This window comes from Gymnogyps californianus, chromosome 23, assembly GCF_018139145.2.
Source record: "Gymnogyps californianus isolate 813 chromosome 23, ASM1813914v2, whole genome shotgun sequence".
Taxonomy (NCBI): Eukaryota; Metazoa; Chordata; class Aves; order Accipitriformes; family Cathartidae; genus Gymnogyps; species Gymnogyps californianus.
This window is the reverse complement of record NC_059493.1, coordinates 1295419-1418552: the sequence shown is the minus strand read 5'-3', so window position 1 is coordinate 1418552 and position 123134 is coordinate 1295419. Positions and strand designations below refer to the sequence as shown.

The 123134-nt window shown below is 49.5% G+C and overlaps 3 protein-coding genes across 7 annotated transcripts in view; all 3 read right to left on the bottom strand.

The window, feature by feature from the left end:
- Nucleotides 1-4687: 4687 nt before the first annotated feature.
- On the bottom strand, nt 4688-7241 carry NKX6-3 (NK6 homeobox 3). The gene is made up of 3 exons (XM_050910328.1): nt 6802-7241; nt 5566-5735; nt 4688-5489 (listed from the first exon to the last, which is right to left on the bottom strand). Exons 1-3 carry the CDS (start codon nt 7181-7183, stop codon nt 5259-5261), a joined length of 783 nt encoding a protein of 260 aa, XP_050766285.1. The 5' UTR covers nt 7184-7241; the 3' UTR covers nt 4688-5258.
- A 1151-nt stretch (nt 7242-8392) lies between these two features.
- ANK1 (ankyrin 1) lies at nt 8393-77626 on the bottom strand. 4 transcript variants are annotated; one of them, XM_050910143.1, is made up of 43 exons: nt 77501-77626; nt 39338-39439; nt 33611-33709; nt 32415-32513; nt 31641-31739; nt 31342-31527; nt 31105-31203; nt 30420-30518; nt 29981-30079; nt 29330-29527; nt 29141-29239; nt 28668-28766; nt 28321-28419; nt 27933-28130; nt 27670-27768; nt 27482-27580; nt 26160-26357; nt 25833-25931; nt 25331-25429; nt 24912-25010; nt 24715-24807; nt 24448-24520; nt 24025-24048; nt 23005-23107; nt 22638-22716; nt 22253-22350; nt 21940-22164; nt 21366-21520; nt 20976-21187; nt 20645-20849; nt 20361-20457; nt 19749-19977; nt 19441-19566; nt 19234-19353; nt 18941-19025; nt 18606-18680; nt 17867-17998; nt 17527-17673; nt 15289-15841; nt 14382-14640; nt 12980-13063; nt 12540-12707; nt 8393-10677 (listed from the first exon to the last, which is right to left on the bottom strand). In XM_050910143.1, the coding sequence occupies exons 1-43, from the start codon at nt 77624-77626 to the stop codon at nt 10651-10653; spliced, it is 5763 nt and encodes a 1920-aa protein (XP_050766100.1). In that variant the 3' UTR covers nt 8393-10650. The 4 variants fall into 4 exon arrangements, with proteins under 4 accessions (XP_050766100.1, XP_050766099.1, XP_050766102.1 ...); XM_050910142.1 differs by lacking the exon at nt 77501-77626 and adding an exon at nt 48586-48659 and having other exon boundaries at nt 22569-22716; XM_050910145.1 differs by lacking the exons at nt 14382-14640; nt 15289-15841; nt 17527-17673; ... (35 more) ...; nt 39338-39439; nt 77501-77626 and adding an exon at nt 13240-14370 and having other exon boundaries at nt 8393-10680; nt 12570-12707.
- A 12475-nt stretch (nt 77627-90101) lies between these two features.
- KAT6A (lysine acetyltransferase 6A) overlaps nt 90102-123134 on the bottom strand; it is a 51278-nt gene continuing 18245 nt past the window's right edge. The window contains exons 4-18 of one of the 2 annotated variants that reach the window (XM_050910140.1): nt 118064-118172; nt 117378-117493; nt 117029-117110; nt 116109-116244; nt 114053-114390; nt 112737-112855; nt 109396-109511; nt 107012-107153; nt 106411-106572; nt 105363-105456; nt 103784-104015; nt 102433-102643; nt 100874-101566; nt 99744-100059; nt 90102-94433 (exon numbers count right to left, since the gene is read on the bottom strand). In XM_050910140.1, coding sequence (XP_050766097.1) covers nt 91846-94433; nt 99744-100059; nt 100874-101566; nt 102433-102643; nt 103784-104015; nt 105363-105456; nt 106411-106572; nt 107012-107153; nt 109396-109511; nt 112737-112855; nt 114053-114390; nt 116109-116244; nt 117029-117110; nt 117378-117493; nt 118064-118172 — 5454 coding nt within the window. In that variant the 3' untranslated portion in view covers nt 90102-91845. The remainder of the gene's footprint in view (nt 94434-99743; nt 100060-100873; nt 101567-102432; nt 102644-103783; nt 104016-105362; nt 105457-106410; nt 106573-107011; nt 107154-109395; nt 109512-112736; nt 112856-114052; nt 114391-116108; nt 116245-117028; nt 117111-117377; nt 117494-118063; nt 118173-123134) is intronic. The other variant, XM_050910141.1, reaches the window with a different exon arrangement.

Genomic DNA, 123134 nt, shown 5'->3' with positions numbered 1-123134 from the left:
ATCTCAGCTTGTTGCAAGGAAACTGAAATCTTGTGCTGGAGGTGGTACCCCTCTCCCTTTCAGCTCTGCAAGTATATTACTCAGTAAAACGACTTGCATTTGAGCATTCATCCCATGTACTTTCCAATTTCCATTATGTTCCTACAAGCTTTAGCACTTTCATTGGGTCCTCTGCTTGCTCTTATAAGCAAATGCTGTTTCACTGCTACCTGCAGAAGCCTGCTTGCATTTTCTAGGACGCTAGAGAAGGCAATACCTAAGTGCGTGCCTCCTTTGTACCCCAAGTGGTGTTTGTTGGGGGAGGGCATCTGCTACCCCTCGGGTCAGGACAGCTATTCTGCGTAAGTGTCCTTAAATTTGAATTTCCCTGCACTAGCTATCAACGTGGATTCAAGGTAGTTCACTTCCTGATTGTTTTTATTTGGGTTAAACACCATTATATCAAGAAAGAGACACAGAAAAGAAAGCAACAGAGAGAAAGAGTCCGGAAACTCCCCTAACCTTTCCCAAGAGACATAATGCACATACCCTCACTTATATTATTCAGTTCTGTGCAGCCTCCCTGCTTCGCATTGTTAGTGGCTTCAAACCCTTCTTTTGGGTCAGTTAGGTTGTCTTTACCTGCACACAGACAATGTACAAGCAGGGTATGCACAGCTTGTCCTCATAGTTGAGGAACCCCATTTTCCACAGTGTGCTATTTTCCACCTACCCCAGAACCATCAACTTATGCACAAATAAACTAAACTGTTCCCAGTACAAGACCTGAGAGGGGACAGTCTTCCTTACTCACAGTGATGTAAAGCTACACTTAACAGCATATGATCTGTTAACATACAGTTATGGGAAATATTTCTATACTGAATTGATCTGCCTTTCCTTCTTGTAGTGCTCAAAATATGATCCTTTATACACACAGAGACACATTACCTACACAAACATTGCATTCAGTTATCAGTGATCTGTTACACATGATCTCCATTAACATCCAGCCTCACCAAGAGAAACCAGGCTGTTCTTGTTTGGTGATGGGAGACACCCTTATTGGCCCCATGCTTTTCACCGTTACCCCAATTTCGTATTCTTCTCTTCTGCCCAACTTCAGCTATGGCAATTGATCTAGGGGGAAAAAAAGAAAAAAGCAGCAAAGCCTGGTATCTTTTCCTTTCACCTAAGATAACAAAACAAAAGCAGCTGAAGCCAAGCAGGAGATAGTTAACAACATCTACAGGGTTGAAGTGTATTGCTTACACTCCTGTGCTACTGACAGAAGACAAAACAACTGCTTGATGCTAATAGATATCTGTCACCCAGGCTAGGACCCCTCCGTCATTCGGAGTTTATAATGGCATTAAGGGTCTATTCACCAGCATTTTGGTTTACTTGTTTTGCCTAACTTACTGGGTACAGCTCCTAACACCAGTTCACCAATCCTCCATCCGTGTCTGTTAACCGATGGGGCTGTTGCTTTGCTACTTAAAAAAAAAAAAAGAAAAGCATATTTATATTTATAATATATTATATGCTATATATATACACATAATACATTGTATTTATGCAGAGTTTTTGACCATCATCTTTTAGTTGTATAAGAAATGCTGGGTATAGCATATGCATTATGGGAGTGAACCCATAGCATGGTTAAGCTTCAGTTACCAAGCAGGTCTGTGCTACCCTGTAGTACTTGCCTATACCATTTAATCAGAACATTTTACGAGCTGTATTTGCTCCAGTTCCTTCTTGAGTCATGTGCTTGCCCACAAAGCTACTGCTGACCTCCATGGCAGCCCTGGCAGCCTCTGGGCAGGGGTGATGGCCTGATCCAGCCCCAGCTTTGCCAGACTGAGCTTTGCTGCTCTGGCCCCAAGGCTTGCAAAGCTTTTCCCTTGCTCAGGGGGCCGTTTGGACTAAAAGACCCCCCTGCTGTGCTGTGGTCTGGCTGGCTCTGGAGGGTGCCCTGGCCCCAGCGAGCCGTGGGGTGCCCAGGCATTGCTGTGCTCGCTGGGTCCTGTGGGTGCCCCTTCCCCATGTGCTGAGCTGCAGCCAGGGACACAGCCCTGGGCTGGGGACGTGGGCATTGCTGCCTGCCCGTCGCTGCTGCCTGGGCAGGGTCTCCAGGCTCTCCTTCGCCTTTCCCCGGCCAGCAGCATGTTCCCCTGAGCACTCACCCACATCCTTCTCGTCCTCCAGGGCTGTGCACCCAGAGCTCTTGCCTGGGTGCAAACACCGCTCCACAGCCCCTGCAAGCGTGGGCAGAGGCTCTCCCCAGGGCAGGCCTCACACGTGCTCCGGTGCCTCCAGCAGCACCCCCTGGACGCTCGGACCCGGCTGCGGGTGCCCACAAGTCTTCTGCCCACAGCTTGCTCCCCAGCCCTTGTCACAGATGCCGTGGTGATGTGCAGGAGCCCTCCCCTGCCTGCCCGCCTCCCCGGCTCTGTGGGACCTCCAGCTGCCCGCTGTGCTGGGGGACCATCCCCAGCAGCCCTGCTGCTGCTGCCGGGATGCTCCGCAGCAGGCAGGGAGCTGGCTGGACAGGTTAGGAGGCACACATCCATCTTTTCTCAGCTCCCCCTCCCCATGCCCCCAGTCAATATGTCTCTCTCCGATGAGAAAGTTAATAAATTTAGCTCTAGATTAAAAGTATCGATCATTTCATTTGTAAGCAATAAATAAGCAGGGGGAGCACTGGGCGGCTCGTGGGGTAGGGGCTCCTGGCTCCGGCTGCAGCAGCCATACAGCCCGCTGGGGCCGGGGGCCCTCATATGCATTCTGCCCGGATGCTGGCATTGATTTGCTATTAGTCTCCACGCACCACCCAGTAGCACATCATTCCCGGAGCTGCTATTAATGGCCTTTTGATAAATAATCACTTGTAAGTCAATAAATTTTTATTAAACAGTGTGGCGCTTTGATTTATGAAAATCCGACGGGGTTTGTCTGGGAGAAAAGGGATGCAGAATTGAAGCGGAGCTGCTATCCATCTGCCTGCCAGGCTGCCCTGCCTGCGCTCGCACCCACACGCCCCTGGAGCGGCCAGCCCTAAGCGCTGCCGCGCGCTCGGCGGGAGCCCTGCCCGCAGGCCACAGGCAGGCCTCGGCCGCGCGGCAGAAGGCAGATTTGGGGAGGGCAGAGCTGGTGCTCGACGCTGACCGGGCTCCCGCGCGCCTTGTCGAGACCCCAGCGCTGGCGGGGGCCCGCTCTGCTGCAGCAAGCCGCAGCAGCAAGTGGCCGGTGCTGTCTGCGCGGGAAGCAGGACTATGGGAGCCACAGTGGGCAGAGCGGGCAGGAGAGGAGGGTGGTCCTGGCCACTGCCCCGGCGCCCTGCGCAGAGCAGCACCGCTCGGGGGACCTGTCCAGCTGCGGGGATGCACAGGGCAGCCAGGCTGCGGCTGCGATTTGTCACTCTCCCCGGCTGCAGCAGGCCCTTTGCCACCTGCTTTATTTGTCTCCCAGCCCTGACGTGGCATCAGACAGGTGTTAAACTACTTAATCACTTTAAAATTGTTTTAATTTTCTGTTTTGTATTGATCTCCACAGCACCAATTAATCAGCTCACTGGACCAGGCAGTTAGTACATTAAAAATTGTCAGCCATGCTGGGCAGCTTAGAAAATGTCAAAAAAATATCCCGACAGCAGCCCCTCACTTCTGCCGTGCGGAGCCTGCTCCTGCCAAGTGCTGGCTCTGCCCACGGGTGGTGACGTGGATCTCCCAGCCCTGCCACAGGGCCAGGGCATGTGGGGCACACAGCCTCCACCCCAGCCCCACGCACCACGGTGCCCATGGGACCTGGCCTCCCACATCCTTGCAAAGGGTGCATCAGCTCTGCCACCCGCTGGCATTTGTCCCACCGAGGCAGCAGAGGGGCTACATGGTTGAGAGGGAAGCATTACGAGCCCCACGCTCGCTGTGGGGCTGGACAGGGACCTACGGGGGGAGATCAGTCTTCCCTAAGCCCTGGGAAAGTGCTGCCAAGCAGTCAGGGCTCCTTGCGAAGTCCCCCCAGCCCAGCATGTGGTGGAAAGTGACAAATTGGAGAGGACTTGAAGCCAAATGTGGGCCTTGGGTCTGCAACGGTAATGCTGCTGTAATGGTCTGCAGCCCCACACCACGGCTCCATGCCACAAGGCTGGTGCTTAGGGCTGCTGCAAAGCCCCAGTGCTTTGGGGGCTTCGGCCGTCTCCAGGGGTGGACTTGGCCACCAGCCTGTCCTCAGATGCTGCCTGTGGCCGCAGGGGAGGGCAGCTTGGGTTGCAGCCCCCAGCACCTCCTCCGTGCCTGTGCCACGCTGCTAATCAGTATATGATGGGCCAGCAGCACCTTATCTCCTATTGATTTCCTCCCAAGACACGGCCGGTCTGTTTGCTTACACCTGGCTGGCACTTGTTCGGCTCTCAGCTGAACGACTGCCGAGCTTGCCAGGCACCCAGCAGTGTGCCTGTGCCAGCAGGAGTCCCTTTGGCATCCCGAGCGGCTGGGGACAGACAGCCCTATGCGGCACCCACCATTGGCATGCAAGGGCTGAGCCCTGGGGAGCTAGAGCAGGGGGCGTGCAGACCCACATGCATACACGTGTGCATACACGCAGCCCCCGCTGCACAGGGGTGCGGCACGGGGGCGGGGGGGGGGCCTCCAGGTTGGCAGGCAAACACACCGGGGCTATTGATGCCAAATCAATCCTGCAGCCCCGACAGGTGAATGGGCTCTCACTCACACCGTTAAGATAAATGATATTTATTTGCTGCTAAGAGGTTCCAACAAGAGGCCCCAACGAGTGACTTTTGAACCAGCACCTCTTGCTGCCGGTGCACGCCCAAACCAGGGAAAACCCTGGGAAACATCCCCAGGGCCGCTCCGCTCCCGTGGGCTCTTCCTGCCCCACACACAGGACCACAGCCACGGCCCCTTCCCCTGCCTGCACGCAGACCCTGCCCCGTATGTGCTAGCTATCCCAGCCCTTTCTCCGGCCCAGCCTCACGAGGGCACCCTGGACCGCACGCCCATGAAGCAAGCGCTGGGACTTGGCTGGGGCTGGGACCTTTATTTCATCAATGCCGACAGCACGGCCGCACCTGACGCTGCCCACACGTGCTGCTCCCAGCCCCGCGAGCCATGATCCCTGGGCAGGAGCCGCCAGGAGGGGGGCGGCAGCTGCCCCATCTCCACAGCCGGGCATCTGCTGGGGGGTCACCCCCCTGGCAGGAAGCAGGCGGCCGGGCCGGGTGCCCCATGGCCCAGAGGGGTGGGTTGTGCCGGTGCTCAGCCGCTGTGTGTGCCCAAGCCCAGCACCGAGAAGGCTGCACGGTGCTTCCTCAGCAGCAGCCGGATCTTCTCGTCATCCGAGTCGGGGTCCAGAGGCTTGTTGTACTCGTCGTCCTCGGTCTCAGAGGCCGCCCGCTCTCCGCCAGAGCCCCCCGCCCGCTGCGAGGACGAGGAGGGCTCCAGGGCACTCTTCTTCCTCCATTTGGTCCGTCGGTTCTGGAACCAGACCTGCCGCCCCATGGGCCCGGCTCAGTTAGCAGCCACCACACCACGCACCCCATGCCACGCGGGGACCAACACTCACCTTCACCTGGGACTCAGTCATGCCAAGGGAATAGGCCAGCCGTGCTCTCTCCGGACCTGCCAGGTACTTGGTCTGCTCAAAAGTCTTCTCCAGAGCGAAGATCTGGTGCCCTGTGAAGGTTGGGCGTGTGTGCTTCTTCTTGTGGATACTGTCAGCCAGGTGAGCAGGGGCTGCAGGAGAGAGGAGGGAGGCGGGTGAGCACCCAGGCTCTCTGCAGTGCATAGCTCTGGGCAGCTCTCCCCTTCCTGAACATGGCCACTAGCACACCCGCCAGCCCTCAGCGCCCACAGAGTCCCTCCACGCTGGCTCCCCCGCCAAATTAAAACTGTATTCTGGCTTCAAGGCTTCAGCCTCATCCCAGGAGGGCTGAGCTGCCCTCTGTGCGGGCCCCATAGAGCCAGAGCTGGGCTGTGCACCTCCTGCTCAGGGACAGCGCTAATTTGTTGTGCTGAGAGGGGAAGGGTCGTTAGCAGCAGTGCATGACCCCAGAGCCACGCAGCACCGGGAACACCGTGCCCCCATGCCCCACACCTTGCAGGATGCATGACGGGAAGGCAGGCAGCGCTGGTTGGCTCGTAGCTGTGCCGGGAGCGGACAGCCGAGCTGCCTGACCCGTCTGCTCCAAGAGCATCACCTGGAGAGGGGGGAAGGGGACCGCAGCTGCAGGTCCTGAGCAGCTGCACCCAGCCTCTGGCCCAGAGCCTCCCGGGGCTCCCCACGGGACAGTGGGTGCACCCATCCCACCCACGCTCTGGCACAGCAGCAACATGCTCTGCAATCCCCCTGCCAGTTCTCCACCAGGCAAGCAGTGCTGCCAGCCCAGGGCCAGCCATCCTGCCCATCTCTGCCCCGAGCTGGGCTGGGCACTGACCCCAGGGAGGCTGCCGGAGGGATGGGGGATCTCCGGGACGGCAGGCTCTGCCTGTCCTTGCCAGCTGTGGCTTGCCTGGGGGCTAAGCAAAGAGTTAATCTCTGCCACTGGAGCTGCCCCTGCTCTTGAGCCGAAACCTCTGCGGCAGGTTGAGGTCCGGCAGCTCTGGTGCCGAGGCCATTCCCACTGTCCCGGGGCAGCCCGCAAGGTGACCAGCCGCTCCTCACGCAGGGCGATGGAGAAGATGCGGCCTGGGCAGCTGCCCCACGTCCCTGCCCCGGTGCCGACGGGTTGGGGCTCTGTGTGGCGCCCGCTGCCTGCGGCATCCACCCGCCACCCACCCGCCCCGGCCCCCCTGTACTTACGGCCACTGCACTGCCGGCCGCCCCGCCAGTCTGGGGCCGCCTCTGCCCAGCAGCTCCGGCCCCGCGGCAGGTACTCGCCACCGGCCTTGGGGAGGGCCCCCACCTGGGGCCCGTAGTAGACGCCCGGGGAGCTCAGTCCGTTAAATCCGCCCGCGTGGGGGTAGCCGGGGAGGATGCTGCTGTTCGGCGTCGCCGCGGGCCGGCTGAGGATGTCGGAGATGCCGTGGGGGGTGCCGGCGGCCAGCTGGGCGCCGAGCCCGGGGGGGCCCAGCTTGTAGAAGGAGCTCTGCACCGAGTACTGGCAGACGGGCGCCTTGGCCTCAGGGAAGGGGCCCAGCGAGGGGCCGTTGAGCAGGAAGGTGCCTGGCAGGTTGGCGTCCATGGCTCCGGTGCCAAGGCGGCCCTCAGAGCCCGGCTGCCCGGGGGTGCGATGGCCGGCCCATCCCCACCGGCCCAGGGGCTACCGGGCCCCGGCGTCCGCCCTGGCCGGCGGGCACCCGGGTGGCCCTGGGACCCTGGCAGGCTGGCCGGGGGCCACGGCCCGGGCAGGAGGGCGGCCACGGGCAGGGTCTGGGCAGGGGGCCCCGGCTGACCCCGCCGAGGAGGCACCCGCGCCGGGCACTCAACTTGGGCTTGGCAAGAGCCAACATTTCTCTGATAAAGATGAGCTCCATTAGAATACCGGGCCCCCATTGGCCGGGCGGCCGCAGCTGGCGCTCCCATTGGCCGGGTCTCCGCGGCCTCGGCCGCCATTGGCTGCGCCGCGGGGCCAGCCCGGGATTGGCCTGGCCCAGACAAATTGCGCTTTGAAAGCCGGCGGCGGGGGGACGCGGCGGGCGCGGGGCGACGCGGGCGCTGGACAGCGCCGGGACGGGCGGGGCGCGGGGCGGGGCGGGGCGGGGCGGGGCGGGGTGGGGCGGGGCGGGACGGGATGCGGCGGGACGGGATGGGATGGGATGGGATGGGATGCGGCGGGGCGGGACGGGACGGGACGCGGGGACGGGATGGGATACGGGATGGGACGCGGCGGGACGCGGGGACGGGATGGGATACGGGATGGGACGCGGCGGGACGCGGGGACGGGATGGGATACGGGATGGGACGCGGCGGGACGCGGGGACGGGATGGGATACGGGATGGGACGCGGCGGGACGCGGGGGCGCCGCGGGCGCTGGACAGCGCCGGCCGGAGCGGAACGCGGCGCGCCGGTGCTCTCGGCGGGGTCCCGCGGGTGGGGCACAGCAGTGCCGCTGCCCCCGGTGCGGCTGGGAGACGGCCCCCCCCCCCCCCCCCCCCGCTGATGCCCCCCGCAGCGGCACGGGGCGCCGGTGGCACCGGCTGGGCGGCCGCTTCCCCGCCCGTCCGGGGAGAGGCTGCTGTCGGATCAGCCCCGAGACCTGCTCGGGGGTGCACACGTTTCTGCACCCTTCGGCCTCCCCCATGAATGGCAAAGCACAAAGAGCTGCCAGCCCCCACGACTGCCCCCTGCCCTCCCGGCAACGGGGTACATGCACAGGGGAACCCCACCTGGCCACACACCCCGGAGCCTCAGTCTTCCCCGCACCCTTGGAAAAGCAGAGATGAGACACAATGTGTGTTGGTTTCTTTATTAATTCATAGTCTGATAGCTGGTGTACAGGGAAATGATCTATACATCAGGGGCTAAGACAGGGAGATCCAAAAGGCTTGTTTCCATAACAATTAAAAAAAGGAAATAAAAGTAATTTTTAAAACTTCTAAAAAGCTTCTAGTGTGCAGACTGCAGCATTCTCTAGGCTCAAAGTCGGGCGCAGCCTCCTCCTACCAGCCCTACGAGCAATCTGAGCGCAAAGCAATGTCACTGCAGGTGCCTGGCACGGTTGCAGCACAGCACATTCCCTAAGGCGTATACAAGGTCAAAGCACAGGACCCACACACAACTCTACGGTGATGCTACAGAGTCAGCTGTCGCAGTGGGTCTAGGAAGGTTATTGTACACAGCAAGGGTGATGGATGGAGAGTCTGTGCCTATATGGCTCAACTTTGGGGTGGGCAAGGGGTTGCTTTGCTCTCCAAGGCTAAGCTGGGTCATTTGCTTCGCCGCAGCTAGGCTTCTTCCCGACTGCAGGGGAGCCAGGGGCTTTCCCAGCAGATGCACACCCACTGCGAGACAGGGCTGCCCTGCCAAGGCCACCATCGCATGGCCTGAAGCTGGAGGTGGGCTCGTTCTGCACATGGCCACAGAGAGCAAACTCAGGCCCTGCGAAACAGGTCCATGGCCACCTCCAGGGGAAAGAGCTGGGGGTCCCCACAGCGCTGTGCTACGAAGGCCAGCGCTGGTTAGGTAAAGGGCAGAGTCAGGGACATGGGACCTGCTGCCACTGCCTGCATCCTGCCCTCCTGGGGTCAAGTATTGTAACAGATTCAACCTACTGCACACCTCAGAGTTGCCTGGGCAGCTCTGACCATCACTGCTCTCCCACTAGAGCAGCTGGCCCCGGGGCTGCCCTAGCTCCCAGGGTGACTGCTTGGTCCAGGCTGCTGCAGCAGGGCATTTCACCTGGCCAAAGTGGAGCCACCGGGGCAACAGCCCCCCGTGTCTCTGGGATTGGTCCTGGGAGGGTCAGCATCCACGGGGTCTCCGGGCTATTCTCATTTGTGCCCTTGCAGGGAGGCCAGGGGACCCTGCAAAGCCCTTGCATGGGGTGTGTAGTGTGGGGCTGCTGGCTCCTGCCAGATCCTGGCTCATCTCCTGAGCAGATACTGTGCTGAGTAGAGCTAGGCACAACCACACGTGTGGCACAAGCATCCCCTGCTCTGTCTCACTACCCGTCCTCCCTGGGCCCCAAGCACCTCAGCGCAGGCCTACAGCTTCACCCCAGCTGAAGCCAACACAAACTGGGGCTTGCACCATGGACAGGCCCGTGGGACTGCACCTGTGGGCCCCTCTCTTCAGGCCAGGAAGGGACCAGGCTCAGCCGGAGGGGCAGAGGGCAGGGGCAGTCTGCTGCCCCTTTTACTCCCATAGCCTCCCAGCTCCATTCACCAGAGCTGCTCACATACTCTAAAGGTTTTGCGCGTCCTGCAGCCTGAAGAGGTATTTGGGAGCAGAGCTGTCAGTGCTTTGTACATACTGCTAGAGTGTCCCTAGGGGTTTGCATAGTATTTATTGGTTCATATACACAAGGCTGATTGCTGTACAGTTCACACTTTCAACACAAGCAACGAGCCCAGTGCTCAGCCCAGAGCCCTGCCCTGGTGGGAGACGTTGCACGTGCTGGGGAGAGGAAGGGCAGCCCTGCACCAGCCCCTCTGCCCAGGGCAGTTGTGCTCCCTGCAACCCTCCTCTCGCACATCCCCCGGCAACTGCTGCCCTCCCCATATCCCCACACTCACTGAGAGGGATGAGAAGCGAGTCCAGCAGAGGCAGCACGGGCGATGCGGGGGTCAAGCCCCTCTCCTTCCATGGTGAGCAGCGCCGTGCTGCCCCAGCTTCCCTCTTGCAGCTGGAGCACGGGCATGGGGATGCATTTACGCATGCGAACGCGCGAGGGTGGAGTCTCCTTCCCTCTCGTTTTCTGCCAGTCCAGCTCTTGCCTTCCAGAGGCACTGAGAGGATGCCCCTGGGGCATGCTGCTGTCTCTGGGCTCCTGGCAGCAGCGGGGCAGGGACAGAGGCCCCTCCATCAGTTTTAAGTACTGTAGCTCATGCGTCTTGCAGTCAGTCAGTCATGCGGATAGGACGGTAAGTATGTCTCATACAGAAATCATGCCATTAGCCTATAGAAACATGTACAGCCAGCCCTGCTCCCCTCCACTCTCTGCTCTCCTCTCCTCTCTTCCCAGGTATGCGTCAGAACGTGTGTGGAGTTCAGTGGTTTGGTGTTGAGGTGAGATCCTGGTGAGACAGAGAGAGAGACAGAGATGGGGTTACCAGGCATTCATGGTGGCACAGCCAGGAGAAAGGGTGGTGGCAGCCAGGTACGTGGCAGTCCCAGCCCCTCCTGCACCCTGTGCTTGTCCCACATGCACCCATCCTGCCCAGCTACCGCAAGACAAGTTTTGGGGGCTATCAGAGAGACAGCAACAGAGCGCTCGTCACTGTCATGCGCCCACAGAGAGCCCGCTAACACAGTGCAGAGAGGAGGGAGAGGGAGGACAGACTGACACAGCCATGCACGTACAGCAGAGGCCAGAGGACCGACCGCCCCTGCTTGGCAGCCTCCTCCCTGGCTCACGCAGTGCCTGGCAGCTGGGGAGCACGCATGCAGCACCTTCCCCCAAGTGTTGCACTGCCAGCCCAGCAGCGAGCGTGCAGAGTACAATGGTGCAGCTGGCTCCAAGTGTGCTGTGCCAAGCACCCTGCCTTGAGCCTGGTCTAGTCCCACCCAACAGGGAAGGCAGGGGGAGCAGGGAATGCACAAGACTCAAGGGATGATCCAGTGCTCACACTGGGGATCAATGGAAGAATTGTCCTTGGCCAAAGACAGGTCCCCTGCCCTCAACCCCTACAAGCATCATGTTCCTGCACCCCGCCGCTCCTGCATCCCTACTGCTCTGATGTCCACCAGCAGCATCCTGCCATGGCCTGCACCCCCCTTCCTGGCCACAGGAGCTTCAGCAGACCTCACTGCCGCCCTCTCGTGCCACGATGCATGGCTGGCAGTGGCAGCCGCTCGCATCTCCCAGCAGGAGTGCGGCGAGCAGAGGCAGCAGGCCATGGCCCAGCAGAACTGTGACACCCCTCATCTGGCTCAGGGCTCTGCCGGTGCCCGGCTGCACCCCGTGGGAAGGGGAGGCAGGGGCACCAGGCTCCAAGGGCTGGTCTTGTCTACCACAAGACGTGCCTTCATGCTTGTGCATGAAGGGGACAGCTCTGCTCAGACCCCATGCAAATGCTATCCACTCCCTGGAGCAGTTTTGGACAAAAATCATCCCTCTGCCGTAGCCCAGCATAACCAGGAGTAACAACCCCATGGCCCTGTCACTAGGGACCATTACCCCAAGTACCCAGGATGCTGTGACTGCAGCGGCAGCCCCTAGCACCGTGGCCGCAGCGGAGTGCTGAGCACAGAGGCTGACCCAGCGCCAGCAGCTGGCTGGAGCATCGCTGCAGAGCGGGGCACCCTGTGCCCACTGCACCCAGGCGCTGGGCCCAGGAGCAGGTTAGCAGCAGGGGCACGCTGCTGCCCACCCTCAGCATTTTGCTGCAGCACAGCAACCCCTCTCTGCAGGCTGCAAGCTGGGCACAGCCCTGTTACACTTCCCCCAGGAGGATGTGCATGACCAGCAGCTCAGTGCAGGCAGCAGCATGGGGAGCTGGGACGGAAGAGCAAAGGTGGGGTTACCTCAAAAGAGGCCATTTGAGGGGTCACTGCTTCCCCCTTTTCAGGCTGGCTCGTTTCACTATCTGAGCCCCCATCCTGCCCCCAGATACCTCTGGTTTCGGGACACGCACTCGCACCTCCTCCTGAGGAAGCCGCAGAGGCAGGAAGCAGGACATCACCCAGGTGAACAGACAGACACACAGAAGAGGACAGGAGAGGGAAAGGCAGAGTCAGTTGGCAGAAGACACCGAGCAAGAAGACTGGTGCAGTGGGCAAGAGCTGCCCCTGGAAGCCTTAGAGGGGAAACAGGAGAGGAGAGGAGGGCAGAAGAAAGGACAGAGGGTGGTGGAGCCCCAGAGCCTGCAAGTCCTGCAGAGGCGGTGCTGGCCCCGGGCAGGGTGCCTGCAAGGCAGGGCTATGAGCCACACTGTACCTTGGCCCCCAGACCGTCCCGGTGCAGGATGGAGTATTTCATGAAGTGATCGTCCTCAGCCTCCAGGTCTTGGGGCTTCTGCAGGGTGCCCTCCAGAATCAGCTCCTCCTGCTCCTGCCTGTCATCTGTGTCACCAGGGCCCAGCTGATGCACCACCTTCCGGATGATCTGTGGAGACCCGCACAGTCGGGCATCACAGCTAGCCCCAGGGCACCATGCCTCCCTCCTCGCCCAGTCTGGCCCTGAATCACACACGGCATGCAGCCTCTGTCCCACGCGCAGGGTCTGGCTGGAGAAGTGCCGTGACCGTAACCGAAGACGGCAGGACGGGGGTGCCCTGCATGGGCCCCCGGGAGGAGCAGGGCAGCCAGGCGGAGGGGAGAGGAGAAAGGCTGCAGCTGCAGCATGCCCTTGCCTGCAGCATCCCCTTGATCACTCACCTTCTTGGTGATGATATTGCCTTGATCATCTGTGAACTGCTCCTCAGTCACCTGCTCTCCAGGGAGATGAAGGACTTCGTTCCCCTGCAGTCACAGGAGAGACATCAGGGCATTTCAGGGGGGTGAGGGGAGCCCCTTTGCAGACAGAACAGTACACCTCACATGCACCCCACAGCCTCTGTCTCCCACCCTGCCCCGTCCCTTCACTGCCGTCCTCTGCATCGGCCCTGGGGCTGGTCTCTCAGCTGCCTGCTCATTACCTTCACAAGGACACGCCGGCGGACGACCCTGGTGGAGAGAGCCTCCTCATCGTCCGCCAGCCCCTGGCTCTCCCCGAGCTCCTTGTCCAGCTCGCGGTGGGCGTGTTTGAGCAGGAAGCGGATAGAGCCCCTGACGATGTGCATGACGTTCTGGCAGCTGACCAGGAAGAAGGCCAGCAGCACCAGGGCGATCAGCAACTGGGCCAGGAAAGCCCACATCCTGCCTCAGCGCGCGCAGCTGCACGCGTGCCCCATGGGCCTGAGCCCACCGTTCAGAGCCCGGCCATGCTATCCGGCTGGGACGGGCAAAGCCCCCAGGGCAGGAGCAGCCCTGCGGGTCTGCAGCCTGCCCGGTGCAGTGCCCTGGCTCTGCAGGAGAACTGCTGTAACCCTAGCTGCTGCAGCTCAGCTGGCTGTGGGCGGCGAGAAGGGAGCGGGCAGGTGGGGTGTCCTTTGCGCTGACAGCTTCTGTCAAATCTTGGGGCCAGGACTGCGACAGCACCACCCATCCCCAGCCAGGCAGTAACTGGGACAGCCCTGTCCCCCTTCTCTGTTAGCTTGCCAACAACCTGTCTTCCTGGCTGTGGTGGGAGGGCAGCGTGCAGTCCTCGTCACGGGACAAATGAAGTCCCGGGCAGGAGCCAGGGGTTCGGGGTGTCACTGGAATTGCATGTGACTTGGGACACACGCACTGCAGAGCTGAGCAACCACCTCCGAGCATGGTCGTGCTGCCGGGATGGCTGTGTGTGCCCTGGCTGGGGAAAGGCGTTTGCCCTCACCTTGTACCTGCCGGCTCCACGTGGCCGTGGCAGGATGCCCACCACCCAGCCTGGCCCCCAGACCAGCTCTATTTCTGGCTCCAGCAGGCTGTTGGGCCAGCAGCCAGGGCAGATACTCAATAAGGAAGCAAGCAGGGAGGCTGGCTGGGTTATAAATGGAGAGCAAGAGCTCAGGTGTCAAGCACAGCAGGCTATTCTGGGCTGAGAGGCACCCCCAGGGGCAGGGGGCAGGAAGCGTGCCAGGAGACTTGTGCCTCTGCTAGCACCCGGTCTGCCCGGCTGGCCTTGCGGCAGGCTCAGGAAAGGGCTGTCCATTGGGTCTCCACCTCCTGCGGGGCCAGGTCCCCCTGCTCTTACTCTCACCTGCCCAAAGAAGTGGCTGTCTGCCTCCTCCTGCCAGCCGCCCGTGGGGTGCTGGGGCTGCCAGTCGCTGTCCTCTGCGGAGCTGACCCGCATCAGCTCCACGGCTGGCACCAGGACCTGCTCTTGCTCCTGGCCCTGTGCCCCGGAGGCCGTGGTGTGCGTCGGGAGCAGCCTTCGGGTGACCCCCTCCTGCCAGGAGCCCTCTGTCAGGTCCTGTAGGCAGGAGATAAAGGAGCCTTCTGCATTCCAGTCCCTCAGCCTGGGCACCGGAGAGGGACAGGGACAGGGAGAGAGAGACAGAGAGAGAGAGGCAGTCAGCTTTGCCGTGGAGTGCTGCACCCTGAGCACCAGCCTACCTCCGGCAGGCATGCCGGTGCAGCCTGCACCCCGCCAGGCACTGGGCTCCCCGGCTCACGGCGCTGCCGGGCGCCCGCCACAAGCAGCACAAAACGCAGATGCACAAAGGGCACAGGCATCCTCCCTGCCACGCTCCCTGCCCACCCCACAGCCTTGCGGCCTGGCTGCCAGGGTCTAAGGCAATGCCATGGAGCATCGCTGGGCTCTGCCCAGGACCTCACGGGACCGGTGCCACTGGGAACGCAGGAAGACACAGCCCAGGCTGAGATGGCTCTGGTAAGCACAACCTACATGCAGGGCCTGTCTGTCTGCCTGGGGTCCCTCCCAGGTGCTCTGCAAGGAGCCCCCCAGAGCATCTCCAGAGAGGTGCGAGGCACTTGGCCCAAGCCACTGCTCTGTCTGCCAGGGATGCCCGGGCTCCAGAGTTGGAGACCAGCAAAGAAGCAAGCAAAGCTGGGAGATTATTGCAGCTGGCCCAGCACAGGGCAATAGCTGGCGAAGCAGTTCTGCTCCCCTCCCACCGCCACCCCAGTGCCCCAGGCTGCAGTACCTGTCTGCGCTCCTCTCCACGATGTGGCTAATGGTAGGTGATGCCGTGATCCTGGATTGCACCTTCTGCTGAACTGAAACAAAAGAGACTTCACTCTCCAGGTCCTGCTCCCCGGTCCCTGGCTGGCGATCGCCGGCTGGCATCTTCCCCTCTGGCCTCTGCCCCTCCTCCTGCTCTAGAAGGTCAATCAGGCCATTCATGGCATCTGAGTCCACTGTGTCATCCTCAACCAGGTCCATAGAGCCCATGTGGTCTGGGCCCTGTGCATCTGCTAGAAGCTGCCCTGGGAACCGGCCTTCGCTTGTGGCGTCCGAGTCCTCAGCCTTGCTGCACTCCAGAGAGGAGTCCTCAGCAGTCACCAGCGAGGGGGTGAGCCCCGAGGACCACACCTGCATGTCGGACATCTCCATCAGGGCGTCCTGCTCGGTGGCAGCCATGGGGATAGCATCCATGATGGCCACCTCATTCCAGTACTGGTCGGCACGCAGTGGGGATGGCAGCGTGTAATGCAGGGAGGCGGGGGACAGCAGCTCGTCCTGCAGCGAAGCGTAACCTATATGGGCAGACAGAGGCAACATCTCCAGCAGCTGTCTCACGCACGCACAAGCACAGTGGGGCAAGAAGGGAAACAGCCTCCGGGAGGGTGCCTGCCCCAAGGACAGCAATGGTCATGCCACAGACCGCAGCGGCTGGGCTGAGCAGGGCTGCGCTCACAGCAGCTGCTGCCTTTGCATGGTCCCTGAAAATGCTGCCATGTCTCCCTTCGAGTCCTGGGGCTGGTTCGGGCAGGCCCTGGGGCTGCCCCCTCCCTGTGGGGAGGACTGGCCTGGGGTCCACACGATGCCCCATCCACACTGCAGGACACAGTGCCCTCTTTGCTAACCTGCTCCATCAGCCCCTGGGTCCCTGCCCACAGTCCCCATCCAGCATCAGCTGGCTGACAGTCAGCCTGGAGTTCAGGTGGCCAAGTCTGGCAGGCACTGACTCCCAAAGTCAACCCCTCTCCACAGCACAGAGGAGCAGGCTGGAAGTAGTACCATGAGCAGGGAAGGATCGCCCTGGTACATTGTCATGCAACCCCGAGGCCCTGCGGGATGCAGCCAGGGCCCTACAACCCTGTTGGTGTCTCCAGGGCTACAAGCAGTTGTCATGTCCTCATCACCCAGGGCCCCGTGCACAGCCCAGGCACACCGATAGAGACTACAGCCAAGCCAGGAACTCCCACCCATGCAGGCGGCTTTGCTCAGCCTTTTTCAGCTCTGAGCCACTAGCCCCTTTTCCACCCCCAGAGATCAGCAGAGAACCCGTTCTGCTCCCCAGGCAGCCAGGGATTGCTAGCGACAGCCGAGGCATGGGGGACAGCTGAGACCCCCCAGCACAGCAAGGGCACCTCTCCCCTGTGTGGGTGCCTGGCCGGGGGCAAGCAGTGCAGGGCCAGCGAGGGAAGGAGCGCAGGGCAGTGCAGGAGGAGAAGGCCTGGGGTGGCCGCCTGCAAGCATGACAGCCATGAGAGGGGCAGTCCCTGGTGACATGCAGTCGCTGGAGCAGGACGCGGCTCCCAGAAGGCTCAGCTGAGGTGGAGACAGTGGAGACAGGCAGTGGAAGAAGATGAGAGAAGGAGAGGCCAGGATGAGCTCAGAGGAGAGAGGCGACAAGAAGTGACCCACGGGAGTGCCTGCAACTGACGGCACTAGGTGGCATGTTTGAGAGAGCAGAACAAGGGGAGAGACAGAGAGGGAGATAGCGATGACCCAGTGCTGCACGGGCAGTATCACAGTGCAGGGCTGCAGCAGCACAAAGCCCTGTCCCTGCCCGGTGTGTCGGCTCCCCGACAGCACACACTGCAGCTGACCCCGGCTGTGTCCCCGCACCCAGGCATGCTCCGCCTGGGACGCAGCCCGGGCGCACCACCACAGCCGGACAGCCAGGACTCTGTGAGCTCCCTGGCCACCACTCAGCTTGCACAGCCAGAGGCACCTCTCACTGGCATGTCGGGATAAGGAACGTGTGTCCACCCAACCTGGAGAGCTTCTGAGAAGGCAGTATGGCAGGGCCAAGCTTCCTGCAGCATAAGCCCCAGTGAAGAGGCTGCGTCTGTTGGCAACGCCTTGTGCCCACTGAGCTCCCAGCAGGCCACCGGCGCAGCCTGGGCAGGCAAGATATCAGCCCCGATCTGTCTGCACAGACCCTGCCCCTGCGGGCAGACTCCTGCAGTCCCTGCCAGAAGCCGGGCCTCACCATTCATCTGGGATGGCGAGAGGGAGTAGTCTCTGTCCGTGTAGCGCCAGCTGCCCTTCAGGCTGCGGCTCTGCCGGCCAGAGCCCTCCAGCGTGTTGACAATCTCGCTGCGGTCGATGTTCCTCAGCGCTGTGTACAGACTCTCAACTGCAGGGGAAAGCCGGTGTCAGCAAACCGGTCACTGGGGGAACACAGCCATGCCCCAGACACCCTCCAGGTGGGCAGGCGTGCGTGAACCAGCAGCGTAAAGCCAGCCAGTAACTCCTGAGCATGCACGTGCTGCTCTGCGCAGCCAGCCCTGCCACCTCCATGCCTGTAACAGGGCACCACAGATACTCACTCTTGACACTCTTGCCCTCGCGGCTGACCCAGAGGTTCAGTAAGGCTATGCTCTGCTCCAGCAGGGAGTTGGGGTTCTCCACACGTATCCTGTTGATGTCATCCACCCCAAACTGCAGCTCACGTGCCAGCTCTGAAGGAGACACCACATCTCAGTATCACACCCTCCGGCACCCACTGCCAGCTCCTGAGCCAAAAAGGCTAGAGATGTTGTGAAGGGCTCAGCCAGACCCAGCACAGAGTCCCCCCCGTCACATACAACTGAACACGGCAGAACATGCAGGAGCAGGAGCTGGGACGTGGCAGAGGTTGAAGCCCCTCTGCCCAGGCTGGCTGTGACCAGCACAGCAGCGTCTCATGCTAAGGAGAAGCGCGGGTACTGCCGTTGGGTGTGTGGCTGCAACAACAGTGCTGGGCCTCCATGAACAGCAGCAATGTGTACAACTCAGAACAAAACCCTAGCCTGGTATCTGTGCACGTGCGTGTGAACGCATGCACAGCTGCAAGAAGGTTCATTTCAGTGCCACGGTATGCTCACAGTTTAGCAGAATTGCTGGGAGGCAAGGCCAGCCTGCCAGAGGAGCTAGTGCAGACTGCATGCATACCAACTGTGTCAGGGCCCAGCTCCCTGGACAGTGTAAAGCATATTCACTCCATCCTGCAGCACGTTTCCAGCCTTCCTAAGTGTGAGCTTTCCGAGGAGTGTTGTGCATCCTCAGAGCTGTCAGGTGTGGACTCACCGGCCCAGCTGAGGCCCAGCTGTTCTGCTATGTCGACCATCTTCTGGTCTGCCTTGTCCGTGCTGCTCAGAGAGCCTGGAGGAGAAGAGGGAGGGACAGGTTCAGCTGCGCAGGGCCCTGCACTGGGGTGGGGAGGGGAAAGGGGTGCTGGCTGCGGGGGCCTCGCAGCCCCGTAGGCACAGCACTGCCCTGCAGGCAGGACCAAGGAAACCCTCAGGGAAAGGGAAGCTGCCACAAGTGCGAGTACAACAGGGTCAGCCCAGCTTTTCCACCGGGCTTGGGCACCCCAAGCGCAGGTGGTGAGTGGGCTTGAACAGTCCCAGCAGGCTGCGTACCGAAACTGGTCTCGCTTAGGATGCTGTATCGCTCCCGCAGAGACAACGGCGTCAATGTCCTCCTCCGCTCCTCACTGCCGCTTCCCTGTGAGAGTGGGGACAAACCAAGCTTGAAAAGAAGGCAGCAGCTCTGCCCTGGCACCACTGCTTCTCCCGCAGCCCCAGAACGACATGGCATGGCCATGTGGAGCACCTGAGGAAGAAAAGCTGACAGCAAGGGCTGTCTCCTGCACCTGGGGGAGGGATGGGCCCCCACCGCTCCCTCCCAGAGGTGCCAGAGACCCAGCACTGACCTTGGTGCAGGGTGGTATGCTGATGTTCAGGTGGCAGAGCACATGCTGGAGGTCTTCGTATTTCATGGCCTTGCGCAAGAAAGACAGGGAGCCACTGGCTTCCCGGCTGCTGTCCCGAACCTGAGCACCGAGAGCCCGGTTAGGTGGCCTGGCACAGGCTGGGCGCAGGGGCTCCAACTGCAGCCCAGCCCTGCACCCTGCCATTACCTTGATGGGAATGGCGAGACGATTCTCCCGGAAGGACTGGAAGAGGAAGGTGCGGGGCTGAGTGGCCTTCTTGACAGGCACCAGGTTCCCTGAGAGCTCGACATGCAAAGGCATCCCCTCTACCACCTGGCAGGGAGCAGAAAACAGGCTCAGACCCTGTGCAGAGATGCTTCTCCTGCCCCTGGACAGGGCAGGTAACCCCGACTCTCCTCCCTGGGCCAGGGCCAGGCCCCTCCACTGGCATCCATCTCCCCTCGCTTGGGAAGCCCTCTCCCTGCTGCCCCCCATGCGTGCTACTGGGGACAAACCTCAATGTCCCTGCTGCGGGCCACCTCAGTGAAGTTTTCATGCTGCTCTAAAGTCTTGTCAACTTTGTCATCAGTCATGCAGTAGCAGCGTAGCCGGCCTTCCCGTGCATCATTCATCTTGGCAAACACCACGAACTTGGCCATGTAGGGCACGGCCGTCAGCTCCTTGTACAGCACTGTGGCAAAGTGCACGGCCTCGGCTGTGCGCGGGCAGTCGGCCAGCCAGAACCTGCGGGAGGGCTGGGTCAGGGCGCTGCCGGGCAGGTTCCCCAGTGGCACCGGGAGAGCTGCCCCCCCCCGACAGCAAACTGCACAGCAGAGGATGCCCCAAGAGCCCTGGGTATAGGAGCAGCCCCATCCATGATGGGGACCCACCCAAGGACAAAGAATGGCCCCTTCCCTCTGCCCACCCAGTTGTCATGAATGTTTCCTGACGCGTGCCGAGGCAGCATGGGGGTCTCAAGGCTGGAGACAACTGCCCTGCACGTGGGAATGGGGCAGCACCACAATGAGCACAGGGGTGGGAGGCTCTTCCTGGCACAGGCTGCACTCCAAGAGGGCCTGAGGAGCAGCAGATGTCCCCAGATGAGCACATGCTCACCCAGGACTCACCTGGCAGACACATTGGTGGTAAAGTTAGCACACTCGTTTTCATAGACCAGCTTCGTGGTGCCTGTTATGTCTTCCCACTGGGCTTGGGCTGTCCCTCCTGCAGCAGAAAGCAAGGGTGAGCATGCTGCCCTTCCATAAGCCTGGGGTCTGCATCCCCCAGGCATTTGCTCTCTCCACTGCCATGACCTGTCCTTAGCTCCCAGGAGCTGCATCCCACTGAGGCAGCCCAGCCCATCCCCACCAGAGAGCACGCTTGCCTGCGTGGCAGGGGTTGGCAGCCTCACCGATCACACTGCAGAGCAGGCGCAGGCTGGTGGTGTCACCCTCGCCGCTGTCTCGGGGATTGTCCTTCCAGGATGGTGGCAGTGGGATGCGGAGGCCGATGGGGCGGTGGAACTTCCTCCGGCGTGGCTCCACCGTGACGATGGGGCTGAAGGTTGCCTGGTTCCCCAGCAGCTTAGTCACCAGCTCATCGGGCACAGGCTGCGCCTGCGGGCAGCACAAGCAGGGTCATCAGGGCCGGTTTCCCCCGGGCTGGGGCACAGCCTGTGCCTGCTGCCTACCCCTGCCTGCAGGAGCCCAGCTGGGCCCCGGGCCAGGCTCTCTGGGGCTCACCTGCAGGGCCAGCCTCACTCTCTTGGTGACAGCGGTGTCTGGGAAGGTCGCCTGTACCATGGGCACCAGTGTGCTTTTCAAACACCCTCCCTCAGGGCCGATCAGATCGCAGTCCTGGCAAATCCGGGACATGACCACGAAGTAGAGAGGGAAGTCGGTGGTGATGATGCGGCAGACCCTCTTCTTCCCCAGCTCCTCCAGGCTCTCCAGCTCTGCAAGGGCAGCACAGCCATCAATGCTCACACACCAAGCCTGCGGCTGTCACCCACCACCCGCTCTGAGCTGCACCAACCACGCCACACTCAGCCCCATCCCACCACCCAGGCCAGCCGCAGCCCTGGCTGTGGGGAGCCGCATGGTGCCAAGCCCCCGCGTGCCTGGCACACTCACCCTCATCCATGCCGTTGAGCAGCTGGTCCATGTAGCTCTCCTCATAGCGGTTGCGGTGCTCCTTCCAGACAGAGCCATTCTCGCTGCGCAACACCACCAGCTCGCGGTCTCCACGCCCATACGAAGCAAAGTGTGGGATCTCCACAATGACGGGGCTGCAGACAGCAGAGGAAGGGTGCTTGCACCCACACGCTGCTGCTGGGACACGCAGGCAGCAAGGTGGCCCTGCGCAGAGTGCCTGCCCATGCTGTACAGCTGCCAGAGGAGGAAGGCAGGACTGCTCACACCCCTCTGTCTGGGAAACAGGGCTCTGCGCCCAGTGGGACCATGCTGGGCAGGGCTTTTCCTACCACAGCACAGTCACTGCTCCGTTATGCTGGAATGACCCACCCCAGAAATATGCTGCATCTGGCCAGAGGCAAGATCTCTTCTGCACCAGACCCCCAGAAGCAGAGATGGGCACAGGTCTTGCCCCAGCTGGCAGAGACTCCAGAGGAGCCTGGATCCGTCCCCAGTCCTGAGGGACAGCCTCAGTGTGGGCAGCCCCATCCGCTCTGTTCCCAGCTGTGCTCACCTGAGGAACTGGGCTCCGGCGGGCCCCAGGGCAATGATCCGGCTGGCCAGACCCTCCTCCTCAGCCAGCGGCGGGGGTGCAGGCAGCTTTTGGGGCTTCACCAGGCGGCAGGTGATGCGGGTTGGCGCGGCACAGGCGCGGGGCGGGATGACCACGCGCAGTCCATGGTGCCGGCTGCCCCGCATGGAGCCGCCACGGGCGTCCACCATGAAGCTCACCAGGAACCTGGAGCAGGTAGAGACATGGGCAGGTGGGCACCCTGCAGCCGGCTCACGCGCAGAGCATGCATGTGCTGCACGGGCTGGGCACTCACCCTGTGTGCACGGGGCTGGCCACTGGGCTGATGTTATCCGAGGTCTCGGTGGCGGGGCTGCTGGGGATCAGGGAGTCCTCGTCGAACTCCTTGGAGGGCTGTGTAAGGCAGGGAAGAGCCCCCATGGACACAGGGTCCTCTTTGGGAGTGCTGAGCCTGCCCACTCCTCCACAGTCTCACAGCCCTCCCTGGGCAGTCCCGTACCACTGGGACCATCCCCACCACCCATCCCACGTTTTGGCTCTGTGGTGATGGGGGGGTCTCCCCGGCAGGGAATGCCTGGGGGGGGCTGTGGCAGGCTGTGTCTCATGCTCACCTCCTGTGGGGACACCGAGGGCGCATGCAGCAGGCTGACTTGCTCAGCTTCTGTCTCCGCAGGTCCTACCTGCTCAGTCTCCTCCGCTCTGGTCACCACAGTCTCAGGTAGGATGCAGGAGACCTGCAGGACAGCTGGAGACTCCACCCTGGCACGAGAGGGCAGTGACAGCCACTGAAGTGGCAGGCCTGAGCCCCTCAGCCCCCGGTTGTCCCCAAGGAGTCCCGGGACCACTGGACCAAGGCAAACTCAGCAGCAGACCCATGTCCTGGTGCAGGAACAACACCGACTAGCTTTGCCTGGTATGTGAGCCGGTGGGGACTCAGTGATCCATTCCTTGCCCAGAGCTGTCCGTGCCCTGCTGCCATCCCAGCCCAGCACCAGGCTTGCCCCGTGCCCTGTACCCGCTCCCCCCCCACCATCCAGTGCCTCTTACGTTTGCTCCAGTGTCGTCGTGGTCACAAACTCCAGCATCTCCCTCTTGCCCTCCTGGTCCCTGGGATCAGGTGTCCTGGGCTTTGGTGCGATCAACTCCTCCTCTGAAACCAAGAGCTGGCTCAGCATGCAGAGAGGCAGAAGGACAAGGGAGCACAGACATCCAGCCCTTGCCCCCATCCCTCCTCAGGGCTGAAGCCAGGGCCCATCTCTGCTCCCACTGCTGGCCACACACACTTGTCCCCTGGATCTCAGCCAGCCACGGGGCGGCTTTGCCCTCTGCCAGATGGGGTCTGCTGGCCGGAGCAAGGCCCGTGCTGCGGGTCAGTGGGACAGGAGCTGTGTTAGCTGGCAGGAGCCTCGGCTGCTAGCTGACCCCTTTCCCACAGCACCAAGCACAGAGCAGAGCCTACTGGGGACACCCTGGCGTTGGATGCTGGGACAGGAGTGTAGGCAGGGCTGGGGATGTGGGAAGGATGCCCTAACACTGCTGAGTACATCCGCACACCCCCCTTGGAGGCACAAGCCCAGCCAGCGCTGCCTGCTGGCCCAATTAACGCCTGCTAAGGAGCTCACCAGGGTTCGGCTCTCGACAATGCCCTGTGGGAGGGAGTCCAGCACCTCCCAAAGCAGGGAGAGAGTACCAGTGATGGGGAGGGGGCCGTAGCAGCACGGAGACCCTCGAGCACTCAGGTTCGTCCCTGCCCTGGCCAGGACGGCACGGGGGGGTTGTGGAGGGGCATCGGAGTTTGTCACAGAACCAGGCTCTTCTGCCTACCAGGGACAGGGCCTGGGGCAGACAGGGAGCCAGGGCTCCTCCCCAGCGGGGGGATGGCCCCCTTCATGCAGTCACACCACAGCAAGCAGCACAGACACAGATGGGCAGGGCAGAATGGCAGGGCTTGCGCTGGATAGCACCAGCCCAGCAGCAAGGCTCAGCAGATGGATGTGACGTGCGGATGGTTAGTGGCCATGGGGTGAAATGGGCCATTGAGCTGGGGCAGGGGGACACATTTCATACCCATTACTGTGACATGAGCAGTGCCTGCAAAGTAAGAAGAGGCAACGGTGAGGTCTTGGTGGGAGGGAGCAGGAGCGGGCCAGCTGCAGCCGGGCTGGGAGCTGGTACTACCCCGTGGAGCAGGGCACAGTGGGGGGCTCTGCATGCCCAAGGGCTGTCTGCACACTGTCCCTGGGGCATGGGACCATGGAGAGGTCCAGGCATATCGCTCCTGCACAGTGCAGGGAAGCACACGAGCGAGGAGGTGCCGCCCCAGGAGTCTGGCAGGATCCCCTCATCCTCTCCGCAAGACCACTGTGGGGCCACACAGCTCCCCCACCCCGGCCGGCAGGAACGCCAGTGCCCGTCCCCAGGACTGCTGCCTGCCACACTGGCCCAGCGGGCAGATCTCTGGGATGGTGCGACCCAGCTCTGGCCCCTCACCTTCATCCTCTGACACGTCCAGAATCTCGTCTACAGTCTCCGGGAAGCTCATGCGGTGCTTGTCACTGACTGACTGTGGGAGCAGAGCGGAATCAGAGGATGCCAGCCTTCACTGCGCGCCCACCTGCAGCCCTCTCCTCATGCCCAGGCTAGGCACCCAGCTGTCAGCACTGGCCCTGCCCAGCTGTGCTCAGCGGACCTTTGCCTGGCTGCTGCCAGCCCCAGCCCTCCTCCACAGGGTCCTGGTCCCAGTCCCCAGGGGCTCACCGGGATGTCGGTTTCCTCTGTGACGATTTTCAGCACGTCTGTGACAGAAATGTAGCCAAGCCGCTTTGCTATGGCCAGGGGAGTGGTGCCGTTCTGTGCAAGGAGGAAGGACTGGGTCAGCAGCAGCCACAGGGAAGCCCGGGCAGGCGCCCGAGCTTGCCATGGGGCGAGGAGGTGCAGGCGAGCACTGTACTCACTGTGCTGATCTCATTGGGAGAGGCACCGTGCTTCAGCAGCAGCGTCACAACGTCCGTGTGGCCCTGCTGCGCCGCTTGGTGCAGAGGGGTGTAGCCCAGCTGCAGGGGAGGACAGAGGGTGCTGCCATCAGTTCTGGGAGTCTGCTGCCCCAGAAATGTCCCCAGGCCTCACACTGTGCTTCATGCCTGGAGCCCGAGGGCGGCTCCCTCCTTTCCGGGATAAGCAAAGGACTCTGCAGAATCCAGCACTTGCCCGGGACTGTAGCTAGACTACAGCAGCTTCCAGCCATGGAGACAGGAGGGCTTGGAGCAATGTGGGGGGAGAACTGGAAGCAGGGAGGGAGGCTAAGCCTTCCCCATCAACCTGCATGCTGTTGCCCAGGGCAGAAGAGTCCTTGGAGCACAGGCCATCTCTGTACCTTAGTCTTGGCGTTGACATCAGCCTGGTGCTGCAGCAAAAACTTCACCAGCTTGATGTTCCCATAGTGGCTGGCCACATGCAGCGGGGTATAGCCCATCTGAAAGACGAGATCAGGTCTCAGCCTGCCCTCAAGGGTGCTTCCTGCCCTTCTGGCTTGGGTATGCTCAGCCCGTGGGCAAGCCCCTATGGATGAAGGATGGGCTACGCGTACGGGTGCTGCCTGAGAGCCCAGGACCAGGGCAGAGGGCACACTGCAGACCACACCACGTTGTGCCCGGGGGTACAGGGGTAGAGCTGTGGGAGCAGGCAAGAATCATCCCTCCAGGGAGGTGGGGGGAAGAGGAGGAAGAGTCCCCAAGACACAGACAAGATGGTAAGGATGCCTGCGAGAGGGGAGACTCTTGCACAAAGAAAAAGAAAAGCAATGCTCCTCCTGGAGCAGGCTTAGAGGTAGTTCCCCCACGTTTTTCACCATAGCTATGGTCAATGCACTACTTTACCCTGGTCGTTGCATCCACTGTGACTCCGTGTTTCACCAGAACATCAGCAACCAGCACATGCCCCTCTTGGGCCACGAGATGGAGAGGAGTCAGGCCGCTCTGCAAACAGAGGAGGTCTCAGCACAGTGGCAATGCCATCACTGCAGCTCTGCCAGCAGAGACTCTAAGTCAGGTCTCCAACCTGGCAAATTGACCAACACTGTGCTGTTGGCCAGCGCACTGCTGCCCGAATGCAGGGAGGCACTGGGGCCTGGACTACCACCCTATCTGCTACTCCCTACCAGGGTGTTCACCTCCAGCCTGGCAGGATGCGCCAGGACAACTTACCTTGTTGCCTAGGTCGCCATTGGCTTGTTTGGAGAAAAGCAGTGCCACCATGTCTGCATGCCCCTCCTGGGAAGCCACGTGTAGGGGGGTGACTCCCTGCACAGACTCCGCATTTGCAGAAGCCCCGTACTGCAGCAAGCTGCTGGCCACCTCCATCTGGTTCTGCTTGGCAGCAATGTGCAGGGGGGTGTACCCATTCTGCAGGGAGAGAGGCTCATTGCAGTGCTCAGCCCCTGCCGAGCAGACCAGCGGGGACAGAAGGTGCCACCTTGCCTCTCCAGGCCAGGCCTGCCCTTCCTAGTCGTCTCCAGAGCTCAGGGATGCAGGCTCACAGCCAAACCATCTCCCTGACAGCAACCAGCCCTGACACCGAGGCCAAATCCCACTCTTCCAGCCAAGTCAGCACAGGGGTTTCAAAGACCACCTGCCTCAGGTTCGACTGGTATTGGCTGTCCTGCAGTTTTCCACACATGAATTTCCACAGCAGTATTCAGCCACCTGGAGCTGTGAGAGGCCAGGGCAGACAGACACCTCCTAGAACGTGTCTGGCTGAGGTGTGGAGCAAAACTCGCAATATGCAGGATTAGTATTCAGGCAGAGACTGCAGGGCCTTGAGCACTGCCTTTGCTGCCACGCTGCAGGAGCAAGGCAGCTGGCAGACACCCTCTGCCCAGGGTGACGCGCAGGCTGTCAGTGACGCAGACCAACGGGGGATTGGCGCCGGTACCGGCTGCTCCCGATGGCCGCCCAGCAAGTCTGCCGGCAGCCTGCGCAGGGGGAGAGGGGAAGGAGTGCCAGATGGGGAGGGCCGGCACCAGCAGCCACTTGTCTGTTCTGAGGGTGCAGCTTCTGCAAACAATGTGGAAACTGAAGCTGCCGGTCTGCTCTGTGGGGAGATGTTCCCCACGCTCAGGCAGAGCGGGGCGACTCTCACGAGCTCGTGGGTTTTCTGACTCACTGCTTCATAGCTGCATGCAAACATTCATGTGTGGTTTCCCAAAGTGCCAGACTGCAGCGCTGCTCTGCAGGGCTTGCCATGGAAACACGTCCCCAAGCAACAGCCACAACGCTGCCAGCAGGGACTACCCCTGACGTACCCTGTCTGCTGGAACAGGAGGACTGCCCGGCACCCCTGCCTGCCCCACGTGCTGGTGCAAGGGACAGGCAGGCGTGAGCAGCAGGCCTGGAGAGTGGCTGGTGGTGATCGGTCCCTTCTACACTCCCTGAGTGTCAGGGTTGAGGGGCAATGCTGGCCCCAGGCTGGCAGCCACTGGACACATGACATATCCCCATGTCCCCAGGGACACCCAGTCCAGCCTTACCCAGGCCGAGCTGTGCGGGGAGCTCCCCTTGGGAAGCAGCAGCTTGACGATCTCCAGGTTGTTGTGGTGCACAGCCACGTGCAGCGGGGTCAGGCCGTTCTGGGGAGGGGGAAAGGGCACAGACAGGTGAGACAGAGCCTCTCCCCGTACCACACCACTCCTCCCACTGACACAGGAGCAGCACTCACCTTCCCTGCTGCATTGGGGTGAGCGTCACGTGCCAGCAGCAGCTCTGCCACATCCACCTTCCCATACTTGGCTGCAACGTGGAGAGGGGTAAATCCTTTCTGAGGAGAAAGGCAGCCCATCACAGGGTGTACAGGGATGAGGAGGAGAGCACTGGCACGTGCTGCAGCACAGGAGGAGGCTGCCCCTCCCGTGATGGGGACACTGTGCCACCAGCCTGCCCAGCCGGGTCACGCCTTCAGCGGCAGTGGCCACAGCAGCCTACCTTGGTCATGCAGGTCTGTGAGGCCCCCTTTTCCAGCAGGGCCAGGGCCGTGTCCACATGCCCCTCTCTGGCGGTGATGTGCAGGGGCGTGTGTCCCGCTGTTGTGGCCAGGTTGGGGTTGGCGTTGTTCTCCAGCAGGAGTTTGACCATGTTGGTGTGGCCGATGCGTGCAGCACAGTGCAGAGGAGTCTGGTCATCCTGCAAGGGAGGCAGAGAAGCTGTTTTGGCAGATCTGGACCAGTCCCTTGCTCGCCATGCCAAAGGGGCCCCGGTCCTGCTCCTGCTGTTGCACAGCCCCTGGCAGGCCGGGCTCTGGGCAGGCGAGAGCAAGGAAACCAGCACCGGCTGTTCCCAGAGCTGGACTATCACACAGGTTCTCTGTACCTACCTTGGCCTTGGCGTTGGCTTTGGCTTTGTTCTGCAGCAGGTACTTTGCCACATCCATGTGCCCTGCTCTGGCTGCCATGTGTAGGGGTGTCTCCACTTTCTGCACCAAGGACAGGATAAAGTGGTGAGGCCGTAGGAGGGGATATGCCTTCCTGCAGTTGTTCCTCTGGTCTGAGCACAGGAGAGCAGTGCCCACAACCTTTTCTGGCCCCTACTAGTTCCTCCTGCCAGCACAAAGCGGGGGGCACCACGGGGTCACCACAGAGAGAGCAGGACTCGGGCAATCCCCACCTCCTGCTGGACCCTGCCACGCTGAGTTCCCACAGCCCCAGCCAGGGTGGGACTCACCACATTGGACACATTAGGAGAGGCTCCACGCTGCAGCAGGGTCTTGACGATGGGCAGGTGCCCCATGAAGGCGGCCACATGCAGGGGGGTCAGGCCAGACTGTGGAGAGAAAGGGGCCAGGAGCCAAGATGGGGGCTGATGGCCTTGCCAACATGTCTTCCCGCCCCCTCCTCCCCCTCCCCAGGGCACAGAGGCAAACTCTGGGTCCACAGCCTGGCCCCGGCAGCCTGGCAGGTGAGCTGAGGGGAACACGGAGAGCTACTGCCTCCCCTGCAGTCCCCCTGCCCTGCAGGGAGCAGGCTGTGGGGAGATGCTGCCAGGCTCAACAGGTCCTGAGCTGCAAAGAGCTCTAAGCCACAATGAAGAAGGTGCCTGGGGAGCAGCAGAGGCAACAGGGCCACCATCCCCTGCAGCGCCGCCTGCTCTGCACAGGCAGCAGCAGGAGAGCTGGGGCTGGGCTGCAGCCCACCTACCTCTGTGACGGCATCGATGGAGGCACCTGTCTTCAGCAGCAGCTCCATCACCCGGATGTGGTTCTTCTTGCAGGCGATATGGAGGGGTGTGAAGCCATTCTGCAGACAGAGAGATGGACAGTCATTTGCGAGAACTCTCCCTCTCCCCCGCCCCAGCCCTGCCTGCCCTGCCTGCCCCTCCTCACTCACCAGGGCTCGGGAGTTGGGCTTGGCCCCCTTTTCCACCAGCAGCTTGGCCACCCGGTGGTGCCCGCAGTGCGCGGCCACGTGCAGCGGTGTTAGGTGGTCCAGGGTGATGTCGTCGATCTCGGCGCTGTACTGCAGGAGCAGGCGCACGCAGTCCAGGTGGTCGCCCTGTGCTGCCATGTGGATCGGCGACAAGCCGTTCTGCGACCGCGGAGCGGGGCCTCAGGGCTGGGCCAGGAAGGGGACCAGGCATCCCACCCAGCCCCTGCCTCGCTCCCCTGGCCACAGCTCTGGGGCAGAAGAGATGGCATGTTCCCCCGGGTGCTACCAGAGAGGAGCCCTGAAATCCCTCACCGAGACTTACAGGGGAGCAATGCTGAGCAAAGGGCAGGGCCTGAAGAGCTGCTGCCACGGGGCAGGCTGTCCCCAGGCCATCCCCTTCTCAGGGCTGGTCCCTTCGAAGCATGCAGCCCTCAGGCAAAGGGCTCCAGCTAAGGCCAAGGAGGAGGTCAGGAAGCTTGACCCCTTGGCAGGCCAAAAACTCAGCCCCAGCCCAGCCACGGGTGGCATCCAGGAACTGTGCACAGCTTGTCACCCCCCTGTGCTGCCCTGGGACCTGGCACCAAGCACAACCCCACAGAGTCCCATGGGTACCTTGGTTTTGGCTTGAATGGGAGCCCCGTGGTCCAGCAGGATCTCTGCAATTCGCACATGTCCATTGCGAGCTGCACAGTGGAGAGGGGTCAGCTCATCCTGGGGAGAGAGAAGGGTTCAAGGGCTCAGCATGGGCAAGGAAAGGCAGAGCTCCCCTCAGGCAGGAGTGTAACAGGGACTTTGGACTTGTTTGCAGAATAAGGCAAAACTGAGCCTGCCCTCAGCCCCCAGGGCACACCCACTGTAGCCATGCAGCCTCCTCTCACGTCTACATGCACCAGCAAAAAACCTGGTCCACCCTTTTGGTGCACCAGGGACCTTCCCTCACACACCCAGCAAGATGTTCACAGGGTATGCACTGGGCAGCGCTCCCTGGATGCAAGGAGCTCAGGGAGGGGAACGGCCCATGTACTTGCTGGTGATTCAGAAGCAGTCTCACCTTGGTCCTTGTCTCTATCTGGGCCCCGCGGTCCAGCAGCAGCCGTACCATGATGATGTTGCCGCGGCGGGAGGCTATGTGCAGGGGAGTGATCCCATTCTGACAGAAGGAACGGCAGTCTGTTAGAGGGAGCAACCCCTTCTCTTTCCCCCATGGGGCTGCGAGGAGGCATGGGGCAAAGGACAGAGGGCAGGGGAGAGCTAAATCCTTGCCCAGGGATGGCACAGGGGAACAGCTTGTTTCACAGGGCTGGGAGAGAGGGTGAGCACCTGCTCCTGCCTGCAGCTAAAAGGCTGTGGACCGAAGCTGCACAGAGCTCGCAGGAAAGTGCCAGCTCACGGATTTGGCTGCACCCATGGAACTGGAAGAGGCACACCAACTGCAGGGGCTATAAGCTCTGCCCTGCAGCGACAGCACCAGCTTTCCCTCAGCCTGGACACAAGGGCCCAAGAGCTTCCAGGGATGCATGGCTGCATCCGACAGAGGGGAGACATAGTTGAAAAGGCCCACGGTGGTTATTAATGGCAACTCCCCACACGTGCATCAGTGCGCTACCTTCTGCATGGTCCCACCTCACCCGTGTACCCTGGCAGCTGCTGCTGCACCTACATGGAAAGGAGGCATAGCATCCTCCTCTGGTGCTGGAGCAATGACAGTCCCAGCAGCCTTCCCGCTTTGCACTCACCTGGGGTGTGAAGTTGACACTGGCTCCACGGTTCAGCAGTAATTGGGCCACATTGAGATTCTCGTAGTGGGCTGCAATGTGCAAGGGGGTAAATCCAGTCTAGGGGAAAGAAGGAGGGATCAGCCCAGCCAGACACATGCCCCCGGCTGAAAGGATGGATAAATACAGCATACCAAGCTGCTGTTCTCCCTGGGGATGTGGGAAAGCTCCCAGAGACAGGATGGGAAAGCCACACACCTTGGAGAGGACGTCAGCATTGGGGTCATTCTGCAGCAGCACAGCAGCTGTGCGAGTGTCATCGTTGCGGGCTGCAATGTGCAGGGCGGGCAGGCGGACCTTACCCTTAGTCCCATAGTTGATAAGGTGAGCAACCACGTTCTCATGCCCTTGCTGCAGAGCCACAGCTAGTGGCGTGAAGCCGTCCTGCCAAGGAGAGGCAGGTGAGAGGCGGAGAGCTGAGGAGCCATGGCAGCACCTGGCACATCCAAGAGCAGCCACAACAAGCAGGGCCCTAGGGTCCTCCCCAAGGATCTCACCTCTGTGGCTACATTCTGGTTGGCTCCATTTTCCAGCAAGAACTTGACAACTTCCAGGTGGTTTTCCTGTGCTGCCATGTAGAGGGGTGTGAAGCCTTTCTGCAAACACAGGGCCATGCACATCAACACAACTCTTCCTCAAGCTCCTTGCAGATCTACACACCATCAACACCCACAACCCCAGCTCATTGAACTGGGACAAAAGCATACACATTGTGGATGGGGAAAAAGGAAAAGACTGACAATGGTGGAGCAATCACAGAGAGCTGGAGCCCAAGGCTCCCCACATCCAGAAGAACCAGGGGATGCTTCACAGCAACAGTCAACCCAGGAGACCCTGCCTTCCACTCACTGCCACTACTCTCCCTTGATTCGGGGACGTTTCTCCCATCAGGCAGAAGTTGAAGAGCTTGCAGCCCCACCAGGCCCAAGAAAGAGAACAAAGGAGGCACAGTGTGCAGAGCTGCAGGGGTTGCTAGAGGCATCAGCCATGAGTCCTCCCAGGATGAGTTCAGCGTGCTTGTGCGTGCTGCCATGGACTCCCTCAGCAGAGAGACCACGCTGGTCTCCCCACATCCCTCAAGACTCCCTCCCCACCACTTGCACACTCGTCTTCTCTCAGGAGTCTGGCAGAGCAGTCCTTGCCCCTGAACAGGACTAGAGAGAAACTGTAAAGGGCTGCTGAAGTGCCCATGCTGGGCACAGTTCCCACCATGAGGACACCACCATCATGCATGCTGGGTGCTTTTCCCACCCCAGCCCAGGTCACTCTACCTGTGACTGCGCATTGACGTTGGCCCCGTAGTTCACCAGTTCCCGGACCACGTCCTGTTGTCCAGCCAGGGCAGCGATGTGCAGAGCTGTGTTTCCCTTCTGAAAGACACCACAGGGCAGCACTCAGGGGCTGGAGCAGCCCAGTATGCCAGGGAAAGATGGGCCTGACATGTGCTAACACACATGCAACAGAGCAGCTGGCCAGGGGAAGCCTGTGGGGCCAAGCAGCCCTTGCTCCATGCCCCATCCTGGCTATAAACCAGGCAGCTACCCTTCACATTTGCTGGCCAGGGAAGAGAGTGATTTCATCTTTCCCATGAAGTTACTGGCAGCAAAAGCTGTATGCATTGTCAGGCTCTGTGTATCTCCAGCACTGAGAGATGAGGAGGGGAGGGAGGATGGGGGAGCTGAGCTGGCAGTCTTCAGGCAAAACTGCAGTGTGCACCCTGGTAGCCAAGGCATCCCAGCAGAGCGAAGGGATGATAAGCAGGCTGGAAAATGCAGATACAGGCTCTTCCGACTTGTGCCTTTGGGCGGTGTGGCAGAATGCCAGACTCTGCTCCGTGCCCCGAGCCCTGCCAGAGCCCTGGGGAGGTGGCAAGCCAGGCCCCCTCCTGCTCTCGCAGCCCTTCAGATGGTGCTGGAGGCTGCTCATTTGTCAGCCCTGCTTGCTTGCACCGTTGTCTCGCTTGTCACCGAGCAAGAACCACACCCCACCATGGTGATGCAAGGAGAGAATGATATGTTATTTACGGAGCACCAGAGCTCTCCAGGCTTGCGACAATGGTACCAAGGCCATCTCAGTGTTGCAGCACGCAGGGGCTGCCCTGGGGCAGCGAGGGCTGACCGGAGCCAGCAGCCAGTGCCGGGAGATGTGAGTAAAGACAGCACTAGCACATGTTGTGGCTTCTGTTACTCCCCTCTTGAGCTCACAGTGGCCCCCATGGCCCCCACGGGGGAGAGGCATGGGTGGAGAGGAACCTCCCACCCACCTGGAGGTGCCCAGCACGGCTTCCACTGCGCTGAAATCAGAGCCTGGTCCCCAGGCCCCAGCCCAGCAGCACTGCCATCAGCACAACCTTTCCAGGGGCTGAAAGCAAACAGCATGATTCACTGCTCAGCTACTGCTGGTGTGTCTGGCAGCAATGGCAGGGTGCGGAGTTGTGACTAATGTGACCAGAATCCCTTGTCCTCACCTTGGTCGTTGTCTCCAAAACGATCTCCTTGTGCAGCAGCTCCACCACCATTTTCACGTGGCCCTCCTTGGAGGCCAGGTGCAAGGCATTCAGCCCATTCTGGAGGGAGCAAAGGTGGGAGAGGGGCATTAGTCACCTGCTGGGGCTGGGGCTCTCCAGGGAACCCCCTACTCTGAGCTCCTGTGCAGACACGACTGTGGGCACTTGGCCCGTGCTGGAGAAAGTCCAGGCTGGTGGGAGCAGGAGCTGTTGCTTTGCCCTCAAGCCCTGCGCTGGCATCCAGCACGACAGCCATGGTTAGCTCCATGCTGCCAGGGCAACTGCACGCGGCCGAATGCTGAGTTGCTGACTAACGCTGGAGGTCTCTCCATGAGTGAAACATGCAGCCCCCGTAGACGATTTCCTACGGATGGGTGGCACCACAGCTCAGCGTGTGTGTGTTTGGTGCCACAGGCACTGTTTCAGTCCTCCCTTCTCATGACACATCCCTGATGTCAGCTCCTGCCTTTGCTCAAGTGACTTTCCTTGGGGTGCCCCTCCCCGCAATCGCCTGCCCACAGTCAGGCTTTTCAAACCTAAAGCACAGAGCTGAGCTTTGTGTATGGCCCACAGTGAGGATGCACCAGAGCTGCTGTGTAAGTGTACATACAAACCTTAAATATTAACATTTACGCAGAGAGAAGTGCAGTGAGAAGCTCTGCCTGGGACAACGATTTTATCAAGCAGCAGCCAAATTTAGTTCGCAATAGCTCAGGAGCTTCCAGTTCAGCAGCTGGCTTCTTCCTGGCTTTGCAGACTGCCTACCAACAGACCCATCCTGCAGCCCATGCTCAGCAGAGGGTCTGCTTTGCTCCCTCAGAGTTTAGCTGCAGCAAAGGGTGCAGAGAAAACATTGGCTGTGCCACTGCTAAGCTCTACCATTTCCAGGAAGCTCCCAAACAAATGAAGTGACTTCTCAGGAACATCTCTGCGTGTGCCCCAGTTTAGCTTGCCTTTTTCCTACATACGGAACCTGAGCACTAGGAGCAAAGGGCTGGCCAGTGCCCTTTTAGCATCCCTGGGCTGTCAGAAGGAGGTGTCAGGCCAGTCAGCACCCTAGAAACTGCTAAAACAGCTTCTGCTCCATTATTTCCCAAACCCTCTTCCGCTTCCCAGATGTGAACAAAAGGGCTGGGATATGTGCTGGCAAAGAGGTTAAATACTTGCAGGCAATTTCAGATGTCACTTTTTCCCCAGAAGGCAAACTTCCCTTGTCCCTCACTTCTCCCAGGTGGATGCACTATGTTTACTCACCCCTACGCAATGCTGTCACGTGGCAGAGAGACGCCAGCTCCCTGGGAGCACACAGTCCTGCCCAAGTACTCCACCTCCCAACCATCTGTTTCGGCTCCTGTAGAGTACTGGAAGGTCACTTCACAGAATTACTTCATCCCCACCTGAATATAGGTAGGGGAGCAGAAAATGCCTGGGGAGGCTCCAGTTCCAGCCCTCAACACTCCAGTTAAACTTAGAACAGCTTCAAGAGTGTTATCATACTGGAAAAAGGTTTTCCACCCTCTCTCACTCAAAGCACCAGCTATCCAGGATCATAGTCAAAGAGTCACAGATTCTTTGCTCAACTCTGATTACAGCACAAACAGCAAAAACCTAAAAATCCACAGGCTTCCTCAGCACACCAACTCCAAAGTCCCCTACAGCCTCAAGCACAAAAGGCCTGCTTCCAAGGGAAAATGAAGTGGGAATGCTGCAACACCCACAGAACAGAGCCACCGAAAGGAAACCCTCCCCAACCAGGCCTGGCTACACTGAGCCCACTGCCTCGATCAAGCCCAGCTTCTTTGACTAAGACACACCTACACAACCCCATACAGATGGTCACTGACGCCCTTACCTTCATGAGCTCACAAGTTGGATATGTGGTCACAGACACACATACTTTTTCTCAGTTACACTCACGCAACAAACGCCTGAAGTGCAAGACCACAGATGCTCGGTTGCTCTCCTCAGCACATATGCCCTTTTACGCAAGGGATTCATAAATAACCTTTTGAATGCTGAAAACCTGTGAGGAATCATTATTCTCTGGCCTTACAGCAATAAGCGCAATGTTTGCAGAAGATCGTTTCCCAGCGGCCCATCGATATTTCTGCTCCAGGAACAATACAGGCTGTTTTGCACATTTGCTTTGGCTTGACAGCTCACCTGACCCAAAACCGCCACGGGATGTGCTTAATTTGAAAGGTGCTGTATTCCCCTCACTAAGTGCCACAAACGCTTCCCAGAAATCCTAGTCGCTGGCTGTCAATGCGACAAACACAGCCCTACAGAAAAACACAAAAGGCGAGACTTTGAACTCAGCCTGTACCAAAGCAGGGCCCTGCCCTGGACTGCCCATCAGGACTGTGACTGGCCACCCCAACAGAGACTATCTCCTGGCACCCGTGTGCTAGTACAGTGCCGTTCCCTGCTGGTGAGGGTCCTGGCAGGAAGGTGCGCTCCTCCTCAGGCCTCCAGCTCCCCATGGATGAGATGGGAGCATGCAGGAATTCAAAACACAAGAGAGGTGGATGATGAAGACACTGATGCAGATGGCAGCAATGAAGGGGATGAAATCGTCGGGATGAAGATCAGATGGCATGTCAAGGTCTCTGCACTTGAGTAAGAATACAGGGCCTGTGGGATAGGTCTGACCACATATATCCCTCTTTATTCTATACAGGACATGTGAGGTTGGACCTTTCCCACAGGTCTGATATTCCTCAGAAGGAAACCCCAAAGTGCCATCTAACCTCAGGGAGATGGCAGGAACCAGTGCAAAGACGTCACTGAAAGAAGTGCCTCATACTGTTGTAGCCACGTGCTCCCCGTCAAGGTGTTAAATCCCCTCATCAGCACCAGAAATCTGGCTGGAAACAGGACTCGCAGCCGGTCAGTGGAGACAGCTGATGACTGACCATCTCTCTGGGCGAGGAAGAAGTTCAAAGCCATCGTCTTTAACTTGTGGCTGGGTCTCCCTGTTTTAATTCTTTGCAGAGCCCTCTCCAGAATCACATATTCCTCTGCACTAGAGCAGTACAGGAGCAGCGGATGCAGAAATCCTCCCTCTGCTTTTAGGCTTGTCATCGGAAATGAGTGAACATCCGTGTCGCGCTCTGCTTGTGGAGTCTCCCATCTCAGAAGGCATGGGCCAGCGTGGCCAAACACAGCCCCCACCTACTCCTGCCCCTCTCCTCCAGACACCCACAGAAACTGGCAGAAGGGAATTCTCTGAGCCACTTGTGAACAGGCAAAGATGATTTTCCCTGCCAGGCTTTGCTCCAGCCTCTGCACACACAGGGCATACATGAATGTGCCACACATGGCAGCATCGCCAGTCCTTCCCGGAGAGGAGAGCGGCACAGACTTCAGCAGCAGGATCTCCCTGGTCCGTGTGACCTGCCTTCCCACAGGTCTGTAAGGGAGCAGTGGGTGCATTAAACACCCACGCATTAAACACCCACACATTAAACATTTGTCTCTGCTCATTTGTACCTAAGCGTTTGGAAGCAGGAGCAGTGTGACTGCTTACAGCGACTGGCCCGCTGCTGTGGCTCAATTACAGGGGCTTCTGATCCCCCAAGAGAGACTAAGGGAGCAGCAGTTGGGTTTAATGACTGGGCCAAATTCTGAAACGAAGCACAGCAACTTGGAAGATCCTGCCAGGTGCAAGCACGTGATCTGCTCAGTGCCAAGTGCAAGCCAAGTCCTGCAGCCCAGTGATAAGAGCATGTCACACGGCCTCTCCGCTTTTCAAACCCTGTACATCTCCAAAATGGTTACAGGGTCAGATCCTCTAACCCACCAACAGGACCCCATGGAAAATCCTCAAAGGACTCTGAAACTGAAAATCTTCTACCTCTTCTCCCCACAAGACCCCTCTGATCTAAATCCCCTATGTCCCCACATAGCCCCAGGATAGAAGTCTTTGAGAGTATCTGGATGCTGATTATGAACTAATAATCCAGATAATACGGTGATGAATAAAATGAGCATCTCCTGAGCTTTCCCCAAACCTCATCTAGTGTCCCAGAGAGGAGAATGCAAGCTGCAGCGTGCCCCAGGGGCCTGCAGAAGCCCAGCATCCCTGGACGGTACCATCAGTCAGAAAAGAAAAGGAGACGGTGACGTTTCCTGGGGGAACCTGTCTGCAATAACTGCACTGGCCACTGCAGTGCACAAATCAGTACGTCTGAACTACACTTGGTTTGGGGACTTGATACTGAACCAGGTGAATATACATTTGTGCTGCCTGCTGAGTCAGCCTCCCCAGAATCACTACTGCTCTGGAAAGCAGCCGACAGTGCAGCCTGTCTGTGGCCCCTGCTCAGCCCAAGCCCCCTGAGTCTCTCCCTACAGCACCTACCCCAGTTCGGCTGAGCCACCTGCATTTGGCAGCTACACAGATACAAAATGTTCTGTCGACCATGTGCAAACAATTCCTCTGTGCCTGCAGCTCTCCTTTCCTGGGGCAGAGCTGTCTCTGCTCTGGGCTAGGAGGGGCCCCACCTGCCCAACACCTCCCAAGCCACCAAGACTGGCATTTTGCAAACATCCCCTGCTTGTGTTAAGCTGCAGCTTCTGGGAATCTGAAAGCCTGAGCATTGCAGGCAAGGGGAATATCCCCAAGAGTGATTCCTGTGACGTCCCAGCCACTCTTCACAGCTATCTATCTGCTCTGCCCTCTGATAAGCAGCTGAGCCCCTTCCAGCTGTCCCAGTTGCTTGTCACCCTAAAGGAGCCTCAGATCTCCCCCAGTGCTTACCTGTTAATGCCCTTTGCTACACTCCAGCCAGCACTGCCAGGCTCCCAAGATCTTTACAGCTATTGCTACCCTCCCTGCCCCAAAGACAACTGGTCCAGGTCTGCCTTCTGGTCAGCCGTTTTCCTCCCCAGCATAGGACCTGTTTCCACCCAGCTGAAGCGTGGAAGCCTCCCCAGTGAGGGACCGCTCTCATGCTGCAGTCTGCCCTGCGTGGCCTCTCCCCTGAGCTCAATTCTGGTTAGGAGCTCCTGTGCCTGCTGCCTGGCACAGGCAGGGACAAGGGGCTGCAGGTTGCCTGGAGCCTGGCAGGGGATGGTGCAGGTGAGAGGAGGATGGGTTCTGCCAGGACACTCAACTCCGCACCCCAGGGATCCCCCCACTGCGCTGGCAGTCATGGCTCCATGCTCTGCCTGGGTGGTGCGCACCTACCCCTCAGCCAGGTATGCCACAGCTCTGGAGACATGTGCCTGGAGGCTGCACAATGCCTCTGCAGAGCAGATCATCCCCAGAAAATCACCTTCGCGCAGCAAAGCTGACGTTGCGCTCCACCTAACACAGCAGCTCTTTTGTGTCACCCCCAGACGCTTCATCGGGAGCCAGGCACATCAGGCGCAGGAGGGGAGTGGGGTCAGGACAGGCAGCCTCTGCCACAAAGTTTTTAAACTTCCTCTGCCAGGCAACTTATTACCAGCCAACTTATACTCTGCTCCATGGCAGGTAGGACTGTGGGATCAGGGCAGGTGCTCCCGATCAGCTACGCAGAGCAGAGCAAGCGAGCAGCCATGGGGAACCTCCCTGCCTCCATCCTATGGGAGCAGTGTAAGGAAGGGGTGCAGTGACTGCCACTGGGCCTGGGGGAGCCACTGCATGGCACCATTTTCACATGAACTAGAGATGGTACCAGAAGCCCTGTGGGTTTCACCTACCTGGTTACAGGTGTTAATATCTACCCCATTCCTGAGGTGATCCAAGGCTTTGTCCAGATTCCCGGATCTTGCAGCTCTCAAGAAACTGGTTGCAGCATCGGCCTTGGGGAAAAAAAGAAAAAGCATGAGACTCAGTGTCCCCTTGTTCTCCCCCATCACCAGCACAGGGCCAGCTCTTCACTCAGTTGCAGAGAACATGACTACAGAGACCAGGCAGAAAAGGCAGAGGCCGGGCAGGTCAAGGTGGCAACTGCTGGGACAGAGTGAGGTGCCCCAAATCAGACAGCAAGAACCAGGGCTGGGACCTGGACTTAGAGTGAAGAGCATCCAGATGATGGGGCAGGAGAGCCGTGCAAGGTCTGCAGCTCATCCCAGCACTGTGGGTGGGGTAGGGAGGAAGCTCTAAGGGGTCTCCTGCAACCATGGCAGCCTCCCTTGGCCCACGAAACGCCTCTGTGTCCTGGCTGAGAGACTGCAGCGATGGACGAGGCCTAGGCTGCAGTTGTGGTGAACCCACCCCTGCTGTCCTCCAGAAACCGCTGGGTAGCCGCGGCGGTGAGTTCGAGTACTGGCACCAGGGACAGTGACCCTGGCTGAGCACCCCACAGCCAGGAAAGTCGCAACGCTCTTTTCCAACAGAAACAAGGCAGTGCCTCCCTGCACCACTAAAACACAGCCACCCCAGGCAAGGCACAGCAATACTTTGAGCAACACTATTTAGCAGTGTAAGGCAGCAAATGAAGACCATGGGATGGCTCACCAGAAGCTGGAGAACAACAGGGTAGAAAGGCAGCAATGTGGCTCTGTGAGGCTGGGACCTTGGACTGGCAACTACGAGCTGGTGCCTGCCTGCTAGGTCTAGCCCAAAGAGCTCTCTGCAGCAGAGAGCTGTGAGACATCCATGGCAAGGGTGCAGGACACACTCCTCTGCCTTCAGCTCCGATAGAAAATCAGAACCCCTCTTGTACCACTCACGTTGGGACCGACCAAGGGACCTCCTGTGCCACGAGAGCCTACATCCTGCCATCCCAGGCGATCCTGTAGTGCCCACAGCCTGGCTGCGGAGGAGCGCCCAGGATCGGGAAGCTCCTGGACAGGAGCTGGAAGCAGCACGGCCACAGAGGACAGCACTGGAGGCAGACCTAGGCAGGATGATGCACCACAGGCGTTCAGGGCTCCTCTCTTCCCTTCTCTTTGCCGCCTCAGCCATTCAAATTTGGACTTTGGAGCAGCACAACTCGGCTGCCTTCTGCTCTCCTCCATCTGCCTCCCCCAGCCCATCCTTTCTGCCCGACCCTCCTACCCCAGCGAAATGTAGCCATGTCCTGGGCTCACCGTCCTGCTACCCCCTGCAGAAGGAAGGCCCACAGACAGGGTGTCCTGGCCACCACTGTGCCGGGCACACCCTGCAGAACTCAGCCTGGGCTCCCGCAGCAGTGGCTGGCTGCCATGGCCCTTTCTGAGGCAGCCCACGGGGTCAGAGGGACGGGTGGTGGAGGGCAGCACCACCATGCCTTGTCCCGGTGCGCAGCCTCCGCATGCGGGGGGAACACGTGCTGATCGCATGACCTCCGTGCCAGCTGGCTCCACTTGCTATCGCCTCAGAGGAGAGCCCTGTCCATCTGGGAAGAGCCCCCAGATTCACAGCAGAGTTGCCAGCTTTGTGGAGGGCTGTGAGCACAGAGGAGACACGATGTGGCACCTCAGTGCTCGTACAGGATGATCTACTGTAAGAGGCAGAAGGCAGCACCAGTGCTGTGCTTAGAAGTGCATGTTTGCGCTCTGAGCCCTGTGTGCTGTCTGGGGTCTAGCAAGGAAACACTGACAGCTTCAAGCAACAGGTTGAATGCAAAGAGCTTTTCTAACTCCAGACCCTGCAAGATGCCTCTGCATCTCAGGTCAGGATCAATGACAAGGCAGCACCTCAGCTATGCTGCCAGCATGCCAGCCACAGCACAGACCTTCGACAGCAAACCCCTTGGAAAGTCAAAGCACAGCTCAGCCAGGCTCTCCCACCCAAGGGACACACATGGAGCTGCGAAGATTAAAATGGTAGAACTCTACAGGCTCCAGCAGCAAAGGGGCTCCCAAAGCCCCAGCACGCCCAGCAGCAGAGACTACAGGCAGAAGGCAAGCCGAAAAGCAAAGCGGAGGTCTCTGTAGGCACAAAGGAGAAGTGCATTGTATACTCACAGCCACGTCTGGACCAGACCTGCCCTTTCGTGCTGCCATAGTCCGGCACTTCAGCTGAAACCTGAGCCTGGTGTCCCCTCTCTCCCTCCTTGGTTATCTACTCCCCAGCTTTGACAGAGCCAGTAAGTTACATTGCATTCTATCTAAAAATACAGGCTCCCTCCTCGCTCCAACGCAGACCCTGCAGGGATCGCCAGCCGCTAATGGAATTTGTTCATTTTCTCTCCATTATTGTGTCAGACAGGATATTTAATACCAAGCCGCCTCCGGAAAGCAGATGACTGCTGCCAAGTGCAGGGAGCGGGTCAGAGCTGCAGGTACCACCTCGGAAACAGCAGAGAAAGAGCAGCCCCACAGACATGCCCGGGAGCCTGGCATTTCACAGGTAACACCAGCCACAGAGGAGAGGGGCCGCGGTTCCCTCCTGACCCTCTGGATGCTGGGGGCCAGGGCCTTGGAAAATGTGCTGAGGCTTGAGTGCTTCAGAAGTACTGCCCTTCTGCTCCCCATGCTCAGCGTGCACCTTTCAGAGATGCACAGAGATGCAGGACATCAGACACAACCAGTCAGACAACACATGCAGCCAGAGAAGAAGGGATAGCTCAGCTCAAGTGGTAAAAGCAGAGGAAATAGACCTGCAGTCATATTGCCCTTCTGATGTCAGCGTGCATGTTGGAACTGCCTACCTATCACTCAGGAGGCATTCGTTCACAACAGCTCGCTTTACTTTGGGGTGTCACAGAGATCAAGACAACACTAGATTAGCCAGGGAACTGAAGTACAGATTGGGTCGCTGCCATCTCCTGAATTTCAGCAAAAGGGAGCAGTAACAGCAAGAAATGCAGAGACCCTATGGACACAAGTAGATGTGCATATCAAAAAGATACACATATCCCAGTCAGCACAACACCAATGTGCCTAAACACAGACACACACATTGCACAGTTACCATCCACTAATAAGCACAAAGCGTAGCATGGGCATGCTACATGCACCCCCGGTATTTGTACACATGCACATGCAGTCACTTGCTATCCATGTGCCCCAGGATAAACAGCAACTGCTTCCAGACGCAGAGACTGCCTCTACTGGTTTTCCTTTCTTTGGAGTTTGTAGTGTTTCTTTCCATTCTCCTTTGCCTTCCTAGCAATCTTCCAGGAAGGAGCTATTCCAGGGGAGAAAATAAACTGCCTCACTTGCCATTGTGTACCGCTTGCACTCTTACACGGCTGCTAAATCCTACACACAGGTGTCGTGCTCCACAGACTTGTGGACATTCAAGCTACGAAGTGCCAGGAAGCTGCTGCCAGCAATTCCCTGAGGGAGAGGCCTCAGATCTGGACTTTGCAAAGTGCTCCAAGACCTTCTAAAGTAGAAAACACAGCACAGCACAGCACAGCACATCGGACTGTGCTTCTATTCTCCTTCCCCTTCTTTTCTTTCAGGAAAAAGCTCCCCTTGTCTGCTGACAATCTAAATTTTCCCCTTTTCCTCTCCTGGCCCTGATTAGCGGTTTCCTCTGTTCCTATTCACAGGTGTCTTCCTGCTCTCACAGCCTCACCCTGCAAAGCGTTACTGCCACTAGATGAATGTCCTAGCCCCTTCACCCCAACATGAGAAGCCTGGACCTGACCAAGCCCATTGCATTGTAGCCGTGGCTAAGGCAATAGCCAGAGGCTCAGGCTAGATTTCAAGGGCTGCAGTCAGAGGTTCAGTAATCCTGCTCCGTCTTCTGGCTGTGGTCGGAGTCTTGCTTTAATCTCTTCTGGCAGTGCCTTGCTCTCACTCCCATCCAGGGAGGAGCTCGCACCAGCTCCTTCTGCACATCACTGATAAAGGAAGGGAGGGTCTCAACATTGCCTCCTTCTGTGAAAGGTGGCCACATTTGTCAGGAGCCCACTCTGTACAAGCTGCTAAATGCTGCAAGTAGATGATTCCCAAGTGCAAATGAGTTCAGGGACTCGTGCTGATCTCACAGTGTTTTCTGGGACACAAAGACAGGCAAGAAGCAAGTCACCACACTGTTCCAGACCAGCAAAAGGCATGCGTGCATCCTGCTACACTGCCCTCTTTACCCTATCTGCCCACTTGTCTCTTCTATCTGCAGGTCTTCTGCTGGAGCGATGAGGCAGCCTGAGCAGGGACTGCAACTCCTTTGTTGTTTATACAGCACCCAGCATGAGGAAGGGCTGAGCTGGCTTCTTGCTGAGGAGCTCCAGAGGAGGTGGGACCCCTTCACTGCAAGGATGTGCACAGAGGTCTGTGGGACTGCCTGGGAACATGTCCTGCTATGGACAGGGCCAAAGATTCCAAAAGAAAGGGACTGGGTGCCCTTTCCAACAAGCCTCTGACTCTAGCAGTCCCTGGAGAGCAGCCCTGCCCGTGCCGCACAACCACCAGGCCACAGTATAGGCAGGTGAGGGGCAGCACACCCAGTCAGAGGCTGCTAGCATCCGCTAGACCTTCTTGCTGCCTGCAGAAACAAAGTGCTTTGACACGTAAAACCAGCTGATTCCCTGTTCCATTGGAAGATCTACAAGGACTAGTTACAGAGAGGGAAGAGTGGGGGAGCTTGTGGTCACTGTGAGTTTTTTTGAAATGGGCTGTATTTTCTTCACTCTCTACCCAGAGGTATCACACAGCCAGAGCTGCCCTGCAATTAAAATCTGCAGTGCTACAGGGAATTCCCAGAGTCTTGATTCTCAGTCACAACATTCAGCCCCTGCCTTTCCCCTTCCCTGGTCTCTGCCGCATATCTTCAGAGCCTCTGCTCTCACTGAAGAACAGTGCTGCTCTTACACCAGAGAAGAGGAATTGCAATACAGACTTTCAAATAATTAATTACTTCCCATGCCTTGGGGAGCAAAACGCTTTCTGCCAAACAGCAGTCAGACTCATTCAGTTTTGTTTCTTCCAGGCCTAGCTACTGGAAAACATTGCCAGTGAGGAGCAGCAGGCTTTGCTGCATGAAAAGCTTCCTATGGCTGCTCTATAGCAAAGATCTTGAAAGCAGTTACACCCAATTACACCACTACACAGGTTTCTTGCTGTCTCATGAGTTTTGCCACTAATGATAACTCTGCATCTTCAAACTCTTTCGTCTCTCTTGTATTCTTTGGAAGCCATGTGCTCCTTCCAGCAAGGAGCTTAGCAGCTCCTGCTCTGCTTGCTGCAGGCATCTGTTGCAGCTCCACTGTTCTAACACTCTCTCGAAAACCCCTTATCAGGAGCAACATGTGCCACCCTTTCTCTGGGATACATTAGGAGCAAAGTCAGCTGAGGCATCTTGCAAACTGGGATGTGCAAACTGTGTGAACAGCAGACAAACAGCAACAGGAGGGCCACAATCCCTTCCGAGAGTCATGTGCTGCTGCTAAGGGGAAGGCAGTTGCTGAGGGGAAGGCAGTTTTACCACTGGCCCTACCTGAGGGAGGCAGCAGTGGCTTTCAGCCCTGCCAGGCAGACGCACTTCCTTCTGTACGTCGCCAGTCTGCCAGTGAACAGGGGGAAACAGAGCCAGATTGACATGGGCTCATGGAGCAGAGGACAGAGGAGGTCCAGCAAGGAAACACCTGGCAGGCTGGGTAGCACACAATCACCCCAACAACCAAAGAGCCCCAGGACCGGCAGTAAGATGCAAACCTGAATCCTGGCACCAAAGCCACATATTGCTATGGGTATCCTACCCAGACAGTGTAGAAGGGTCCAACTCACAGCTAGGAGGTCATCCAGTCACTTCCAGTTGCTAGTGCCAGGGTGCTGGAACCTAAGGTCAGTGCTGCCAGCTGGGGAGGTAGTGCAATAAACCTTGCAACAGCCGTTGTTTGCTTTGACATTTCTTTGCTCATGTGGGCTTGTGTCCAGTAGCGGGCATGATCCTCACCTCTGAGCCCTTGTTTCCAGCAGAGACAGCAAAACCTTACATCAGTGTAGTGGTTTACTTTTAAGCAATTGCCCAACCTAGGGATTTCTCTGGAGCCAGAGCTCATTTGGACCTCCCTGCCTTGCAGACATCAAATGCCCAGGTCTGCAGGTGATAATCTGGATCCTTTCTCATCAGATGAGAAGAATGTGTCAGTCCTGGAAACACACTAAAACAGCTGCTAAGATTAAGAGCAGTCCAAGATGGCACCTAGGGTCTCTCTAAGATGATCAGGGAAGATCAGGAAAATTAAATTGGAGATTCAACTCAAAATGCCCAGAAACAGAAATCACACTGTCCGCCTTACAGGAACTTTCTCTCCTATCTGTATTCACAGAAACTTGACACTCTCAGTGGTCCCCACAGTGGAAACAAAACCTACTGGCAGGTTTCTGCCTTCTGAGTAGAAGACAGCATTCAGCAGAGCACAGCATCTCCAGAGAGGCCACAGTAGCAAAGCCTCAGGCAGGCAGCCAGCGCAGCGCAGAGAACAGGCTACCAGGCACATACTGCAAACTCAGATGAAAGAGAAAAGCAAAAGCATTGGGAAAATTCATCAGATAAAGGATAAATCCATATGCCCAAATTCTGTTCTGTCATCATCCTCACCTCTGCCCACATGATTTAGGACAGGTCTGCAGATCCTAACAGGACTCATGAGAGTCAAGGCACAAGAGGTCATCTCTGGAAGGCATCTGCCAAGCGAGTTTGTTCTCATTCCATGCACCGGCCTGGGTAAACCCTTTGTCCATGCTCCTTTCTGCTGAGTGGAGGTTTCACAGTAGCCCCAGGCCTCCCCAGGGCATGTACCACAGAGGCCGATGGCTTATATGCCCAGCAGAGAGCCCCAGACCAGAATACAAGGGAGAGCCCAACCATCTTGCAGCAGGTGAATCGTAGCATGCGGGAAATGAAAGATCTGCTCACGTTCCTGTGGCAAGGAGCTGTTAGAGCTGGAAGAGAACTCAGCACAACTGGCAGAGGAGAAATCCCGAAGCAAAAGAAGGAGGGCCCCTGGCAGGTTTGTGGGAAGGGAGGCAACTTGTCAATTAGCATTTTGAAAGTACTGAAGAGGGGGCAAGCTTTCAGGCGCAGGCACCAGACTGGCCCCTCCATCATGCACAATCCTCCATCATTACATAATCATGAGTAACTAGCTTTCCAAAAGCCCATTTTTACGCACTCTTAACAGGAGAGGTAGTTCTGGACTGTCACTGGTAGTGCAGTTCAGGGCCAAGGTTAACTCGGTCCCTGCTGAGCATATTCAGATACAGACAGCATCTGTGTTGCCATTTGGCTCCTTCCTTTCCCCCTCACAGGTCCCCTTTGCTAGCTGCTGAAGCTGGAACAGGTTCAGGACTGTGAGGAGGGCTGATATCAGAAACAGCTTAATCTGCATTGAGCAAGGACTTGGGAGCTGCCCCTACACAGCAGGCTGATCCTTCCGATAAGGATCCCCTGGTGCTACAGCCTGCAGCTCTATGCAAGCTTGCCTCTGTCAGTTCCCACCTGCTACTAATGGATTTTCTAAGTAGTAGCATCAGATCTTGTGCTGTCATTTGTAAACCATTACTTCTCCAATGAAGTACAGTGCTGGGTCCAGCAGCAATGAGTAGAGAGTGGAACAGGGGCTGATCCAGAGGTCTGAACAGAGAGCTGGAGACCAGGACATTGTTCCTTTCACACAGAGCCAAAGCAAGGCAAGAATTAACACAGCTACTGCTCCTGCCAGCTGAGGCCACACACACCCAGGGGAAAGCTGTCACTCTCCTTTGATGTTAGCAGGAGCCTCTGCTCTCTGCATGTCCTGAAAAAGAAAAGCTATTTTTACCTCACCAGAAAATATATAGACTGTGACTGAAGACAATACATGAGAGCTTTTTGCTCAGGCACTACACCTCTTCTAACAACGTAACAGGGTTTACAGCTGCTAAGAGAGATGCAGCAGCACTGTAACTGCTTTTTATCTTCTAGTTTCCTAATGCACTTCCTTCCTTGGACCATGACATGGCTCAGGCAGGTGTGTGCAATGAACACTGGGCAGTTGAGAGGGCTCTAGCAGGTTGCCAGCACAAGGGGGAAAGAAGATACATGCTCTGAGCCTGTCTGATGCAAGCCAGGGACTAAGGCACACCTTGCAGACCAGCATCCAGCCTGCCCTGGGCTCTGGGCAGTGCCCTTGATTCAGGAGATGTGCTGGAGTCCAGACTGTGCCATCAGGGTCTGCCCCGGTGCCTTGTGGAGAAAATTCCTTCTCTTTCCTAGCGATGCTTATAAACTGCTCCTAATTTCTGCAGTCTGTTCTGACTCATTCTCTACCTCTGCTTCAGCCGGGCTAGTCCACACCTGCTTTGCCTGCCTGCACGAGCAAAAGCACTGAGAAGGGGGCTTTCTGCTAGGATCTGCACACTGTGAGGAGTCGCAGTACAGTCCCTGCGCCATGGCTGCAATAGAGTTACTGCTAGCAGCGTTCAGCCAGGCTGGTCTGGCCAGCGCTCGGGGTGCAGCCTCCGGAAGCCATGCAGGGAAGAAAGCATTGACAGGAAAGCACCTGAAGCACAGGCCTGGCAGTCTGTCTCTGCCAGCTGATCCCTGGTGAGGACATGTGAGCAAAGCTGTAGCAGCACAGCCACCTGCTCCTCAGCAGAGCTAGTGCAGCACTGTGCCTAGAAAGAAACGTCATCCTGTGCACCTGTCCCAGAGCTTCGGGTGGGTAAAATAAGAAAGATAACACAGAAATCAACATTTACCATTACAATAGCGCAAAAAACCAACACTTGGGGGCACCTCCCTTCTGCCAACAAAGCAGTGGTGAGAAGGACAAGGCGAGTACAGCACCAGGGGGACCTAGCCATTCTGGATTCAATGCCAGGCTCTGTCACTGGCTCCCAGCATGACCTTAGGCAAGTTCCCAGCAACCTAAGACGGCCAGCAAACCCTTCCTGCCATTCTATGGTCCATTTAGCTGCAATCTTTTGGGGACAGGGCCGTTTTCTCTGGACCAGACCTAAGTCCATGTTACTGGCCAGGATATACCTAAACTCCCACGTGCAAACCAACACCCTGAGAACTGACCTGATTCCTTTCCCCCTAGTGCTGCCCAGCGAGCCCCTTACCATGCCCAAGTACTCACCCTCAAGTAATGCAGGCATGGCATTGCTGCAGGAGAAAGTCAGCTCGCCCTGGACAGCCAGGGTCTGCAGCTCTGATCAGCCCACTTATACTGAATGCTGCAGCCAAACCAAGTGTGAGCAGCCAGTCTGGAAGAGGTTTATCAGCAGCAGGACTGCACCCTATCACCGCTCACACTTGCCTGCCTGCATGCCGGCACAACAGGGAGGCTCCTGCCTGGGGTCTGGAGATTACAGGTTGTCCCGCGTCAGGGGCTTGGGGAGAGCTGCCAGGCTGGACACGAAGTGTTTAGTGAGTGTCATGCCTGAGGCACACTTCATAAACATATCTGTGAGCTGTAAACAGGGAGAAGCCCACGTGCATGAACCCTGCTCTTCAAACAGTACAAGGGAAGATGAAACTTCAGAAATACAAAGCCAAATGAAACAGCTCTGTGGCCGGAACCACACTGTCTCTTGGTTTGTGCTGCACAAAGCAGGCTGGGCCAGAGGCAGTTAGCAGAAGACCCCAGATTGTTCACTGGTCTCTGCAGACCTTGGCTGGGCACAGTCCCAAATGAAGGACACTGAGATGGAACTGAAGTGGCAAATGAGGTCTAGTGACAGCAGCTCCAGGCCCTCTGTAGGGCCTGGAGCCTACTGCAATACAATGAACGCGCCCCTTCCCCCCTTCTACCTGCACAGCAGACTCCTGCTCCAGCATCCCTTCAGGAGATCCTTGCTTGCAGCAAGAAGGCAAGGGGTCCACAGTGGTTGGTGCATGCCCTCTCTGAAAGACACGCAAGGGAGTCACACCAATTGTTCAAAGGAACAGACCTCCTGGAGACCGCTCCCGTCCCACCCTCTCCTCGTGCTCAGGCTCAGGGTGACACACCGCAGAGCGATGCTCACCTGGCACTCCTGGCTGGCAGGACGCATCCTTCTGCTAGCATTTTGCTAACCCCATCTTGGATCCAGACGCTAAACTGGGGCCATCTTGACAAAGCACTGGGGGACTGCAGGGGAGCCGCATGGCTTGGTTTCTATTTCTAGCTACCATTCACCTGGCCCTTTTGCCAATTACAGGTTCAAGAAGGCCAAGGCACTTCCTCCCAGGCACTGGGGCCAAACCAGTGAATGCAAGGCCATGAGGTGATCACACCTGGAAAGGCCTGGGCAGCATACAGATAAATACAGCTTGTGACACTTGCAGCTTCAGAGAGAAAAAACAGCAGCTCTACCAGCTGTATCTCCCTAGGGAATTCCTATAAAACAGCCGAGCCCACCACTGGGAAAGCTTGTATCAGCTGAGAGGCAGGAAAAGTAGATCAAGAGAACCTGTTAGGGTGGAAAAATGCTTTGCATTACATAGAAATTGAGGTTTTTATACTGAGCAAAGGCCACGTTGAAGCATTAGAGCAAAGCAGAGTCCTTACCTCAGTCTAAGGAAAACACCTTCCCCTTGTCCAGTGCAATTCAGCACTTCCCTGGAAGTCTGGGATCCCTCTGGTATTTGAGCTATAACGGACTCCACCTCCAGTTCAGGTAGAGTTCAAATGTTAGTTGTCAAAAGGATGGGCACTGCAACTGCTGGCTGGCACTCTATATTTGCTCTAAAAAGTGTTGCTGCTCTAAACCTACAGAGCAACATAATCAATGTCTCAGATTCTGCTCCCCCCCCCCCCCCCCCCGCATAACTGCATGTCATGAATGCAAATATGAGTCCTCTGCACCCTGAAGACAGGACCTTACCAGCCAGAGCTTATGAGCCTATTCAAAGTTGCTGCCTCAGCATAATGCAAACTTTCTCCAGGTCCTGCAGCCATCAGGATAACACACACACTCGACAAAGCCCTAGAAACAAGACCTGTGCCCTGCAGTCCATTTGGGGTTACTTCCTACCACACCTCAGGGAAAAGCAGTGTAAAAGTGCCTGTGAGATTGCTCCACCTGTTTGCTGAATGGGTGCCCCCCCCACTTCTATTGCGAGAGCTCTCTCGGGCAGGGACTAGGATTTAGCTTTGATGTGTGCAGCCTCTGGCACTAGTGAGCACCAGCAGCAGTGACTTTCACAAACCAATTACAGGCAAACTCAGGGATGGGATAATCTCTGGGGTGGCAAACCCTTTGGCTGCAAGGGATGAGCAGTCTCAGAGTGGCCCAGTCCTACAGATTTCTAGCTATCCAGTGATGCCACGTCCTCGCCATCAGGGTGGAGAGGTGAGCCATGCACAGTGCAGGAGGGGACATGGCACTCACCTTCTGGCTCCAGCCCAGGATGCCCTCATGCACATCATACGCCCACAGCCACAGCATGGCTGAGGGAGGGAAACCCTGTGACTGCGTGCAGAGCAGGAAATAGCTGTGGTTACTGTGGGGTACGGTAATGGTAACCGCAGGGTGCTTTGGCACATGCCTACAGGCCATGTGGTGGGCGGTAAGAAGGAATTGCCCCAGGTCCCCACCACTGAGGCAGAGCCTTTCTGCAGCCATGAGAAATGAGAAAAGTGCCTAAATTCAAGAGCCCCTGACAGGGATGTTTGCAAGTCAGAGCTCCTCTGAGGGACAGAGAAACATTACCACAAGGCACGGTCCTGGCAAGCCTGGCCAAGCCACGAAGCCTTTGCTCCCCGACTGAGACCTGGAGTTTTGCCTGCAAACAGCCCTCCAGCAACTTCTCCATACCTCAGAGGAGGTGCTTGGAGGCAGCAAGAGCTCAGGTCACTGAGGTACCCCAGGCTATCCGTGACATCCACATGGGCTGGCAGGTACTGGACTGTAGCAGACCCATGGATCAGCAGCTGAGGCAGATGGGCATTTCACAGGGCACTAGATATCTGTCTTGAAGCAACTGTATGGAGCTCACAGGTTTAACTCTACTATCAGTCACATTTCTATAGCTCTAGAAGTGAAGGCGATTGCAGGAGCATGAGTGAACAGGGTCCTGTGAAGTGGCAGGTACGTGCCTGCTTCCTCCGTTCCCTGAAGAAGGGGGAGAACAGAGCATTTTGCCTTGAAGTATGTAATACACTAATAACCATTTCTTTCCTTGGCTGTTTGTGGAGCTGGTGCAGGCTCCATCTCTAAGGGAACTGGTCTCTTTGCTACTTTAATTGCTGTCCCTTATTAATCATATTTTTCTGAACACTTCCCACTGATCCCTCTACTAGGTCTCATTCACTCATTACCACCTCACCTGAGGCATCTCTGAAGTTCCCCCTATCTAACTGCAGACAGGTGAGTTGCATGTATCAGTGCTGAAAACTAATACCCTAGAGCAACTTGCTTTACTAGCAGTTTATCACCGTTATCTTGCCTGCTATACCTAACAGTAACATCTTTGACACAGCTTGCAGTTCTGGAGAAACCAACAGTACGGGCACAATCCTGTCTGAGAAATCAGAGCCTGGGAGAGCTTGAAAAATAAGAAATACAGCTCTAATAAATGAATAGCTCTTAATCCCAAGAGCTCTTTCCATTTCCATGAAAACACCTCAAAAGACTAAGGTCTCAGGCAGCTCCTTAACACTTACCTGTTTCCAGACCCTGAACTGAGACTGGCTGGGTTGCTCATTCCCTAAGATTTTATACTGTGTCCTCTCCTTCGTGACATCTGAGCATATGTCCCCTTAAAGGCCTCTGAGATTGTACAGGTCAGTGTCATGTTGCACCCACAAAAGCTAACACAGAGTTAAATTGGAGCTCTGCAAAGGAAATGATTTACAATGGACACAACAGGAATACGCTCTAAGAAAGAGCAAACTCATGTTGAGAAAAAGTGGCCAAGAGTTACAGCGAATAATAGCTGTCAGCTCCCACTTAGGCCACTGTGCACCCCCGTGGGCTTCAGGGGATTTTTGCGAGCCAGCATTCTAGTATTGTCTTAAGTGCTGTTCCCTGGATGCTATAATATCTATCATACCCACAGGAAAAATAATTTCTCCCTCTGCTGTCCTGGGACGGCTCCTGGGATGAGACTCAGCAGCCCTGGTGCCTCAGTGCCACTGCATTCCAGGTTTACACCTGAGATAAAAACATTGAATTCCAGCAGCAACTGCAGACAGAGTCAGTGGGGTGGAGAGAAGCTCTCTGTCAGAAATCTAGAAGGAAGAGGAGGTCTCTAAAGAAAACTACTCCTTCAGCTACAAAGAGTTTTGTTTTTTCAAGATGGAAAGTTCTGCCTCTGACCTTTGGAGAAACTCTTCAACTGCAGTATGATGTAGCTGTGAAGGAATGCAAGGCTCCTTCCTCTGTGTTGTTATCTTCGATGTAACTAGAGAAGTGATCTCCCAGCACCAGACACTTCGCTGGCTGCCGCTAGTCTGTCCTCAGCTGTTCTTTTCCTTTCATTTAAGGGAATGGGGAGTGTAGCAGAGAAACTTAAACACATTCCCCTGGAGAAGAGTAAATAACTTTCTTTAACAGTGGGCTTCAATATTTTGAGGAAACTGCGTGTGCTTTTGCTCAGGGGATGAAGTGCAGCCCTTCCTGCATTCAGCAGTTTGAGAAATGATGCCAGGACAGGTCCAGGGCTGAAGTCACTGAAGAAGAGCTGCTCCTCTCTGAGCGCTCACTGTGCCCTCCTGGTACAAGGACAAGGGTACGCTAGGGGTTCACCTGACTCCAGCATGTCCCCTTTCTGCTCACAGAGGAAAACACTCTCTGTGCTCCTGTCACCTGCTGAGGCTCCAAGGAGCAGCCAGGCTCCCTGGTTCTGGTCAACAAGCTGTTACCTTAGGAAACATGAATGCAGTTTTAAAGCTGAGTCAGCAACAGAAGCTGAATAATTTAAATCCTTAGCAATTCTGCTACTGCTGCCCAGCCATGGATAACGGAAGGTACTCAGATTCACGCAAGGAGACAGCTGGGATGAAAAACAGTGCCGCTGTCAGGCTGCTTCCTCCTGTTAAGAGAGAACAGCAGTGATGTAGGCATAAATAAGCAAATAACAATGCTCTGCAGTGCTGAACTAGACACTCTGCTGCTCAGAGCACGCAGTCCTCTGAGCACAGCAAGGCTGAGGCTTGCTTTCCTGTGGCATTTGTGGTTTCTGGCACGGTGATCCATAATTTCGCAGGAAGACCATAGGAGCTGCTGGTGCCTCACCTCTCAGATGGCTAATCCCTCAGCTTCCAAAGTGGTGGAATCATCAGCCATGAGTAACAAAGGAAGCATGTGAAAGGTCCACACCGACACCTGCTCTTCAGCTTTCTGTCAGAGGAGGAGCTATGCAATGTTATGTGGTGGGAGGAGGACAAAGATGTGCTACGCACAGATTTTCCAGCCCTTGCTCTCTCCCTAGTTGCCTCTCCGTCTCCTTTATTGCGGGGGGGGGGGGGGCAATGTACAAGTACTTCTCCCCAAATCAGTCTAAAAACCAGCACCCAGAAGCACGGGGCAAATGAAAACTTGCAAGAAATCCAATGGACTGGGTTTGCAAAGCTCAGCAGCTAATAGACATAAGAAATCTCTCCTCATCATACCCCTGATCTAAGAAACCGTTTCATGGTCATCCATCAGTTCAGAACTATTTGAGCTGTGAGATTCCCAAAGGAAATCCAGGCATACAAATCGAATAGACATTCTTCAGGTTGTGTTTCTTGAACTGTGCACTGTTGCCTCCAAAGGCATGAGTTTGGAGATGAAGCAGCCTGCTCTCTTACTCCAAAAGACAGCTGCCTTGTGCCAGCATAACCCCAGTTTAGTTCCTGGAGAGGAAGCAGTCTGAGCCCCAAATCAGGATGTTTAGGCAGCCCTTTGCCCCTCCCTGCACGCGTACTGAGCAGACAGCTTTATAGCATGTGCGCCTCTGGCATCTTCTGACATGAGGCATAAGGTGTTCTTTTTGCTCATCATTTGGATGCGCCAGGCAATGCAACTGAAAATTTCATCACACCGATTTATCTTATTTATACTCATTCAGGCACAAAACCTCAGGAAGTCGGATTCACAGAGTGAAGACATGAAAGAGTTGCAGAGCTCCCAAAGGAAAGGAATATTCATGGCCCATTGTTTCTGCTGTGGCTTAGTTCTGTGCTATCCTGGCTGCAAAAAAGATTTCTGCACAGACAGAAAGTGTTCAGCAACCTCTCCATCCAGCTCTCCTATCCAGTGGACCAGAAGACATCTCAACCACAGGATTAACATCCACTGTTTTTCTCCGTTAGACCAGGCAGTTCTGAGAGCAAAAAGCATCACCTAACTCAGCCTGAATCTGAAAAATCCCAGTTCTGGGAACTCAGAGTTTGGCATTATGCCCACAATATGGGCCAAGGGCAAATCACTTTTTAATTACTGCTTATGGTGCAGATTTCTGCTTTCACTCAGGCAGGTACCAATCTGAAAGACGTAACAAGACCCTTATCAGGCTGCAGTTAATCCCCCCCAGCTATTGATCCTATTGGATCCACTGCTCCTGCTGTAACTGCAAGATTACAGATCCACTGAGATACCTAAATGTTATGCCTATTTGGGGATCTCAAGATGGAGAGAGATCCAGCACTTGGCTGTAATGCATGCCTGGAGGCAGTGCAGACGGACCTCCTGCGAGAGCAGATGAATGCATAGTCCCCACCTGGCAGGCTGCACTCTGCTCCTCTTGGAAGGAAATCTTCTGCTCTGCTGCTGAGCATCGAGCAGGAGAGCAAGAACTCAGATCTCACCCCACACTTGCAATGTGCCTTTATTCTCAGCAGTCACCTGGTTTCTGAGGTCTGCAACGTACCTAGACACCATGATCTGCACCAAGATCGTCTTGCTCAGTCATGTTAGTTCAGGCAGTTTGACAAGAACTTAGAAACCATTTCTGTAAACCTCTTCTCTTCAGATTTGTCAAAATATTTTCTTCTGGGCTTGGACCAGCAAGAAAAGCCTTCAACCTCCAGGCACTCTGTGAGGTATGCAATCCTGTCACCTCCTTCTCCAGCGGACCTGCCAGGTTTCCAGTCCTGCACGGGGCTCACAGAGGAGAGGAGGAAGTCTCTATTTTAATATTCATGGCAAGAAACAAAACTACCTGCACACCTGTGATGTGACAGACATTCTCCGGAGTTTGATGAAGGGCTCAGATATCAATAACAAGGCAGGAAGGTTTGCACCAAAAATGAAACTAATTCCAATCGATGTTCACACCACAGTCGGCTGCAACTCATTCAGCTTTTTCCTCTGGACAGACCTGGCATGCAGCTGGGCAGAATTAACAAAATGAGGAGGATCAGCAAGAAGCTTGGTGGAATTATAAGCGCAGCCTAGCCATTTGTAGGCAACATCCGTGACAGTGGCAGTGCTGTGCTGCAGGTTACCATGAATTTGTGGTCACAGAGTCAAGGTACAATCAAAGGAAAACAAGTCATGGGAAGTCTCCATTCTCTGCATATCTCTAATTGATCTGGGTCTTTAGACACCCCCCTCCTGGGAGCTGGATAAGCAACAACAACAGGGTTACGCCATCAACAACGAAGTCCATAATATGCATTGCAAAGAATATGTGTGAAAACTATAAAGTGCTAACAAAACCCGTTTGCCACTAATATTTGCTCCTGGGGATTGTTCAGAGAGAGTCATTGAGATTATGATGAAATATTTATACTGCAGCAGCTCACAGAGCAGGACTTGTCCCTGCTCTTCTGGCTCCCGTGCAAAAAGCCACCAAAAAACAAACACCCCCACCCCCAAACAGAAAAAACCAAACCAAAACCAAAACCAAGCAAAGCACTAACTCTTCTCCCAGGAGCTCAGAGCTTCAGGTTTCACCAAAAGCAAACTCCACATTCACAAGGTCACTCCTCTCTTCTAGAGGTGATGTCTAAAGGGATCATGGTAAGGTTAGTACACTCATACTGGTACAGAGCTGCCCTACATAAGCAATCCCCTGCCCCCGTAACCAGCTTGCAATGTGTATAGAGCTGCCCCTGTGCATAAGGACCCCCTTAACTAAACCCACTTGAGAAGAGACTTCCAAGAGAGACTGCTGTTGTCTGGGCTGGGGTGGTGCCAGGGAAAAGAGTTTCAAGGAGTGGAAATTGGGCCCTGAGCAGTAATCGGAGCTGAATACTGCTTCGCTTATGGAAGAGACAGAGTGCCAAGGACAGGCCCTCCACAGACACAGAAAATAAAGGCTGCAGATTTTGTCTTGGCCCCTACGAGACAGAAGTCTGGGACAGGGTCCCCACTTCCCATTACCTTCCTTCCAGTGCTATTTTGATGCTTTACTATTTAGCAGCAGCATGTGCCACATGTGCGGTTCTTTTTACCCAGAGGCAATTAATAATTGAACAGAATGAAGTCCAGCTTAATGAGACTTTTGAGAGGGACGAAGGTGGAAAAACACTGGGTTTTGACTGTTTCCCAGACTATAATTGAAGCACTTCATATGTGACTATCTGAGCTCAAGGCCGTGTTTTAAACCACCACAGGAAGCTGCAAATGAAGGAAGCAGTCAGAGACATTTTCATGCTCAGCCCCATACGCCTACTGATTACACACCTTGCAATCAGCAGGTGGAGGTGTCAGCTGTGTCTCAGTGGGCAAGGAACACATACAGCTTGTCTACCTGCAGTGCTTGGCTCAGAGAAAGGCAGTTTCTGCAAGGGTGGAGCAGCTGACTCTAAGCAGCTTCTTCTCTCCACCAAGAAATCCAGCTCCTGCGTGAGTGTGCATGGCATGACAGGAAGGCACGCTGACCAGCACAACAAATGCTGCAATATTAACAGGCCCAAAAGACGCAATTGTTTGCAGAGAGCAGCTCTGCAACACGTTTCCAGCCTCTCAATCCTGCTGTCCTTGCTCTTCCTAAAGGCTTAATCCAAGCCTTCTGAACTGAAAAGTTAATGCCCTGAGGTCTGGAGTGCAACTGCACATTCCTATTCCTTCCCAGTGTCCAATTCTGTACAGACATCTAAGACCTTGGAAGCCTGTGCCTTTGTTCATCACCTTGCTGAGCAAGCAAAGGAGCCAAATGCTTTCTTGGATGCATATCCATCCGTGTTCTGATGACTACATGCAACTTTTTGTCATGATTAGCTCTTCCAGATACCATTGATTCATTTCTTTCTTGAGCACCCTTGGCATGCCTGGACAACCTGATATGAACATTACAGCAAGAACAACAGCCCACACCACTGCATCCTGCTCACAGTACAACAGCCTGCACCTTTCTCCAGTTACTGCAATGCTCTGAAGAATAGTTTGGCAGATCTGCAGAAAATCCACTTGAAATCTTGAAACCCATGAATTCCATTTAAGGGTAATTAATGAAAGATTCAGAAGAGATGTGCACATTTCTGTTGTATGCCCACAGCCCTGCTCTCACTGATCAGCATTTAGGATGAGTTCATCGCACAGTAGCATTTCCTAAGGTCTAATTCAATTACATAAGATGCCTCTGGATGAGAGAAGCAGAGTCCCAGAAATACTCGCTGATACACTACTTTGGAAAGTGAGCAATTATGCAGAATAGGAGTGAGAATAGAGCTCCACTGACCTAGCAGAGCTAATGGGAGTCTCACTATTGTTCTAAAATTGAAGGAGATCGACTGTTTTATTTCTCCCAGTGGACCTTTTTCACTGAATGTTTGCAGTACCAGCACTTTTCCCTGGCCTCAGCAATAAAAATTTGGGAACAAAGTCTCTCTGGAACCTGCCCCTCAGAGCTCTGTCAGCTACCATACAGGAGATGTGGGTGTGTTTACTTCTGGAAGTGAACTTTCCTTGCCGCCTGCAAAACACCAGTGCAACTGCTCCTCTTCACAGCCTAGATTAATCCTTCTCTGGAGAATGGGATCTGAACAAATCATACTGTCTCCAGCTCTGCTCTTAAAGGTGCCCACCACACACCTGCAACTTGAAATCTCCCAGCAGGACAAAGCTTCTAGCAGTCACCATCACTACAGCAAGGTACAGACAAAACTGTCCTATCACTGGACACATCAACTGTGCACTCTGCAACATAGCAGCCATGAACCAGCCCTGATATATTTGCAACAGCTTCACAATGGCTCATTTACCTACTTCTTAGGATAACATAAGACACTACACCGGGAAGGCTGGACCTCTGTGCTGCAGCACTTAGGTACCCACACCAGTGCTAGCCCCCCCATGCCACAGACGGCTTTTCCAAAATCTCTCCCACAAACCTAGCCTATGAGCCTCACTTAAGCAACTCTTGTTTAGAAGTCACAGAGCTCCCACACAAACAGTGTCTCTTACCACTGTTTCCCTCCCACCGTTCCTCCCCCAACATGTACTGTAAAAATGCAGCTCCACAGTGTGGGGCACTTAGGACACTGCACTAAGGCCAAAGAAAATAGGGGAGAGTCTTCCCATAACTCACTTAGCAAATGATTTACTGTGCTCTTCCTCAAATGTCATCCAAACGCTGGAAAACAAGCTCTGGGCTCCTGGAACAGCAGCCTTTTTTCCTGCAACATCAGGCAAATCCTTTTGAACTCACCAGCAGGATAGTGGGGCCATTTGCAGGCTCATCCCTGACAGCAACATGAAACAGAGAAGAAATTCCACGTTGTACTTCAGAGGAAAAGATCAGGGATCACCATTGTCAGGAACGGGGTCTCTGAACAGTCTCGAGAGATGGATGCTGTGAGCCTGATACAGCAAGGACCTTGTGGTACAGGGACTGCATATCTGACCTCCAAAAGAGGCCAGGGGTCAAGTTCAGAGAAAGGCACAATGATGATGAGAAAAGATGGAGGAATCCCAACGACATGCGTACTTACGCACCACGCACAAACTCGCATAAGCCTTCTTAACCAAGGAGTCAAACAGGCCTCTGCAGAGCTAGCCCCTCTGTGGCCTTTCCCAAGGCAGCCTGCTTGGTGGTCACACTTGCCCTCCAGCCTAATGTGCCTATAAAAGTATACATACAGAGATGGGAACAAGGTTTCGGATTTCTGGGCACACTGCCTTTGTCCACATCCCCCCTTGCTACCCCAGGCAGGATTCAGACCTTTTGCAGTTTATTGCAGAGAGATCATGCATCAGACAGACCAGGACATGTCCTGAAGTCCCCTTGCTGTGGGGAGTTCAGGACAGCAGGCTTGGCTCTTGGAGTCACGCTTGCTTGGAATTTCCCCCGGCTGAGACATTCCGTGAGTCTAATTCAGCATCTACAGAGGCTAAGCCAGCTTCCCGGCGTATCAGTACTGCCATACTGAGGCCCTTCCAACTGCTCCAGCAAGCGCGTTAGGCTTGCCTACCCAGGAGGATGCGGGGTAGTAGCAAGGACACAGCAGCAACACAGGAGGTAGCCTGGAGACATCTGCTCATTCCCCTTCACTGCTCTCCCAGTTGTGAGGTGTTGTCAGCACAGCAATGGGGAGCAGGCTGCTCTCAGGGCTGGCAGGAGCCGGTCCCCGTGCTTTGCCCATCCTTCCAGAACGCGCTGAAACCCACTGGCCTGGCGTCAGCTTGTAGCCCTCGCTGAGAGCCACCCCAGCACTACCTGTAAATGAAGGAAGCCTCAATGGAGGGTGGCGAGGAAGGACATCACACGCTGTCTCACATTTTAATCTGCTCCTGAGCCAGTAGAGTAGTACAGACTGAACATACTCACTCAGCTACCCCCATTTTGCCCAGAGAAGTTGTGGATGCCCCATCATTGGAAGCGTTCAAGGTCAGGTTGGACAGGGCTTTGAGCAACCCAATCTAGTGAAAGATGTCCCTGCCCATGGCAGGGGGGTTGGACTAGATGATCTTTAAAGGTTCCTTCCAACCCAAACCATTCTGTGATTCCATGATTCTATGATTTTAGAGACAGGGAACTAAAGCACAGGTGGAAGTGAAAGGGAGCAAAAAGGGGACTAGAGAACAGTGGTTCCTGGATCAGATTACCGTGATCTAAACTCTGGAAAACTTGTGCAGGTCAGCAGTGGATGACAGTTCTTGCTCTCAGTCCAGCATGCAGTTCTGCATTGCAGAGCAGGACCAGGCAGAGTCTGGGGAATAGGCACTGGCAAGTCATCACCCAGGCAGCAGTGGAGAACCCCAAAGTGCTCCTATGAATCCATGCTACAGAACAAATCAGGTTTTGTTGTCCCATAGGTCTCCTGCAGCCTGGCAGGAAAACCAGCTCAGAGTTACTTCAGGGTAAATGCACAAAGAGAAAATTGAATTTATTATAACGACTTTCATGGTCTTTGCTCCACTCCTGTCGACAACATCCTTTTGCCTGCCTTCCTACTTCTCTGATGTGCACTGCAGCTCCTCTGTCGTGCACCTGCAGGCACAGGTCAGAACTGTGACAACGTAAATAGAGTCCTGGAAAATACTGTGACATGCTGCAATAAGGAACTCCTCAGAGTGGACCCCTGCACCCACAGACCAGACATACCCCAGATCTTCAGTTAGACCTTCTGCAGGAAGTTGCTATTGAAAAAGTCCAATTATGCCCTAGGACAAGCCTGTTTCATAGGCCACAGCTAGTGCTATGGAAGCCCTCTGAAGACAGGAACTTCACCTGATTCTCAGAGATGGGCAACAGAAGTGCACTTCTTTTGCACTTCTCATAGAATCATAGAATGGTTTGGGTTGGAAGGGACCTTAAAGATCATCTAGTTCCACCCCCCCTGCCATGGGCAGGGATACCCTCCACTTCAAGAGCATAATTTCAGAGATATTACATAGAAAACAGATACATCTGTTGGAATGCCCCTGCCTGTAGCAGCACTGGGTCCCCAAGCCCCATTAGGGAGTCTAGCCTAGGCTTGGGGAAGCAGAGAAGTTAATACTGTGTACATGGAAGCAATGAAAACAGAAAGCACCTTTTGTTGCAGATGAGTTTGTAAGTAATTCAGATGATTGCACAGAAACTTGACAGTTTGCCACACTCACTACAAACCATGGTACAGCATATTACTGCCACCTCATCATCTCCTTTAGTCTGCAGTGGCCAACAGCACTGAGGCCACAAGACTGACGGTTGTCTATGCTGTGGCAGCACAAGGAGCAGGCAGGGTGCTCAAAATTACCTGCTTTCCTTCACCAAACCACCCAGCTGTTCCTGAGTACCCACCACCACACCCAAAGGACATTTCCTATGTGCATGTCAGAGTAAGCCACACATGTGCCTGTCCCCTCAGCAGACATTGGCTGGAGGTGCCAGGATCACCTAAAAGAGAAATGCTCACAAAACAGCACTGAACTCCCAGGGGCAATTTCACAGCACACAATAAGGAAGATGTGGCATTTTGCCAAGGAAACAGAGCTTGAGAGACTAATAGTGAGGGCCAGCAGCAGACCCCTTGATCATGCTGCTGTAGCATGCTGCCTAGCCAGACCAATGTTGTATTTTCACAGTGTTTAAAGCTCAGCTTTATGTTCACTTGTGGAAAGCCACTGTATCCAGCATGTGCAGAGCTGCAGGGGACAGAAGAGGCACCTGAGGCAGACATCCCGAGGGCAGGCTCACTGTAACAGTGTTAGGCACCTACAGAGTCAAGACTTGAAGCAGGGCTTGCTGTCTCTCGGCTCCCTTGAGAGCCAATAGAGAGAAACAAGCATTTCTAAGGGTATAATTCAGCTGACCTACTTCCACATGCGGTGCAGCCTGGGAAGGACTCCCTCCTTCTCTCCCAGACTAGAGGGAGCTGAGGTGAGCAGTTCAGATGCAGAGGTCTGCATCACAGCACCCCTAAACCGGGGCAGACCGTCCTGTTACACAGCAAGAGATCCACATGCCACTGGCAGCACCAGGCATGCTCGTGTCCATGATGACACTGGATGCTGGTGTGTGGAGAGCAGCCCTGCTCTGCCCCAACACACCCAGCAACACAATCCCATCCCAGAAACATCCAAATCCTCTCAGCTGCTGCTGCCATGGCAACGCCAGGAAGAGGATCTGCCAGCCTTTGATGTGCTGATCTGTTTAAAGCATGCAAAATGCCATTCAGAAGCTGAGGAGCTGCGTGGAGGAGCACCTGACTGCCCTGAAGATGGAAGACTCTCCAAGGAGCAAGGATTAATGCACATTGGCAGGCACCGCTGCCATCTCCTGCCACAGCAAGTCATTACCAGCATGCTGTTGTTTCTGTGCTCCGGCTCACCACTTAGTGGACTTTAATATTTAACATCAGACAAGCTGCTGTTTCACGGGGTAATTTGGGTTATTAATAAAAAATCCCCCTTCCTCCCCCCCCCCCCGAATGTTTAAAAAATAAGATGCTGTTACTCCAGGTTATCAGTGCCGGCAGCAAATGCTGGGAGCTGAGCACCACAAGAGTGCTAGCCACAGAGCAGTTAATGGGGAATCAGGAAGGGTTGTTACAGGCCACAGAAAAGCCAGCAGAGCCAAGTAACATGCAGCATAACGCTGTCGCCATCTCCCATTGCGTCACAGGCGGAGGAGGAGGAAGTAATTCCAAATGACAAACAGGCTGTGCAAACCACAGGAAGAGCAGGCTGTTTGATCCCCTCTCCAGCAGCTCACAGAGATCCCCTGCATTGCAAGGACACCTCCAAGCTCAGAAGGACTGCACAATTGCTTACCTTCAAAGATGAATACTCTTGTAGCATTTAGCACTAGGATTCCCTGAGGCTTTGCAAAAAACCAATGCTGTCAGTGCCAGGAAATGCTAGACACTGACCCCTGCATACCACGTGCCCTTACTGAGCTACCAGGTTAGGGTGGTTCAGTACAATCCAAGGAGCTCTGAAATGTGAGGGCACAGAGGAAGATTTGAAACATTTGAGGGAGTTTTCTGCTAGACTTCTGACAGCATTTGCTTTACAATGTGAAACAGAGAAACCTGAAGTAGTCTCCTACAGAGACAACATCTATGTCCTGCACTTCATTTGAAGACTCAGCCTACTCCACAATTGCAAAGTTTCTCCTATATTCATTCGCCCTCTCACTAAACTAGTGTTCCCATACCCAGAGTAAGAGGAGGCAGCCTTCAGCAGACCACAGAAATGCTACAGAGAACTCCAGGAACTGGAGAAACAAGGGACTTGAAGGAAGCAGAATGCAATTACCTGAGAAAGATTTTGGCTGAACAGAGAAGTCAATCCACACATGTACACACGTGCACACACACACACACATACACACACTTTCTTGGGAAAAGCATCACAGGATCTTTGACAGCAACTATAGAGGTTGCTAGATACCAGGCTCACAAAGGCAGTTCAACGTAAAACCTTTAGATTTCGTCCTTTTAACTTCTTGGAGTATAGGGGGAGTCTAAGTACCTGCTTTACAGTGAATACTCTGGCTGTGCATGCCTGTGAATGGAATTAAACAGTAAAGAAAATCCTATTCATTATTTCCTCTTTTGGCTTCCTCCAGTTCTTTTCAAAAGAAAAGAGGACCCATTTTCACCTGCCAGCAGACAGAGGCTGAGAAACATGTTTTGGCCGGAATGCCCACTGTGGCAGAGACATGAGAGCACACTGGTTTCATTACAGCTGCTTTGCTGCATTACCTGCTGACCATGTTTTGGAATGTGGGCCTGCTGGAAGCCTCCTGCATTGTAGTCTGTTCTCCTACCTCTTTGCAACCCTTAGTGCCTCTTCAGAGGCACAACATCCTCCAAACAACATGTCTGTATGCATGTTTGTTCATGCTGGTCTTCAAAAACATAGCCAAAATTAGGTCCTTGTTTTCATGGTTGGGCACCCAAAGAGATTCCTTGAATCTCTGTTGCTTCTTGGCAGCTCCCAATCACATCACTGGCATGTCATGTACCTCTTTTAATTTAAACATAAAAATGATATATGCATATTTTCAAGGCACTTTTCATCATTAAACAAGCCTAACATTATCCCAATAACCTGCTGGCAAAGCTCGGCAAGTAAACAGCAGACAGCTTGAGGGTGGGGAGCCAACTGCAGTGGTTGCAGTTCCAGAAAGAGGACAAAAAGTGCATTACTTGCATTGTTTGTTTTTTTCCCCAGAAATCTCACAAGAACAATAAAGGAAACTCTGAAGCTTCCTCCTCTGCTGAGCAATTTTTTTTTTCTCACAATATGTTACAATAGATTCTTTCTGTCAAGAACAAACTACAGGTTCATATGTTATTAGTGAGCACCCTCCATTCTGCTCCTCTGTGTGCAATGCTGCGTTTATTTCCAGCAAAATGGACAAAACACCACCTCTGCAGAGATGAAGTCTGTTCAGACTAAAACTCCCAATATGCAATGCCTCTTCCCAGTGAATGGACCTTATCTCCGAGCTTCACGAGGAAGTTGCTTCGCTATTGCAGCTGTGAGCAGAGCCTCTGGATCAGTTCGCTCCAAGTGTCCTCACAGTACTCTTAGCTCTAAAGCATGACTTTAAAGCACAGTGAATTAGTGAAAGATGCCAGCTCCTCTGCACAAATATCTGCAATTTACCCACAGTGTCTGTGGCAGTACAAGAAAGGCAGAACAAACATCCCTCATGTGACCCCTCTGCTGCTGGTGGTGCCATGTAGTGTGTTGCGAGGCCCCATAGGGAGGTGCTGCTGATCCCTGCTGAAATGTTGTCAGGAGACAGTGAATGCTGCTGCCTCACATTTTGGATGGAGGGGGTGATCTTGTCTATGCCTTATTGAGCTGCTGCTGGCCTTGGAGAAGTCCCTCTGGCAGGTCTGAGAGGCATATCTCACCATTGGCGGGGATGAGTTCACAAGTTTTGAGGAGGAGTTTTGCTGATACAGTGATGGGCAGCAGATATTTTATACTTTTGTCCTGTGATACTGCAGCTCCTTTTACTGCAACCTCAGCTCCGCAGCCATTTGACAGCAGGCTTGACAGAAACCTTTTTTCCCAGCACTCACAGAAAGCAGGTCAGCTTGCTGACCATCATGTTGTTCTTTAACAGGAGCACGCTGCTGTGCATCAGCGCGGTGGCACGTCCAAGCTATGTGTAAAGAGAGCTGCCATGCCATGCTCTGCTGAGCAATTCTTGCTTGGACCAAATCTACTGTCACACTGTGAGCTGAGATGATTCTGCCAGGAAAAGAGCTGAAGAATGAAAAAGCTTAGAAAATTATAGGCTGCAGGCCAAATACAGACCCCATGCAGGCTTCTCCTAGAGCTGAAATACCCCCATGCCAAGGACAGTGGCCCACACATATAACTTCTGTTTCAGCATTAAAGATAGGAAGCAGAACCGTAACACTCCCCACTGCAGTAAAAGCAAGTCCAACATCAAAAGCCCATTAGGTAAGTTTTCCCTTTCTGAGAACTCTCTAGCACACTGTCACCCCACACTGCCCTCCCCATGCCCACTGCCAGCTTGAGTGCTTTCATCCACCACAACGCAAATGGAGAGGGGAAAGGAAGGAGAGGCAAAGGCAGGAAGGCAGGGAGGCAGGCAGGCAGGAAATAAAAAGCCAACACTCCAAACCAAGAGAAACTCCATGGAGAGATTTGCAAGTCGAGGACACTGGATTATTGAAGTTTAGCATCTTATTTAAGAACACACTATTTACTCCTATAACCAAATCCATGGACATAATTTACAGTAGAACATTATTGATTCAAATAGCAGAGTAAGAACCTAGAAGAGGTGTGCATATGATTACAGCACACAGTAAAAGCTCACACTTCAGTCATCAACAGAGTACAGCCGATTCCCAGGCAGACCAAAGGAAGATCCCTTTTACTCTCTCCCCTCCCCATTCAGATGAACGGAAGAAAGAGCTTGGTTGGCATCTCATCTCTGCCTAAAGCTCTGACAGATGCTATCCAGTGGAAGCAAGGTACAGCCCAAAGCAGCCATTTCTCTGCTTCATCACTACAGCTTGCGTGACACCTGCAAAAAGAGGGGCAACTGACTTGTAAGAATTTGCCTTGTGTTGCAATGTATTTTCACAGTTTTGATATGTTGCATGTTAAGATTTTGCTTCTCCCAGCCAACTACTATAAGGTGTTAAAAAGGCTGGTAGTTTCTGAATCTTTCCACATGCTGATAACACCAGCTTAACTTTGTTTTTAAAAGATTATAGAGAACAATGGAGCGAAAGGGACTGGCTTGTTTTGGACTCTCCAGTTCCAACAGCAAAGCCAGTCATGTTCAATGTCCATCCAAAGCACCAGCACAAGAATCTCTTTCTTTGCAAACTCCCAAGTCAGAGAGACCAGGCATGCAGCAGAGCAGACTATAGTACCTCCAGCAGCATGGCCAAGGCATACTCCGAGAAACAGCATGACAATCTCACCACAAGAACCTCACCAGCACTTTACCCAGAAGGCTGCTAGACGGGAGGAGGTAGCAGGTTGATGGTACATGCCTTATGAAATTGCCCAGGACCCTCCATATTTGCACAAGAGATTCCAAGGTCTCTGAGTGCCATTCACAACAGCTAACCTGTAAATGACAACTTAAGGCTGGGCTATGGAAGAAACTATCATCTACTGCTCAGCAGAACAGTTTCTCCAAGCAGAGCAATGTATGCATGCTAGGACACAGCTCTCAGGCCTGAGAGGCAGTGCCTGCAGCTGAGGACAGAGGAAGGAGAGCAAGGTGCTGAAGTATCTGAGAAGACATTGAGTTTAATAGGAGCATGTTTGGAGATGGAACGGTCAAATGCTTAGAAAGCCTAGTACAGCATTTCCCACAACACTCACCCAAGGCAAGGCTCTGAGACCCTGTGTGACTGGTTCAGTCGATCAGAGAGCTGAGCAGACAGCTTAGTCCCTGTGCGGTGACAGCACAGACACTACCTTCTTCTCTTTCCCAGTATGTCCCTTAAAATAGATAACAGACCCTCAGAGTACATCCCATCCAGTGCATTAGGGTGCCAGGCATCTGTATTGCCTCAAGGTCCATGAAAGCGCCAGATGACATGGGGGTAGAATTGGAACAAGATCTAGATGGAGCAGTCACACTGATAGGTCAGTGTCTTTGCTGCCCATGGGCAGCAGTCAGATATCTGCACAGTGCTCGTGGGGGCATCCACGGAAAGGGGCAGTATCTTTCCTGTGTTCAGAGATGCTCTGTGCAAGTCGGAAAGTACACTGTTAAAGCTGAAACTGTCCTTAGCTCACCCCACACCTGTCTGTCTCGCCCACCAAAACAGCACATTCTCACAGCATTTATCTTACTCTTTGCTTTGTGCTGTAATCAGCAAGTCCTGGGAAAGACACAATGCTCCCCATTCCAGGCATGGCACCATGACAGAACTAAATGGACTCTGAACACACTACGCATTTCCTGCAGAGTATCTGGAAGCCTTAGTTTTCTGGACAAATGACACTGTGAAAAGGTGAAAATGTTTATTATTCATTTGCAGAGACCATCAGATTAGTGAAAAATCTAACATAGTTTATACTCTGCAAAGGGTTCCAGCACTCTGTTCTCTGCATTTCCCATTTAAAAGGTCCAACATATGCACATGAATGCACCCTACAAGCCCTAAAAAGCCCTGTCACCACAGTGCAGTGAAGGACCATAGCCTTCATTTCTGCTTGTTGTCTTGCTGCAGTACCTTTTTGCTTAAACAGGAGTCTTCTCAGTGACCTGGACACACACGCACACACGCGTGCACGCACACACTCTCTCCATCTTTCCTCATCTCTGTATAAATATAGAAACCTCGTCTGTTTTCTAAATGCTCTCCTGCTGCTGCATTCTCTCCCTCTGCCTCCCAAGACACTTCGGTGAATACCTGCTGCTTTGTTTCTGCTGCAGATTTTTCACTGAGGCTGCAAAATTTTGAAGTCGCAGATTTAACATAGTCCCCTACATTAGCAGCCCCTACACAGAAACGTATGGCTCTGGCTTAATGTTTCACCCAGTCAGCAAAATTTGGTTTGCAAATAGGAAGGGAGCTTGAATTTTGCTGCTGTTTGCAGCGTTGTGGCTCAAAACATGACATAGTTCAGCTATGAAAGGAAATGTGAATTTTCAGATGGTTCTGCCATACTGAGCAGTCCCCTTATAGAGAGAAGGTGTCAGGAACTTCCCTGCACCCAGGAGGCTGCCCTCTACTCATCTAAGATTTTAACAAGGCTGGTCTATCCAATCCAGGGCTAACTTTTTCAGAATCTACCCTCATGGCATTTTGAGAGCAGGAGGTGAGGACTGCTAGAGAGATATAAGTAGGGCAGGGAACCCAGAAATCTCTGCAATCCTTGACCCATCCTTCCATCACGCCCCCAGTGATGCTGCACCTTTCCAGACCAGCACAGAGAGGGTACATTTCTGAAGAACCTTGACATACTTAGACAATTAAAACAAATTAGCATAATTCAGACTAAACTTCTAATTTTAGCACTCTGTAAAGCTGCTTTCCTTTGAGCTCAGATCTAGCTTGCTGTACCTCCGCTTCAGCACACTACAGGCGGCTTCCTACCGTGGATAAACTGAGCCCCACAGGCTATCAAGCACAGGACTTTCACAAAGGGCACTGTCCTTTGCTTCCTATCCTCCTGAAGGCGCTTGCTCTGGACAGGGCTCACTCCCTGTACACAGCAAGTGCCCTGCTTGGGCAGACACCTTGGCCAGGGGACCAGGTGCTGAGGATAGGGCACAGTTCGAAAGAACGTGCTCCGGAAACAGATTTCTGAATGCTACAAGATTTCAAACGTGGCTCACCTCGTTCCGGTACCTTGATAATGGGTGGGTTCACCAAGCACATATAGATGCCATTATTACCTGAATAATTTAAGAGCTTGCAGAGCAGCAGTGCAGAATGGCACCAGCTTCCCTTCAGTGCCTCCTCCCCCCCCAGCTAGTCCCTGCAGCAGCAGGGTCTGCTCTGACCTGACATCCCTCACATCCAGATGCTTGTATTCTGCTCGTGTTCTACCCGCCAGCCGCTCCCCCTCCCATCACAGCGCTGCATTTTCCTCCTGCCTGGAAATGTCAGGAAAGGACACAGGCACAGGCTCTAAAATGCCTTGCTAGCTAAGTACTGTACAAGCTGTTCTTCACTTACAACTGACTTTAGTATTTGTGGACAACTATTTACTGGGAAAGGAATGGACTTCCCAAGTCAAACACGGTTCATTATGTATTAGCTCACATTATCTGAGAGACTAGGCTCTCTTGGCACCGCATCCTGCAAAGGGCAAGGCAGACAGTGAAAGAAGAAAAAGGTAAACACCAGAGAGGAACTGCTACCGTATAAAGGTTCTGATTTTTCTAATTGGGCCATTTGACAGAGCTCTTGGTCTGTGCCCATTGCAACAAACCATGCTTAGCCAGAAACTCCTGTAACCTCCCCACTGTGAAGGAACATTGAGATCAGTATAATTTCGGCATTGCCACTTTCCTTTCTGCACACAAATATGCCATGCACTGTCCTCTGCCATCCCTCCCCCATACTTAATGCAAACACTGGAAAGGAAATAAAAATGCTGGGAGCACAGATGCTCCCATTATAACCAGTGCATGCTGCATTGCAACCTAATAGAAAAATGCTAGAGGGTGATTGTGAGCAGCGGTGAGTGAAATTGGACAGAGTTTAGTCAAAGGTAAGTTTGAAACAGCCTCTTCTTCCTGCTGACTCCGTACCAGAGAGACACAGAGAGAGACGGAGTGGAAACCTTAGTGGGTTGCGAGAAAAATGCCCCCTTTACAGGCCTCAGACAGCAGAGCAGTACAATACAGCATAGCACTGATGCTTTTTTTAATCCTGACAGACAGCATTTCCATTTGTACAGGACTCCAGTGGCAGGTCAGATAAACAGCATCAGAGGAAGTCATCGTCACACACAGCCACTGTACTTCCCAACCCAGCCTAAAGCAAGAACTAAATATTTATTAAGCTTCTATGAATCAGAGGTCTGAATCTCCTGACAGTACTGCCAGCTGACGTAATCCTCCCCAAATCCTGATGGGACTTGCTTCCCCAACAACCTTGACAGAGCTTGGAGGGTCACAGTTACCTTGTAGTCACACAAAGCAGCTCCACGTTGGCACACTGGGCAGAGGTGGGGTGCAAATCCTCCACAGTTGCTCCATCCCTCAGTGCACCGGATCACCTGTAAAGGAGCTCGTGCTTTGCCCCAATTTGCCAGCAGCTGTGTATACAAAACACCTTCCCAGCTTTACACACTGGACATTTACAGCAGAAAAGATTCGACACTGTACTGCTGCTTTGAACCTAGCACACACACCCCACAGAAAGATGTAAGATGGCCCGTTGATTTGCAAAATCCTTTTGAAAGCCTACATAATAGCTAGATAGCTAACGATTGAGCCCATTCCTAGTCACGCAGTTGAATTCTTTGTCTACACTGTCCCTCTGGTTACATTCAGAGTGGTAAAACCTAGGGCTTCCTTGAGCCTCAAAGGCTTTGGCTGTCCTGATATCCCATGCCCCTTCTCCCCGCCACTGCACAGTAGCATCAGGTTCCAGGCAGAAGATACCAATTCCTTTGCAGAAAAAGTGCCTCAGACAGAGAGTACTGGAGTCCAGACACCCAATCCTGGCTGCAAAGAGCTGCTGCCAATAGCTGGAGCCTGGCTGGAGCACCCGGTGTCCTCATGGCCTCACCTAGTGCTGATCTCACGTGGTCCTAAAGGTGCCTTCTTCAATGCTGTGCCACACCACAAGCTGGTTAACTTCTCAGGGAAGGTGCCTGCATAGTCATTGCTCTTGCAATGCAAGGAGATGCAGGAGGAGTTTTGACTGATGGAACTGACAAAACTTGCAGTGGGAGACAACAGAAGTTGCAGCTGGAGCTGTTGCTCTAGGAACAGGCAGAGAAAGGAGACAGAGCAGCTTTGTGCTCTGAGACTCTGCAGGTGGAATGGTCCTTTCTCTTGCTGATGAGCTCCAGCATGCAGGTTAGATACCAACACAGCTCCCTGAAGCAAGTGAAGCCCTGGGTGGCTGACAGCCATGTCACATCTTTGGCAGGATTTACTACCACTGAATGCAAGAATCCAGGTAGCCCAATCCAGCAACTGTACCAGGCCAGACATCCATGGGAGGAGTACACAGTGGTGCTCAGAAGTCCAGTTATCCTGGGCATGTTCTGAGCCATCTGCAGCCCAGGTCTGCTGAAATCCTTTGCCCTCCTTCTGTCCCATCTCTCTCTTCTCTGCAGCCCCTCTAAACCCAATGCAAGCTGAAGGCTGCTGCTTAGTGACAACCCTTGGAAAGGGTGGCAGGCAAGCAGAGAGAATAGCCCCAGTGGCTTCTCCTTGGCAGCACTCCAGCAGCGATTTCTCACTCCAGTTTCTCATGTGCTTATTGCATAATTCTGACAGAGGTGTCTGGATTTTCCATCTCAGAGATCCTAAGCTTGTACTTAAGTTCCACCCTGATACAGCTCATGAGTGAACAACAGGTGAGTGAGCATTTTTGCTTGTCACACTACAAGCACAAGCATGGTCACCCTATGTGACCGTTTGATTGTCCTACTAAGGAATCATCTGTAATTGCTCCTCTGTCTGATTGAGCTCATGGCTGTTGTTCCAAACCCTACTTGACTTGTTCTACTTCCCACATTTCTCTAGCTTCCTAAGCATGCAAATTTTCTTTCATGCAAAAGCATTTCATTAGCATCCTCCATGTCACCTCAATCTTCTCAGAGCTGCCCATCCAGGATCTAGCCCCTCTCGCAACTCACCACACACTCCTCAGCTTGGAGTTTCTTCTGACAACTGATGTCAGCTGGTTGTGTTCACAATTATTCCTTATCCATGCTTGAGAATACAAACGGGGTCATTCAATCCTCTGTGCTCCCTTTACCCTTTCCCACCATTTCATTCTAGCTGGTGGAAAAGCTTTCTCCGCCACAGCTCCTGCCAAGTGGAAACACCTCTCTCTCTCTTTCCCACCTATTTCAAACCCTCTCTCACAAATTTCTTGTCTCCCTTCTCTGAAGCACCCTCCCAGCCTCTCCTGCTGGGACATATTTCAGTGTGTAATAGTGAGCACTAAAATATTTCCTGCTGCAGCGTGCAGAAGAAACAGTGCACAAAGCATGGGTGCCAGCCTATACTGTGGAGAGTCATGAACCCTCAGACTGGTCTGTGTGCTGTTTCCAGGAAATGGACAACTAGAAAAACGGCAAGGAGATTTATGCAGAGAGTTTCTTATTAGGAATAATTTTCTTTTACCATTCAAGACTGCATTGTGTGAGATGCTCTACAAATGCATAACAAGAGACTGTCTTACCCTTGAACACTTGCAAGACAAAGAAACTAGACAGGAGTGGGAAGAGAAAAGCAGTTTGTTCCTCATTACCCCCCCTCCCAAAAAAAGAAGAAAAAAAAAAAAAGTGGTAAATTCAGGCAGCCTTGTCCTCTATTCTTTAGATGCCCAAGCAAAACCTACTCTGAATGTACTGAGAGGATGTTTCGCATCTTTCATACTAATAATTTATCATTTAAACATTGATAGCAATTATAGGAATTTCCTTCTGAGCTTTTGGTTAGATTGTTATTTAATCCAGTAGCCACAGTTATGCTGCACACAGACTGCACATGCTCTCACATGTGCACTTGAGGAGTTCTTTGGACGTTATTAGCATTGCTGCTGTTACTGAAGTGCTATTGGTCTTACTTGCTGCATAGCACTCTTGTCATAGATGTTGTAGAGGTTCCAGCTTCCTGCTCCATGACTCCCACATGCCCACTTGCCAACTGAGGAGCACAGCTGGTATCTGCCTCTTCGTACTCCTCAGATGAAGGTCTCTGCCCCTCTTCATGCTTGACCTGGATATTTGGCTGAATTTGGCACCAGAATAAGTATACTTCAATAGGAAGAATGATTTTCATAAAAGTATTAATTTTTTTTTTATTTATTAGTCTCAGTCAAAGCTTGTCAGGTTGCAAGGTGCTGCAGACACTAGCAACCTATCTGGTGGGCACTTGGTACAGCTGCAAGCTGCTTGTAGATGCATGTTTGAAACAGAGGGCAAGCCAAGTACTCCGGGCCCCAGTTTGGGTGTTAGACATTTTGGGACCTTTCTAACAACCCTTTTGCAGAGCTCTGCTAATGCTTCCAGGATTCCTAGAAAGGGATTTTGTCCATTTTCTACCTTTAATATATAACCACAACAACAAGCCGCATGCAACCCAAAAAGGACTGAATAACAATGTGTTCACATAACAAGTTACAGACCTGCCTCACAAATTGCGTCAAAATATCACATTCTCACAATGTGTTGTGCTCTCCACTAATCCTGCAGAAGGCAGGACTGTGTCTTTTAAGTGCTCTGCGTGACTTCCAAGTGAGGGCTTTCTGCCTCTCGAGGTAGCCTGACCACAGCACACTTGCAGTGGAAGGAAGGAAGCGTTCTTGACCATCACTACCACCCAGAACCGCAAAAAAAGACAGCTGCATACAAAGCACAGATATTACTACTGTCCGTCACCACTTGCCTGTCAGTGCAGCTGGCCACATCAGAGACTCCACATGCAGCCCACCAGCTGTCTGACTGGCTCTGGTCCCCTGTGAACTGGCCATCTAAGCAAAACGCAGAGATTTGAAGCTAGGATACTGTGGCAGAAATAGCAAGAAGCCAACCCAGATGATGCTTGGCAAATTCTCTAATGGCAGTGAACTTCTATTATTGAATTCACACCCTCCTTTGCTCACGGGCTGCTGTCACACCTGCCTGTCTGTAGGGCACCCTGAAAAGCCACCAACACATCATGCTAGACCTTATAATTCCTCACAATTCAGCACTTGCACTAAATGTGGGAATGGATGTGACTATTGAAAGCTTGCTCCCTGGGGTCATCCTCAGACTGAGGCAACCTCCAGCCATGCTGCAGAGCCCACAGAGCAGGAGCACTCTTCAGGAGATGTCTGGCTGTTGAATGGACAGCTCGGCCCAAAACACAAGCATGGCTAGGCTGCACAGAGAGCAAGGATGAGCGACAAGATCCCATTCCTTAAATCCTTGATGCAGCCCCTGTCAAATGAAACATCAGCTCTCATCGTCTGAGTTACAAAGGTTGGGGGCAGGGAATACTGGAGGAGAGACAAGGTTATACACCTGGACTGTCCCTGTGCTGAGAGACAAATGAGAGGCAAACAACATGAAAATGGACAGTACAAGGTCAATCAGGTTCTTGTTACATGCACTTAATACAAAAGCAAAGAAATTGCCATGGAAACTAAAAAGCAACACATATAATCACGGTCCAAGGAGAAGGCTTTTGGGCAACACAGCATTAAATAACAGAACTCACTGCCTCCAGGTATCACAGGACACAAGGTTCTTGTAGGATTCAACCATGCAGTTCATGGGACACACACGATCACACAAAAATGGCTGGAAACACTAAAGGGTACAAAGCTCTCATGCCCCAAGACATAACATCAGCTTGCATGGGATGAGAAGAAACTTGTTCTGGGGCCGTCATCTCCTTCCTCTGGCCATCTCCACTGCTCTGTGGAGCACTTGCCAGCACTTCCTCGGATCGTAGGTTACCCCTCTACTAATAACTTGCATTGCAGTAGTGCACGGTGGGCTCAGTCATAAATCAAGACACTGATACGCTGCACTATACAAACACAAAGCAAATAAACAGCCTCTGCCCAAAAGAGCGTATATCTGTATACGAAGCAAGAGACAACAGGCAGGCACAGGTGGAGGAGCAGAAGGACCCGGTGACACAACAGTGGTTTCAGTCCGTTCCAGTGGCCAGCGCAGGAGCCTTCGAAAGAGAGGCCTTTTGCATAGACATGACACGAGTTCCATGCAGACTCACAGGGCACTAACAGACACCCAGGCTAACACAGATTAAACTCCCGCAACTGCTGCAGCAAAACAGAATGAGAAACTCCAACACATTCCAGTAGCCCTCAGCTTGGCCCCAAGGAGACTTGTACAATAAACCACTACCACTAGAGATACTCAGGCTTTGGGGGCAGGGGATAAGAAAAGAGAGCTGTCCCAATAGCAAAATCTCCTGGTTTGGTGGTTCTTCACACCAGAACCCCTTTACAGCCCTCTGGCAATGTAAGAGACAAGCTGCTCTGTCGGCCTCGAGTAAAAGAGGCCCTGCAGGGAGAAGTCTTGGGCCTGCACGCAGTAAGCAGCTATCATTGAAGGCAGCATTTGACACGACAGTGTGGCAGCTGAAAGACCCCGCACCCAACTTCCTAGCTGCTGTCTGCGGACTTCACATCTGTCCTGAATGTGTCCACTGATCTCCCCCTAATTAGCTGCTTTCTGCAGAGACAGACCCCTCCTGGGCTGCCCTGGTCAGATGGCCTGGCATTAAGAAAAGCAAACATCCTTACACTCGGCTTTGGTCCCAAGAGGAACAGGAGGGTGAACAGGGGCTCTGCCCACCCTGACCATAGTCACCGAGCTGAGAGGCAAGCAGGCTTCCCTTGCCAGCGCGTTCCCTGCGTTCACCACTCAGGAAGGGATAGCTGAAGATCAACTCCTCCTCAGCGCTCCAGAGCCCTGCTGATTTCTGCAAGGAGACCTTGCTCAGTGCTCCCCATGCTGTGACAATCCCAAATAGTATACTACAAAAGGCTTGTTTATTGCTGTAAGGTCTATCCCATCCCAGGGAAGCAGACCGCTTTGAGTGTATTCAATTGTGCTTCTCCAGCTCCCTCACTTGCTTCACAGTGTGTCTTGGCAGCAAGTGCAACTCGGGTCTCTCACGAGGAGCTGGCAAGAAGGTGCCCTCTCTAGTACCTTCCACATGAGGAAGTCCAGACACTTTGCAGGTATCTTTGGATCTCCTAACCCATCACCAAGACACATGTACACTGTGCTTTGGCGGGGGGGGCGCAGAAGGGAAGAGGATGGTTTTCTCAAAGACTCATGGAGTGAGCCTTCACCAGAAGCAGAGATGAATGAAATCTAGGAATTCCAGTGTCGAGGACTAGCACAGGCAGCCTGAACCGGCAGTTGTCCAGCAGTGTGGCAGGAAGAATAAAAGCCTGAGGGCTGGTTAGCGGTGCGTGTCCCCAGCATCTCAGCAAGACTCTTCTCAGGACTCTCAGGGCGCAGCTATTGAGATGCTCCAAGCAGCAGAGCTCTACTGTGAGGCTCTTGCTCAGAGGGGGCACATGGAAGTCTCCAAGTCTTTTGCTAAAGGCAGAGGAGAAGCCCACCTAAGACATCCCTGTTTTACAACTTCCTCTCACATATATCCTTGATTACCCTTGGTTTCACCTCTCTCCTCACTGGCTCTCTGCATTGATGCATAGCACATACACCCTCAGGTCCTGCTGTGAGACGAACATTCAGTTCAAGAGGTCTTCAAGGGGCACCAAAGCTATCTTAGCAACATGCCTGCTCCTGCAGGAAGCTGGCGGCAAGAAAAAACTGGCCGTGATTTTCCAGAGAGGAGCTACAGCTCGGAACAGCTGGCGGACCCATGGCTCCAGCACGTCGGTGTCAGCAGAGGGGAAAGACACCTCTTCTAGCTCCTGATCCCCCACTCACCTGCTGCCAGCAAGTAACATGCCTTTCCTGGGAGGGATGACCTGTGTCCCCCTCACAAATATAGCCTGCCCTAAGCAGCAGCAGAGCTCACAGTGCCCTGCACAAAACTGCTTTCTCTGTTAGTGGTCTGGTCCCGCTGTACCCTGGTTTCAGTGTTCTGGCAGAGATCAAGCAGGGCATGGAGTGGACATCAAAACTGCTCCTTCACTAGAGAAAGGAGTGGGGGTCTCTTGCCCCTTTGTTCTGCAGACACAGAGCAACTCTGGGAAACTGCATGAAGCTAGAAGCCAGCAATTTTGTCTTAGAGATCAAATCTGTTACTGGGCTAAGTGACTCTCTTTAGCTGCCTTGACAAACCGCTCACTTCCTTTCTGCCTTCACCTGGCTTTTTTATACTCCCCCTCCCTAAGCTGTCAGGGCAAACAGCAGATTCCTGGCCCCAGAAGTTGTCCTCTGTGTTTCTTGTGCTGACTGCGCATAGATTTGTACAGGGACCAGGCTGCCCCTCTGTCATCTCTCCCTGCCCGCCCCCCCCCCCCCCCCCCCCCCCAAAATGCAAACAGCACTCTGCCACAAGCACAGGCATCTGGATATAGGGCTGCTTGCCCCAGTGCCACTGACCTTTTTCTTCCGATCCCGAGAGCGGTTCCTGCGCTTGCGATTGGATTCTTCCTTCTCCTTCTGCTCCTGCAGAGCCTGAGCCTCAATATCTTTGATTTTCTTCAGCTGCTTAGCTGCTTGAGCCATGGCCAGTCAGACTGCAGTCCCCTCCAGAGCTCACACCTGCACTTTCCACACAGCACCCTCCAATTCCTGGCCAAGAAAGTCCCTTCCCCTAGCTCAAATGCTGTCGACCCAGATGAGAGTGAAACCAGTAATGAGAGGAAAATAGCAAGCAGTCAGCAAGCCCCAAAGGGCAGCCGATGTCTCCAGCTAATTGCTAGATGGAGTCTGGGACACCTTTATAAAGCATTGATCATCCTAAATCCAGCTGTTCCAGAGGTTCTGTGCACCACTGCAGCAGCCCCTGACTGCACTGGCACATCATGCAGAATCCTCCTTGTGGGACAGGACACGGGGCTGGTGCTGTGCTCTCTCCCTCACTGTCTCTCCTGCAGTACGAGAAGAGATGCAGGCAGGCAGCCACAGGAAGGAAAACAACTCTCAGCAATTAATGCATGATGACAATAGAGGAGCAGTGAAAAAGGAGGCTGATGCATTTCATCCCGACTTCTTGGTTCTCTGTAGCAATGCATAAAGAACAGTAACCTGCATGTAGTCAGTCAGTGGCTTTACCACTGCAGTGCTGCTGAGGCAGGCACATATTCCAGTCTCTCCAATTTTCTTCCTCTCAGTCACTCTCTGTGCAGCAGCCGCATCACTCGCTCACTCTCTGGGTTATGATTCCAGCTCCTTTCAAGGGGAGCAATAAGGAATCGCTGCATCGGTTAGGAGGCAGGCAGCATCTCTGCTCAGAAAACAGCCAATACTGCAAAGGATGTGCCAAGTACTGGAGCAAAGTGCAGCTTAACAGCATCCTTTCCTCCTTGCATCTCTCCACTGAGTGAGCAGCAAGGGGAGGGATCTTGGCTGTGAATGGGAGACAGAAACCAAGGGCTCAGTCTGCTCTTTGACTACACAGCACCAGAAAAGTAAACCAGAGCCGCCAGCTCCTGCCCATCCAGACATCACCAGAGCTCAAGTCCTCTCTGAGGATCCCCAGTCAAGGCTCCTGGAGTCAGCCACCCCTTCTCCACACACATCCGTACATTTCACCTGCAGCTGCCTTCCAAAAGCACAAAAAATTCCATGTTGAAAGCCAGGCGTCAGGCCTGGAGGTGTAACTTTGGTTCCTGCACATGGCACCAGTGTGTGAGGGGGCCAGGATAAAACTGGGTTGGACTCTTTGGTGGTGACCATAACACAACCTGCAGCAAAGTGTGCTTTACTATTCAGGCACTGCTGAGCAGCCCTGCCTTTATCAGCTCAATTCTTGGCCCTCAGAAAAACTGTCCCCTATGTGCAAACCCATGGGCAAAGCACTGGGAAAATTATCTGCCCAGGTGGAAGCCCTGCACAGGCTGCACTTTTCTGGCACAGACCCTCCAGTTCTAGACAGAAAGGGTCCCTTTTGCATCAAAAGATGGCGAAGCAGGGATTAATGTCCATTTCTTAGCAACTACTTGACAGTCACTTACAGGTTATTTAGACTGGCAAGAAGCTGAGAAGCAGACTTAACTGTACAGACACTATAGGTCACTTTTCTGTCCAAGTAAGTTTTCCTGCATTTCTTTTCCCTTTGAATTTCCTCCAATTCTGTTGCTTCACCCACAGACCAAGGAGAGTGCTAAAAACAGCAAAAAGACTGGAGTATCATATGGTTTTTAAAGAATATAATGACTGAGAATATAGAGGAGGTCCTAATAAAATATGAAGAATAGGAAATCATCAAATTTTACAAGGCTTTTCCAAGGACAGCTTTAGTTCTGTGTACTGTACCCACATGGATAAATAATACACTAAAGTCTAGATACAGCTGCACATCTTTATATAGCAACGTCCTATGAACGCCCATGCAAAAAATATTACAAAATTAAATAGAAGCTGCACAGTGAAAGGCTCCACAGATATGAGGTGCCAGGAGCACAGCTGCACTAGTCACCCTAATTGCACCTCTTCCACAGGAGCACTTTGCAGGCCAAATGAGGCAGAGGCCAAACAAGAAAAAGACCTGTGGTCAACAATAGGCACACAGGAGGGAAACAGTTGTCACAACTGACCATAATACGCTGAGAGCGCCTCACTTCTGTATGTTTGACTTTGCATCCTAAACCAGCTCTCTGCTAGTTTAGAATTCTTTCCAGGGAATTTCCTAATTTTTCAAAACAGGGAACTCAGGAAAGAAACCAAGTTCTGCTATACACAAAAGCATCCGTTCCCACCACATGTACTCACTAGTGTTTGGGCACCGACCTTTCAGTGCTGTGGGGCACACTGAGCTCGGAGCATGGCTAGCAAGGCTGTAGCGAGGCACTGCTGTGACTTTACATCTCATCCCTAACCTGAGTCCTGCCTTCCAGGTTCCAAGACTTAAGCTGGGTCAGACTTCAGAAACCCAGCCCCACTACGTGGCAGGGTCTGCACACTTGGATTCAAGGGGTAGCTGTGCTACACTCCAGACTTTGGCATAGGCATCCCTTTTTTTCCTGATGTCGACAAAGCATCCACTATAGACGCAGCTAAACGGCATCAGGCAGTGGCAGTACACTCGGTCTTTGCCTATATGCCTGTAGGACACTACCTCCTCCTACAAACAGATCCCACCTCTTCACTCCTTGTAAGCCAGAACAGAGTGAGCACAGGACAAGAGGAGTAATAATCAACGGAGAACCGGGATATGGGGAAAAAGACACAGGAGTGAGTGGAGTCACACTTTTGCTGGTCCAGAGAACAAAACAGAAAAGCACCTTCCTGAAAGTGTCTGAAAACCTGCTTCCCCCTCGGTGCGCACACAGGAGGAAGGAGATCCAGTCTCATAGAAGGAACAAGAATGTTTTCATGAGCTCCTCAATTCTGAATTCAGGATTCTGTCTTAACATATTACAGCCCACAGGCTGAATTCCTCCATCATAGTCAACCAGGTAGTTAGCAGAGCCAATTCACTGCAGATCCCCTTACATCCTACCTACTCTTTTCCTGCAGCAGTCTTTGTGTATGCTCCATGTTTGCCACTGAATACATAAAGCTGCAGTCAGGAAAGAGAGATGGGGTCAGAGAGGGCAGGCAAGATGCTGGGACCTTGCTATCTCTCCTAGGTTTACCAGAAGTTACATGTTTTTTTCATACATTTCTCAAAAGCTCTTGATTCTGAAGTCAGAAGAATATAACTTCTTAAAAAATGGCTTCAAACCCTTAATGATTGCAGAGAAAAGCTGAAAAGCGTGGGTTGGATGGAACCCACAAGGTGAAAAGCCAACCACCCATCCCAAAACCTTCTTACCATGGAATCATTCTTGTATCTTAAAGAGAATCCTTATCAGGTCCTGGGGCAATTCTCCAAAGCTGGTGAATGGGCCTGCCACACTTGATCCCAGGCAAACAGGGAAGGGGCACACACGCTCTCTCCCCCTTTCCCTCCACTCAGGCTCAGAAACATTGTTTGCCTTCTTTTGCTTCCCCTGTACACTGGCTTTATTCTATACTTCAGGCAAAAGTCAGATAGCTCAAGAACCAACAAGCACAATCTTTAGATTGGTCTTTACCAGTGAGGACTAGATGTGGTCTTTACCAGTGAAAACCATCATCAGAACTTTTGGAGCAGCCATGGTATTTTTCCCAAGCCTGAGGTAGAGATCTGTGATCTGCACAGCTCTGGTCTATTGCAAAAATTAGCCATGCAGCTTGCTGGTATCAGGAGACGGTAGAACAACACTAAGAAATGTCTGGCTATGACAGCAACTAGCAATGGCTACAGGAGAAAGACGCTGCATGGAATGATTCAAGAGGCTTCTGTAGAAGAAAAAAGAGAGGAAGTTAATCCTGTATTGATTCAACTCTTCAGAGCACTCAGAGATCAGATTTGACACTGTTTCTGCAACAACTGTGCCTGCTTCCCATGAACAGTTTAAAACACAAGAGAGTGTGAGCACAAGATTGGTGCAGCCACTGCTGTCTGTGTAGGCCCTGCTGCAGGGAAAGGCACAGAGCCACACCAGTCAGCTGAATTCTCCCTCACTCCAGCCCTGTTTACACAGCAGGCCATGGCTGCCCAAGCACAGCCTGCTCCTGCAACCAGTGAGCAGCCAGATTGTTGCCAACGAGACCACATGGAGACCAACGATCCTAGCTTGGTATCTGCTTGGTTGAACTACATCCTCCAGCCTACACTTTACAGTACTGCTCCCTGTGAGATCAAAGCAGCAATCTGGAAGGTTACAATGACTACAGAGCAAGTCCACAATGCATCACTGCTGTTCCAGGAGCAGAAAGTCACCTTAGCTTGTTTCAATTGAAAGCTAGTTACAAGTATCACTGAGAGTCCTGGCACTAACACGGGGACAAGAATCGGCCACAACTTAACAGAGCACAAATCTGATGTTTGTGCAGTAGGACAGACATCAGGGGATGCTCAGCAGCTACAGCATGAACCCAGGCACTAGCACCAGTGAATCGTCCTACAACCTGAAGCTGGCAGGCAGCGTGCACAGTTATAGCACACACCAGCTGTGGCATGAGCCCTGACCCCAAGGCGTAGGAGCAAGTGTCCTAGCATGCAGTCTGCACAGCAGTGCAAGCCCTAACACTAATGCTCTTGAGTCCATAGCACATTGTCATTGGGCTGGCAGTGTGAACTGAGGGTCTCATGCTTCCTTGAGAGAAATGGACTCTGGAGACTCAGCAGGAGTAATGGCTCAAGCTGCTGGTGTCAGAACAGTGAAACTCAAGATTTCTTTCTATAATGCTTGTCCTAAGTTTTTCCTTCACTGGCAAATAACCTGGGACTGATGAATGACATGCTGAGGCAAGTCAGCCTGTGCATGCCCACAGCTACAGAGGACACTGCCTAGCTCTGAGGAGATGCCTCTCAGCTGCTAAAAAGGAAAATTCTTAAGTTTGCTCTGGGAACGAGGAGCAGGGCAGCCACTGCCACCAGCTCTGGGCAGCATGTGAGGGAAAGGCCAGCCCTGCTCCCACACCTGCTAGCAACACTGTCCATTCAAGGAAGTGGGATGGAGAAGATGCTGGCTAGGGCATGACTCTTCTGGTGACCAAGGAAGGACCATGAAGCAGAAGAGCTAAGAACGCTCACCTCAACCAGTTTGTTGAGCCTAGGAGTCTCTTGGAAAGCTTTTTGTTTTGTCACTGCTGCTTTTAACCTTCTAACCCATTTGCTGGCTTGTGCATCAGGCACTGTGTTCTTTCTTTTTCCACACAGTGAGAAACGTGAAACAGAATGTGTGAGACCTCAGTTGTCTATTTCTCTTTTCCTCTTCCAGGCAGCTTTAGGTAGTGTTGCCAGATGCTCCAAACAAAGGGCTGCTTTGCTCAAAAAAAGCAGCAGCATTAAAGAATAGAGACAGTTAATGAACTCAGAGGGTAGAATTCTAAAAGCCATCTACGAAAGAAGTTATTAACAGAACAGGCCCGGGACATACTATTACAAGCTAACATCACAGCTCAGAACTTAGTAGGGTTCAGGAGAACTCAGAGATATACATGCAAGTGCTTGGAGTGACCATAAGGGAGACATTTTTCAGAGAAGGTGCAAGTCCCATTAACATAGGTGTAATTAGCTGCGAAGTCAAAGAAGGCCTCGCACTGTGGGCAGGCTATTCTGCAAGTGCAGACGCTAATAACTAGTTGAATGGCCATTCTTGGGACCTGGATATGCTTAGGCATAGCTATCCCTAATGTTCTTCACCTTTGCCTGTAGGCTTACACCTCATAATGCCTCCAGACACCTTTCTTTGGATGCTCAGCTGCCATTCTGTTTAATACAGAATAAAGCACTCATTCAAATAAAAATAGGGAAAAGATGCTAATGATTCTATGAAGAGACATGAAATGCTTATAGCGAGGCTGGAAGGAATCTCTCAAGTACTGGCAGGCAGACAGTTTAGGAGGCAGCTCTGCCGAGCACCACAGAATTGTACCAGGATTGTCTGCGCTTTGCTTTAGGTGACCCTGCCTGAGCAGGGGGTTGGACCAGATGACTTCCAGAGGTCCTTTCCAACCTCACTCATTCTGCAATTCTGTGATACATGAAGGGACAGCACATATTAGGACAGAATCTCCAGACTGGAAGAAAGGTGATAAAGGAGCATAGAAAACTGTGACTGATACAGATAACACATAAAATTTAAAAAATATTCATTATTTCACACAAAAGAAGAATCAGAGGCAGCATATTTAAAATAACTAAAAAACCCCATATTCTTTCTACTCAACGTAAAAATGAACTGTGGAATTCACTGCTATGGGATGCTGTGAACACCAAGCCATACATGAGTTAGATAAATTTGGGAAGGATAGGTCTGTCACAGACTATCGAGCATGATGGTTTGGGCCCAATCTCCTTCTCTGGATGCCCTTAAAGCATAGCTTGATTAGAATGCTGGGAAGGGATGCTAAAGGGAAGGTGAGATGCAGAGAACTTTTCAAAAGACTGTTCCTGGACATGTCATTTATCCTAAAACCCCCTCCCTGTTGCCCTATGCATTACTGCATGACTGATCATGACTGGAAAACCACTAGACACATGAATTGCAAAATACCCCTAGTCCCTGCCTGCCCACAAAGCAGAGCAGAGAAGTGTCTAGCAAGACTCCAGACAGCCCGAGGTTCAGACTCCATCTGTAAGTCAGAGGGATTATTGATCTAATATCCTTTAGGTACACCCTGAAGGGCACCGAAAGTGTGATCTGCCATCCCCAGAAAAGGAGGGTGCACTTGAGCAGGTGAATTGCTTTTACCAGTGCAGCTGAAAGAGATGCCTATGCTTTTCCAAGGCCAGAAATGTTTCCCTGTTCAAACTCATTTTCCTCACTACCTTATCCAGAGTAATATTGTATTCTTCAGACCCTGACTACAGCACAGTGATCCGCAGCTGTACATACACTGTCAGAGCCTCCAGACAGTGCTACCCCATAACATCACAATTCTCTTTCTACCTTCCTCCTGCACCAACATTTGCTGCTTGGACTCACTGAGCCCTGTGCAGTATTTGTGATGAAGGTTCTTGAGGACAGTGGTCATGTTTCCTAGCAGATCAAAGTGCCTGTCTCACAGCTGGATAGATAGAGATGATCAAGGGTGTCTGCGATGGCCTCTAAAGACACTGTTTTTTCAGTGTTTTCCTTTGTCTCCAGTCTTTCAACCGTCACCTGCTGACCCCTTGCTGCATATGCCCAGGCAGTTCTGATCACTTTCTGAGGACCAAATTCTGCGATTTGCTTTGGTCTCAAGAGCATGCTCACTAACACAAACCAAAGGAGGACAAGGACACTCCTAAAGCAACTGCAGTCTTGCCTACTTCAGACTGCAGATTTTTATCAGAAGGGAACACAAAGCAACTTGAACCTGCTGCTCTGGAGAATAGCTCCTCCCAGCAGAACTGACTGAAGCCCTGGTTTAGGAAATCTGCTGTCCAGTAACAATTCAATTCTTCCTATGTGACACCCTTTTCCCTTTCCTCTCAAGATACCAGGGAGGATTTCATCCCTGTCGAACTCAAGGTCCAGAGCTATTGTCCTGGTACAACCCTAGCTGCCAGCATTTGAAGTTATATTTAGCTCTCTAACTTGAGAGGGAGTGGCATGCCTACTAAATGGTCTTTGGAGTCAGTGGTAGTTGTTTTTGAAACATCCATCTTGAATTTTGACAGCATGATTTAAAAGTCTGAGTTAACTGGAATTAGGTATCTCTGCCATACACATAAGATTGTCCTGTGCAGGGGCTTACACTCATGATGTTCTAAGATATGAAGCATTTGGCCTACGACTCCTATCAAGCTTTTATGTGCTGTAGGTGTGTGGTTGGTAGAAAGGGACCCTAGAGATCTGCTGTACATGAAGAGAAGCTCATCTTCTTCACCATTTGTGCTATTTCAGCAAGGACTCAGGAGAGGACAAGTGGGAAACGAACTTAGTAGTAATTTCACTTAACTCACCACATCATTTTTTTGTCCAACAGTGATTGTTCTCTTCTTTGGAGAAGTTGTTTGGGAAATATCTGGAACAGTAGATGTGTCATATCTTGTTGCTGCTTGTTCCTATTGCATAAAATGGGGAAACAGAGGATGACAGAATTTCAGTAAACAGACTTCCTCCTTTAGCTGAAAGGTACCATGTGCATATACTAGCCAGCATGTTAGTAGAAAATAAACTTTTCAAGAACCTTATTTAATTATTTGGCACAGAGCACCGTATTTATCACTTTTTCTTTGAAAACAGACTATTTGTACTGTGATAACTCTCTGGCACCTCAGTCACAGACTGGGATTCTACCACATGACACAAATGACAAACATACCGACGACAGAGTCCCTGTTCCAAAGAGTTCACAGGGTAAAGTATTTGGCAGGGGAGAACAAACAGATACTGACAGGGGAACCCTCAGGAAAACAATCATACAAAATGAACAAGGTCATTATGTGCCAATTCCACATACAGAGCTGTCCTCCAGAATAGAACCTCCTATAAGGAAGAAAGCACAGAAACAAATTCTTGACTCTGTCTGCAAGGTACTGCAGCGGTTTCAAGAGATTAAATGTAGCTGGAGCCCTGCCCTGCTCTCGGTGAAGACCAGTGTTTGGTGAAGTTGCTGAGATTCTTTGTGTTAGGGGCAAAAGGATTTTACATTCAAAGCTCAACTTCAGGCAGCTATTTTTAGGTAAATTATTCTGGCTGACAAGCTGTGAAGATAAAAGATGCTGCAGACCCCACCTTAGCTGCTGTAAACTTAGTCTGCCTCAGTCTATCTGCATTCCTGTATTACTGCAGAGATAGGATCTCTCTCCCTGAGTTGGGAACCTAATTAAGATGGTTCTATTCTTTTTAGCATTTTCTTAATTATGTCACTGATGAGCTTTCAGAACTGTGAGACCCCTTTAAGATCATTCTCCTTTCAGTTAGCCTCTTTCAAAACCACACCACTAGTCTCCCAGGCAGTAGTTTGTATGTTGCTGTGGGTTGCATTCAAACTCTTCCCTGCATATTGAGAGTTGGTAACGGACATTTTGGTCCGCATATCAACTAATTTAGAGCAAACCTGACATTGCTGAATGGAACAACTCTCACCATGTTCACAGTATGATATCTGGCTGTGGCAATGCAGAGCCTGCAGCAGCAGCTGTTCACACCATGCTATAAGGTACTAAAGGTTCTTGCACTTCAAGACAGTCTGATTTCAATCCTGTTCTAGCTTGGCAACTCTCTTTCAAAAAAAAAAACCAACAAAAACGAACAAAAAAACCCTCTCCTATTTAGTCATTCTCTAACAGTAGGATTTGATAGTTTGTATGACAAGTTTCTAAAAAAGAGGTCACCTTGTTCATGGCTCCTGAATGCGGTTATCAGCAAGTTAGCCCACACAGAGTTTTGTGGTTTTTTTTTAAACAAGCAGAGGCTATTAACAGTGCAGCCTATTTGATCAAATAATGCTTTTTATAAACACTTCTTAAGTAGCAGTTACTGTTTATCAGCTCATTAACTCTGAAATTACATTTCCATGATCTTGTTTATAGATTTCCATAAACACTTACCTTTGTTCCTTGGCCCACAAAGCTAGAAAGTTGTTATAAATCGTTATGTTCCTATCTAGACATTTGCTTTTTCTTCTTAAAGTAGTTTCAACTATCTTAAGAACTGAGAAATGCACAAGTTTAATTTTAATTATTATTAGCATTGGCCCTGCTCACCCCTCGCTTGACAGCTTGTGATTAAGCATTGCAAAGATCTCAAACAATTATTTGAAAAGCGTTTCATATCAGCACGTGTAACCATAATTTGGTGCCAGGGCATCAGATGAAGACTTTGAATTAGCCTACTTGTCAGTTTATGATACAAGCATTTTACTAGAACATTACTGCATGCTGTTATTTCATAGAAGTGATTTGCCATGACCATTTCAAATTCTAGAGTTATCTAAGGCAGCAGAATTATACTCTGTTCTAATCACTCAGCACATTAATTCTAGAAGCCAAAGCCATTTTGACTTGCTGGAGGACATGCAACTGTTCTCAACTGGTATTTTACTTTTAAAATCCATATTGTATCCTAAAAATGACAGATGTTTCTGAAAATTGGTAATAAATAAAAGCTGACTCCAACAGTATCGTTGTTAGATAACAATTGAAGCCGAACACATTTTAATGGTCAAATCAAATTTGCTAAATTCAGTGTATAAAGAAAATAACAAGCAAAACCCAAAAGACCCCAAACCACAATCGTTTAAGTGTGGAAAAAACAGGGCACAGTGTGGTGGCACCCACCACCTCATAACTTTGCTACTGGACAGTGCCAAAGCTTCCTTTAATGAACAACTTAAAAAAATTAAAAGTAAGCTATGAGCGATTGAACACAGCTTTCTGGCACGGAATGGTTAATTCAGTCTTAACTCCAGCACTGTGGGAAAGTAATACACATACATGCAAACACACAGGATGCATATCTACTGAGATCCTGATGACTCTTACCTGCAACACTGCTGATGTAATTCACGCTCACTTTAATTCACAAGTGATTAAAGTAGCGAAAACCTTAATCACGGGTCACCCCGTCTCTCTCCTTCATGCTTGAATAACCTAAAAACTGTTGTGAGAAGAAATGAACGAATCACCCAGGAGTGCCCCTGTATGACTAACTTCTATCTGTATCTTGATGCGTTTGATCTGAAAACTCAGGTGCCTCAATAAAACAACTATAATGAGTCCCAGGAAAAATATATCCACTTAAAGGAAGATGCAGCATCATCCTCACCTTACATAAACTTACATTCCATGTTGGTGAGGACTGGAGATACGAAAAGCGCGTCAAACTTGACTCTACTAGTTCTCAAGGTCCTTTTCATTTATTTACCATGACACACAAACACAGTCTGCTTACTTGAAGACGTACTTGTGACAGTACGTCTGCGGAACAGCCTTTGGAAGATTCCTGTCGCCACTCGGCCCCTCCCCACACTGCCCCACTCCCCGCTCCCTGGAGCCCCTGCTAGGCTGCAGCGCGGCCGGCGCCCTCGGCAGCGTTAGGCACCAGAAACAGCGGGCGGTCTGCCCTCGAGTTGCCGACGGAGGCTGAGCGAGCGGTTATTGCTACAACGATTATCACGGGGAAACTTCGGCAATGACCACACGCTCGCTGGAACTTTGCTCCCCTCTAGCGTTCTGAAAGTTGTCAGCTTGCAGAGAAGCACTCCGCACAGTGACAGTGAGCGGGACAGCACCATAAAGCTCGTGACCGATCCAATTCTACCTTGAAGTTGCAGGGTAAACTTTGCTGGGTAAAATTTCTAGTTCTCCTATCCAAAGTGCTAATTATAAAGATGAGAGAGCAATCGAAAGAGGGGGGAAAAGCTTCAAACACACATTGCAATTTAAGTGCACAAGTCAAAACTCTCAAGCAATTGTACAAACAGAAGCTGACAAAAAAACAGCTAACACACTTTGCTTAAGCTTTGGGCAGCCCTTGCAGACAAAAATTTAAAGGTGATGACTTCTGGAGAAGCGTTCAAGTTTTTGGTTTTTCTTCTTATTTTTAATCTTCCTCTGATTAGAAGCTGTAGATAAAAATTAATACGGACCGAGATCTCACAAGTAAATTCCAAGTACCACCTCTCTTCCAGATCAAAAGGCCAACAGGGAATCATATTCCCAGGACCAAGGATCAGTGATAGAGTTCACCACTCAAATGGAAGAAAAAAAAATCCACATGCACAACTGACATCCAAAATGGCTCAACATAATTTATTTTTTATGTTAAAATGTACAGAGTTCTTTTGAAAGTACTTGCTAGAAAGGGGAAAAAAAAGTGATATTACATACAAGGAGAGGAAGGGAGACCATCCAGCCAGGAGCGTATGACATGGAGAATTACAAAGGCATCTAGGCACCCCTTCCCCTTAGCTTACAAGTCACCATGAACAAAGTACAAAGAGGTTACAAAACAGGAAAAGCAAATATAAACAGACAGGAATAGACTCAGCTTCATTTGTACATGCGGCTTTTAGAGGCATCTGGAGCTCCTATTCACACACTCTAGAGATCTCTTTAAAGAGAATTTTTATCTTTCTTAAAATAGTTTTTATTATTCTACAACAAAGATAAAAAATTTTAAAGATGGAATGAAATGAAAAAGCTCTTATTTTTAAAAGGCATCAAAGTCACTAACAGTGAGATTTTTTTTTTAATTTCTTTTAGAAGATTACCCAAGTTATCTTGCTAAAAATACATTTTTTTTTTTTAAACAGAAGTGAAAAAATGGTAGGTACCAATATTACTGCGTTGGATAATTTCTTTTTATATATAGAAAAGAACATTTTTTTTCTACAATAGTTCTACAGTCACAAAGGCTTGTGGAAAAGGGAGCTGCCCAATTGATAAAAAAAACATACAAAACCAAACCAAACATAACGGCAAACAAACTAAATTCACGGCCCTCATTTCAACAGCTTCTCCTCCTGTCTCAGACCCCTACCCACCCCCCTACCCACCCCACCCCCAGCAATCAGGAAGCAGTGACACAGCCGAAGATCTAGGAAGGAGAGGGCAGCACAGTGCGCTTTCTACATGGGTTGTTTGGAACTGGAATAGTATATACAGAGAAACGGGGTCCTACACAGCCTTGTACATGCTCAAAACTAAACAGAAATAAAAAGTGGAAGTCCTTTGAATTCTGCCTTTTATGGTTAGCAGTTATTGGAGGAAAGTCCATTTTAGTGCATCTGAAGAAACCCCAACTTTCTTTTAGACTCTTTTGGTTTAAAAACAAAAGAAATTAGTCTTATTAATGTGTCTGTATTTCTACTTCATATACAATAAAAAAAAGAACTTTACATTAAAGGGTGTCCCTTTTTGTACTGGGTGACATGCCAGCAGTGTAGCCAAAAAGAATGTAAATTGGATTATGCGGTAATAAACAGCAAAATCCTGCCGCCTGCATCCTACTACGGTGTTTGGACTGTTTCACTCCTGTAAAACAGGCCGATTCCCTTCTTTTCCCACACTAGATCAAAAGCGTGGCTATTCCTATAAGATGGGTCTCAAACATAGTGGGAGAATTAGGGAAAACATCACTGACTCCCCCAGAGCGCGGCACATTCAGCAACTTCCTACCCCATACCAGGAATGGAAGAGTGACAAGGACACCACAGGGTTCTCGTCAAGTCATTTAAAACGTACGCTTTATCTTCCAAGATTACCTAAGTAAAGAGATTAAGAGGCAGACCACTGGAAACAGCTGCTTTTGAGCTCAGCCTGACTCAGAGGCTCAGAACCAAGACCCTCAGCATTTCGAAGGACATACTAAAGCAGAGTTTGGAATCTCAGAGTTGTGGCTGACTTGCAGCTCACCAGAAGAGCCTGCAACCATTTTCTTGTCCTTACAGACCATTAACCACTCTATCCTCCTCATGACTGCATAAGGGATACAAACAGTTCTCTCTTGAGATGCTTCCAGTAGTTCAGAGTGACAGAACATGTGTGCATGCATGCACATGTGTGTGCACATGCATGTCTGGGTGCTGAATGGGATAATTTTAAAGTTACATTATATTTTCAGCATGAAACATACAATTTCAATTAACTCATCTACAAAAACACCAATGTGAATACTTTATTGTTTACATGTAACTCCAAATTTTACTGAGGGCGAGGGAGTCAGGGAAAATTAAAGATTAAAAATTTTTCCTGACTTGCAGAAATAAAGAGCTTCATTTATCCTCTGTGTCCCCTTCCAAGTCTCCCAATAAGTGCCTCCTGCTAGAAGTAGGAAATGCTAGGTGGGGTTTAGAGGGAAGGGTTGTTATTCTTTGAGATGTCAAACATTTCACATGACTGCAGCACTAGAAACTGCATACAGAGGGGCACAGGGGAGGGAGAAGGACATACATTTGAAAAAAATTTAGAAAGATGATTTCACTGTTACACATATTCTGTCCACATTGTCAGCAAAGTAAGGCTCTTTTTAAATTATGAAAAGATTTTGTGCATGTTTTCCCCTCTAAAAAATATCTGTAAATGATTTTAGCTGTAAAATGTTTCAGGATTGTGAAGAAAACAAAAACACAAAACCAAAAAAATACAAAAAATAAAGACCAGGCTTCCTAAAAAATAAAATAAACCAAAGAAAATCCCTCTAAATCTACAGCAATATTTTAACTGGAAAAAGGTCCATTTTCTCTGGTTCGTCAGTATAAAAGGTTCCTTTATTTATATATATTTCAGTTTTCAGGATGCAAGTTCATCTTGCTCATCTTCTCATGTATGGTCCATTGAGAGACTGCTTGGGCACCCCAGCAGCATTCATGTAGCTGTGATGGGAGGGGCCAGTGTACATCATGTTTCCATGAGGATTTGGCTGCATAGGCTGCTGGGTATAGGCCTGGCTCCCCATCATTCCCATCTGCATCTGCATAGGATACTGTGCTGTCTGGTTCATGTAGGCAGGGTTACTATGGTAACTGCTGTTCATCATAGGCTGTGTCATCCTGTAGCTGTTCATGGCATTCAGGGTGTTCATATTCATGGAATTAACATTGTAAGGGGTGGTTGGCATTAGGTTGACTCCCATGTTCATACCCCGCTGAACAGCTAACGTACGAGGACCAGCCTGCATGGCAACTGCGGGTGGGCTGCGGCCATAGAGCTGCTGCTGGTGTGCAGTTGCAGAGGGCAGTGGTGCTGATTTAGAGCGAATGGAAATATGCCCCTTGACTGGCATTTGCCCCTGCAACCTCTGTGTATGTGGAATACCAATATTGGTAGCAGACATATTACACTGAAGCAGAGGTGACGTGAGGTTCATGGTGGTGGACGCCAGGTTTGGTGGGGGTGTCATAGTGGCTTGTGCTTGTGGTGTGCCTGCTAACGGATGAGAGGGAGCTAGCTGAGCCAGTCCTGTGTTGGACAGAGAAACGCTGGTTGCATAGGAAGTCACAGCAGGAGAATGGCTATAAGGCATGGCATGAGGGTCCATAATGGTGTTTGTCAGCTGCTGCAACTTGGCTAAACTGAACGTGGCTGATGGTTGTGAATAGCTCCCAGCACCAAAATCCCCTGGAATCCTCTCATAGATACTTATGTTACCAGTGCTTCCTGATTCAGGTATTTCCATGATCATAGGTGCTGGGGTGAAGCTGTTGTTCATGCTACACTGAGACAGTGGAGGCTGCTGCTGGGGTGGAGGTGGGGGCTGTGGCTGCTGTGACTGAGGCTGTTGCTGTTGCGGCTGCGTTGTTGGTTGCTGGTTACTTGGAGGCCTTTCTACTACACAGCTCTGAGGTGACTTGATATTGCAGTTTGCTGCAGGCTGGACAGTGTTTTGCTGCATCATGCTGCAACTGCTGCCAATGTTTGCCATTTGCTGAGTGACAACACAACTGTTCTGAGTGAGGCTGCTAGAAGAGGACAGTCCTCCATACGAACAGCTGCTCTGGGAAGAGTTATTTCCACAAATGCTGCCTCCCATAGTGGAGTCATAGCTGCTGGGGTTTTCATAATTCTCCGTAGTGCTCTCAATGCTGCCAAGGTCACTGAAGCCACTATCCACCACCTGCTGAGAGTGGTCCGATACTGAAGGCACATCCATCATGGGGCTGGTCTCCATGTTCTGCATAGAGGGTGCGGACAGGGATCCTTGTTCAGGACTTATCTGCGTGTAACTGCTCTCCAGAGCAGGCACATTTGGGCTGCTGACAGAACGTACAGACTGGCTGGGATGGGACTGAACAGAGGATATTGGACTGTTGTGTTCTGAGGCCTGGCAATCTTCAACCATTGATATCTGAGGATCCTCCTCAGTCTGGGTGTAACTCTGCAAAGTCTGACAAGCTGCAAGAGTTTCTTCACAGTCCTGGTAAGCTACATCATGCTCATTGCTTTCCTCCTGTGTCAAGGACTGGACTGCTTGAACAGTTTCAAGATCTAGTTCACTATGAGGAATCTCTTCCTCTTCCTTTAATTCAATTAACCCTTCTTTATTACTTTGCTCTTCTTCGTGATCATCTTCAGACCCAGGGACGTGCTCTGAGCCCACCGATGTCTCATTGGAAGCCTGCTCTTCCTCAGAATCTGCCTCTGCTTCATCCTTTTCTTTTGCATCTTCTCTACTGCTTGGTATGCTTGTTTCTAAAAAACATTCTTGCACCTGAGGCTCCTCCTTCACCCCTTCTCTAACAGGCTGTTCCTCCAATTCTTTTTTCTTCACAGACTCCAGATGACCGTCATCTTCGTCATCAGCATCATGATCTTCATTTTGATTTGTCACTACTGCAACTTCCTCTTCTTCCTCATGGTCATGCTCAGGTTCATCTAGTTCTTGCTGTTGTTCTTCTGATTGCCTTTGCTCTTCTAAAACCCGTGGCTTCTCCTCTACCTCCTCTTCTATCTCAGGCTCTTTTACTTCTGGCACTGGACTGCTGTTGCTGTCCACAGGAGAAACTGCTCTTACTTCACTGCTGGCTGTATCTTCCTCTTCTCCCTCTCCTACCTCTTCTGCTTCCATATTCACATCTTCCTCTTTCCTTTCCTCAATAAGAGGCAGCTCTTCTTTCTGCTCAACACTTTCTTCTTTATCTGAAATTTTGGGCTTACGTCCTGGTTTTGAATTAGCTACCACTGCATCAACTCCTTCATCCTGAACTGATGGTGGCACCTTTTCCCGGTTCAGTTTAAAGCCTGGTTTTCGACCAGGTCTTTTCTTCCAGTGGACTGGTTTTCGGCTCTTCCCTTTTGGCCATCCCTTCTTCTTTTTCATGGGTGTAGAAGTATCTGGCTCAAGCGAAGAATCCTTTGCTTCACATTTTCTCAGCATAGATAATGGTTTCAAAGTTGGGTTACCTGAAAACACAAATTGAAAGATACTGTTCAAACATTTTTGTTTGACCTGAGCATTCATGGAAGCTTACCCAAGCATTCCCATCATGTTTATCAACTTTATATATCAATACTAGCTTAGAGATTTATTGTGAAGGGTAACAAGAAGGATCAAGGTCTGCTTATCAGCAATCACATTGCACATTACATTTTCAAAGAACACCAATGCTTTCAAGATTTTGCATGGTCAAAGCTCTGAGCCTTTAATACACAATTCAAATTAAACACTAGGCTATATGATAAAGTCCTGGAAAGACTCACCACCCTTTACAAATTGTATTTATACAATATGTTCACAAATGAAAATGTTCCAGTGTAGGGGAACACATGAACTTGCAATAAAAGCATGTTTCCATTTAGATCTGTATTTTGTGCATCTGCTGAAGAAAGGAAATATTTCCACTTTTTTCATGGCTTATGCTTTTAAATGCCAATAGAAATACACAGATGACTGAATTTGGCTAGATTTTTTTTTTTTAGTCTGAGAAATCATTAAAAGGAAGCTGAATTTCTCTCTCATCTGACTTTTATTTGATGAAGTAAGTTTTGCATTTCAGTGACATTCCAAACACTAGAATAGGTTCAGAGCTTACATAGCCAGAAAGGACTGTGATCATTTACTGAGAACTTACTGAATACTGTAAGGCATTCCCTGAACTAATTTTGTTTTGAACCTGTCCATTAGGATAGTCAGTGACATTTCACACAACTGTTGGTAAACTACTGCAACAGTTAATCATTGACACTAGTTGCTATTCACACTTTACCATCTGTCTTCAGACACTGAATTTACTTAATCGGCTTTTGTATTAGTTTTCCTTTTATCTGCTAGGCAGAAGATCTCTCTTACCAAATAAGAGTTCTCACCTAAGTAATTTGTAACTTTATCAAGTCACTCTTTTACCTCTGCTTTCTTTGAATCTATCATTATAGAACATTTGTTCTAGTGTCTTAATCAGCCCACAACTGTTCTTTGAACTATTCCAGTTTATCAATACTCTTATCAAGTGTGAATAACTGAGTAAAGATGGTTGTAGTAGTTCCACCAAAGCTAAATAAAGAGATGACAGAATGTCTCTACTCCACTTGAGATTCCCCTGTTCATTTATTTAAGGATCATCTGAATCTCTTTGGCTTTGAGCTAGAAAACCATGCTAACTACTGGACACGACCTTCAAATACTCTCTCACAGACTTTGTCAATGAATTGCCCTTCACTTCATTTACCAAATCCCCTCTTTTCCTGTCAGCTGCTACATTATTTTTTAATTTATCCATAAAATAGTAGTACAGACAGACACAACCCAGACCAATCTCCCTTAGAATAGAATAGTTCTGTTGGAAAGGACAATCATCTAGTCCAACTGCCTTGCACCCCACTAATAGCAAAGCTGCTTAATTACTCCTTGTTTGCAGCTTGATTTATTTAATATGTGTTAGCTTGATTCTGTAACATTTCAGCTTAAGCAAATGGTTTTGATTAAGTCAAATACCTCTCAAAACACTAGGTAGGTAATATCAATTACCCTTATTAACCAAGCTGTAGTCTTGTAAAAATATATCATTGTCTGACAAATACATTTTTCACATACCAGTGTTCATTTGTATTGAGTAAATAACCCCCCCTGGACTTTCTATTGAGTAATAAGCCAGTCATCCTACTATTTAAATCAGGATGAATGTCACACTGATGGGCCTGTAATTAGGTTGGTCATCCCACTATACGGATATAAGATCAATTTCCCCCCAATATTCAGAGCACATTTATTCACAGTTCTGCCCTTTCTACCATCTTAAAAAATGTTATTGATTCCATGCTATGAATTTCCCAAGAAGAGCTGTTTTAAGTCCACAGTTATGCAACGAAGGTAAAACTAAATAATGTGCTCCTAGTAGTTCACAAATGCTTCTTAAAACCTAATCATAGGTCAGCTGAGTTACTCTTGCCCTTTGCTCAGACAGGCATTTACTCTGAATATCTCTAATGAGAAGTATTCTGAAAAAATTCTGGGTATTAAAAAATGAATTTAAAACAAATACTGAATTCAAAATTCAGTAACTCCTTGAAGTCATCCATAAAACAAATATTTGGAATGTGAATAAAGGAAAGAAAGGATCTGCCACAGTCAGCATATCATTGGGCAGGAAGAAGGAAACACTACTTTCATAGTATTTGTTAAAGCATGAACACTTAAGCCCATAAAAAAAAAATTCCTTCTCAAAAAAAAAAAAAATCCCTATTTCTCTTCCCCTTCTTTCACATTTCCTATCTACTACAGAGGATTAGATTTACCACCTCTTAGGTGGAGACCCTTTGCTTTTATCTGTACTGTCATGGATTTAATATTTTTAGGAATAAAAAAAAAAAAGTAAATGATCTTATGATGGCAGGCTCCCCTTATAATAATGTAATATTAAAAGTGTCCAGTCTGGGCTCCCCAGACTGGACAGACATGGAGCTACTATGGAGAGCGCCCAGCAAAGGGCCACTAAGATGCCTAAGAGACAGGAGCATCTCTCTGATGAGGAAAGGCTGAGAGACCTGGGACTAGAGAAGAGAAGGCTCGGGGGGGATCTTATCAATGTGTACAAATATATTAAGGGAGGGCGTAAAGAAGATGGAGCCAGGCTTTTTTCAGTGGTGCCCAGTGCCAGGACCAGAAGCAATGGGCACAAACTGAAACACAGGAGGTTCCACCTGAGCATCAGGAAACACTTCTTTACTGTGACTGAGCACTGGAACAGGCGGCTCAGAGAGGTTGTGGAGTCTCCCTCCTTGGAGATATTCAAAAGCCATCTGGACATGGTCCTGAGCAACTGGCTCTTGGTGGCCTTGCTTAAGCAGTGGGGCTGGACAAGATGACCTCCAGACGTCCTTTCCAACCTCAAGGGCCTGTGATTCTATGATTTTTACCATATGTACTTGACACCATCTTCGCAAAAGAAGACGGATTTGATGACCCCTCAAGATTTCACGGGCATCATTTTTTATGATACTGAGAAACGTATGTACGTGCTCATTCAGTTGCACTTAGTTAAACATCAGTGTGCACACAAGCTTGAACAGAAGATCCTTACAGTATTCACATTCACAGTAAAACTTACAGGTAGAACTAGGAAAAGCAAAATAATACAGCCCAGCCTACGACAGAGCTCTATCTTCCCCCATGCAACACTGATCAAGTTGCACAGAATTGTGGAACACAGAGATATAAGCTTTATCTGTTTTCTACACCACAGAACACACTCTGTCTTCCAGAATGCCTAACCCTTATTGAATATTGGCCTCAAATCACCACACCACACTATCCATTCTCACTGTAGGCCTGACAGCAAATCAGAACCAATTCAGATTCTCATCAGACACCAAATTTAAGAGACTGTATGTTACTTTTCAGGGAAATCATAAAACACTTTCAATGTATTGCCCCAGCTAGAGATTAAATTCTCAGGGAAAAATCTAACCCAAACCACCCTTAGTCAGAAAGTTTTTTGTTTTGTTTTGTTTAAAAAAAGGAAATTACAAGCAGGTTTCTGTAGTGATGGGAAAACTTCCAAAAGATCTAAGCTTCCTATAAACATTCCTACCTTATATTTATGATTAAAATAGTCTAAATCTGAACCAACTATTAATGACTGCAATACTATATTTCTGAATTGTCATAAGGCAGTACTGCCCCCCTCCACCCAGCTTAATTTTTTATCAAAACAGGCCAGCTGTTTATGATGACTGATTATCCCTGTGGGCTAACATGTTTAGGTAATTGAAAGTACATTGTATTTTCTCTAAGATCATTACAGTTTTACTATGTATATGCAAAGGCACCTGCATTAAAGGCATAAGCAGCCAACAGACACTGTCTGATGTCAGGAGCAGCAATACGCTAAAATAGCGTGCTGACTACTTTATTACTTCAGAGGTTCTGACAAATTTGCAGAAGTTCAAGAAAAAAAAGCAACAGAAGCGACACAAGGGAACAGAAAGCACTGAATTACAAGTGGAGAGTAAGAAAGTAAAGTATTTATAAAGTAGGTGAGCAAGAAATTTATCATTGTAGTATGTAACAGGTATGAGTTAAAACAGTGGCTTTCCAAATATCATTTTTGATCCCTGGGCACTCTATCTGTAGACTGCAAAAGATGGTTAAAAATCACTGATGTATTTTATAAAGCAATATATGTGTGTGGAATCTCTAAAGGGATCTGCATCTCCACCAGAAAACATTCAGAAGACCACAAATGAAAAAGACTGAAAACCACTTTTCTAACAGATCTTCTCCCAATTCTGTAGTCTTATTATGGTGCTGGAGTACCATAAAAATGTATTTCATGAGTAATCTGATCACATTAGAATTTAAAAAACAATAGTATAAGCTGACTGTGCATATATTCCCACTAAGCAAACTTAATGCTGCATCAACACGTGTTTGCACTAAATTTACATAGCTATATGCTGCTATAAGGATTTAAGGGTAACTGATACTAAATGGATAGTATAATCATACTGATGCTTTCAGTATTTAAGTGCTTTTAAAGAAAAATTCTCCTCTGCTAACCACAGGCTAGTTGAAAGCCATAAATTAACGAGTTCGTTCCAGTAATGATTTTTTATTGTGGGATAACAGCACCATACTTCTCTTTCACACAGTTCTTCGTTTTTATTTGGCTGACTGCCTTGCACTATGCAGACCATCAAGAGAACAGAACATGTAACAGCCATAATGAAGATTACTAATGGAGCACCTGAATGACAGATGTTTCTTTTGAATTGTCAGTGCACTCTAAGTAACCAGTTCCTACCAATTAATTTTATTTTATGAACTGAAGGTTCAGCGAACTTTAAGGAGATATGAGAAGCTGAGAGGTGGCACATGCAATGTGATGAAGAACGGGATCTCAAAAGACAAAATTTATTATTTCTCTTTGTTACGGAAAACTGAGGGCTCTCCAATTCATTTCTGTATTATTTCTGTAAGCGACCCTGCTGCATAGGTTTTTCCACAATGAGAGATACCAATTCCACTAGGAAAGCTGAATCAAAAGGATATCCTGTGATCAGGTCATTGCTAATAAGATAGTTCAAAGCATGCACCACATTTTCATAAGACTTGGGAATGTTTGAGGCTGTTTGACTGGTAATTTATGCCTAACCTTACATTTTGTCTAGAAGTTACAAGACAAGGTAAGCAGCTTCTTCCATCATGAGCTAGTATCATCTGACACTTACTGACACACTATCTATATCAAACTTTCAACAGCATACCACCAAACATACCATTAGTGTCATCAGACTCCTCCTCATCTTTGGACTTCCTCTTAGAAGAGGGTCTATGCCTGAGTGTGTCTGGTGGGGCTAAGTGCCGAAAGTATCCACTGGGCAAAAGTTCATTCTCCTCCTCTTCATCCTCCTCCTCCTCTTCCTCCTCCTCAATCTCAAATGTAGGCTCTAATCGGGGCATTGGTCGTTCAGAGTCTGAGTCCTCAAATGGTTCATCCAGCACTTCTGTGGTCTCCGAGATTGTTTCGGTGACAACACTGCTATTGTGGTGCTTACGCTTGCGGACTCGCCTCTTCCGATGAAGAATTGGTTTCTGAAAGTGGAAGGTGGGAGAAGAGAAGACATTTTATCATGTGCAGTAGAAATAAAACACTGATAAATAGAAAACATGAACAGCAGAGTTCAACAGTCTAAGCAGGACCAGAGAGCTCCCTTCTGGAATCCAGACTTCACTAGAAATACTGACCAGCACCTGCCTTCAGTTAGACAGATGTCAAATACAATGCAAGACGACCGACTTCCATGAAGATTGCTAGATTGACATTTGTGTAATAGTATAAACCATTTAAACAGCTGAAGCTAACAACCCATCCGTAACAGCTGAAAGTTCAGAGACACTACAACATACATGTGAATAGTTTAAAATAAGCTGCAAAGATGGTATAGAAGAGAACTTTTTAGTGTAGCATCCCACGAAGAGAGGATTTTCTTGGTCACATTGATAGAATTCACATCTCTGTGGCAAATCATTCCAAAGACTTTATGCTGTGATTTTAGTTGTTTAGATAGCATGTGTGTTTTGCAAACTTCTTTTACAAGAAAGTAGGAGCATATCTGCTTCTATTTTGCATGACTGAGTAAAACTTTAATAACCAAGGTGGAAAAAGCAAAAGCACAAGGCAGAAGTTAGAATTAAAAAAAAAACCCTACCTCTGATTCAACAAAAACCACCACTACAAAAAGGTAGCAGAAAGTACCCTCCAGACATAGTTCTGGAACACTGAGCAGATGCTACCTGTACACTTAATACATACCTCATGAATTGCACAGTTCTTCAGAAAGCACCAACATACTGACAAATTAGACTGCATGATATAGTCAGAGACAACAAGAAATAAGGCACACACCTTTCGTTTTAATGTTGGCTTGGTGAGAACAGGTGGAGAGCTTGATCGAGGACTCACAGGCTCATCATCCTCCTCTTCACTGCTCTCACTAAAACACCTCAGAAGTGCCCTATCACTATCACTGTAGCGGCGGGGTAATCTGTCGCAGTCCTCCGGGAATCTACACTTCAGTGGCTCCGTGTTCTTTTTCAACTGCCCTCTCCACCTTTCCATACCTTCGCTGTACCGCCGACGGGGAATTGCAGCTTTTTCACCTTTGCCATACTGTCCCTGCGAAACTGCAGATTTTTCCTCGTCTTCAGCATACCGTCCTCTTGGGGCTGGAGACTTCTCCTCACATTCACCACATCTTCCTTGCAAGGCTGCCGACTTCTCCTCACAGTCACTGCACCGGCCTCGTGCGGCTGCTGATTTCTCCTCACATTCGCTGCATCGCCCACTGGGAACTGCTGTTTTGTCCTCAATGGGCAACATTGGCTCCTGCTCACAAAAGGGCTCCCGAAGTTTTTTGCCCTTGCGGTTCCATCGACCTCTTCGTGATGGCTGACTGTTCGCAGGAAGACTATCCAGGGGAAAAATGTGCTTGTTTGGCTGTGCAGAACTGGCTGGAGCAATAATGTCTGGCTTTTTTTCACTCTCTGTAGGTGAGTAAGGCTCTTGCTCTTTCTTCTCCCATGACACAGATTTTACCATCTGATTTAAATAAAAACAAATAGATTTCACACTTCCTATTTAAGCATGCATGTCTATCCTGAATTCGATTCCACAAAAGCTTTTGAGCAAGAAGTCAGAAATGTTTAACAAGAATGACTTTTAAGAATCTGAGAATAACAAAACAATTGACCTTTACGAGATTCTAATAGTGCTAACTGCTACTCCTTTCCTCCCAGGCGATAATGTACCTCAATTAGCCTCCTGACAAGTGACTTCAGTCAGCAGCAGCCATTTAGTGGCCTGCTGGAATGCAAACATCATCTTGCTACACTGAAACACAGTATTTGTGTAATTTTCAAGAAAAAAGTGAGACAAACTTGAAGCTATTTTTCCATTAAAATGCACAATTAGTTTAATGTAAATACAGTAACAGCACATAATTTGCCTCAGTATTCTAGTCAGTGCCCATCACCTGATGTGAGAGTGCAACCCTTCAAGGACAGCAGCCTAGATTTCAGAAACCTTCACTGCTCTGTGGGCAGTAATTCTAAAGCTATTAGTGGTTTTGCAAAAGTAGACAGCAAAAACCTTTGGCGAAAAATGTTAAAAGTTTTTGTTGATTCATTTCCATTCATGCTATTTGTCACTTACAGAAATCCTGGGTCCTTCAAACCTAAATCCATTTAAATAATTTGATGAGAGACCAGGTTGCCTGAAAGTGGGAGGCAAGTTTTTTGTTTGGTTGGGTTTTTTTGGGGGCTTTGTTTGTAGTTTGGGTTTTTTTTAAACCACACACCCCCCCTCCCCCCATGCCCAAGCTTGGCATTTGAGATCTTGTTAGCATTGCCTGCAAAAGCACCAAGTGTAAACTATATGCCACACGGAAGTAACAGATTCGCTCTTACACTGGTCTCTGGATCCTTTTCTTTCTGCTGTTGTTGCTCTTCATTCTCCCCATCCTCTGTCTCCTCTTCTTCATCTTCAGAGACAACTGAGTTGGAAACTATAACAGGTGTCCAACGCAGACATTCTGCATCCACATCTATAGGTCGGACATTAGTTCTAAGCTTTGCCATATGTTCCTGGATAAGTTTCTCCCGACGAATGATCACAAATCTAAACAGTAATAATACTCTGATCAACAACAGGCTACATACCGTACATGTTGTCATGTGAAACAGATATAAGATATTAGAGAAAAATCTGGGTACTCTCAATCAGTGCTGCCATGAATAACTTCAGAGAGGACAGAAAGCTCATTAAAATTGTACAATTTGCAGTACCATCAGACTACCGGAGAAAGCATCTTAAAACTGAGAAAATGTTGTTAAATTATTTCCACTTCTTGTTAATGGTGAAGCCATTATCCTTCCATGGGTAACACTCAGCTGCAGAGTATCACTTCTATTATGTGTTAAATGGACAAGGGGTATGCCATTTGGGGAACAGGCAACATAAGATGAAAGATACTGAATGTTAATAAAAGGACTGCTTTAAAAAGTTATAGTCCCTCTACCAGAGTGGATTTTATTCAGGGGGCTGGGAGTAATATCACTGATTAAAGTATACTGTGAAACAAAGACATAAAACTCTTTTCAAATAACTTCAAGTTTTCCAAGTAAGTTCCAAGTTTAACACAAAACACAACAGAATACAACCCCACTCCCAAAACTGCTATGGTCTGAATCAAGAATAATTCCCAGTATTTCACTTGACTTGTACACTCAGCTGGGCAAGCAGACTACCTCTATTCTATATCCACACACCTCATTTCTCCCAGTGATCTATCCTACTGTTCAAGCATCCCATGTTAATCCACACAGTTAACAGCATCTTTGAGGCACAGAGAAAAGGGGGGAAACGACTGTCTGCTCAGTGACTGGAAAAAGGAACAGATTTCCCTCTAGAGAAGGGAAGTTGCTGTTCTTTGTTCTGTTTTGCGAGTATGTTAGACTCATTATGCGGAGGGACCCCAAGAGAACATGGCGAAGAGACTAGCTTGCTTTCTCTCACAGCTGCAAATTACTCAGAAGTTCCACAGCTGCAGAGCTACACGGCTGGAAATCTGATCCAGCTTTGGCACTGAACAATTTTTGCACCTCACATGAACATCATAAATCTCTACAGCCAGTATTTGGACACTTAAGTCCTAAATAAAATCAAGCTTATTAGATGTGACTTATCCCCAAACACCATTAAATTTCATTCAAATACATCTGAAGCTATTTGGAAATACAACAGGACTCCTGTACTCACTGATCACTACGGAAGTCAAGCATTCGAAGGTGATGTAGAGTGGAAGTGATATCTTGAGGGCAGATTCCAGTCAGCTTACTCAGTTTCTTGATGCTTAATTGCTTGTCACGTTGATGATAAAGGCACTCCAATATTACACTTTTCCAATAAGCCATATATGAGAGGCGCCCCAGGTCTGATAGGGGCTTCTCTGGTGATCCTGCTTGACCCTCACGCTTTGAAAGCAAATAGCCTAAAGATATACAAGAAAAAATTTTTTAAAAATTAGCATATACAGCTTCTGTTTCCGCCCCAACTTCTACAAAGGCATTTTCCCTGAAAGTAGCTGAATGCTGCCTACAAGATTTAGATTATAATTTTGAAGGATACACTGAGTGGTCTGGCCAATTTTTTTTTTTTTTTTTTTTTTTTTTAATTTAAACTCCTGTTATTCAATGATAGAGTATGAGATTTCAAAACTACATTGCCATCAGACATTGGCTATGGGCAATGCCACGAGATGGCAGCAGTTGCCTACCTAGAAACTATACTAAGCCTGAAGTACACAAACAGTCTGCTGAGTATCTTCCAATTGCAACAGCAATTTTGAAGACGACAGAGGGAAAACATATTTTAGCCATTTAAAACTAATATGACAAACAATTTTCTTGAAAATTCTCTACTGTCAAACTTCAGGGCCATACTGAAGAGTACCAGGCTCTATCTGCAGAGACTTAATTTAAGACTGTGATACACTGCACAGGTTCAGTAAAGACAGATAGGTTATGTCCTCCCCAGTATGACAAAGCGGGGAGGGGGGAACCAGCTGACAAATGTGTCTTCTCACTGCTGCTCTAGTATAGCCCACATTGGTTGATTTCTCAAGATACATCGTTGAGTTCCTTTGTTTCACCAATATTTTCAGGAGAACAACAACTTACCATCTACACAAGGATATTTACCAGCAAAATCATTCTAACGTAGTTATACCAGTAGGGTTTTTCCTCTGGATATTAACTCCAAAATTAGCATGTCCACAGGGAGGGCTATATTAGATTGCACTCAGCAATCTAATAATAAGAGAGATACAGTTACAGTGGCAAGTTTCCCCGTGAACTTGCTGAGATCCATGCATGAATCTGAGAATTGTTTGAGTATTCAGAGCCTAAGTATGTCTACATTGCTCTCAAAGCTAAATTAAAAGGTAACTATGACTACCTTTTGCTTAAGACACTCACTTACTCAAGCTGCTGCAAGTTTCAACAGACTGTGCAGTTTTAGGGTTGGCTTTCTGTAGAAAGAACTACATGCACAAGGTAAGCTTCTGCTAAAAACACTGTATTGACACATGCCTATAGTTTCCACCTTACGCTGCTTACACAGGAAACATGAGAATTAGGGGAAAAATTATCAATTTGTCTTTAGAATTGAAGTCTTCCAACAATAAGAGTAAATTGTGAAGTTCAGATGATTTTGTGAGCTTCAGAATCCTTTGTTCCGAGATGGTTTTTAATTTGAAAAATATCCTCTTCCACAGTTAAGCCTGTCTTTAAAATATGAAAAGACAAAGACTAAAAAAAGTGAAGAAAAAGTTCCTTACTGAAGTCAATTAGGAACCTGCCATAGCCCTTACGCTGGTATTGTGGAAGAATCATTATACAGGAAACATTGTACTTCTGTTGGCAGTGTTTTTCCTGTTGGAAAAAAAGCAGAAGGAGAAAAAAAAAACCAAAACAAAAAACAGTGAGAAATAGTAGAAGTTGTTCTGTACAAGTCCCTAACTACTTCTATAGCAAAAACTGGGATAGAAAGCCACAGACAAAGTTTCTTAGGAACAATGTACATAAGCCAAGGAAAGGCTTTAAAAGAGAGAATAATATTACAACTCTATTACCATCATTTCAGTTCAGAAAAACAAAAAGAATGAAACCTTGACATAACTACCACCTTCTGCTTAGATACAATACAGTAAAGAACACGGGCTGCATAGCAGATAAAGTTCAAAAGCATAAATCTGAAGGCAGCTAAATTAACTGAAAAAGATTGCAGTATTCCAGTAAATCTTTAAACATTATAACCATAACATACTAAAATCCAATCTAAAATCTGGTGTTCTGAAGACTGAAAGGAAAAGCTTCAATTAAAGCTATTTAAAAAGATTTTTATCTGTAATTGTTTTACTTATTAAGAAAAGGCTTATCTGAAATCTTCGCCCTGTTCTGTCAAAAAAATAAAAGGTTTGAAATGAGGTGCAAAATTGCCAAACTTGTTTGGAAAACAGTGTATTTACAGAAGGAAAGATGAGATAGAACTACTTAGTAACAATGTTTATCTCACAAACAGTACTACCCATCTCCACCAACAGTAGGAAGTCATTTGAAGAGTTGGGTTTTTTTAAACTGCTAGCTGCAGTACAAGTTCCTCAGAGAATATATGCTGTTCAACATTATGAGGAAGCTTGGTTTTATTAGCTGGTGGTCTCCAAATGTAACATAAATAAAATCTGGTTGCAACAGATGTCTATACCTGTATTACATAATGTATTATATAAAATGCAAGGGCCTAAATTACAACAATTTAAAGAGACTGAAGCAGCATTTCTCACCATAGCAAATGCAGTTCCAAGTCTGAAGTATTCAAATACTTGCCTTGGAAAAGTAGCCAACAAGGTGACAGCCCTTGACATCATTCTGTGTCAGCACGTAGAAAAGAAATGGCTCCACATCATAATAGAGAGTCTTATGGTCCAGGAAGAGTTTGGCTAACAAGCACAAATTCTGGCAGTAGATAGTGCTGACATTGCCATCAACCTTACAGAAATGAGGAAAAGTTTTGTCACTCCATTTGCTGCATGCAAGGACATGCTTCATCTGGGTATCCCTGTACGTTTGAAACATCTAACATGAGAGGAAGACTTCTCTGTCACAGGTAGCGTCTCAAAGGACTTAAAACTTCCACAGCATAAAGGCCGTGGCCAAGTCACTGTTACATTCATTAGCTTAAGAGAGAACTTAAAATTCATTTTCTTAAAACGAAAAACCATTTTTACAAAGCGAGCCTTCTCATATGTTTTATGGATGAATAATCTATACATGAGGTCAGCTCTCACTGTTTGCTTGTAGTTCTTCACTCTTAGCAACTGAATGCTTCAAGAATGAAGATCTTTAGGGCTATGGAAAACATCACACGACTGGGTGCTAAAGACCCTATTTTATAGATAAAAGTGAGTGGCTTAGTTTTCCAACTTACCTCGAAGACTGAAATATTGTTTTTTCTGTAGATTTCATTGGCTGGAGGATGAAACCAGCCACATTTTTTCATATGTTGTTGGAGAATAGTTCTGCTTTTCATATACTTTAGACAGAATTCACAAAGGTACAACTTGGGTAGCCTAAGCAAAGATAAAGAAAGATCAAAGACTGAAGATACAGACTTTTGTATAAAATTCCTCACTCCTGCAGATAGAGAACTTGATGAAACCAAATCTAGTATATACTGACCTTGTGTATGTGCTAATCAGGCCAAAAATACCTTACCACACTTAAAGTCATGGCACTTACTTATTCTGTAACAAATGCGTATTAAAAAAATGTACTTAATGTCCTGCATAATTACTTTTACATTATTATATCAGAAGAAATACATGCATCGATTAAAATCCTAGAAAAAATAGCAAAAAACCCCCAGTTTTGCACTAGTGATGCTAGGATGGATTAGATAAATAGTTCTTATTCTCTCCCTTCCCTCCTCGTAACAGACAGCTGTATATATCCCTGAGCAATGGGTCACAACATCATCCACCTGTTTGCTTTAAAACCATTTTACATACTACATTGACACGAACAAATTGAATGCAAGTGTTCCAATGTTGTTGTGATTTAACTCCATTTACATACTCTAGCTTGGGTAGGGATGCTATTTTCAGTTACCTTCAACGCCTTTAGCAGAGCTAGAATAATTCCTTGTGACAGACCACATGCTCTTATTAAATGGTAGAATAAAGAGTTTTATTTAATTTTCTCTCTCTAGCTATGGCCCTTAGAAGTTATTCCTCTTTCTGAATCAAGTTAAAGTTTGGAGAGTTTGCAGTTCAGACAGTTTGCAAAGTTCTTAAGCAAGAGAACATCAAAACAACTATATGCGCATCACAGCAGAACAATCTCTCAGGTGCCAAAATGTGTAACATTAAACACTTCTTCTTTAGCTGTGTTGAGCTACATACAGCATAAAAATAATATATCAAAGTAATTCCTGTGAAATTTCTATTTATTTTTCTCTTTCAACTCCCATAGATAGTATACAGCCATTTCTAATCAAATCATTTAATACACAGTTAACATCCTATTCCCTAAACAAATCTGTTATTTTTTATCATGAGGAGTGCTGCCATTGATTCGTTGGAGGGAAGCGATGGCATCCAGAGGGACCTCAACAGGCTGGAGGAGTGGGCCCATGCGAACCTCGTAAAGTTCAACAAGGCAAAATGTAAGGTCCTGCACCTAAGTCAGGGCAATCCCCAGTATCAATACAGACTGAGGGATGAATGGATTGAGAGCAGCCCTGAGGAGAAGGACTTGGAGATACTGGTGGGTGAAAAATTGGACATGAGCCAGCAACGTGGGCTTGCAGCCCAGACAGCCAATCGTATCCTGGGCTTCATCCAAAGAAGCGTGGCCAGCAGGTCGAGGGAGGATATTCTCCCCCTCTACTCCACTCTTGTGAGACCCCACTTGGAGTACTGCGTCCAGCTCTGGGGTCCTCAGTACAAGACGTGGACCTGTTAGAGTGGGTCCAGAGGACTGCCACAAAAATGATCCAAGGGCTGAAACACCTCTCCTATGAGGAAAGGCTGAGAGAGTTGGGATTGCTCAGCCTGGAGAAGAAAAGGCTCTGGGGAGATCTTATTGCGGCCTTTCAATATATAAAAGGGGCTTATAAGAAAGACCGAGAGAGACTTTTTACCGGGGCCTGTAGTGATGGGACAAGGGGCAATGGTTTTAAACTGAAAGAGGGTAGACTTAGATTGGACAGAAGGAAGATGTTTTTTTATGATAAGGGTGGTCAGACACTGGAACAGGTTGCCCAAAGAAATTGCGGATGCCCCGTCATTCAAAGTGTTCAAGGTCAGGCTGGACGGGGTTATGAGCAACCTGATCTAGTGAAAGATGTCCCTGCCCACGGCAGGGGGGTTGGACTAGATGGTCTTTAAAGGTCAGTTCCAGCCCAAACCATTCTATGATACCACATGTAAAGAACCAATGTACTCAGAGTCAGATACTCTAATCACTTACATGCCTAATAACAGCCCAGTACCAGGTCATTTAGCTGAGACTGCTCCCTCCTCAGAGCGTGGAATATGTCAGTTCTTTGCGAATCCATCTAATCATATATTCCTGTGGCAGTTTGAATGCTCACAGCATATGCACATTGTTGCAGAGAGCTCATCAACCTTTTGACTCAGCCTAAAAAGACCTTAAGACACCTATTAACTACCATGAAAAGTATCTGGATTATGTGTACTTTGCTTCTGTCCTACATTCAGATAGAATCTCCTTAAGATTTCTATGGCTGCTGGAGTACAGCTTTCCCATAAACACTGAAGCAGAACAAAGGAGAACAATGTTCAGTCATACCTCGAGTATTCCTGTGGATATGGGGAGGAGTACCAGGTCTGGATTTCATACTTGCCAAATTCAATGACAGAAGGGCATCGGACTTGTGGATCAGGAGGCCCAGTCACCCCTACTTTCTATGCAAGGGGAAAAAAGTTTTCGTGAATTTCCAAATGAAAGACTTCTAAGCTTAAATAAATTAAAACATTCTTATCTAACACAGCCCATCCTACTCAAACTCACAGAGAATTAGGAAGATGCAGACGTTGCTTTCTGACATTAAAAACCAGTACCAGTCACACTTCAAGCAAGCATGTGATTCACAAAAAGGAAGAATTAGTAAGCATTGTCATACCACATACCTTCGCTACCTTTCACACTGTTGCATGTCGTAGTTTTAAATATAAATTAGTACCCAGCAAAATTTAATACAATCTTTTTTCAGTCTCGTTGCTATTTCCTTTCTTGTTATTTCAATAGCCAAGAACAGAAACACATAAACTGCTCCTGAGGTTAAGATCTAGAATGCTCAAGTATCTAACATAACATATCAGTGTCTCCCAGCTCCGAGACTACATGTAGTACTGTGAATGTAGTATCTACCAAAACAATATTCAGGGTACAGCTACCTACTTATCATCACAAGTGCAGAAGACTTAAAGAAAAACCTCAAATTATGTACTAGAAGAAAAAAAAAAAAAGAAAATACAATATTTTTAAATTACTTACACAATCTTTATTTCTCATCTCTCTGATAGTAACTATATTTTATGGGAACTAAAAATAAGGGAACTAAATGCTCTGCTTTCAAAGAAAACAAATGTTTTGTCAATTCATGAAGATTTTCTCTCAGAAGACTGTCACTCACACAATTGGAAATCCAAATATTCCCACTGGCCTTGCATTATCATATGAACCACCTGGACTGCAAAGCTACTAATAAATGAAACCATGTTTCATGCAGAAGGTCAGAAACTAATGTGAAGAGTACCAGTGAATTACCTGTATGAAAATATATGCTAGTAGAATGAAACAGCTATACCCAGGACAATGGTTTAGGGTTTGAAAGGCTAACATTCAAAATTAACATTTTTCTAAGTTTCCTAAGTGGGACTGGTGTAGGCAGAAGTCACCTCAGAATCTAATCATAGGCATACACATTTTAAGGAGCTCTATCTAGAGGAAAAAGGACAGTAATCTCCTATGAAAATATTTAATCGAAGAGCTCCAAATAGAGTCATCAGTAACTGATTCATGTTTCCTTCTATTCTTACTCAGAAGATAAACAGAATTTTTCAGTAGTCAGCCAAATAAGGTCTTAGAGCTTACTACCTGCATATGATCCACAACCACTTAATTTTCCCCCCCTCCCCATCAGTTTACGGATTTATTCCTTAGGCTTCTCCTTTCATCTTAGGCTAACTACTAGGACAGAAACTAGATAAGAAAGTCAATTTATCTTACTTCAACTCAAAAGCTAGATTTAATAAGAACAAACTCCCTAGTAGTTAAGAATTAAGACAATACTATTAAATAAGCACAATCGCAGGTGCTAAAAGCTTTTGCTGTTTGTGAGGATTCCATGAGGAAAGGAAAAGCACAACGTCTGCGTTTTTGGTAACTGATACAAGGTTGCATGGAACACAAGAATTTCAGTCCTTGGCAGAAGAAATCACCAAAAGAGCAGTTTATGAAGGCAGCTCTTTATACCTATGATAATCTATAGTTAAGCACTTCCTGCACTGTAGTTTCAAAGGAATCACTATTATCGCCCAGTACAATAGGTCAATAACAAACACGATTATCACAGGCATCTGACAAGTCTCAAGGAAAACAGAGTAACATGCACGTGCAACGACTCCTGCACCTCTGCCTTCTTTTCAGCAACAAACCCCTCCTCCAAATGAATGCCCAACACAAATGTAGAGACCCAGCTCCCATACAACTGTTTACACATCACAGTTATTAGAAGAAAGCCTTCAATAGCAGACTACTGCTTCAGCCTCTATGCTAGCTGCAGATAGCTCTGAATGACTTTCTTCTTGAACATTTAATATGCAGTATCTTTTCCTCAGCTCACTCAAAAGCCTTTGATACGTCACTCTGTATTTCCACTTTCTTTGGTGAGGCAGTTAGCTCCGTGTACGTGCACAGGGTCCCTGTATCAGCTGCATCACAACTCTGGTCAACCCTTTCCTCACCAAAACCAACCAACTAGCCACCTTACATTTAAAGTATTTGATCTACAACAAGTATTTTCCCGGGGGGGGGGGGGGGGGGGGGGGGGGGGGGGGGGGGGGGGGGGGCGCGCACGGAAATCTCTCCAAAACTTGCTTCTTTTCCTAAGCAGATACTTGGAGATTAATATTTTCTCTATTGTGGGTATATTTCCATAGATTTCATTTCAGATCTTCAGTTATTTTTCCAAAACACAATTATGGTCGCAAGCCGTAGTCTCATGTGCGATTTGCTCAATGATGCGCACTGAGTTTTTTTTTAAATCAATCCTATAACAAAGTTTGAAATAAGCAGTGTTATACAGTAGTGTTGTATTTGCACCTCAATAAAAGAGTTAATTGCACGTCATCTTAGTTTGCTTTATCACACACATAGTGTAGTTCAGTCTTATCACAATTCACTGTTCATCAACTCTTTTGGTACAGAGACTATATTTAGTATAGTGGAATTAAACCAGCCTATGACAGAATCATAGGTAAACAAACAGAAGTCAAATACCTGGAGAATTTCAAGAGGACAGTTATACTTAGTGAAGCATTGTTCAGGGAAGTCACTGCATAAATTCAATTGATCCCTTTGGCTTCAGAAGGAGTTAAGTCATAAGACCATTCAAGTTATTGAAATGTACAGGCAGAGAGATACACACACACACACACGTGTATATGCACATATATGCGCATATAGACACACACAGTAAAGCCCTATCCTGTTCCATAAGGAGTTAAAGTATCTAGAAAAAGAATGTTTTAATTAGCCAGAGGCCCTATGTGACCCATGCTGCTAGCAAAGAGTCCCATATTTTATTAACAGTCCACACGTTTTACCGGCTATTTAACAGCTCTATGTTCTGACACAACTAAAGCAACAGCCCTCAAGATGCCCACCTTAACCTCTTACACTCTTATGCTCACTTTTATATTATCCTTCAGCTCTCTTGAGGTCAGTTCCCCATCACTCTCAAGCAGCAGAAACCAAGCACATTAGCTTCTATGACAGACTGACTCATCTGGAGTCTGTATTTCTTGTTGTTTTTTGCTGTTGGGTTGGGGTGGGTTTTTGGGGTTTGTTTAAACTTCTTTTACAGATTTGGTACTTACTGCCAGACTTTGAAAATTTAACTTTACCTGCAGTGCTTGTTCCTGAATATCTCTAAACAACTCCATGTCTTTTTCAGTTAAGACATCCTGGCTCCCAAAAAAACGCTCCTCATTTTCCTGTTTTCCATCCCAGCCATCCTGATTGTCTGTAAATGAGAGAGAAAATTGTCTTCACCTACATTTACAAAGGAGTACTTGCTTTTTAGTGCAGCAACAAACATCTTCTGTATGACAATACATCAGGATGTATTCAGACACTGTGCTAAGTTTTTTTGATGGGATTTTCTATTCAGATTTGGGACCACAAAGGAAGAACCAGTTCTGGATTTGTGACCATGTAAGACGTATTGTCATATATTTAACCAGGTCCAAAACTCACCACTTAGACATTCATAGTATCACGAAGGCATTTATAACAATGAGACAGTTTCGGATAAATGGCTTACCACTATGCCTGTTTCTCACAAACAAGGATCACAACTATTTAAATGCCGTATCTGGTGCAACCAAAACCAGGACGCTTACGTTCATCACCCAAGAAACATCCCTTCCACAAAAAAAGCAAACAAAACCTACAAGACACTTCACCTCACCCCCAAAGCATTAAGATACATTATTGTTCTTCCAGCACCAGCCAGGCTAATGCACATAACTATTCTAAAGCTGTAAACCTTGTATGTTATCGTGCAGTAGTTTCCATTGCTTGCTTAGGAAAAATTCAAGCTATGAAACTATTCAATAAGACTGTAAAGATCTGAATACAGAGATTAAATTAAGGTCCAGTCATAGATTAATGTCTTAAGCTAGAAAAGAAAACAAGGAAAGCAGAACTGCGTTCAAAAGAAGGGATGCTCTCCAGCAAGAAGGTGCCAAACTGCATGAAGCAGGCTCCTCTATGGCTGAGAAGATTAAGAAACATTTGCATGCAAGCCTATACCATAGACTGGAAACTCATGGGTCTGTCAGACAGGTTTTAAATTATCTGTTTCCCATTTCATACTTCTACCTTGCTGTTCTTATTTTCATTAACCACTCCCTACGTTACTTCTTTCAAATGTGACATTATTTAACACATTTCCTAGGGCTGTCTGCAAGCCCCTCATTACCAAAGGGCATTTTACCTCACAGTAATCATTTAATCCCTCATCACACCTTGCCATCATATATAAAGAGGCAAAGGTCTCTAGAATCGCTTCCTTTTTCCAACTGGTATTCTGCCTCAATGCACCAAAGATAACTGCGTTTGAGTGTTAACTTTCAGCTCAAAGTTTCCAGGCTCTAACAATTCTAGTCTCTTCAACATCCTAGCCTTTGAACATTTTCTTGGTGTACAGGATACTTACATTGGCAGGGTGAAAAATCTTTACCTGTGGGCCATTCTGAAGTGCTAGATTTCCTGGTACCCTTTTTCCTGATCCTATACTGCTGAGAATAGTCTACCACTTCCCCTCGAGCTTTTCGTCCATCAGGGGAGGGAGTGAAGAATTTAGTAAGGCCATCTATAAGCCCTTTGGTTTTCTTGTTAAACTTCAAGGTGGTGCTGCCATCTCTGCAGAAGTCCAAGACGTCTGTCTGCTCCAGGTATCCTCCTTCTGATGATGCTGACTGGCTGGACAGAGCGATCTTACGCTTCCGACCCCGACCAGGGCCAGTTCGAACTTTGCTGAAAGCGCCTTTTGATCTAAAGAATGAGAAGGGGAAAAATATTGTCAGAAGATTTGGTAAGGTGGTTCATTTTGGGTTGCAAAGTGGACTACGATCTTCCCTACTTATTTATCAATCACACAGAAGCTAAACGTGAACTGAAGAATTTAATAATAAAGGAGTAGTCAAGAGCCTGTGTACCCTAGAGGTGCCAGGATTCTAAGCATCTCAGCAGAAGTACTGTATTATTTTTCTCCACACTGAACATTATGTGCAATTAATTTGAGTATAAACAATAGATTTTCACCAAATCTAATACAACGTCAGATTTTAAAATCAGTAGCCAGAATGAATACATTGCACAGAAGGTTTCAATTTATGCATTCATTAAACATTTACACTTGCCATTTGTCAAAGTTTTCGTACTGACAGGAAGTTGTCATAAGAACTACACAGAAAGTTAATGCATGCAGGACACGCACATTAGCTAAGAACCTATACCACTGATGGTCATCTTAGCAGAAAACAGCGTTGATCTCCAACCAGCTGCCATCTTCCAGGCTGGAAATTTTAAAACTCTATTGAGATAACTGAGTATTTAACACTTCTCAGAGGGATTGCCCTAGACCGACTGCTGTTTCAGGAAGCTGACTGTTTTCAGCTACAATCTTTGCAGCTACAGAGGATAGAAATAGGCTGCTTTTTCCTAAAAAGACAAACTAAGCATCTGTGCATAATTCTGTGGATATATTTTGCAAGTGAAATGATGGAACAAAGGCAAAAAAATTGTGAATAAATCATTAAATAAAAATTAAAAGACACAAAAGAGCAATAGCAGATAGCTAGCTTTCCTTTTGCCCCTTTCAATTATATCGGGAGTTCCTCTAAGCAAAGGTATCACACAGACTGAAAAAAATTAGGATGTTTAAGAGAGACATTCCCCTCTACGTTTTTATAACCGTTAAACTTTGTAAGTTTTTTTCCCAGAACATCCTTTGGTGCTATTGGTTAGAACCAAGTCGTAGTTCAACTTTTTTTTTTAAGCTGATCTGATGCCCAAAACAGAAGTTCTTGTGACATGCTCCTTCATTGTTTTGTTCCCTGCACAGTCAATAGTGCTGCATCACAACAAGCACTGCACAGCAATCTTAATTCAACGAAATTGCTCTGGCTGAACAGTTATCCAAAGAATTCCCGCCCACCCAAATCCAATTCCCTGACGACTGGCTGCCCCACAACGACCATGACAAGGCCACACAATCTGTCCCAGCACAATAGAGTGCTCCACAAATGCAGAAACATGTAGAAGGGAAGCAGAAAGGGGCCAAATATCTTCTGGCAGCAGTGTCATATTAAATATACTTCAAACAACCACCTCACATGCTTTATTGTAGATTACTTAGCTTCTCTAAACATCAGAAAGGGTTCTTGAGAAATGCAAAGCAAAACAATTATGCTGGAAAAAGCAGCCATCCAGCAAAATAGACTTGACACAAACAGCAAAATTCATCTATGACTGTAAGGAATAGTTCAAAACTAAATAGTAAGCTATTACAAAGAGTTAAAATCTAGGCAAAAAGAAGCACTGAGATTACTTCTAATCTTTCACAGCACTCTTCAGAAATTCTGTATTAAAAAACAACAAAAAGCTCTTCATTGTAAAAGAAATCTTCTCACAGAGTAGACCAGACACTTCAGAAATACCCACTGCCCAACAGAATCTCACACCTTACTCCTCCTTATAGAGAGACTTACGTTGTATTTTGATTCTTTAACCTGTTTTTGGGACGTCCTATCGGGTTAGCATAGCGTCGTTTTATCTGTGCTGCCTTCTTGTGTAAAAGTTTTCTTCCTTTCTTCCGTGGCCGACATATTTGACATATCCACATACCTATAAGACACAAGTCCTCATCACTGAATGCAAGGGACATCTATATAGGACAAAAAGGAGAATTACAGGCCCCAGGCCTTCCGACAGAAAGGGTAGGAACAGTACCAAAGGCCCCAATGATCACATATATATGTAAGAAACGTTATGTATATGTGCCAGCAATCTAAACTCAAGTCTAATTAATTTCCCCCACACACACCCCAGATACACTTCCCACAACCATACAGGAAGTCTCTTTAATTCGTAGCATATTATCAGAAAACCATAAAAAAGTAACACATTTAATTATCCCATATTCTGCTTACAACTACACTACTTCCAACTATCTTCTATAGGAAAATTTTCTTCTAACTACCAAGGAAGAATCTTCCATAGATAACCTGCTTTCTGATGGAAAAGAGAAGTTTGGTTGTACTCCAGGATTCTCTACTGTCCAAATGGATATGACTTCAAAAACTTAGAAGCCCATCTCTTTCTTCTGTACAACGCTATTCATTCAAATGAAAGCTGATCATTTTAATCTGCAAGGATCACTTCTATTCCTTCAAACCGCAAAGATTTTTTTCAAAACCCTTCACAGACAGTAAAGTACAGGAAGCAGGAGACAGTGGAAAATCTGGATGTGAAGCTCTGACCCTTCTCTAGTTTCTAATACCTGAAAAGCAATGCTGTAAAGAAAAAGTTAAATGTAGCTAAAAGAGAACCAAATATGTGGAAGCACTTTCTACCCACTGATCTCTTCCAACACCATCTTAAATTACCCTTTTCATCACAAAGTCCTCACCTTTTGGCATCCTGGTAAGAGGGGGGTCACAGCACTCCATGTGAAAGCCACGGTCACATGAGTCACAAAATAGCATGTTATCCTGTTGAAGACAGATAAACTTAATCTCTCTTTAGATGATTTAGATGCGTCAGCATCAAGCCCTCCGTTAATTTGTCACCATCTCAGAGAACATGCACATAGTTTTCAACTACAGACATATCATGGTACTTCACAGGTCTCAGAAAGACTACCAGACTCAAACAAAAGCTGCAAATATTTGACTCTAGAATGATTTTATTTTGTAGTTTAACAGAACATCCACAAGACTGATATCCTCTTCATTCAGTCCATATTCCACTGTACTTACAGCATTTTTGCCCTGATCTCGACAGGAACTGCATGTTTTGCACTCAATACACTGCCATCGCAAGGCTTTCACTCGAACTGTCAGCTCTGGAGAGAACTTCAAACAGGACGGATGACCTACAGAAAAAGGAGCAAATTATACCAGTAAAACCATTCCACTGCTGTTAATGTTCACAGATAGCTCACAGAAAGATTACTTTATCAATTACGTATTCCCATGCAGAATTTTGGTTATCCAGATACTCCTATGTTTAGGTGCTTCTATTCTTATCTACTTACAACACAAACCCAATACCCTAGATAGTAAGTGGCAGGCCCACATACAAAAGAACACCAAGATAATTTTTCATAACTGAATTGAGAAACATGATAAAACTGGTCATCATTACCACATTTTAAAAGAAACCTCCAGGAGCCAAATGAACCATTTGTGTTAGGTTAACTTAACTGTCTCCCCTCTGGGAGCAGGAGATTCAGCTGAACTAACTGTATTATACAGCATAGATGCATACTCCTCGTATGTATGGGTCAGGAGTAGTCACTATACTAGAATTCTCTGTCTCAAGTGGCAAGGTTGTTATTAGATGCATACTCCTCATATGTATGGGTCAGTAGCAGTCACTATACCAAGCTCTTCTGTCTCAAGTGGACAGGTTATTACTAGCAGCACTGTAAATGGTCACCTACCACTGTTGCCACAGTCAGCACAAGAGATGAGCTCTTCAGGTTTCTTCTCCCGATTTTGCTCTTTTGTACCAAGGCAGAAACTGCAGATTGGAATTGGTTCAGCAACCGGCTGAAAACAGACAATAAAAGCACTGAGTATATCAAGTGAGCAAGTCATAATACACAAAATCACACAGACATTTATATCACATGTAAACAGCGTGTAATATACACTGTGTCTCACAAATTTTAGTTGGTTCTCACCACACAATACTGTATTAACTGTAACCTGAATAGAAATTAGAACTCCAAAGACAAGAGACATAATCCCAGGTACAAAGGAAAAGAGAATGGAATTCCAGGGCTAGGGGAAACTTGGAAAAACAAGCTGGGAAAGAAGGCTATAAATTAATACATAACTGAATGCAAAGTTAGAGAGAGTTGGTGCCTTAATTTGTCAACAAATGAATGAGCTATGAGGTGATGCAGTGGTGGAAAAAAGGCACAGATGACCCCAGAACACAGTAGTCTTAGAAATTCCCACCAGGTATCCAGAAAGCAGTAGTGCAATCATCAAAAGTATATGCAATACATTATCTGGAATAAAACATATTATAGAACAAGTACAACTGTACAACTATTAACGTGGTTATGAAAAATGAAAATAAAAGAAAATTCTCTTGTAAGAAATTATGTGAGTATGCTGTTTAGCACTCAAAAGCAGCAGACAAAAAGGTTTGCTCTCTCTGAAAAAGTTCAGGGGGGTTAAACATTATGTAGGGAAAAAGATGTATTTAAGATGAGGCACAACACTAGCAAAATAACAAATAGATATTAACTAGCCAACAATACATTTGGCCTGGAATAAGCAGGAGGTTTTTAAACCAAAGGACTGTCATTCTACAGCAGCCTCCTCAAAGACGCAACAAGTGCAATAACTGATTGTTTTAAAGTGGCACTTGATCAACTAATGAGAGGGAAAGGATAGTCTTATCTCCAGTAACATTATGCTGGATTTCATAATCTAGCAAATTCTTTCTAATCCAATTCTGCATTTTCCAAGACAAGTCTGTGATTTATAGTTTTCAGAGCAAAGATATAAGAAAAATTTAATTTAAAAATATAATAAAGATATGCTAAAATCACATCTAAAACACTGGAAACACGAAAAATGTTAGATTATAGTAAGTTTTGAGACACATTCTTTGTATAGCTGTATCATGCTACAGTTAATGATTTCCCACATACCTTTTTCAGAGTATATTATGCAGCTACTTATGCACATACTGTTAATTATTGTATGGAAGCATATGCCAGAAGAACTTCAAGGAATCTTTACTCTGGCTAAGCCAAAGCAAAAGCTATATCGAGAATAGTTCCTTGCAGAAATCAGGTTGGTTTATATTACAGTAATATAGAAACTGGAAGTTTCAAGCTGTATCTTTACTTCGGCGTACAGATCCAGTATACTTACAGACTGAGGTGTGTTCCTTAAAACAATCAGAAAACCTTAGGAAATTTGCTATTTCAAAATTAAGCCACACAATGTGGAACGAATACTTGGGAATGAAAGCCTAACATTCCTCAGCCTGAACAAAAGTATTTGTCTTAGCCTTTGGGTAAATCACAGACGACGCTGAAGTGTAAACTAATATGAAATCACCTGCCCATCAAACTATTTCGGTCTGAAACACATTCCTACGTTTAGTTAATTGAAGGATTCCAGTTTCTGCTCCTTTTGAGAAAGGGAGAAAACAAGACGACTGTAGATAGTTATGCCAAACATACAAATTGTTAATATCCAAGTGGTAGGGGGAAACTAGCATCTTCTCTTCAACAGGAAGTATCTTTCCAGCCATAGTCACTACAGTAATGTTGGCTAAAATCAGCTATGCAGGGATCCCCCATCCTCTTTTAACACAGAGAGGGGACTGACTGTACACAAATTGTTCTCTTTTTATTCATGACTGGACTCTAGGTGCCTGACAGCTAGCTGCTTCCAGTCAGTATGACGTTTACTGGGGGGAAAAACTGTGTATTAAGGGTCTCTCAGTGCTTTAATTTCTTTGGAATCAAGATTTCAGGAATTACTTTTACCCTCTACCTTCTGAGAAACATTCACTTGCCTTCTTACCTTCAATCTCCTCTTCCTGAGGAATACTTACTACCTCTTAGAACAAGTTATTAACTAACGTTCATCTTTCCCATAAGAATAATACGTGGTTCTTTTTTTGCTATTTTATTCACATTTCAATACTACACAAACTAGATAAGCACCATTATTTCCATTTTCAGATAAGAAAATGCTCAGAGAAAATTCCTTGAGTAATGTCAACAAGCAGATCAGCATGAGAACTAAAGAATGCAGCAATCCCTGTCTAGGCATCTGCTGGTCCTCTCTGAAAGAAATGCATAGATCTTGATCTACCACAAAGTTGCAGTAAAAAGGTTTAGAATCCTTTGGAATCCTATTTGGCATGTTCACTCATCCTTTATATTTGGCTATATATTAGCTCAGTCAGTTAAATTAAAAATAATAATAAAAAAAATTTACAAAACTCTTTAGCTTCTTTTAAATAAAGCAAATTGTAACTTCCACAATATTACAAGTGCGGTTTTGCTAGAAATGGACTCAGTGAGCGTAATTTCACATCCCAGAATCATATATTTTCCTTTCATTTCAGTCTGAGGTTATGATAAAGTTTCATAGAGAATCTCAACTACATTGTAACAGTCTTTCAGACAGAAGGTAAAAAGGAACATTTATTCTTTCTAATAGTTAAACTTTAACGTGACTCAACATTCGACAGCATCAATTTCCCTGCATGTATGGCTAAATCTAAATTTGTGACACAAACAGTTTACTGATTTTTAACTCATAGTTAAGAGCCAATGTGACATTAAACTTGCACTATCAAATGCTGAGGTTTACATTTGGTATTAAAAAAAAGCAATAAAGCAGAAGAAGGGTTAAGAATGACAACCAAGCTATGACAAAAACATTTACATTACTCTACACACTTCTGTTAGCTTTGAAGTTACCAATTCAAAGCAGAAATAATTAAGTAAATGCAGACTGCCAAAAATACAAAAAGAAACCGTGATCCAAAACCCTAGCACTTCCTTGCTCTGAATATAGAATAATCTCAGTGATACTCTAATAGAACACAACAAGCACAAAATGTTGTTTTTCTTAATACAAAAGGGACAATATACTTTCAGAACTGAAATCTGCATCAAATTTCAATCTAAATTGCTTACATTTACGGCTTTAGTTCAAAGGGCTGTAAAATGATGAGTTAATTCAGAGACTTGACATAAGCTTAAAATGCCTACTCTGCAAATCTGGATATACAGAATCTAACTGCTAAAGATAAGTACTCAGAAATGCTGTCAACATATAGTTACAATTAAACAACGAGAAGAATTTCATTTTCCACTACATATGTAATCACAGTAGCACTTGGAGAGACTACTTATTCATGGAGAAGGGCTGTACCCCAACATCACAAGACAAAGAAACCAGGCAAATCATATTTGCCATCACAGAGTAAGAACTGATGTTTTTACCACCCCTTACAGATTACATCAAGAATGCATTTGGTCTAACATCTGCAAGTGTAGTGAAATGGCCTTAATTACGTGGTCACACCTTATTAACTGTATTACTGAATTGCAATTATAACCACAGATAAGACATTCAAACTTTTGGCACCACTTAAAGAACACATAAACACCATTTGGTAACTATGTTTCTCTTTTTTTTTTTTTTTTTTTTTTTTTTGAGAAATGAAGGAGAATAGCTTTATTACTTCTGAAGGAGTCATACACTACAGACCCTGACAAAGTGATGTAGTTTGAAAAACTGTACCCCTTGCAAAGCATGAAGTATGAAAGGGGATTGCTTCCCTCTGGTCAATGTCACAGCAGACACCACAGAACGAGATAAATTACGTGAAAGAAGACAAGAAGATTGCAAGATTTTTGCCAGCAGTATTAGGTGTACATGAAAGATACAGTAAGAATTAACACATTATTATTGGGCAGCAAGTAAGAAAAATAAAGAGAACAGAACAACCTAAAAGAAAGGGAAGGGAGAAACGAATGGCAAAGGGCTCCTTGCAGGGAGCAGATGATAAAATTGTAAATGATGCAAAAAAGGAATAAATATTTCCTATCTATTTTTGCTTTCTAAGTTTAAATATTACAGACAAATACAAGAAGAATATAAAACAGAAATTAGATTATCAAGACTATTATTAGGATTGTATGTCTAGCTCCAATATTCACATAACAACAGGATATGGAAATAATTTTCAAAGGACAGACAATAAAATTCTTTAAGAACAGATGATCTACAGAAATTAATATACTCAGGAATGACTGAGAAATGAATTGGACACTAAATGAAAGTATTTATACATGAAAGAAATATAAACATATTAATATAGAGCAAACTTTCTGACAAAGCAATAGCAGATGAACCAATTCCTGACAGTTAGATAGGCACAGTCTTAAAATAAACTATTATTTTCTATATGCAAGTCAAGTAATAAGGATAAAACAAGAGAAACCCATAGCCAGCAGATGTATACATAATAAGAAGCTCTTTTAAATGTATTACGGGTAAAGAATCCTAAGCACAGCTTTTCTTATGAAACATCATAGAATTATTACTGAAAACGTAAGAAAGGCAGAAATATCCCACAAATATTTGTTCTTTGTTTCGGGAAAAACCTACCGAGGTAATCCTACCACATGATGCCAATGAGATGCCCTCCTTGGCAACCCTAAGTAGCTCCCATTTAAAAATCCCCCAAAGTTACAGTTCATATGCCAACAGCTGATGCTACTAACACTTCAAGCCTTTATCATGCTTACTAAAGATCTCTTTCTGTACATTTTCCTAAGAAACAACAATTAACAGCTTAGATGCATTAAATACATCTTTTCTGCCAATACTTTCTTACCTAGTGGGAAACCTTGTGGTATTGAACACTGCAGTCCTATATACTTATTAATCAAAGAACAATAGGACAGTAAAAGGAAGTAAAAAATTGACTGCTTAAATGTATTATAAAGAAATATTGTG

What these genes read in the sequence shown, in the direction of transcription:
- NKX6-3 (XM_050910328.1), bottom strand. Translation starts at nt 7,183, where the DNA reads ATGGACGCCAACCTGCCAGGCACCTTCCTGCTCAACGGCCCCTCGCTG. An exon ending in CGGCCGGCAGTGCAGTGGCC is followed by an intron (nt 5,736 to 6,801) that starts GTAAGTACAGGG and finishes TCTCTCCTGCAG; the next exon opens with CCCCTGCTCACCTGGCTGAC. An exon ending in TGACTGAGTCCCAGGTGAAG is followed by an intron (nt 5,490 to 5,565) that starts GTGAGTGTTGGT and finishes ATGGGGCGGCAG; the next exon opens with GTCTGGTTCCAGAACCGACG.
- ANK1 (XM_050910143.1), bottom strand. Translation starts at nt 77,626, where the DNA reads ATGGCTCAAGCAGCTAAGCAGCTGAAGAAAATCAAAGATATTGAGGCT. An exon ending in CTCCCAATGAGATCAGCACA is followed by an intron (nt 24,808 to 24,911) that starts GTGAGTACAGTG and finishes CTCCTTGCACAG; the next exon opens with AACGGCACCACTCCCCTGGC. An exon ending in CTCGCCATCCCAGATGAATG is followed by an intron (nt 15,842 to 17,526) that starts GTGAGGCCCGGC and finishes CTGCCCATATAG; the next exon opens with GTTACGCTTCGCTGCAGGAC.